The 111,949-nt window shown below is 38.4% G+C and overlaps 5 protein-coding genes and 2 non-coding genes across 12 annotated transcripts; 3 read left to right on the top strand and 4 right to left on the bottom strand.

Moving 5' to 3' along the window:
- The first annotated feature begins 923 nt into the window (after window positions 1-923).
- Window positions 924-64,004, top strand: LOC122664612 (protein translocase subunit SECA2, chloroplastic). Of its 4 annotated transcripts, XM_043860536.1 has the most exons (36): window positions 924-2,706; window positions 3,677-3,732; window positions 4,978-5,250; window positions 5,654-5,890; window positions 6,096-6,215; window positions 6,788-6,916; window positions 22,805-22,939; window positions 23,009-23,078; window positions 23,166-23,230; window positions 23,323-23,443; window positions 27,459-27,550; window positions 27,761-27,826; window positions 28,036-28,100; window positions 28,178-28,265; window positions 28,401-28,466; window positions 28,655-28,770; window positions 31,146-31,236; window positions 37,020-37,103; window positions 37,212-37,304; window positions 37,423-37,518; window positions 37,624-37,709; window positions 38,650-38,728; window positions 38,890-39,003; window positions 45,011-45,103; window positions 45,597-45,660; window positions 45,789-46,078; window positions 48,981-49,036; window positions 58,415-58,532; window positions 58,636-58,716; window positions 59,008-59,087; window positions 62,650-62,704; window positions 62,824-62,893; window positions 63,004-63,193; window positions 63,283-63,406; window positions 63,627-63,701; window positions 63,800-64,004. In XM_043860536.1, exons 1-36 carry the CDS (start codon window positions 930-932, stop codon window positions 63,962-63,964), a joined length of 5,580 nt encoding a protein of 1,859 aa, XP_043716471.1. In that variant the 5' UTR covers window positions 924-929; the 3' UTR covers window positions 63,965-64,004. The 4 variants fall into 4 exon arrangements, with proteins under 4 accessions (XP_043716471.1, XP_043716463.1, XP_043716456.1 ...); XM_043860521.1 differs by lacking the exons at window positions 924-2,706; window positions 3,677-3,732; window positions 4,978-5,250; ... (1 more) ...; window positions 6,096-6,215; window positions 6,788-6,916 and adding an exon at window positions 22,395-22,703 and having other exon boundaries at window positions 63,016-63,193; XM_043860513.1 differs by lacking the exons at window positions 924-2,706; window positions 3,677-3,732; window positions 4,978-5,250; ... (1 more) ...; window positions 6,096-6,215; window positions 6,788-6,916 and adding an exon at window positions 22,395-22,703.
- Window positions 11,554-11,625, bottom strand: TRNAW-CCA. The gene has a single exon. It is a non-coding gene; the product is annotated as a tRNA-Trp (tRNA).
- TRNAW-CCA lies at window positions 15,664-15,735 on the bottom strand. The gene has a single exon. It is a non-coding gene; the product is annotated as a tRNA-Trp (tRNA).
- On the bottom strand, window positions 18,238-19,679 carry LOC122664634. Its single transcript, XM_043860548.1, has 2 exons — window positions 19,360-19,679; window positions 18,238-19,231 (listed from the first exon to the last, which is right to left on the bottom strand). The coding sequence occupies exons 1-2, from the start codon at window positions 19,677-19,679 to the stop codon at window positions 18,373-18,375; spliced, it is 1,179 nt and encodes a 392-aa protein (XP_043716483.1). The 3' UTR covers window positions 18,238-18,372.
- A 12,261-nt stretch (window positions 64,005-76,265) lies between the features above and the next one.
- On the top strand, window positions 76,266-82,151 carry LOC122653884 (20 kDa chaperonin, chloroplastic-like). 2 transcript variants are annotated; one of them, XM_043847875.1, is made up of 6 exons: window positions 76,266-76,415; window positions 76,645-76,826; window positions 81,157-81,336; window positions 81,424-81,579; window positions 81,713-81,790; window positions 81,902-82,151. In XM_043847875.1, the coding sequence occupies exons 2-6, from the start codon at window positions 76,653-76,655 to the stop codon at window positions 82,073-82,075; spliced, it is 762 nt and encodes a 253-aa protein (XP_043703810.1). In that variant the 5' UTR covers window positions 76,266-76,415; window positions 76,645-76,652; the 3' UTR covers window positions 82,076-82,151. The 2 variants fall into 2 exon arrangements, with proteins under 2 accessions (XP_043703810.1, XP_043703878.1); XM_043847943.1 differs by lacking the exon at window positions 76,266-76,415 and having other exon boundaries at window positions 76,643-76,826.
- An 11,965-nt stretch (window positions 82,152-94,116) lies between these two features.
- On the bottom strand, window positions 94,117-95,830 carry LOC122654038 (psbP domain-containing protein 2, chloroplastic). Its single transcript, XM_043848041.1, has 3 exons — window positions 95,484-95,830; window positions 95,244-95,399; window positions 94,117-94,557 (listed from the first exon to the last, which is right to left on the bottom strand). Exons 1-3 carry the CDS (start codon window positions 95,802-95,804, stop codon window positions 94,297-94,299), a joined length of 738 nt encoding a protein of 245 aa, XP_043703976.1. The 5' UTR covers window positions 95,805-95,830; the 3' UTR covers window positions 94,117-94,296.
- Window positions 95,831-96,091: 261 nt separating this feature from the next.
- Window positions 96,092-109,201, top strand: LOC122653623 (NAD-dependent protein deacylase SRT2). 2 transcript variants are annotated; one of them, XM_043847562.1, is made up of 11 exons: window positions 96,092-96,193; window positions 98,210-98,294; window positions 98,445-98,709; window positions 98,895-98,960; window positions 99,688-99,733; window positions 101,938-102,098; window positions 102,192-102,321; window positions 103,598-103,762; window positions 106,377-106,504; window positions 108,482-108,581; window positions 108,674-109,201. In XM_043847562.1, exons 1-11 carry the CDS (start codon window positions 96,152-96,154, stop codon window positions 108,725-108,727), a joined length of 1,242 nt encoding a protein of 413 aa, XP_043703497.1. In that variant the 5' UTR covers window positions 96,092-96,151; the 3' UTR covers window positions 108,728-109,201. The 2 variants fall into 2 exon arrangements, with proteins under 2 accessions (XP_043703497.1, XP_043703571.1); XM_043847636.1 differs by having other exon boundaries at window positions 96,093-96,193; window positions 98,210-98,252.
- Window positions 109,202-111,949: the final 2,748 nt, after the last annotated feature.

The following is a 111,949-nucleotide window of genomic DNA, read 5'->3' as shown; positions in this document are numbered from 1 at the left end:
ACACTACCATCCCACCCCGGCCCACCATTGCCACCACCACTACAGCACTATCTCGTCACCACCACCATCACCATCATCACCACCATCGCCATCACCACTACCACTGCCATTATCGCCACCGCCACCGCCACCGCCACCGCCACCGCCATCACCACCGTTGCCACCACCACCGTCACTATCACCACCCTTTCCAAAGAAATATAAAAAATCTATTCTTAGAAATTGAACTATTAAATGGATTTTTTTATTCTGATAATATTTCCTATTGATACAACTTTGATAAAAATTTATTTGTTGACCATTTCATCAATCTAAACAAATCACATCAAGGAAAGAGGAGAGCAAGACAAAGACACACAAATAGTTAGAAGACAGAACACTTTAATTAATAGAAAAGAAACATTACAATCTAGCAATCTAAAAGGGATCACCAGACAAAATGTATAGCAGGATAATGGGGCCTCACGCCACTTGCATAGAGGCAGACTACCAAAAGCTACACTCTTTAACAACCTGTCAATAGAATCCTCTCTATATTGTCCATCACAGTTTGTACATTTCTCCGTCCCTCGCACATGCGATAGTATATGTGAAATCTTTTTACCAGGTGCCTTGCAGTCCAGGCATAAGAGCTCGGCATATGGATGATGCACATTCTATTTGTTTTTTTGGTTAAAGGATGATGCACATTCAATGGTGAGTCAAGAAGAAAATAAAATAAAAAAAAAATTGGGTCAATTGAGCTCATTCCATAAATATCGGACCGGTTCAAGATTTGTCTTCAGGTAATCTACCGTGATCTTCCATGATTCGCATCATTTCAGCATTTTTCATGCAATCTTCCAAGTTCCAAGACCAAACAACCCATATTGACTGTTATAAGGGTCACCCCTCCCTGATCCTGAGTTCCTGACTATAGAGGAAGAAAGATGGAGATGGAGATGGAGCTGCCAGAGTGCCCAGTTTGTCTTCAAGACTACAACAGCGACGACACCGTCCCTCGTGTGCTCCCTTGCGGCCACTCAGCCTGCGAAGCTTGCCTGAAGCAGTTGCCTCTGTGTTTCTCCAACATCATTCGCTGCCCTGCGTGTACCCAACTCGTCAAATACCCAGAATTTCAAGGCCCTTCTGCCCTTCCCAAGAACATTGACCTCCTGAGCTTCATTAATTCCCAAAACCCTAAAAACATTAATCCTTCACAATCACGCAATGTCAATCGATCTGGAGCTGATGCTCCAAAACGTCGCGAGTTCTTTCCTCGCTTGTTATGGTCTGAAGAGTTCTACTCCAATTGGAAGGATTGGATTCTTCCTGTTGACTCCGTTTCGGTGGTGGAGAGAGGAGAGGAGTTGCTTCACTGTTGTGCACTCCGAGGAAAAATTGAGTCTTCGTCTTCGTCTTCTGCTTCATTTTCAACTCGTTGTTGGTTTCCAGAGGAGAATCAGTTGGTAAGTCTTGTTTGCGTTGGGTATTCTTCGGAGCCAGATTCTGAGTTTAAATTAAGCTATGATGCTAGAATTATGGAAGCTCTGAATCGATTGAAGGAGAGTGAGAGAACGGAATTGGGTTTAATTATTAGAGTTTCGCTGAGACAACGTCGGGTGTGTAAGTTTTATGGATTATGGATGGATTCTGAAGATGGGTCTGTCTTTTTGGTCTGTGAAAAATTTAACGGAGATTTTTCAAAAAGATTGAGTTGGTCGATGAATGTAGCTGTTGGTGGAAACTCGGATGGATTAACTGGTCTGGAGGGGCTAAATTTGGAGGCAAATGGTAAAATAACTGCTTTTGCCATGGTTGGTACAGAGCTATGTGAAGCACTGATGGGTTTACATTCAGAAGGATTAGTTAGTGGTTGTTTAGCTTTCTCCTGTTTCAGTTTTGATGAATTTGGTCACATTTTTGTCGATACAAATGAAATTTTAGTGATGGGAAGGAGAGTCAGGAGGTACATATCAGAGGCTTCTCGGGCAAAAGGTGATGATCATGAAATTGAATCACTATTTGCCAATCTATCAGATATACAGTCATTTGCAAGTCCAGAGCTACTGTTTGAACTATTGAACTATGAGCGCATTACTGCTGAGAGTGGCAACTCAGGATATTCAATTGGGTATGGCTCAGACATATGGTCCTTGGCTTGTATTTTGGTCAGGCTTCTTGTGGGAGACCGATCCACAGAAGAGCTATTCAAAGGTTTCTATATCATTTTACCCAAAGTCAGTGAAGAAAACTGTTCTGGATACCTGAGCCTTTACAAGGGTTGGATGGAGAAAGTGGGCTCTGTGCTGGACATGTGTTTGGGTTCAAAATTTTCATCCTTGCAGCAGATTCTCTGCAGATGTTTGAATTTTGACCCAGCGCAACGTCCTCATGCAACTGAAGTATGGAGATGCATTAGAGAATTACTTATAAACCCTCATAGTGATACTGTGGCCAGTCTGGATGCTACAATTGTCCAGAGAAACCTGGTTCATTGCTTCATTCTTGGAGATATGTGTCATTTGCACAAGGAAACTGTCAAAGATTCAGAAAATCAGAACAGAGATGGGTTGCTGAGGAGTGACGGCAGCAGTGGAGCAGATGTTGATAAAGTTGGGGATGAGAAAGTTGGCAAAGATCTTATTAATGGCCTATGTGTTGGTAGTTTAAATTCTATCAATCTGCAAGCTCACCTAGATTGCATATCAAAATTGGCTGTTGGAGGTATTGAGCAATCACCTGGCTGCCTCTAGCTACCTGATCTGTCAGAATCATAGTTTTTTACTTCTTCCGAGGCCTAATATTCTAGACATGGATTCTACACTTATACCATCTGCCAAACTAACAATAGAGTGTCAAATTTCTGAGTTAGGAACCACCTAGAAAACAGATGGTTCATGAGCATCTACTAGATTATATATTCGATCTCCATTTAAGCTCTTGATTTCCTTTGCTTAAAGTTCATTAGGATTTTTTTAGATTAGTATTATTATGCAATTTTAAATTTTGAATCTGAAAAGTGTGGGAGGTGGATCTCATGTAGGGGGATATTGCTGCACAGGAAGAGAGCAAAAGTACTTCACATTAAATAAAAAACAAAACCAGCAACTAGTTTTGCAGCAAAAGTTTAAACTATCCATTGGCTACTATAATAAAGAAGCTGTGATTCCTAAGGTTATTAAGTATAATTGTCAAAATGTTATGCTTCCACAAGTGATGTGTTGTCACCTCCCCATCACCTCCAACCCTGTGGCATTATATTGCCTCCCAACCCATTGATATCATATCTACTACCCAAAAAAAAAAAAAAAAAACCTATGATAGTATGTGTATAGTGTACTCGACAATCTTGGTTTTCACAGAATGCAACTTACCACTGTAGAATCATTTTCCTAATACTATGGTTATAATTCCAGAGATTTATTTTGGCGGTTTCCTACAGATACAGTATGCTTCATTCTTAATAAAGTGCCATTTCCCAGTTCTGGTCCCACCTATGCAGGGTCCTGGGAGGAGTGAGTTTGGAGACAGTCCTAACCTTGTGTGTGTGTGTGTGTGTGTTTGTGTGTGCAAAGTGGCCACTGTCAAGACTTGAACTGGGGCATTTGCCCTGGTAGCCCGAATCTCTTACCATTCCTCCAAGCAATGGCACCTCGTATGTTTCATTTTTAATATACATTTATTTATTTTGTAGGGGGTTTTCTGTTTAGCTCCTCCTATGATAAAATGGTCAATGTGTGGAGCCTGCAGGTATGCATGTGATGGTAACTTTGATTTCAAGGATGAATTTATACTTGTGGAAATGTGGTCAATCATTTTCAGTAATCCTGGGGCGCTCCCTAATATTATTTAGCTTCCTTTTTTTACGGTGGGAAATGCAAATATCCTTGAGTTATTGTCTGCTACATAAGTTGTTCCATGACGTTTATGCTGAGCTAGATGTTCAAAAATTTTCTACAAGGCATGCGATAATACTTTAGGGAAGTGTTTCCTTTTTTTTCTTATCTGTAAACTACAAGTTTCCTGATTATGATCTTGACACATTAACTATGGGTGTTGTCACAAAATACTTTATGCATTCATACAAATAATAGATGATGTTGGGGATCGTAAACACTTCCGTTTCCCCTTTTATTTTATTAGCAACTAAGGAATGTGTGAATCAAAACCATACAAAGGAAAAAGGGTCATTACCCAGTGGTGGTCCCGCCTTCGCGGGGTCCTGGGAGAGGGGGAGAGCTGTTCTCAAGACCGGAACCCAGGCATTTGCCAGGCAGCCCGAACCTTTTACCATTGCTCCAAGCATTCACTAATTATGTAGGGTGTATATATCATAATCATAATATATAAATTTACAATAAGTTCAGCATACCCTGATGATAGTTCACCAATAGGATACAAATTCACATCAGTCAAACACCAATAAACTTATGCATTCCCAAGAAATCACAAGGTTCGAGTGTGTGCATAATATCCATGAGTGGATTATATTTTTCCTAAAAAAATTCTATGATTATTTTCCCTCCTTATACCCCACCATCTCAAAGGTGATTCCACTGAGCACCCAAATGGGTAGGTAGGCTGCAATGCAAATTCCAGACTGACTGCTTAATATTACCACTTGGTTTCAGTGAAGTCCTTACCTTATTATATACACAACAAGAAAAGTGAAAGGAAAAAGAAGAAAAAGAAAGAACCTATTGTTGATGATAGTGGATTGGATGCCAATTTGTGAAATAGCCAAACAAATATTTAAAATACTTGTAGAAAAAAAGAAAGAGAAAAGAAATAAAGATGGAACTCAATAAACCTATTCTTCTGTCCCAGTCTAGTTAGGTTGATATTTTCTTTGAACTTAAAGTACTTCTTGTTTAGTTTTTAACTGAAATACGATACGAATGATTATGGATGTTTCATTTTATTTATTTTTATCTTAACATATAATTCATTTGTTGCAAGTCTCACTTTTGATTATTTACTATACATATGATATAGGACTTTTCGCATTTACAATCTTTGAAAGGTCATGAGCACAGGGTAATGGCTATAGTCTTTGTGGATGCAAATGAGCCATTATGCATAAGTGCTGATATTGGAGGTGGTATTTTTGTCTGGAGCATTGGCATCTCTCTTGATCAAAAATCATTAAGGACATGGTATGAGCCTAAGGACTGGCGCTACAGTGGCATTCATGCCTTGGCCATTTCTGGAACTCAACAGCTTTATACTGGCAGTGGTGACAAGTCAATAAAAGCATGGTCATTGCTGGTAATTTCCCTTTCACAGAATATGTCAAGAAATTCATGCACATATTTTTCCTTCTATTTATTAATCACCGAATTTGGACTACTGATTTCTTTCTAGCAGACGGATGTTTGTAAATCGTTTCGGTGTAGATTTCTTCATTGTTTTATAGGCAAAAGATAATGTCCATACAAATGGTATGCTAGCTGCAAGAAGATGCATCTCTATGGTCTAGGATGTTTACCACTTGTCTACTTATTTAACGATAGGGTTCCTAACCTGAAGCTGCTTGTAATCTTGAGAATTTGATGCCAAATGATTTTGGAAACTTGTGGTTGTCTTGACATTTCTTGGTTCTTGCATATTCTTAATATTTGCATTGAAAATGTCATTCAGAGTTGCATAATCTCTGTGTCTCTTTCTTCAGGATTACACCCTTACATGTACTATGACTGGTCATAAGGCGACCGTGTCTTCATTGGAAGTACGTGATGGGGTTCTCTACAGTGGCAGCTGGGACGGAACCATTCGTTTATGGTCTCTTAATGATCACAGTCCTCTGACAGTATTGGGGGATGATATGCAAGGAAATGTGAATCCAGTTTTGTCACTTTCTGTAGATCGTGATATGCTTGTTGCTTCTCATGAGAATGGATGTGTGAAGGTTTGTGATATCAGTATAGTCTCTCTGCAGCTCAGATTAATTAGCATTTTTTCATTATCTAATCGCTAATATATTTCTGTGCTACCTGTATTTTGGTCAACAGTGTGATGTCATTTCAAGGGATTGGTAGTTGCTGAGTTATGCCAATTAGAAAATTTTTAAAAGGTTGTTCATTTTTATCTGTTATGGTGCTTACTTCTCTCAGATATGGAGGGATGATGTGATCATGAAATCTTCTCAAATTCACAGTGGTGCCATATTTTCCCTTGCCATGGATGGAAAATGGCTTTTCATGGGAGGTTGGGATAAGATTATTGATGTAAAGGTTAGTTTGGTGCTTTTCATATAATTGGAGATGCTACTCTTTTCTCCTCTATTTCATATTTTTATTTTATTTTTTGGGTAGAATGAAAAAAAATAAAATAAAATTAATGCTACCTGTCGTAGTAATCTAAATTTCAAGTTTGTTCTGCTTGTGCAACAAGCTTGTATTTATTATATACACCAAATGCGAAGTTAGCTCCACTGGCCCAATAAGAAAAAAGTAACAGGATCTGCCTTCCCGTGACATGTGGATAACTTTGCGCATTACTAACACTACCTATCTCACATATGTAAATGCCAATTCCCCTTCATCTGGGACGCATGTTTAAAAGATTAGTCACCCTTTCCCAGATGTGCAAGTAAGACTAGCATTCTCTAGGATGATTGGGCTTACAGAAAAATAATCAAGTAAAACATACTGGCATCTAACCTCCGTCAACTCCCATAATTTTTTTCTGTTTGACTTTGTTAAGTGGTACCATTTCTTTTCTTAGATGATCACTTCTCTTTCTGCTTTGTAGCTTGGAAATCTCTTATCTGCTTTGAATTCTCAAATGTGGGCTTCAATTGCAGGAGTTATCAGGTGACGAGCTTCAATTAGATACCAGACCTGTTGGGTCTATTCCTTGTGATTCTGTGATAACAGCTTTGTTGTTCTGGGAAGGGAAACTTTTTGTAGGGTTTGCAGGTGGTCTTATCAAGGTATGCAAGAACTGTAACCCTTTCTAGTGATATTCTCTTCCCATTGATATCCACAATGGGCTCTCTACAGCATTGCATTTACTAGGCTGCAGAATTTTATATGATTTGAAATTGGACAACCTATTATTTTTCACAGTTAATAATGAATGCTTTCAAAGCTTTTGGTTTCTCTGCAGGAAATTTTATAGTTTGACCTTGTCCTTTCTATTATATCTTTTCTTAATCTTGGTTTGTTGATGTATGTAGTGTGGGGCATGTTATATATTTTCTAAACTACAAAACTAGCATATTTATGTGTTCTAAAATCTAAACTTCAGAACTAAACAAAGGTTCTGGTTTCATTTTCCACTAATGGTGGATGCTAGTGAAGATTGGTGCCTGTTGTATCATGGACAATCGATTGCAGGGGGGGTGTATTTTGTTAATATGGGGATTAATTTGTTGCAGTAATGAAACCAAATGTAAGATCAAACACCCTTGCGTGTATTCTAGATGCTGGGCTAGAACTTGTTCCCCCCACCCCCCACACCCCCCCTATAGTTGGGCAGTGTGCAGTCTGCATGTATTCCTTATTATTTTTACAATGGAGTGAATTATTTAACATCAAGAGATTGGATAAAGACTAGGCGATTGTTTATTTCAACCTGTTATCCATGTTAGTGATAAGTATATCCACCATGTTCTTAGTTCTGAATCCCTGGTTTGATTTTAACAGGTCTATTATTTCGACTGTGATTGAAGTCTCAACTGTTGGCATAATTTCACAGATTGAGAAGCTAACATGAAAAGTGAGGTGCAAACCAAACAGAGAGATGAACTGATGATCATTTATCTTGACAAAATTTGGGTAACAGAGATATGTTTAAATATTTTTTGTTCATACAGATATTCACTTTGAAGGCTGTACAGGAAAAAAAAATGATGATATAGCGCACAAAAAATAATTATTGTAAAGAAGGTTGGGGGATCAGTTTGTTGATAAAAGTGGTGTGTTGTTGCCAAGACATACAGGCCCCCTCGTGAAGAAAAAAAAGGTTGGGGTGGGGGGGGAGGGGAAAGAAAGTGAAAATTAAAAAAAAAAAAAAAAAAGAAAAAGAAAAGGAGAAGAGCAAGCACTAAGGTAAGAGGTTACAGTGGCTTTTTTTGGGGGGTTAAGATATTTGATTTTTGCATAGTAATTTTCTTTAAAATTCTTGGTGTACCGATTAGGTTCATAGCAACTTCATGTTGGGAAAGGGGGCAGTCAATGGAAAGAGCAACCTGGACCTGAATGAGAAGCATCACAAGGTGGAAAGAGCTACCTTGACACACTAGACGATAGAGCTTGTGCTGCCACAAAATTGGGCTCCAATACATTGGCTGTTTGGTGCAATGGACTATTATGACCTCTAACTGATCAAGGCCTTAATTTGATTTGTTTCCCTCAATCCAATCCTACTTTTACTTATTGCTATACACATACCCTAAAATGATTCTAGTTTATATGCACAATAAACACCTCAGAATACCAATTAGAAGTCTAAATATATCCATGGTTGCAAAAGGGTGTCCCTCCTTGGTGCCAAAGGGACTAGTAAGCAAGAAAGTCCTCAGCCCATTTAACCTCAGGGCTCTATTTGTTTTCAAGGTAAATATCGAATAAACTAAGGAAGATTTCCAAGTAAATTTATACTTTTTTAAAACTCGTGGCTCGGTTCGATTTCGGGTTCATAATACCCCAATCCAAAACCTGTCCAATAAGACATCAGTTTGGCTCGATCTGGGCCATTTCAGTTCAGTTCAGGCCGGTTTACCCTGTTCAATCCCAATTTTGACACCCCCTAATCCAGAGTATGATCATTCAAAGAGTTGGAATAGCCATATCAATGGTTCCCATGGGAAAATAATGGTAAGCCTATAGGTAAGGTTCCTACCAAGGTGTGTACCAACCACTTTTCCATGGAATATAAAGGGAAACATTAGGGACCAACGTAAACAAAACCCACAGAATGTCAAATCTGCGATTGAAATTAGCCATTTGTTCTTGGGTGTATTTGGTTGCCAGACTTGAAGAAGAAGAAGAAGAAATACGTTCAAGCGATCCACATATTTTCATTGATAAATTGTTTCATCGTGCAAAATTCAATGGAGATCAAACTTGAAGGTAGTCAAAATCAGGCCTCCAAAAGGGGATTAAGCACCACACCAATGAAGAGTATAGTCCCACTCTCCTCTTCCCTCGCCATGAACATGAATGGATGGTCTGCTACAAAATCTGGTGGATCACAAAAAAACGATTTTTCAGTAGCCTCTGTCCCTCCTTCCCGTACTTCAATCAAAGATCGATGGAATATGTTAGAGACAAAGAGTTGGCAACCTTGTTAAGAGTCTACCATTTCAGTCGGCTCTCTAACATTCTCGAACGGCAATACCATTCCCATACCCTTCAGAATCTCTGTAGTTTTAAACCCAAATGAGATTTTAAACCTAGGGATACCGAAATCCCCAATTGTAACTTCCTGAAGTTGCAGAGGCAGATTCAAGAAGTTAGGGTTTAAATTCAGTTTCTCTATTAGATTGCGTAATCCATGCCTTCTATCTGGGAGATAGAAGTACATGGAGTATTGCCTCTCTTCTGGGCCACTTAGGTAGGGGAGGGGAGTTTGAGGATTCTGAAACCATCAGTCTTTGTAATGGCGTTGCTCAAATGGACGGCTAGTCATGCAGGATCCTCGAACCACTTCTCCATTAAGGAGATGCAACTCTCGATCTTGGGTTGCAGACACATCAAATCTTCTATTCCAGATCCCATTGAAGTAGAGTGCATTTGCAAGGACGAGTGTTGTAGTGCTACCAAGAGAGCCTTTGGGGAGGATCTCTTTGATAAGCCCATTTGTTTCATGCTCCACCCATGAGTTCACTTCCTTCCTCACTTCATCAGCCTTCAAGAAGCACTGGTCTTAGTGTATTTTTCTAAACCCAGACCAAAACCCAAACCCAAACCGAAATACCCAAAGCAAGATTTGAAAATGAGAAGGGACAGACAAGGAATTGATGAATTACCTTGATCTGAAAATCGACTTCTAAAGCTTCAGCTCTGTAGATCCCAACAGCAGTCTCTCTAAATGAAGGTTTCAGATGGAAAAGTCTATCAACCCAAAGACCATTGACAAAGGACAGATGCGGACCTTCCCTGCTGATGTCTTCGTCTTCAGTACTGTTGTTATGGGTGGTATCGTTAATGGTGACGAGTTCAAGATGCTGTGAAGATAAGGAATTGACATCAGAAATGCTATCGGATCTCAGAAAGAAGAGCAGCAGCTCTAATGTATGCCCTGTTGATCCCGCAGCGATCAAGTTCAAGATGGTATGGATGGACACAGGAGAGAAGACCAAATTAGAGCCTTTTGGGGCCTGCTCCAACAAGAGAAGGTTATAATTGATGGATGAAGGGGCTGAAAGCCCGGCCGTCATCGAACGCCAGCATCGCTCTGCCTTGCTCTGTTGATAATTGATCCGCTGCATTGGTCTCCCCACCTAGAACAACAACAATAACTCGTCTTTTCCCAAGTAAATGGGGTTGGCAACACTCATCCTTTCAAAACAAAGTGAGAAAATTAAAGATCCACAAAAAAGGACAGGAAAGTGAAATAAAAAAATAAAAATGAAGAAATAAGATAAAAAAAATTGAAAAATAAAAGATGGTGTGGATATGACTATAAATGTTTTCCTATGTTCGGACATACCGAGCATAAGACATGAACGTCTAAACATTCGGAGACTAATTTTAAATAAGCCCAGCTTGGCCCAACTCAGAAGAGGATCCTGCCGTCAATTTGGATCCTCTATTGTCAAACGGTCTGTTCAGCACCGTGCTGTGCAGACACAGCAAAGCGTACAATGATCATTTTACCTCTGCCCGAGTGGGATTATGACGGTTATTTTGCGCCTTCTTATGTCTGCACTGTTGGGGCAGCTCGGCATGAGAGGATCCGGATCCCCCGGCTATAGCGGCAAAAAATCCACCCGGCAATACAAGAGGAGGTCGACGCTTTAAAGCCCCGACTCACAAAAAAGAATGGACCGTCACCTATCAATGTATGGAGTTAGGGTTGGGAACCCTAGTGAGTGAAGAGTGATTTTTAATTTGATTCTCATGCAAGAGTTGTTCGGGGGGTTGTTGTTTATCATGTGATCACTCGCTTGATCAGGTGTTGTATTCATTTGAAAAGCCTGCGATTGTGGACTATCATGTAACCCTAAAAGTCTCCCTTTGTGATGGTTTGAATACTTGAGGTAAGATTCATGGTTTAAACATTTTAATTTGAACACCTAGATCTAACATTGAGAAAGTTTGAATTGTCAGTGATTAATAAGAAGGAAGTTACTAAAGATGGTTTGGCAAGGAATTCAAGCTTAGTTTGTGGGTAGAAGAATGGAAAGGAGTTGAAATACCAATTTTTCCAGGTCTCTCGTCAGTTTACAGTGAACCTAAACGTTGCTCACATTGGCAAGACTTCATGAGAAGACCAAACAAAATCCATGAAGAAGATTGTGAGGAAAAAGAAAGAGTGCAGGGTTTCCTCCCTCTCTCTCTCTCTCTCTCTCAGAGAGAAAAAGGGAAGAAGGAAAAGGAAAAAAATTGGTGGATTGGCGATTGAACCCGACGTGAATCGAACACGCAACCTTCTGATCTGGAGTCAGACGCGCTACCATTGCGCCACGGATCCACCATGAAGGTTAATTTCCTCTAAATATTAAAGTCACAAAACTAAACATGGGTTTACCCGCGGTTCAAGGCTTCAAGCTTAAGAGAGGTATGAGAGGAACGGCAATTGTAATTTTCAGAATTTATTTGCTTTTTTAAACAATATCCAAAATTTTGACTACAAGTTTAAATCCTCTTTGATTTGTTGCTTTTCTATAAACCCTCTCAATTGCTGGCTGCTGTTTAAGTTTATGGGTAATCGGGTACTCCTCTAAATCAACATTTGGTTGTGACTTACTGGTTTTGAAGCTGTTTAGGTGGCTGTTGGGTTTCTCACAGATTGGTGTGTATGAGTTGCACTATGGAAATTGTCTATTCTGTTTTCTATGGTACAGTGTTTCTGATCTTCTCTTAATAGATAATATTTCTCTTTCTTCAATTTTTTTGGTTTTCAGAAATTACCCATATTTAAACTTCTTGTACTTGTAGCTCCAACAAGTAAACTACAACTGAAAAGGCAACTTCTTTTTTAAAAAGAAGAAGATTATGGTGGAAAAAAGATCATTTTGTTTGATGTGTGCTAGTTTGCAGACTCCAAAGCAGAGGATGGGTTAGACATTGGTAGAATGGGCAGTGAGACTTAGTAGTAAGGGAAATGTATTACAAGTTTGAAATGTGAATTGTTGGTATGTGTGTCTCAAAATCTGAATTTTGAAGATTGGCCAGTTCCGACATTTTTGGTAGTGATTCAAATGAGAATTTTTTCTTCTGAAGTCTGTGATGATAGTGGAGGGTTTGACTCGATGGATTGACCCGATTTGGAGGAGTATTTATTTGTCTTAATGTCTTGTTGTGTAAAAAAGAGTTGGGAGTGAGTTTTGGGGTTTTCTTGTTAGGATTTGAGAAGAGAGTTCTTGCTGCGCCGTTTGGGTGTTTTTGAGAGATCTCCGTTGTATTTTCTCTCATTACATAGTGAATCATCTTCAGTTTTCCCCGTGGATGTAGCACATCACATTGGTGTGTGAACTACAATAAATCTCTGTGTCATCTTTGCTTTGTTTTGTTTTTTTTCATGTTTCTTGGTGTTTGTTTTAACAATTGTGCAGCTTGGTTTTCTGATTTCAAATATTATATCTCCACATGGAAAAGCAGTGGGCTGAAACTTACAAGAATGATAGATGATGATGTGGATGACATGTCCACAGAAGTTGAGTGGGATTGAACTTGTTTGGGCCATCAAGTTATTTATGAGTATTTACATTATGGGGGAGATGGCCTTACGCCCAGACAAGGGCGCACGAAATGACCATAGTGCCTCTAGTCCCCTCCTGGTTGATGCCCGTGCTTGCTTTCCCATTGGTCGGGGCACAGGCGCAGGGGGGCCACGGACAGGCTCCTTTTTCCTTTACATTATTATCTAGTGGTGGAGCTTCCCTACAATTTTATGCATTTAACATTTTGATTTCTATATTACTGAGTCTTGAATTCTCTTTTCCAAGTACTATGGCAGTATAAAATCATCAATAAATAGCTTGGTGGCTTTATATATATAAAATATAATCATCACATTTGTGGACTGCATGATGGAAACTAAGTAGTACAAACTTCAAACCCAACCTTTATTTACTTGATCTACACTCAAAAAACATAAATTCAGATCTCAAATTATTTAGCTTATATAGATTGCAATCTATAAGGAATACCAGGTCTCATTCCCATTTACTATGAATTTGATGGGTATGCCTATACTCATAAGTCAGCAACAAACTTCCATCCATTCTTGTCAATGAAAACTTCTCCACCAGCATATAACAAGCATACTTTTTCCACCCATTCTTCTCTCCAAATTCCTCAACTCTTTCAATTCTCACCTGTTTTTGCTGTCCACCCACCCTTTCTTGCTCCCATTTCATCCTCTCTATGATTGCTAAACTCAATCCCACACTGGATCCTTTTCCTTTTGTCTTTGTAAGAGATCTAAACCACATCACCCCATCGATTACATCTGGGTCATCGTTTACAGCTTCCTTGCCAAAGAGCAATGCAACTTCAGTCTGAACAGGCACATCTAAGATGACAACATTGTTTTTGCTGAGATTATTTTGACACTCATAAATCTTTTCCCATTTTTGTTCGAGTTTCATCTCATAAAACATTAATGATTCTTCAAACTTCCCTTCTTCCTTTACAAACATAAAAGGACAGTACCACTTCCCTATGACCAAATGCTCAGAAGTTTGACTTGATAGAGGAAAGTCGAATTTCGGAAGCTGGGCACGGAGGGTTTTGTTGAGGCCATTAGCCTCGCCTAATGGAGGCTGAAGTGGAGTTGAAGCACTTATTCCCCACCCTTCTCGTCTCCTTAAGAAGTATGGTGGAAACCCATCAGGAGCGACAGACTTGGCAACAAATCTTTTAGTACAGCAATGTTGCATATGAGTGATTTCAAATTGCTGATATGGATCTTGATGATCCAAAGCTCTTGTTTTCACATCTTTGACACACTTGCAGAAACAACAGTTTACCATGTTCTCTTCTGTGGAACTTGTGTATGCTTCCCTGGAAAGTTAATTGAAAGTTTAAATACAGTAAGAAAATCATTAGTCTGTATATACACATTAATCCTTAGAGCTATGAAAATGATTACTTATCTATGGACAGATCACAATCAATAACTGGGAAAGAAATAAAGGCTGATTGGAATCATGTGTTACAAAACAAATATGGAAATTAAAGGAATCATGATACTTACCCTTTATGTTTCCCTCTTGCTTTTATAACATAGTATTTGTTGGATGATAAAGGCTGATTCAGAACTGGAATGAAGTAGACATGGAACCGTCTCTCCCATGAGGACTGTCCGTGGTGCTCTATATATTTGACTGTCAGCATCCTGTTTTGAGGGAATGGGAATTCTCTGATCTTGTAGTCTTTGCACAATCCAAAACAACAAGTTTCCACAGATTCTTCATCTTGAATCACTAGATACCCTGTATTGGGTCCTTCAGGTGGGGGCAGTGAGAGAGAGTTTTGGGACACTCTGTACAAGGAGAGCCCTGTATTGGGTCCTTCAGGTGGGGGCAGTGAGAGAGAGTTTGGGGACTCTCTGTACAAGGAGAGAGGCTTAGTCACATACATTCTGAATCTTCTCCTCTTTATGATTGAATTATTTTTTTGATGGAATTCATCATCTCATCTTACATATATATAAGCAAGGTAGCAGAAAAAAAAAAAGTATTTCCTAATATTAAGAATCAGCGTTAAACAGAGATCAGAAAATAATAATAATATTCTTTTTTCTGATAAGACCAATTGAATTTTCTGGGAAGTTTCATGTGTTGACTTTAGAAGATGACCTTTTTAATTTTTAATTTTTTGATAGATAGAACTCAAGGAGAGTTTAACTCATGACCTCTTAATTGTAAAGTGTCCGTACTTGCAAAGAATCTTCGTTGCAATTCCTCACATTAAAAAAAAATGATATTATCCATCATATGACGTTTACAAAACGCGGCAAATGTGGCAAGATTGAGCATGGTCAAACGAATCGTTATCCCCTTCAATTCGCTGCCCTCTCCAATTCCTCACATGGGGGCGGAAATGATCACCCTACTTTCTACCCGAAAACACTGCCTAAGGTAGGGTCCACTCCCTCCTGTTAGAGGAATTGGAGGTGCCCATGAATTGAAGATGATAATTATTCTGGTCAAACTTTGTTGCAATTTGTTTTACCCAAAATCTGAAATTATATTAATTTCTTTGACTTTGAGTTTGTATCCTTCATTGATACTTCTAGGAAGGACTGTTGAAGCAATTGGGAAGTTAATTGTCTGTGATTAACAAGAAGGAAGTTACTAAAGATGTTTTGGCAAAGAATTCAAGCTTTGTTTGTGGGTAGAAGAATGGAAGGTGTTGAAGTCACCAGTTTTTCCAGGTCTCTCGTCAGTTTACACTGAACTTAAACTTTGCTCACATTGGCAAGACGTCATGAGAAAGACCAAACAAAATCCATGAAGAAGATTGTGAGAGAAAAAAAAAAAAAAAAAGGTGGATTTGGGATTGAACCCGACGTGAATCGAACACGCAACCTTCTGATCTGGAGTCAGACGCGCTACCATTGCGCCACGGATCCACCTTCTGTATATCCATGTTTTCTAAATATTAAACTCATAAAAACCAAACATGGGTTCACGTGCGGCTCAAGGCAATTGTAATTTTCAGAATTTATTTGCTTTTGATCGTCACTTGTTGTTTTCTATAAACCCTCTCAAATTCTAGCTGCTGTTAAGTTTATGGGTACTCTAAATCAACATTTGGTTGTGATTTACTGGTTTTGGAGCTGTTTAGGTGGCTGTGTTGGATTTCTCACAGATTGGTGTGTATGAGTTGCATTATGGAAATTGTCTACTCTGTTTTCTATGGCACAGTGTTTCTGATCTTCTCTTAATAGATAATATTTCTTTTTCTTTAATTTATTTGGTTTTCAGAAATTACCCATATTTAAATTTGTTGTACTTGTAGCTCCAACATGTAAACGACAACTGAAAAAGGCAACTTCTTTTTTAAAAAGAAGAAGACTATGGTGGAAAAAAGATCATTGCATTGGTTGAAATGGGCTGTGAGACTTAGTAGTAAGGGAAATGTATTTGAAGTTTGAAACATTATCTCTCCTCATAGAAAAGCAGAGTGGGCTGAAACTTAGAAGATTGATAAATGATGATATTGTTATGTGTCTCTCGAATTCTTGTACCTATTTCAAATATTGGTCTTCTCTAATATTTTTTTGTGGTGATCCGAATGAGATTTTTTTTTCTGATGTCGGTCTCATTTGCTTGGAGGCATCCGCCTAATGAGGCATCCAACGGCTGGGCTGCCTGACACACATCCTGGCGTGTGCTCAGTGATGCGTGCCAGCCAGCCAAGCCGTTGGATGCACATTAGGCACTCCATGGCTGGCACGCTCATTGGAGAGGAGCCGGATCCTTTTTTTATTTTTTTTCCTGATGTCTATGATGGTAGCGGAGGGCTTGGGCCGACTAAGTACGACCCGACCAGACTTGAAGGAGCATTACTGAGTTTTTTACTGTCTTGTTGTGTAAGTAAGAGTAAGAAGTGAGTTTTGGGGTTTTCGTGTTAGGGTTTTGGGAAGAGAGTTCTTACTGTGCCGACCTTTAGGTGTTCTTGAGAGATCTCCATTGTATCTTCTTCCATTACATAGTGAATCATCTTTTGTTTCACTTGTTGATGTAGCACATCACATTGGTGTGTGAACCACAATAAATCTCTGTATCATCTTTGCTCTGTTTTGTTTCTTAGTGTTTGTTTCAATAGATGTGGATGACATGTCCATAGAATTTGCGTGCCATAGAACTTCCAGGTTGAAAATTTTTGGGTCATCAAGTTATTTATGAGTTTTTACATTATGGGGGAGCATGGCCCCTGCACCCAGACACAAGGCACGCGAAATGACCATCGTGCCCCTTGATCCCCTCCTAGTTGGTGTCCGCGCGCTCTCTCCTGTTGGCCATGGCGCAGGCACAGGGCCACGATCCCAGACAGGCTTCTTTTTCCCTTACATTATTATCTTAACAGTATCCTGACTCTTAAGAAAAGTTATATGGATAAAAATAATAGACCAGCTCCATCATGCATTTGTTTTAATATTTGGCATTTAAACCCTATGTTTGCAGATGATTGTATCTTTTTTTATTTGGAGTTAGTTTTATATAATTATTTGGACACTTATTATTTTAAGTTTATTGTTTATGCAGATGGAGTTATAATAGAATGCTGAAGTCAAGAGAAAACAGATTTTGGTGTATATTATGGTTTCTAGGGACAGCAATCTTGCAAGTTCAACAAAAAACACCATAAATTTTTCTTCTTTGTTACGGGGATAAATCAAATTTTATGTGGTCTTAACTTACCCTTGTAATACATTTTAAACGCGTTTTTGCTAACTATGGTCATGAATTCTCTTTCCCAAGTACTATGACAGTACAATATCTGTTTTTTTTGTGATCAATAAATACCTTTGGTGGTACTATATGTATAAAATATAACCTTACTTATGTGGACTGTATGGTAGAAACCAAGTAATACAAAAGTCAAAGCCAACCAGTACTTGCTTGATCTACACTCAAAAAAACACAATAAAATACTATTCAGATCTCAAATTATTTAGCTTATATAGATTGCATTCTATAAGGAATTTTCTGAATTTTCTGGGAAGTTTCATGTGTTGACTTTAGAAGATAAGTTTTTTAATTTTTAATTTTTTGGATAGATAGAACTCAAGGATAGTTAAACTCATGACCTCTTAATTGTGAAGTGTCCGTCCTTGCAAAGTACAATGAATTCTCTTTCCCAAGTACAATGGCAGTATAATATCATCAATAAACAACTTTGGTGGCATTATATATATAAAATGGGAAAAAGTTTTCTGTCCGGGAGTGTGGCTTACGCCAGCACTCCCATGAGTCTATCTCTCTTCTCCCCATGTGAGAAGACACCTCTGCCCCCTTGTTTTAAGGAGTAGAGAGATAGACACATGGGAGTGCTGGTGTAGGCCACACTCCTGTACAGAAAACTGCTTCCCATATAAAATATAATCCTTACATATGTGGCTTGCATGATAGAAATTAGGTAGTACAAACTTAAAAGCCAACCTATATTTACTTGATCTACACTCAAAAAACACAATAAGATACTATTCAGATCTCAAATAATTTAGCTTATATAGATTGCAATCTATAAGGAATACCAGGGCTCATTCCCATTTACTATGAAGTTGATGGGTATGCCTATACTCATAAGTCAGCAGCAAACTTCCATCCATTCTTGTCAATGAAAACCTCTCTACCAATATATAACAAGCATACTTTTTCCACCCATTCTTCTCTCCAAATTCCTCAACTCTTTCAATCCTCACCTGTTTTTGCTGTCCACCCATCCAACACAATCTTTCTTGCTCCCATTTCATCCTCTCTATGATTGCTAAACTCAATCCCACACTAGAGCCTTTTCCTTTTGTATTAGTAAGAGATCTAAACCACATCACCCCATCAACTACATCTGAGTCATCGTTTACAGCTTCCTTGCCAAAGAGCAATGCAACTTCAGTCTGAACAGGCAAATCCAACATCACAGCATTGTTTTTGCTGAGATCATTATCACATTCATAAATCTTTTCCCATTTTTGTTCAAGTGTCATATCATAAAACATTAATGATCTTTCAAACTTAACTTCTTCCTTTACAAACATAAAAGGACAGTACCACTTCCCTATGACCAAATGCTCAGAAGTTTTACTTGATAGAGGAAAGTCGAATTTCGGAAGCTGGGCACGGAAGGATTCGTTGAGGCCATTAGCCTCGCCTAACGGGGGCTGAAGTGGAGTTGAAGTACTTATTTCCCACCCTTCTCGTCTCCTTAAGAAGTATGGTGGAAACCCATCAGGAGCAACAGACTTGGCCACATAACCTTTAGTACAGCAATGTTGCATATGAGTGATTTCAAATTGCTGATATGGATCTTGATGATCCAAAGCTCTTGTTTTCACATCTTTCACACACTTGCAGAAACAACAGTTTATCATGTTCTCCTCTGTAGAACTTGTGTATGCTTCCCTGCAAAGTTAATTGAAAGTTTAAATACAGTAAGAGAGAGTTTAGTTATTTATGGACAGAAATAAAGGCTGATTGGAAACATGTTTTGCAAAACAAATATGAAACTTAAAGGAATCTCTGATACTTACCCTTTATGTTTCCTTCGAGCTTTTATAACATAGTATTTGTTGGATGATAAAGGCTGATTCAGGACTGGAATGAAGTAGACATGGAAGCATTTCTCCCATGAGGAGTCTCCATATTCCTCTTCATATTTGACTGTCAGCATCCTGTTTTGAGGGAATGGGAATTCTCTGATCTTGGGGTCTTTGCACAATCCAAAACAACAAGTTTCAACAGATTCTTCATCTTGGATCACTAGATACCCTGTATTGGGTCCTTCAGGTGGGGGCAGTGAGAGAGAGTTTGGGGACTCTCTGTACAAAGAGAGAGGCTTAGTCACATACATTCTGAATCTTCTCTTCTCTATGATTGAATTATTTTTTTGATGGAGTTCATCATCTCACCTTACATATATATAAGAAAGGTAGCAGGAAAAAAAAAAATTCCTAATATTAAGAATCAATGTTACACACAGGTCGGATAAGATTTTATTATTTTTTTTAATAGAGGATACCTATTTATAACACCACCTTCCCAACCCACCCAAAAATAATAATAATAATAATAATAATTTTTTTCTAGATAAGACCAATTGAATTTTCTGGGAAGTTTCATGTGTTGACTTTAGAAGATAAGTTTTTTAATTTTATTTTTTTTTATAGATAGAACTCAAGGAGAGTTAAACTCATGACCTCTTAATTGTGAAGTGTCCGTCCTTGCAAAGAATCTTCGTTGTAAAGTGAAAAATGTGGCAACAAGATTGAGCATGGTCAAACTTTGTTGTTATACCCAAAATCTGAAATTATATTGCTTTCTTTGAATTTGAGTTTGTATCCTTCATTGATGCTTCTTTTAGGAAGAACTGTTGAAGCAATCAGGAAGTGACACATCAGGGTATTTCATGAAAACTTGAAACTTAAGCCAGAAAATGTTACTAGGGGAAGAGTTCACAACATGCAAGGGGAGTGGTGAAATGTTAGGCTGAACAACAGAAATAGGGGAGTTTTTGTAGTGAAGAGATTTAAGTGCAACCTGAACTCAAGATACAACAAAGATGAGTATCAGATGCATGTGACAGCAGCTTAGATGTAGGCTGTGTTTGGTATGCATTTTTGGAATAAATTCTGCGAATAGAAAACGTTGTGAAACGAAAAAAATATAAAAGAACTGGGAATCAGAATGCGTTCTATACCCAGAATCTATTCCAAGAATGCAAACCAAATGCAGCCGTAGTTTCCTATTAGAGTCTTTCCATATTTTAAGAATTCAACCTTAAAAGAAACAAAAAAAATAAAAATAAAATAGTGATAAAAACCAAGTCACTTTCTGAAAATTCAATAGGTTTGATTGACCCTTCTAAGCTCATTATTAATGTATAGCTAGTTTCCACTCTTCACACGCTTCCTCCTTCTCTGTGGGTATTTTTGGGAGCGATTACGGAAACAAAACCTCAAGTTGACATTAAATTTGTCAATTATTAGCTTGGCTTGTTTAACTTGGAAGGTATAGCGACTGGAACAAATTTTTGTAGACGGAGAAAACTACTGTACTTATAATTAATTTGTCTCTATGCTAGCTAGAGCTCTTCTGTTGGTGAGCCTAAAGTCCCAACAATTTCATAAATATGTTTTATAGGCAATGCTGATGCGGAGCCACATCAGATTTCTTGTCTTAGCGGGGGGGAAGAGACCCTTCTTTGTCTTACGACGTATTTAACAACCTCTAGAGGCAAATAATCTTTGGGGGGGGGGGGGGGGTTGGTCATTTTATAGGGAGGACTCGCTTGTGAAATGACCCAAACACCTCTGTTTTTGCTTGGTTGGATTCTCCAGGTCCCGTCACAATTGGAGGAGAGCCGATTTCCTAGAGGGGGGGTTGTTATGATATTTCAAGGGAGCTTTTGTATCCATCAAGGGTCCAAGTATGCTGACCGTGCACCATGCACAACTGTTCATAAAATTTGTCTCATATTTTATTTTTACCAAATGGCAAACTTCTATCTATGGATAATCCTGTATGATCTTCTCACAAAGTAAAAATAAATATGAATCTTTCTTCTTGTCTATTCACTTTCCCAAAGAAAGTGAACGGATGCATAACGGATAACTTCTAGAAATCGGCTCTCCTCTTGCCGTGGTGGGAGCTGGAAGGTCCAACCTAGCAAAAACACCCAAAAAGTAGGGGGGGGGGGGTATGGTCATTTCCTCGCCTTGCTGTGTCTTGGCAATAGGGTCCTGCCGGGCAGCTCGGATTGGAATTGATGTAATTGGCCAAATTGGATTCGGTTAACCCATATTATTTATTATTCCTAATTCTCAAATCCAATCAACCATGAATGCATTTAGATATTTATTTTGATCATATTTTTTTCGAAAAAGATGTGAATGATAAAATCTACATAACTTTTGAATAAAGAAAGGCAAAAGTTTTCGTGCATCACCGTGCATGTGTATGACTAGAATTGATTAAAGTTAGATTGGTATAAATGCCTATCAAAAATAACATAAATACCCCCTATCCCTCATTTGACAGAGTCCATGGGAGAATATCTCGTGTGTGTGTGAATACCTTTCCCTGAAAAAAAAAGGGGAAAATGTTCTCAGTGCCGCAACGCAGCTTGCGGCCAGGCACTTGGGCAGCCTATGCAGGGGGCAAGATGGTCATTGTGCCCACCCCTATGTGCCTGGGGGCAGGTTGCGCTGCGGCATACAGAACTGCACCCCAAAAAAAAAATATAATAATAAAGATATGTGGAAACATCTGCTTCTTCTTCTTGATTCCAGCTTCTAGGGTTTTGACATGTTCTTAGCTGATTCCCACCGATTTTGATCCGATCTTAATTTGAATCAGAACCAATAGAGATCAATACTGTCGGAGTTCAATACTGTTACGATACCGTTACGGATTAAGTGAATCAAGCAAAAAAAAAGGGCATGTTTTGAAATTACGCCTTATACCAGCCTGATACCGCCCTATTCCAACCAAATCGTATCGTAATCGAGATTCGGAAACCTATAACCTTTGCTAGGTGTCACAACTCACAATATCGCAAGGGAACAGCTCAGTGCTCTCCTCTTGGTTCTGATGTACCACCCTTTTCGCCGTCCGTTGGCGGGAAAGCTTCAGCTGCCAAATCAAACGAGGCCATAAGATCCTGTAATCGACCTTATCACAAAGATACACAAAGCGAATACCTGCTTCCATGGCTCTCTCACCTTCGCTCCCTAAACCTTTCTCTACTCCCACTGAACAGTTCCGTCGTCGAGCCATCTTAATCCCTACTAAACCCTTTCCAATTCTTTCTTCATCTTCTTCTTATCAATGGCGACGATATCGTTCTTATCCCAAGCCCATTGTCGCCTCTCTCAAGGTTCTATATCACTTCCTCCTGGTCTCTCTTGGGTGTGTTGTTTTTGTTTTCAGTTTCTAAATAAAAAATTTTCTGGTCTTCTTGATGTTTCTCTGTTTCAGGAGCGTTTGGGTGGTCTTAAGAAGAACTGGAGTGACTACGCTAGCTTAAATTACTGGGTTGTTCGGGACTACCATCGTCTTGTGGATTCTGTCAACGCTCTCGAGCCCCAATTTCAAAGATTGTCGGATGAACAGGTTTGCTCTTCGCATTGGGTATCTGTCAGTTTTACTCTTCTCTCACGGCTTGTTCTGTATTTAAAGCAGTTGACTGCGAAGACTGAGGAATTCCGTGGGCGTCTTAGACAAGGGGAAACACTCGCTGATATCCAAGCTGGTGCAGAAATTATTCCGTTCAATCTTGGAATTTGAATTTCATGTTTTTTGGGCAAATTGGAAATGATGTTTGTTTACATTTTTGTAGAGGCGTTTGCTGTTGTTCGTGAAGCTGCTAAAAGGAAGCTTGGGATGCGTCATTTTGATGTGCAGGTGACTCTTCCACTCCCAACCCAAGAAGAATAGTATAATTCTTGATTAAGAAAGAAAATTGGTTATTCTCATTTCATTTATTTTAATGCTAGATCATTGGTGGAGCCGTGCTTCATGATGGATCCATTGCCGAGATGAAGACGGGTGAGGGAAAAACTCTGGTTTCTACATTAGCAGCTTATCTTAACGCACTCACAGGGGAGGGTGTCCATGGTAGGTTTTCTATCCTTATTATTCTGTTTTCTTTCTGAAAATGGCCAGTTTAATTGATCATATATAAATGTATAGGATCATTAGTCTATATTTTGCAGAGGTAGCAATGCATTTCAGAACTTCCTTTGTGGAGTACCTGCTAGAAAATAGTCCACTTCATAACCTTGTTCTATAAATATAAACTACAAAGTTCCTGCTCATTTTTGTTTCGTATTTTTAAAATTTTTTTCCTTCTGATAGCTTTGCAATTGTACTTTTTTGGGTATATAAGACGAGGATTGGACCAACTTTTGAAACACCACCAACTCCTTCCACGCCCCCCCAACATCAACAACAACAACAACAAAAAAAAGAAAAAAAAAAAGAGAAGAAAATGTGAAAGGGAAAGAAGGAAAACAGTAGTTAAAGTTAGGGTAACCCAACGAACAAACATCTTCAGCTTAACTTACCAAAAAGAAGAAAAAAAGAAGTTAAGCTCGTGTTTGAAAAGGTACATGTCACTTAATGCTTGAAGAAGCTGCTCACAATGTTTGTTTTAGCCAATGATATTTATTTATTGTCCCCATGCATTGATTTATGGTGGATTGTGTCTCAAAAAATAGAGGAATGGAATTGATTAAATGATGGGTGTAATGGAAAGAGAGAGGAAGGGAAGAGGAAGAGAGGTAATAATCTATAAAGCATAAAAAAGACAAGCTTTACTTGGATCTATGGAACATTAAATTTAATTCAGATTACCCACTTTGCCCTTTGTATTGGTTTACCATGATGGATGAGCTAAGGTTGAGACAGTTACATATATTAAATTATCTTTTTATAATTTAGAAATTTCCTTTGAATCTTATCAATTGGATGGATAACTATATAACAATTAATGAACCTTGGCCCCAAGTTGACTCTTCTAAATATTAGTAGACCTAAGGGTTATACGTCTAGAAAATATTGAGTATTGGGGGGGGGGACTACTTGCAAATTAACAGGATTTTGGGCAGTTCTACAGTTCTTATTGGGGCATCTCTGGACTCTATTGAATGTTTTTAGATGGCATTGATTAAGGTTGATTCTTGGCATGATTATTGTTTAAAAGTTTTCAAAAGTTGAAGGTAAAAAAAATGACTGATATTAGGTTGGAAAAAAAGTTGATAAATTGAACAAAAGGGTGTGAACATATAAGAGGGAGAAGGAGAGAGGACCTAATGGATTCTAACTACTAGATGCCTTCTCAATGTTTCAACCTAAAAGAGGGAGAGAGGGCAAGAGAGAATGTATATACGCTGGTCGCTCAATTTAAAACACAAGGAAGCGTTCTATTGAATTTTCTGCATATGTGCCATTTTATTTGGTCTGTGGAAAGAAAGAAACAGAAGTGTGTGTAAAGACAATTCCAGATGTTATCTAGAATTTCTGCTGATGTTGCTCAGTGCCTTATAGATTGGGCATTGCCACATTGTTTACTAAACAGAGAGAGTGAGAGAGAAAGCTTGCTTATGCAGATTGCTAGCCCTAAAACTCAATTGTATATGTTGCGTCACCTTCATGTAAACTGAGGATAGAATATGGCGTCATATGAAGTAGTAACTTTATGAGCCCTGGTTTTTCATCATGCAGGTTATGTTTCAATCAATATTTTGTCTTGCACTTGTTATTTCGCCTATTTTCGGTACCTTTGACTAGATAGCTGACATCAATTGGGTCCTTAATTAGCAACTCATTTTGGCTGGAGGAAGAGTTTGTTTGTTGAGTTGAATGCTTGTGTTTAATCATTGGGTACTCAGAAAGGCTTGTGTTTAATCATGGGAAATTAGTTCGAGAAAATCATAACAATCAAACAATGATCACTCTTCCCATTTGAATAGGAATCTCTATCAGCCACAATATGATGGAGACTATTAATTAGTAATCAAGCAAATCCTTAGTTTCAATCTAAATCGAATTGGGTCCTTTGTTTCATTATGCTTCCATGTTATGTATCTTTCTTCCCGGTGAACTCTTCAATAATAGAGTTGAAGATTGGCCGGGGACTTGGCAGGTATTTGGCAAAGCAAGGAGTGGTCAGACCAAAGATTTTCATGTGGTCATGTGTTTGGCTTTCAAAACAAGATTGTTGCTGTAGTTGTTTTTGATTTACAGTTTTATTGCTTGTTTTATATGTCCATATAGTCTTGACAGGCTGTTGTGCCTTGTTTCTCTTTGGTCATTGTACTATTATTTTTTAATTTCATTAGAAAAAACATGTCCTTTTGTGTTTCTCCATAGAACACCTGAAGTACTGAGATCTTTTATGTTAAAGATAAAGCTATCACTTGCATTTTGCATTTCTGTTATTGTGTTATCGAATTGTTAGTAGGGCCAGAGTCTCTTGAAGTAGTAGGCATGGTGGCTAGAATTGTGCCTTGTCAGTGAAGGTGACTAACAGTCGTCGCCTTTTATATCATTTATATTAAACTCATGTAATATTGTAAACTAATCCTTCTTCTTCCGATAGTCTTGACCAAATATATCCCATCCTAGTTGGATTGGGCTAGATTACATATAGTTATGCTGGTCTTCGGTTCTCCTTCATTGTGTTAGGTTATGAGTTGATTATTTCCTTGTGAAAGTTGGGCCTGTGTTGATGCCCACCCAGCCAACCCTCCTTAGTTGTCTCTCTACATCCCATGGTTCGTAATCTCGGATCGGATTGGTATCGGCCAAGGCCGGTCCCAAGATTAGACCGATCTGGCAAGATAGTCCTGGATCGGCCGATCCGATCCAATACTTGTCATTTATTTAGGTATTTTGACCGATCCATACCAAATTTTAGTATTTTATTATATTTTTGACCAATCCAAGCCCGATCCAGTAAAACCTGGATTTTGGTCATTTTTGACCGATCCAAACCGATTCTGACTGGTCCGGATTGGTATCGGCCTTGACAGATCCCGAGTCCGATACCTGGATTACGAACCTTGCTACAGCCCCAATGTGCCCAACCACTACCTTCCATTGTATTTTGCATATATTTGTCCTTTGTTTTCATGACATATTTAGTATTTGTTATTTTGTTTGTTGTGTCCTATATTTTCATCGTCATGTATAGCATTTTTTGTCGTCCTTATATTGATATTATACAATTAGTTTGTGTACATTGTGGAATACATAGAGAAGTATCAGGATGAGATTCTGGGAAGTCAAGCTGATTATGTTAATGGTTTACATTTGGGTTGGGTACTTAGTTATTACCCTCTGTGGTCAACCTGATCATTGCCATCATTTTTCTTGCAGAAGTGGCTCTTTTTCAGTTCATATCTGGTCTATACTGTTTGGAAAATCACACATCATTTTAGAGAAGGCAATAGTGTAGCTGATATATTAGCCAAAAAAGGTGCAAGTACTCAACAGTCTCATGTATGTGATTACCCCCCGGACTATGTTGATACTGAGATCATTTGTGATCTTTTGGACTACAAAAGATATAGATTTGTGGATTAAGCTCGATTAGAATTCTCTGCTGATGGCATTGCCAAAGGTGGAGATTCCAATTTTTTTTATTTATTTGGGTATCATTTTATTTTCTCGTTTGGGTATGCGCCTGGATGTTAATCCCATGTTTTTTTGGGTCTTTTATCAATTTATCTAATTCATTGCTTACTTTTAGCCAAAAATACAAAAATCTTTCGTGGTCAACCCATCCCGACCCTCAACCAACTTGTCTTTTGCCACCAATACTTGGGATAGAATATAGATCCATTGCTCTACATTCAAGCAAATAGGAGAAGAAGAAGCAGCTGAAAAAATTTGATATCGGACAGAGCTTTAGGGGTCTGAAGCCTTTTTAAGATTTAAAATACTTCCACTCAACGGGTGTAAATTTGATTCTACTAGATGCCTCATGTTATCCTACTGCTAGATTTTTTAGCACTTTGTGTTTCATGGTTGACACTCATGGTAATATATCACCGGAATTTTTGCTCATACGTAAATGTAAATCTAATACTGATGTTTTCTATATTTGGCATTGTTGTTGTTTTGACAGTGGTAACTGTCAATGATTACTTAGCTCAGCGTGATGCTGACTGGATGGGTCGTGTTCACCGTTTCCTAGGTTTGTCTGTGGGTCTTATCCAGGTAATTTCTTGCTGTGAACAATTGAAGTTATACGTATTGTTTCGCATGTTTGTCCATTTTCGAGGTGGTGGTTTAGCTAGAATTTATTCTGTCCCTACAGTCTAAATGTTTGGAACCAATGTTCAGAATCGATAATTTTCTTAAAAAAGAATATCTATACACCCTTAATTTTCATCACTTTTTTTTTCTCTCGTGTTGGTTACTTGTCAGGGGGGAATGGCAGCCAAAGAAAGGAGATCCAACTATAACTGTGACATAACATACACCAATAATTCTGTAAGGCATTTAATGTTCCACATAATCTGATTGACCTTTATTAATTATTACTGAAAATAATACTTAAGCTGGTCTCGGAGGTGGCTTTTGTTTGATTACTACCTGGATATGGGTTTATGTGACCTGTTTTCTAGATACTGCAGTTTGGTTGTGACTGTTACAGATTCTTACTGGTCTTTGATACTTAGCTAGTTTTGAATGCCCTACAGGAACTTGGCTTTGACTACCTCCGAGACAATCTTGCTACTAGCAGTGGACAACTTGTTATGAGATGGTACATTTACAAGTCATATAAATGTTATTATTCTCTGTTTCCTTGAGCTACAAGCAGTGTGTTCGTTGTCCAAACAGGCCAAAGCCATTTCATTTTGCGATAGTTGATGAAGTTGACTCTGTGCTTATTGATGAAGGGAGGAATCCCTTGCTAATAAGTGGTGAGGTAATTTTTAGTCATATTTTTGGTGGTGTTCTTAATGGCTTTATGGTTTCAATATAAATATTGTTAAAGAATAGTTTCACAATGGTAGAAGTAACTTATTTGATATTTTCACCTCAATTTGTGTTTTCCAATTAGGCTAGTAAAGATGCTGCACGATATCCAGTTGCAGCCAAAGTGGCTGACTTACTTGTACGCGATCTTGTAAGTGCTGTCGTTTCTTGTTTATAAATAAGTTTTGACCCATTTTTCTTTAATGACAAAGGTCATGCAGTTATGATATTATTTAATTTGGATTTGGATGTGGACTTAGTCTGCTCTTTCTACTAGAGGAAAAAAAAGTTTGTTCTAGCCTAGTATCGTACTAAGAGAATAATTTTTTTGTCTAACAGCATTATAACGTGGAACTTAAGGATAATTCTGTGGAGTTGACTGAGGAAGGAATTGCACTCGCTGAGATGGCACTTGAAACTAATGACCTATGGGATGAGAATGATCCTTGGGCGAGGTGTATACATATTTCTTTTCTAATATTTTATTGTGATTCTCTGTAATTCACTATGGATGAACACTTTCTGCTATGTCAGTGAACTCTTACCCAAGGTTTAAAGTATCGGTATCACGTATCGTATTGGTGGGGTGATGTTAAGAGACGTATCGGAGATATGCAAGATGTGCTAAAGATATATATGAAAATGGTCAAGATACACATGGAAATACACTTTTGGAGCAAAAAATAATGTAAATAAGTAATATATAACATGTATCATGCATAAACACTAAAATGGAGAACAACGTATAACGAGACAAGTGCATTAAATTGAAATTGTTATAAAGGTTGAGGTTTTTTACATTTAGTAATAGTCTATTGCCATGAAGAGTGTCGGGATGGTTCAAACTCATATCTGGAAGGGTCTTCAGGAATAGGAACGACTAGGATGATGTTGTGCAACGACCGAACATAAAGCACAATACTGCCCCAGTCGAAATAGTGATGGTAATGTGTTGATTGTTTAATGTAGAAGGGGTTCAATTAATAACCACTCTACAGTAGGATCGATGACAGGTTGCAACAGAACATCATAATAGCAATAAACCCGAATTAGTAACTGAGGAGGTAGATCAAACTGGCCAACAGATGGCTACCAAACTTAGGTTAAGTGGAGGTGATGCTGATCAGGTCCTTTGCTCCAAATTACAGCCAATTCTGATGGCTGAATATTGAGTTATGAAGATAACTCAAAATTAGAAGGTTATGGAATAACTTGCAAACCAGCACTGGAAATGGGCTCCAATGGGAATCAAGTTTCAGCCTTGATGGGGTGAAGCTTTGCTGCAAGTTTGGTCCAGTTCTGATGACCAGCAGAGGAGATCTGAGTTGGTGATGAAATTAGAAGGTTAAGGCTGCAGGACAATCCAACCAGTCACAGGGGCTCATCCTGGGGTTGAGTGGGCTTCTTGTTGGTCTGGTTCAATCCTCAAATGCCTTGCTGAAACAAACTCCAGGCTTCGAAGAAAAGGTGGCTTGATGTTGCAGGAGGAACATGACACAAAACTGATCTGCAGGGGTGCACCTCGGTCCTTCTCTGGTGATGATCAGCAACAATCAGTCAAGAGCTTGATTGGGAATCACTTCTGGTCTTCAGCAGCAGTTGATTGCACTTAGTTGCAGTCACAAAACACAGCAGGAATAGGGTTTGGTTGGGTGTGGTAGACAGTGAGAAGAAGAGGATAGGGAAATAGAAGGTAAGGGATAAGGAGATTTAGCTCTCACCAGCCAGCTTTTAGCATCCCTAAGGTTTCAGCTCTCTCAGCAAGGCCCTCTGCCTTTCATCCTCACAAGTCACAATTGGACAATAAAACTTGCATAAGCAATCTTAACTCTTCATTCAAATTGTGGGGAATGGCTACAACAACTTTCAATTAATAGAGGGCTATGCTTGCACCTCAAGTTAAAAGAGAATAGAAACTACTAAAAATAGAAACCTAATGAAAATAGAAACTAGGCTTTATAATTCAGCCAACATGCAAAGAACAAAATTAGAAACTATAAAATAGAAAATAAATCTAATTAAAAGTAGAAACTTAAGTCTACTTTCTAAATCTAAAATTAGAAACTAAACTAAACTTCCAAATCCCCACACAGACAAAATTGACCCTTCTTAAAAAGTCTTCACATGATCTGGTCTTGGGCCCCACAGGATCTTCTAATAATATTCCACAGGCAAAATAAGGGGCTGTGGCACTGTTCACGTGAACAGTGTTTTGGCCTTTTTTTCTTCATGTTTTGTCCTACATCATTGTTTCTTTGATTTGATTCATTTTTCAGCAAGGAATCAAAGCCCCAAGTTGGAAATTTGAAAGAAGGGGTCACAAAAGTTGATGTTTTGGGTGGAAACCAGTTCGTCAGGTGCTGTTTGGTGTTTTCTGATTTCTGAAATTCACTAACTGAAGGCACATGTAGGTTTTAATAGTTGTATCGACTATATTGCAATGTATTGACCATATCGGCTTATACGTTTGCGATACGTTAAATTTTTTTCAACCCCTTAATCTAATGTATCGAGAGTATCAGTATGTATCGTGCATATCGTATCGAGCAGTATCAGCCGCTACAATGGGATACTTATCGATACCTAATTTTTTTCTTTAAAAAAAGTAGCTACATATTGGCCCATACGATACGATACAGGCCAATTCTTTAAACCATGCCTTTACCCTCTATGTTCACTACTCATAGTTTGCTGGACTGGAATTCCATATATTGTCCATATAATTACCAATTATGTTGTTTTGAGGGGCTTAAATGTTAATTCTTGAATCTAGATACTTGATTGTTTTAGCAGCATGTTCTTTCATTTATTTAGTATTGAAACATTGCAGATTTGTGATGAATGCCTTGAAGGCCAAGGAGTTCTATCGACAGGATGTGCAATACATTGTTCGGAATGGAAAGGCACTCATTATTAATGAGGTAACTCTAATCTGTGCTTATTTAGTAAGAAATTATTTGTCTATTGTCCTGTTTCTTTGTCTTAGTGAATGATTTGATTGCCCAAAACGATTCTTAGCGAATGATTATTGGGTTTGTTTATTGGAAAATGTTGATTGGTAGATTTGCTTTCTTTTTGAGTATTTATTTACTTTATTTTTGAGTACTTTTCTTTTGGTAGTGAAGTTTTTGATTGACAGTTATTTAACTTTGCATGATAAGGTGTTGATTCACAGAGCTTTTAAATTTTGCATAATTTGATTTTTAATTCACATGTTTTTTTTTTGTTTGAATATAACATAGAAATAAAAACTTATTTCCATTTTCATATGATTCTTAATTTTTGTTTTTTGGGAAAATTACATGATCCCCCTGATTAAGAAAATAATTAATTAAATCTTCCTAGTTTGGAAATAATTAAAAGGGACTTTGAAGAGATGCAAAACACCATCGATGCAACCGGATACGAGAGTTGCAAGCGATTATTTTGCTTCTCTTCAAAGTCTTAATTAAGATCTTTGAAATAGGGAAATCAGGTCAAAGTTAGGGACATCAGATAATTTTTCATTTCTTTTTACATAACTGACAACCATTCTCTCTCTCAAATATTTCTGGTGCCTTGAAGTACACCAGTTTGTAAATCGCTGATATTATAAGAAAAGAAAGCAGTAATAATAATAATAATAAGGTGAATTATTACTGTCAGACAGGTATGTTATTTTTTCAAATGTCACAAAGCATCTATTCTGCCACGTGGACAGATGATATGTCCATTCCGATCGTTGTATATGGTCTAAATTAGCCACGTCTCAAATTTCGGAGTCTAATATAATTAAATACCCCCTTTTGTATTGGCACACATCTTGTATGTCCATACATGTGTACCAGTGCTCTAGACATTACTGTCTACTCTCCCAACTTTGAGTGGGAACAGACAGTTCAGATTAAAAAATAAATGTAAAAATGGATGGCTCAGATTTGTCTAGTGATTTTTGGAAACATTGCCCTCCCCTGGTACATGGATAACTATCCTAATAATAATGGTTATTATCTTCATAACACTTAGAATTATACCTAATGTCATTATTATTATGACTATTATCTTCATCATCATCATCACTGTTATTATTGTTGTTGTTGCTGTTGTTGTCAACTTGTCATCATGTCATGGACAATGTTTCCTAAATGGTTTGTTCGGTTAAGCTTATGTGCTGGTTAAATTAAGTTTGAACCATGTGGAGGTCTGATCTGCCAGATTTGACCACTAAATAGGTAGGCTACCCTTTGGATGTTTTGCATGTCAAATTTCGTGGAATATCTCAACTGACTGGCCCACCATCTAGTGGATTTATTTTCAAATCAGCATATGGCTGATATGTTAATTCAGCATTTGAGTAGATAAATGACTATGCCGATTGTGTACCTGTCAAGTTTTGAAGTCAAACTCAATCATATGGCCTGTTATGTATTCTTCTTTCCCTATCCATTCAAATATTGACCAAGATTGACCTGAGGATCTTTCCACCATCATCTCTACCATGATACTAGTGCTGCCATTGTTACCACATCTGAAGAATTTGAGAAGCATACTTCATTACTAGTTTATATTCTTCCAAAAAGTATTTATTTATGGGAGAAAGAACGCTACCTGGGCGGGTGCGGTGCGCTGCCCCTGCGCCCAGGCATAGGGGTGGGCGAAATGACTGCCGTACCCCTGTGGAAAGGCGTAATTTCCCGGGGGCATGGCGGTCATTTCCCCCGCCCCTGTGTCTGGGCACAGGGGCAGCGTACCGTACCGCACGCGTCCAGGTATCTTTCTCTTTCCCTTTACTTATTTATCAATATTTTGGATTCTAACATATGATATTGTCCATTGCCGTTGGGATTTATTTCTACTTTTCATAGTTGTCAAGGTGCCAAGGCAAGCCAATATAATGGCCTAGGCACTAAGGTGCCCACCTAAGTGGGATTTATTGACTAAGGCAACCAATAATTAAGGGATGAAAAGAATATGAGATTATGAAAAAGTAGACATTCAGCCTCTAAGTTCAGGTAGATTGGTAATAATTGTAAATTCTTAAGTGTATTTATAAACTTGTGATTCTATTTCAATTATTCAACGAGTAAGGCAACACTCAAAGCAGTATTTTTTGTTCCCAGATGGCCACTGAAAGGGGGTGGGGTGAATCAGTGGTATCTAAAAACTTGATCCCAACTCGTTCGTTTCCTCAACTCACTCGTTGGCCCATTAATACTCAAGCATGCATCCACAATGTTGTCACACAATTACAAACATAAACCACCTGCACGGCTGCACAAACACATGTGGCTATCACCAGCCACACATCATAAGTCCCATCCTCCACAAACCATCTTGTAGAAGATAATTTGCCAAAGCAAACACAAAGGCACAACCACATGGCAGAGATATATATGGTTCGGTAGTGTGCCTACATCCATGATGCAACTGGCTTAACTAGCCTTTGTATAATGCACAATACAAAACTTCGACTGCACCCACGGTTGGAAGCATCAACCCCCAGTTTATGTGGCACCCACTAGTCCACCACAAAGGAGCTACAACTGCAAGGGAGCACCTATCCCCATTATCGAACACCCACCCGATAGTCACTGATTACAAGCAAATGGGCTTATATGATTTGCCTAGTTACAAGCTCAATCTAATACAAATCCCACCCAAATACGTCACAAATATTGACTCAGGCAATTTCCCGAACACCTAGCCTTCGGTCAAATACAATACATGGAGTTTATTCAAACGGGTTAGCTATGTCACTAGGTAACCTCCGAAGATGTTGTAGATCAGACGTCTCCAATCAGTGATGCACTCCTCTGCCTTCTTTCCTTTTCTTTCTAACTAACCCTTGTTCTGTATCTTTTCTTCTCAATCACTTTACAACACTTTGTTTTCTTCTTGAATGCTTTCACCAAACTTTCATGAGGATTTTTTAGTGCACTGATGGAGCTTTGAAGGTTGGAGTTCTAGGACTTCTTTACTTTGGAGTCTTTTCTCTTTTTTCTTCCCAAGAGAGGGTTTTTCAACTTGCTAACTTGAATGGCCAAGTGGGGTATTTATAACCAATGTAACTTAACCCATTTTAGGTCACGTGTTACCGTTTTCGCTATTTAAATGGCCCAACCTGACATCGAAAGAATGTCGGTCAACATTGCCTCAATGTCTAACAGACCGTTCAAAATATTAGGCATATTTTTGCCATTTAAACTGTTCTGTTTGACATTTAAATGGCCTGACTCGACATCGACAGAGTGCCACTCGCCATTGAAACTGGTCAGCTCGATGTCGAAACTGATAGATTCTGTAATTCTTCACCTTTAGATCTCGACAACCATACTAGCTCTACACTTGCTAACAGCTGACTCTACAACTGTGCCTATTCTCAAGCCATCTTTCTGACCCTGCCATCTACCTGCTGCCATGTTCGAAATCTCGTCTCGTCTCGTCATTTTGGGCTGGTCGAGATTTCCGAAATATACCGAAATTTTGCCGAAATATGGTAATTTTTCTACGAAATATTGTCAATAGTTCAATACTCAATACACAAAGTATTTCTACGAAATTTACCGAAATATATTACTTAGTACACAAGTATTTTTACGAAATTTGAACTTTTTTCATTTCGGAAGCCCATCTTGTCTCGGTAGTGTCGAAATTTTCGAAATTTACTGAAATTTCGGCAATATATCGCGAAATTTTGAACCATGTCTGCTGCCATATCATTTGCTCACAGAGACTGTAGTATCATCAACTGCGCATCTCCACAGCTCCTCCTGCTCTTCTGACTCTAATGCAAAGTCGACCTCGAACCAGGGAATCCAGCGAGAGATCGGTTGCAGCAGGATCAATACAATAAAAGGAATAAAATTAAATAACTGAAACTCTTCTCTTATTGCTATTTTCTGTTTACATATGAAAGAACATCAAAAGATAGGAAAGAAGAAGAAAGGGATCAGCTATCTCAGCCCATCATTCTCTCACCCACGGTATCTCACCATTGCTGCATCTCACAGCTTTATCAATAGCTCTTTTTCTTCAATCTCAGTCTCTTTTCTGGTCAGCCACATACATGTATATATGATAAAACAGCCCAATCCTAAGCTAAGTAAGAAACTAATTAATAAAACGTATAAAATAGAAACTAGACTCGAACTAGGATTCCCAATTAGGATTACAACTCAAATAGGAAACTAAATAAGTGTCTAATAATAAAAATAACACCTAAAATCAACTCCTCTAAGCCAGCAGTCCATATCAGCCCCAAATCACTGTTCATATGAACAGTGATACATGAACAGTATCTTGCAGTATTGTTCACGTGAACAGTAACTTTCCTTCATGCTTCGATCTACATCAGACGCAGTGTGTTGACAACAATGACAACAACACCTGCTGGTGTGCCCAACATATTGTAGCATGAGCATATCAAAAGTAAATAAATAAAAGAAGGCGGTAGCATTTCAGCTTCACTTTGAATTATGTTATGAATTTATGATTCAAACTGAAATATTCAACAAGGAAAACAACACTAACAGAGCATTGCAGCAAATTCAAATAAAGATAGAGATGAAACATTCATTAAAAGAGGAAAATAAAAAAATTAGAATCATTATGGTGCCTGTCCAGCCCAATAACTGAACAAGGTGACCTATTACGAGCATCATATTCTATACTATGCCTTGACGTTTATACTATTTAAATAAACTACTTAAGTTTATTGTTTTGGTGATCATTTTGGTTCCATGACTGAAAAGAAACTCTTGGGTATTTTGGTCATTTCAGGCTGAAATTCTGGCCTAATTTCTTGGCATTTAATTACATATTGTCATTAAGCTCATCATTGATGGTTGGTTTGGTGGTTCATGCTTGGAATTGTACCAGGAGAGTCTTGTATTTGAAGCTTGCAAACATCCATAATATAACAGAATTTTTGGCGTGGGCCTAAAAGGTCCATTTCAGCTTAAAACAACCAAAATGTGCTGAAAATGCCACAGGCCCATTTCATTTTGGGGGCTGTGGCCAGTACCAAAATAATGGATGCTGAAACAGAGCTTACAAATTAGATCCTCACTACCTTTTGGTGTTTTGAAATTAGCTATGCTTTTCAATTGATTTTTGAAGGAGAGGATGTTATTCTTTTTTGACAGAGACCAGGAGTTTTTTGGACATTTTTCCTCTGTAAAGTTGTAGGTTTCAATGGAGTTGGAAGATTCAATTGTTGCTGTTTTCCTTAATCACACTTGCAATCCAAGCATAGGGAAACTAAGTGATTTGGTAGAATCTAGATGGTACCGGGAAAAAACTGACACTTTTACATGCACAAAACCTATTTTTATCAAATGTCTCTTTTGTTTAACCTTTCTTTTGCCCTATATTTGATATATACAAGCTTACTATCCCCTTCCCCCACCTCAAAAATAAATTGCATTTCTCTGATGAGATATGAAATAAATTCTATGAAAGTATTGGCACTTGTTATATGCATGTTTTACTATTTGTCCAAGTTACAATTTTGTGATGATGGCATTGATTTTGTCAGAGTCTCGGATCTATTGTATCATTTCAACTAGGGATTTTTTTCTGATACCATTTATCGTCCTTATTCCTTTTGGCTATTTTTTTTTCTGATTAATTTGAAGCTAATTTTTCAGACTAATTTGAATTTAAATTAATCCCACATTAATGGCATTATTGGAGTTAAAAATCTTTTGTTTCTGAATTTCCTCAGTTGACTGGGAGAGTTGAAGAGAAAAGGAGATGGTCCGAGGGCATTCACCAGGCTGTAGAGGCTAAAGAAGGTCTGAAGATCCAGGTATTATCTGCTTGTCGATTGTGAGCTTCTGAGCTTTGTTGTGCATGCATATCAAAGATATGCTTTAATTAATCTAATTGATAGCTGCAATTGTTGTGCATTTGTCAGGCTGATTCAGTCGTTGTGGCACAAATCACATATCAATCTTTGTTTAAGCTCTATCCAAAGCTTGCAGGAATGACTGGAACTGCAAAGACTGAAGTAGGAGATTTATATTACTTTTGATGCCATATATTATCATTATAAATTTCCAAACTATTTTGGCATGATGTATTCAGATCTGTTTATTCCCTGCAATTGTTTGTCCATATTGTTGTAGGAGAAGGAATTTTTGAAAATGTTCCAGATGCCGGTCATTGAAGTGCCCACAAATTTACCTAATATCCGAAAAGATTTACCTGTTCAAGCTTTTGCGGTATTGATATAATTTTTACAATGAGTATTTCATTTTTGATAATTTCATCAGTTTCATCCAACTTTTTTAATAGATTTTTCATGCTGTGAAATGCGTATTTCTTAGACTGCACGTGGGAAATGGGAAAACGTCTGGAGAGAGGTTGAGTACATGTATAGACAGGGCCGACCTGTTTTAGTTGGGACCACAAGGTGAATTTTCATCAATTATTTGTCCAATGTAATTTCTCTTTCATCACTGGCTGAAGAGTTTTCCGTGGGGCTATTTGAATCTGGTATTACATAATTTTAGTGTCATAAATTGTCCTTTGTTGCTCAAGTTTCAACTAATACCAACTTTTTTTGGTACTTGGTAGGTAGTAATAGAAACTTAACATCTTTACAATTTAAAGTTTATAAGTTTTTCTCTCTCTTCCCTCCCTCCCCCTCTCTCTCTCTCTCTCACACACACACACATATATCAGTGATTGACCCCACCAAAAAGTATTACATCATAGAGAATATATGCAACCCAGAAGTATTATATCAAAGAGAGAATATATGCAAACTGTGCATAAGTGCACACTGAAAATACGAAATGTTACATATCCGTAAACATTATTGTCATATCTCCAAGATGGTCTGCCAGTTGCTTCAAAAGATCTATCTAATCAACCGCTTATTGCCTTTTAGGTTCTTGCTATACAGTTCAGGAAAGTTAATTGGTCCATCATTATTAATGCTGGTAGTTACTCTCAGTAGATGTTTCATCTGACCCTTTGTTTAACTGACAATAAGTTAAATGTATATGGTGCTTCCCCTCCCCACCCCCCTCTTTTGATGCTAGGTGCTTGCCACTTTTAATTGTTAAAAAAATTGTAGATATTGCACGTATTACCTTTCTGGTGTGTCCTCTGGGACTATCCTTTCATAGGGATTTTCTTGATGGATTAGCTATCTTTATTCTTTATTGATTTCATTTAAATTTGTTGAGTGTGTATTGTTTTATATGGAACATGGATACGTTTAAACTATGATATCATGATTTCAATTTATTAATTCATATGAAGGAGATTTACATTTGGATGCATATTCTAAATCACATTGTGCATAGATCAGTGTAACTAACTATAGTCTTTCCATCTTTGTGCAGTGTCGAGAATTCTGAATATTTATCTGATCTGCTGAAGGAACGCAATATTCCCCACAATGTTCTTAATGCACGACCTAGGGTTCGAATTAATTCATTATTGCTTTTCCAGTTTGAGAAGAAAACAAAAAGAATGTTATATTTCATTTTGTTGCTACACTCTGCTTTTCTACTTTTACTTTTTATTTCTTTTGTGGATCTTTCAGCTGTTTGATATTATCCTTATTATTATGTCTGTTGTAGTATGCCGCAATGGAGGCTGAGATTGTTGCTCAAGCTGGCCGAAAACATGCAATTACCATTTCCACCAATATGGCTGGAAGAGGCACTGACATAATCCTTGGTGGAAACCCAAAAGTGAGAATAATTTTCAATCTATCTGTTCGAGACTGTAGAATAGTGTCAGTGCTTTGTAAAAGGGAAAAAAAATTAAGTGTTTTATGAAGAAAGTGGGTGCTCATTTTCATCCATAGCTTCGGGTTGAGGTATAAAAAATGTAGTGGATCCTAGCACTGTGCGACCAGCTGGTTTGGGTTGGGTTAGGGCTGCACCACCCTAATCTGTAGGGATGAATATTACATTCTATAACCTAACACTCTTAAGTCTTAACCCACGTTACTCTACCCAAGCCCAACATGATTTGGCTTGGATCGGGTTAAGTTGTGTGTATATGTTTAAACAAAAGTTGCATGTAAGAAGCATCATTCATTTAACAAAAGTTGAGTAGTGTTTTCTTACATTTAGGTCTCTCCTCTATCAAACTCTATTGCCAAATTGGGCTGTCATTCCCAATTCCAGGCCAATTAGAAATATGGAAAACATCGGAAGGGAAATTGTTTGGGTCAGTTGGGTGTGGGTTGAACCTGATTGGAAGATAATAATACAGTACAAGATGCTAGGTTAGAGAAGATCTATTTCTCGCTCTCCTTTGTTGCGTAATTGAAGCTTTCCACTATGAAACTGATGCTTTTCTAGAAGCAAGGTTCAAGAGGGCGAAGCCAAAATTTTTTGGTTTTCGACCGAAACCTGGTTGAAATCCTGCAGGAATCAGTGACTGGTTTCGTTTAATCATTTTGGTGATCAAACTTGCCATATTTTGGCCTAAAACTTCACAGAGACCTTAATTAAGCATTCCCTAAAACAATGAAACCTTTAGATTGTTTAAAAAAAACTCTCTCAAAATGTTAGTTTTGTTTTGTACCCTAGGCAAGGTACTAAAACTCGGAACTCGGTACCAACTCGGCCCTTGGAAAAACCAAGTCGAGTCGAAATCTCGCCGAGTTGGTGCATTTTTTTTTTCCGAACCGAAGCTCCAACTCGGTCGGTTTTAGACTTAGTTTGGGTCTGAAACTTGGTATTCAGCCTATTTTAGGCCATTTAAACACAATGGTACTATCAGATTTTGCAAAAATAAAGTTCAAATATGTGTTTCACTTCGGACCATAGGTTGGTAGGCGACGACGTACTAAAAGACCCTACTCTACACATAATTTAGTAATAGAAAGCAATCAAAACATTCAATTAATGTAAAACAACTTAAATAAGCATTAGAAATATTAAAGTGTACAATACATCAATCTTTAAACAAATGTTACATAAAATGTGATATGTTAATGTATTCAGTCTCAACACGATCCACATAGAATTCCCATGTCATAATGTTGCTGTAGTTTTGCACATAGTTTGCCACAACACTCATATAAGTGTTGTCATCAACATATTCCAAGTCCCCTATCCTAGGGTATAGAAGAGGCGGTTGCCATGAGGCGTCAGATCCACTGCTACTGTCATATTGAGGTATGTATGGGTATGGTTGGTTTGGGACTGGGAATATGGGCCCAAAACCAGACCTAGTGCTTTGATTGTCAAATTCATGTGCTGACTGCCTAAACTGATCATAACCACTATATTCGGAACCGGTGTTCTCCTGGCCATAATCATAGTCATGATGAGGCTGAGATGAATGCCACGACTGATGCTCACTAGTAGTATCTATACTCATGCTTCTGAAACTTGCAAGTAAGGTGTTCATACTCATGTCATCATCCTGAGCTTATGATTGTTTGCGACCCTTCTTTCTCTTGTACGTAGCGTGGGCACCATGGTCTCGATCTTGTGTGGCATGCGTAAACTGAGACTCACCTGTGAAACGCACAAGGTCCATTTGCGTTCCCACCTCATGCTGGTACTGCTCGTGCATCCCGTCATGACGATCATCATAATAACCACCACTTCGCATGCTACCACCACCACCACCACCGCTAGCAGGGTCATCACCATCACCACCACCACCATCACCATCACCATCATCATCATTAGCATCAACACTTCCTGTTGCAGCCTTAAAAGGTCTCGGTGAGTCTGAATGTGCACGCCTCTCTTGCGACATATAGTCCTCAACATCTGTACTGGTTACGGACGCAATGTTGGGGTTGGATCTACCCCCAGGCTGATCCATATCTAGTGCACCACGATCCCTCACCCACTGGAATAGGGGATTCTCATCATCATCAGAGTCCTAGAAAATGTTGGCTAGTTCGATGGGTTCTTTATCATTGGTGTCCATTCCTTTACGTATGTGCCTCATCCTTAATCTCATATTGTAGTGCACATACACCAGTTGCTCCAGTCGTTTGCTACCCAATTCATTCCGCCTCTTCGAGTGGATCAATAAGACTGTACTCCAGTTGCGCTCGCATCCAGAGGATGAACAAGTTTGTGAGAGCACTCTCGCTGCTATCTTCCTCAGGTTGGGTGAACTTGTACCATAAAGCATCCACCAGTCGACTGCATTACAAATATAGAATATTAAGAATATGGACATTCTAAAGGGATAAAATTATAATTCATAAATGTAATGCCATGCCACCTACCAGGGTCTGACTTTTTTTTTTGGTAAATGAATATATTACCGAACCCCGAGAGGGGGAAAGGAAAGGGGAACCAATGTATAAGAAAAGAAAAGAAAAGAAGCAGAAAGAGAGGGGGGGGGGAGGCGGCCAGCCAGCCTACGCAGAGGAGGGAGGCCGCAGAAGGGCAATATCAAGGCCCCAAAAAATCAAAATGTGTGTTTCTGAAGTTGTCCTTGCACTGTCGCTGCCGGATACAGCTAAGCTTGGAAGAAACATCGGAGGAGATGGCTTTCCAAATCGTATCGAAAGATCTAGATTTGGAAGTCCATCTCCTAATATTTCTCTCCAACCAGATATGGTGAACTGCAACGCTAAAAACAAGCTTCCCAATAATGTCACAAATAGAGTTCCCTAGGAAATTCTTGAGCAACCAAAGCCATTCACGGTCAAAGCTCCTAGCTCTTCTAGTTCGCGTCCAGATGGAAGACAAGGCCTTGTTCCAGACGGTGGAGGTGAAGGGGCAGTCGAAGAAGAGGTGAGTAGTGTCTTCTCGGCCAATCCAGCAAAGGTTACAGGCGGGGGAAGCTGGGATGGTGCGGTGGCAGGGTCTAACTTTTGTCTACCCTCTACTGTAGATTTTCGACTGAAACTTGTTGCAGCCTCTCTGAAGTATTGGATCTGTTTTCATTTTAAATTTCAAACATTGTTAGAGGCATTAGTATTTGCTATTTAGTAATTATATTTATTTTTACTACCAAAGTACCAAGTCCCATATTCTCACCTCATCATTGCAGTCAGCTTGTGTCGATATATTGCAACTTCTCAATAACATTTTGAACTGTCACTAACAAATCTGTGTCTAGCCCAAGATCATGCGAGTACTGATACTTTGGATTCAGATAATATGCTGATAAAGTGGAAACCAAGAATAGAAGTTGTTAGTGGCTTAATGCTTTTGAGTTTTGAATATGTAAATGTAAAAACTCATATAAAGTGTAAAGTATGTTGAAATGTTGAGCTCACCAGCTTTATGCAATGGATGACTCAAGTGCTTCTCCCACCGCTCATCAATGATGTTAGTGTATGACCTTGCACTTCGGGATATTGCAGCTCTGACCATTTCCTTCATCTTCTGAAGGGCAGCATAAATGTGGGGCATGCTAGGCTTCTTCTCTGTATCAACCATCCTTTGTACTGCCACCACTGGCTCTAATATGGCAACAACTTTATGCAAGTCCTTCCAGAATTGGTCACTTGCAATGGTCTGTTGTGCTGCCCTCCCTTCTTCTAAATTAGACCCCTGCCAACCAAACCACTGTTCACTTGCAAACATAGACCTTAGACCTACCACTTTCGTCTGAAAGCTCTTTAATGCAATGTAATTGGTGACAAATCGAGTGACACCAGGCCTTACTAAATCGCCATTGCATTTTTCCCTCAACATGGCTAAAGCATAACCATGGTTATATACAGAATTGGTCACTTGTCTTGCCTTATTGACCACACTTGCCACCAAAGTTTTCTTCCCCATGCCCTTCAACATTAAATCAATGGAATGTGCTGCACATGGAGTCCAAAAGAGGCGGATCCTCTTACTCTTCTTGTTCATCAACTTCTCTCCAGCCTTTTTAAAGTTAGAACCGTTATCTGTCACAATTTGGATAACGTTCTTTGGTCCTATATCATCCACCACTTTCTTCAGTTCCTTATACAAGTATGATGCATTCTTTACATGCTTCGATGCATCGACAGACTTCAATAATACTCTCTTCCCATTGCAACTCACCATGAAATTGATAATGGATTGTCTAGTAGGTTCAGTCCAACCATCAGCTATAAGGGTAACCCCATACATCTCCCACCTTGGCTTCAGACCCTCAATGTACTCTTTCAGCTCATCTACCTCCTTAGGTAAATATACATTATATAATTCGTGTGGTGAAGGCCCCTTCCATCCTGGGCCAGCCCTCCCTGTAGCGTCAAGGAATGCATGATAGTATGTTCCTTGTGCTACATTAGCTGGAATGCCATTGTATAACATGAACTTGCTTAAGGTTTTCCGTGCTTCCTCTTGTTTACCACCAAACAGTTGCAGGATGGTTGGCTGGTAGGCATCTTGTTGCCTAAAAATAGATGGATCTTGCTCAAAAATGGGATCTAAGGAATGTGCTCGTGGTCGAGTTAGGGGCCGTGGGATTTGTTTTGTGTCAGTGCTTCTCCTCCTCTCATCTTGTTGCATTGGTGCAGCTGAGCCAGATCTACTAGCTCCTCTTGCCTGCTCATGTCTTCGCATATGCTCAAAATGCAAACTTTGTCAACTCTCTGCCAAAGTCTGCTGGTAAATTCTCCACAGCCTTTGATTCGAACTCACCAAGTGTAGGCCTATATTCAGAATCATCTCCTCCAAGGATCTCTATACCAGGCTTCTCTAGCATTGCCTCATCAAATTCTTTTTGTTGTCTTTTGCTCTCAGCTTTCTTTGCTTGTCCTCCTCTCGAGTGTTGTGCCTTAGCCTGTTGCACTCGGCTCGAAACATTTCTGCATATGGCAACGTCCGTACTTGTACCAGCCAAATGTTGCTTTAACCTAGTGGCTCCTCTAGGAAGCAACTTTCCACAATAGTTATACTTGGACTTCTTTTTATCTTCGGACATCGGGACTCCATGTTGTCATGCTATATCAACACGATCCCGTATTGTATACCAAATGTCTTACTCTTTACACTATTACATAAAAAAACATGTATTAGTAACTATTAAACAGTTAAAGTAATGTATTAAAGACTTAAAGTATTGTATTCGTAACTATTAAACATAATGTCAAGCTACTAAAATAATCAAATAGTTATATCATATTTATCCCCTAACCCTAGTATTTTTTTTTAATTAAAAATAAAATTTAGAATTTTTATTAAAAATATTTATACTTTAAAGTATAAAACATTATAATGTAATGATGTATTTGACACCATTTGAAGTTGGAAATTATGTACATATGTTGTACATAATTTTCCTGCAAGTAAAGACCCTATCCAACCATTACAAGTAAAGTGATAAACAATAAAATAATGAAATAAAATAACTCAAACTAAACTAAAAAAGTAAATGTAAATCCCATATTCATGCTTTCTACCCAATACCCATATTTTAAACCCATTAAAGTGGCCTATTATAAAGATTGGAAAATGTTCTCTGTGGGGGAGCATAGGCTCCGCTAGTGCCCCCCCTAAGTCTATCTCTGCTCTCCTATGAAATGACAGATCTGCCCCCAAGGATCAAGGGTACGCTGGCAGATGTTATTCTCCACCACAAAGAACACTCTCCCTATAAAGAAAACCCATTGGACTAAAGGCCCAACACATATATAACCCGACCCAAGTTATTTACACTAAAATATGTCCAATACTTTGTTTTATCTGCATCAGAAATCTTTTCCTGTGACTGACGTTTTCTTATTCTGTTTTCCTTCTGGAAATTAACCTTTTGTACTTTTTTTAATTGTGGCATTTCAAGATGCTTGCCAAAGAAGTAATGGAGGACAGCTTACTTTCGTTTTTATCACAAGAAGCCCCAAATGTTGATATTGATGGTGAGACGATTTCCCAGGTGAGTGAAATCTATTATTATTTATTGCTTTAAGAACATGGAGAATCGGATATGGTAGCAAGAGGCAGCTCAATTTGGGCAACATCGATCACCAATGTGGCCAATCAAAACTGTTGATAGGTAAAAGAAGCTTTGTATTGGCCACATGTCAAATTTCAAGGCCACCTCAATCAAATGGCCCACCATATATCTTTGACCCTTCCCTATTCAGCAGTCTAAAATTGACTTTAGAGGTTAAAATAGCCAACATGGAGGACTTTAACTTTTTTCCGCATGCCAATCTCCATTTAGGGAAACTGACTTCAGTGTAGGGGAACATCCTTTTTTTTTGGTTGCCACGTAGTTGCCACATAGCAGCTATGGCACCTATCCTGCTAATACTGGCAGGACTGCTAGTTCCAATAAACTCCTACCTAAGAATATATTCATTATTTTTTTACTCTCTTGGTGCTTGCATAGAATATTGGTTTTTTCATTCTATATTTTGATGTAGGGTTTGTCAAAGATGAAGATTGGACCATCTTCATTAGCTTTGCTAGCTAAAACAGCGCTTATGGGTTAGTTATGATATGTTTGGCTTCTTATTCAAGGTTGATTTCAGTTACAATATGTTCAGTCAAATTCATAAGCCGCTTAAATCGTTACTTTTTCTTGAGTTTTTCTGATATGGGAAGCAAATGTGCAGCTAAATATGTCTCCAAAAGCGAGGGCAAGGGATGGACATATCAGGATGCAAAGTCTTTGATTTCAGAGTCAATTCAAATGAGTCAGTTAATTGGAGAGCAAGATCTAGAAAAGCTTCTGGCTGAGGAATCTGATACCTATCCTCTTGGTCCCACCATAGCTCTTGCATATCTTTCAGTTTTGAAGGATTGTGAAACACATTGTTTCAATGAAGGGTCTGAGGTCAAAAGGCTTGGGGGACTTCATGTGATCGGAACATCCCTGCATGAGTCGCGGAGAATAGACAACCAGGTCAGTCTTATGTCATATCACTGACAGTGATTTGGAAGAAGGTATCGTAAAAAAAAAACTAAGGATGCTTGATTTGTGGTTGCATCATTTAGATAGTTAAACCTTGATGGTATGAGAGTAGAGTTTGTACTCTAATCATATATTTGACATTTTTTCCTTGTGGAAAATAAATTTTTGTTTTCAAAAGAAAGAAAGAGAAGAGTCAACTCTCTGTGTTGTATGGGTCGCTAAGCCAGCTATGCACCGCCTGATGAGAGGTAAAGCTGTGTCCATGTGATACAAAGAAATAATTTTGTATGGATGCATATAGGCCTTGGACGAGTTTAGTGGTGGATGCGGTAATTCAGCTTTGTTTATTAAATGGAGTTCCAAGACTAATAGAAGTCCATGGAGACCATCAGACATCATTAGGAGGGAAAGATCTTTGTGTAACTGATGGAACATCTTATTTTTCTGCAAACCAAAGCCTGGCAACTCATTTTTAGATTCCCTAGCTAGGAGATGGGGAGGTGAGAGCGTCTCTGTATATTGAGGCTTATCCATTTAAATGATGTGAGGATTTTTGAGGGCTTGTTCTTTGTGTATTGTGGCTGTCATATATTGCTGTGTTCTCATTTTCCAATGGCCTTATAAGACTCAACTCTTATCTTTCAAAAATAATAATACAAAAAAAGAAAATAATCCCTCTTGTGATATTTGTAACAGAGAACCCCTTAAAAATCCATTCCAAATTTCTGCCGTTCTTGATAATCAAATATTTCATAAAATTGCCCTGGGATGAGCAACCATAATCTTCTGGCCCTTGGGGTCATTTTCTGAGTGCATCATATTCTTAAGGAAAGAGAAGATTTAGACTGGAGGAACCTGCCCTACCCTAGTCGGTATTAAAACTTCCTTTCATATTGCTTCGGCAAAAGAGCAAGTATACAAAAGGGGAATAGATTCTGCAGTTCTGAGGCTGCAAACATAAAACATTAGGTAAGATATGTACCCTCTGCATAATGATCTACTGTATTGAAGATGCTATCCTAAAAATCTTTTGACATTAAATACCGAAATTTTGAAGGAAGTCCTTTAGCCCATGAAACTGAGAAGGGAACTCTGATTGAGAGGAGCCATAAGCTGCTGTAGCTGGGATTTTACAGTTAATGATGCTGACCCTTCTCATTTCCAGCATCTCTTATCTAGATTCTGCCGATGGCAGTCAACAGGTTCAAGAAAATCTGACAGTTCTGCGTAGTGAGAGACCTTCAAATCAGATCTGTTGCAACAATCACTAGGAAACTTTATTCTACTGATTAACATTGACAACAGATGCCATTAATGTGTGGAGCTCCTGCACATGTAGCTGGATATCTTGGCTTTTTTGAACCTATGGTTGCTGTCAGAAAGAAATTCATGGTTCTTGAAAACTCAAGTGCTGAAGTCCATGAGTTGTTTTGGTCCTCTATCGAAGCAGAACTTTAGGATATTGGGTGAACCTATTTATTTTCAAATGGCTTCCATTGTTGAAGCTTGATGTACAGATTTGTGAGATTTCCTTTGTCTGGGTCTGTACTGGTCATGCTTATTCTTCTAGGCTAGTCTAGCTATGCAGTGTAATATTTGTTTTTTGTCAATTAAAACATATGATAGAGGTGATGTTTATTAAAAAGTTGTTAGAAATGAAATTAGTGTGGAAAGATCTGTTTCCTTTTCCTTCTAAAGCAAGTCCTATGTGAGTCCTAGGATGTGGCACAAAATTTTGACCCCATACTGAATTTAAGGACAAGAGGGCGGACCTTGGTGCAATAGTAAGGTTGCTCCATTGCAACCTAGTGGTCGTGGGTTCAAGTCGGGAAACAGTCTCTCTGCGAAGTTGGGGTAGGGCTGCATAAATTATGACCCTCCCCAGACCCCGCAGTGGCAAGAGCCTCGTGCATTGGATAAGCCTTCTTTACTGAATTCAAGGATAGTTAACTTTATTACATTGGGGAAATGGTGTTACACAGAAAATTAAATAGGATGGATGAAGTGGAGAGTTGCGTCCAGACGCCGGAGTGTTGTGTGATCGACGTATTCCTTTAAAACTTGAAAGGAAAATTTTATAGGACAGTCATACAACCGACTATGATGTATGACGTGGAATGTTGGGCAGTTAAGAAACATCATGTAGATAAACTTAGTGTAGCTGAGATGAGGATGTTGAGATGGGTGTGGTAAAACTAGGAAGGATAAAGTAAGAAATAATTAAATTAGAGCTGATTTGGGAGTAGCTCCGATACATGATAAGCTGCGAGAAATTCGTTTGAGGTGGCATGGCCATGTTCAACAGCGGCCTTTAGATGCTCCAATACGGAGGAGTGATTTGATTGATTGAAGGAGCTAAAAGAGCCAAGGGCAGACCTAAAATGACTCTTAGGAGAAGTGGTAAGGAAAGACATGCATAGCTTAGGCCTTGTATCTGGTATGGGTTTAAATAGAGCTGATTGGAGGGTAAGGATCCATGTAGCCTACCCCATCTAGTTGGGATAAGGCTGAGTTGTTGTAACTGTACTATGTGGGGAAATGGTCAATTTGCTTGACTTGTATGGACTACTGCCCAACATAATCTTCTAAGAGCTATACATCTTGGAAGTTTCAAGGAAGAGTGCAAACTAACCTTGTAATTTGGCAAGTCGACACTTCTTTTGCTCTTTCTTTACTTAATAGGTTTTCTTTGCATCTGAAATTGCAACCTTTTGATAGGTGTTTGTCCATCATTATGCTGAGCTAGTTAATGGTAATTATGCCTACATTGATGATTTAAAGTCTTTGTTATGTTTGATATAATATTTGATCGTTCATTTGTTATTTTTTCTCCATATGTATTTCATTTTAGATGATGTTGTTATGAAAATTTTCCCCCCATGTTTATTCGTAGCTCCGTGGGAGAGCAGGCAGACAAGGTGATCCTGGATCAACACGTTTTATGGTGAGGTACTAGTTTTGCTGATTATTTATTTGTAAGCATAAATTAAATAAGTTTCACATATTCTCTATAGAAAGTAAACAATTATCATAAAAAAACTTAAATTTGTCTTTCAAATTGGAAAAAATCTCTTTATTTTGTCATTTATTTTTAGAAAAATTAAATTGCTAGATTCAGATTTAGTCATAACACGGATATCGAAATTTCTGGGATGCTGCTTTGACTACTGCTTAGACTTTTTTCCTTTAGTAACTTTATTTTATCTTTTTTTTACTTCCTTTTACTCCTTTCTACTTCTCTTATTTCTGTTACTGTTGCGGCCTCTTTGGATCCATGTAGCCGACACCATTTAGTTGGGATAAGGTTATGGTTGTTGTTGTTTGTTGTTGATTATAGGAATATGATAGTCCATGTTAAACCAAGATAAGGATATGGATGTGTCAAATATGATGACACTATGCATTAACCTTTAGTTTTGTAATTAACATTATTTATTATCTACACGAGGCTGTCCTTTTCATTACGGCTCTTTTCTTCAATGTTTTTGTGTATTGTCCTAAAGTATGATTTCTGAAACTTTTTTGAGTTTGCTTTTAATGCTTGAATTAGAATGTGGTATGTATCTGTGTGATCTATAGGTCACATCTCTTGAAGAAAGGAAATGATGTTGGAATTTGATCTCAGAAATTAAAACCCTAATGTTAGGTGAGTGGTGGTGCTAAACTTAGTATTGCATCCTCTGGTGCAACATGGGAGAGCAGAGACAGATCATTATTTATCAGGCTAAATAGTGGAACCCCAGATTGACGGGATTCTAGTTGGGCAATATTATTTCTAGTAGAGCGAGGAATATCTCTCCCTCTTTGAGCGAAAGGTAAGCATTATAGCTAAACAATAGCTCAGACACAATTGCTTGAATAGAATTCAAAATATCAAACCCAACCGCAGAAAACTCAACTTGTGGAATGGGGAGAAAATGAAAATGAAGTCCAATTGATCTAAAACTTGAAACCAATGTTGAATAGGTTCTAACAGAATATTGATAAAAAAGAAGGGGGGGGGGAGGTTTCTAACAAACCATGCGGCTAGAAAGAGTTGATTTTTCTCTGCTTATTGCCTACGTTTTTTTTTTTGGATGAATAAAAAATTCATTACCAAGGAAAGAAAAAAGGGGGATGGAGAGGGAACATACAAGCACGAGTAAAAAACAAGGTCCTGCCAAGAAAATCAGGGACAAACAAAATAGGGCAAGAGCCCCAACAAAATTAGCACACTAAAGAAAAGGGGAAAAAAACGCCTGGCCTTCAAAAAACAAACAAAGTCATCCTCAACGAAGTCACTCTATCCCGGGTTCGTGGGCACGCGACAGAGGGCATGTTCTCTAATAACCGAGCTCAGAGTCAGAACCTTTTCCGGGCTGGGAAGGGAATAGGCAATGTAGGGGCGAATCTTGGGGAAAGGAGGGGAGCTGGGGTTATGGCGGCGCAAGACACGAAGGGGCAGGGGGCATTAGATTGGGAAATAGAAGGGTTAGAGAAATGGGTCAGCCAAAAAGAAATGGGTGGTGGGCTGGGCTAGAGAGGGAATGGGCAAGGAGACAGAAGGGCCCACAGAGTTTGCGTTAGGAGAGGGTAAGATTGGGGAAAGGGAAGATCGTGGGCTCAGAAAAGGCTTGGTTAGCCCTTTAAGAAATTGGGTAATCCCCAGGCTAAAAGGGACAAGTCTGGGAGAAATCAGAGGAGAAGGATTAGGCGCAGAGAGAGGGAAAGGGGAGCAGGCATGGACAGTCTAGGTAGCAGAGGAGGCTGGCAGGGGATGGCGACATGTCGACTGGTTGTGGAGAAGAGGAAGGCGCTAGGTTGTTTGGCTGGAGGAAAGGGGGTTAGAGCCTCGGAGGTTGATTTATCAGGAGATGGGTTAGCTACATCGTCACAGAGACCACCAGACTGAAGGATGGAGAATCGATTTGGACCAGCGGTACCCGATAAGGGGACTAACAGACCAAAGGGAGGATGGCCTCAGGGAGAGCCAGAAGTCGGGATCTCCTTGCGACGAGACCTGCAGTGTCTGCTTCTTCTCCGGCCAAGGCTAGGGCCACGGGAAGTAGAGGCTACCAGAATGGCAGGCAGAGGATCGTGAGAGGAATTTTGGCCATTTCGGGAGGTCATCTGGTCCAGCAGATCATCCTCAGGGGTAGCGTCTTTAATAGCGTCTTGGCTGAGGTTCAACAGAGGAACGGCGACTTCAGTAGCAGCTTCACGAGGGTTTGAATCTACCTCTGGGGCACAGAAGGAAGAATCATGGCCAAAGGTTTTACAGATGAGACAATGGGGAGGCTTCTAGTCATAATGAACTTCTTGCTCAAAAGAGTAGCCATCTCCTTCCTTTATTTTGATGAGAGGAGGGAGAGGAGATTCTGCAGATACCTCAACACAGATACGAGTAAAGGCCAGACGATCCTTCGTCATAGTTCTAACATCTGAGAAGAGGGGCTTACCCACAACAGGTCCTACCATGCTTAGACCTTCCGAACACCAGAAGTGGAGCAGCAACCCAGGAAGGGAGATCCACAGCGGGATGGTAGAGAAATCTACCCGATTCAGTTGGAGATGACGCTGCCATTGCCGGAGAAATAAAGGTCTCTTCCCAACTTGCCAAGGGCCTCCTTCAAGGGCACGACTTTTGTCGGTTTCATTAGAGAATTTGAATACAAAGAAGCCATTGTCCAGAAGAAAGGTTTCAAGGTTTCCAAGGGGCCTCCATTGTTTGGACAGTGAGAGCTTCACAATATGGAAAGGAGGGCGGGAGCCAAGAAAATGGCCCACCAAACAGTTACCTTAAAGTTTTGCTTCATCGTCGAGCGACTCAGAGGGCAAAGGGCAACTTCTGAGTCACCCTCAAGAGAGGGGGCTATGAAACGAAGGGAAAATCCTTCTTGAGGGGTGAAGATGGAGGAGATAAGGAGCCGACAGGAGGTCACTGAGAGGAGGAGAAAGGGAGGCGAGGTTACCGAGAGGGTTGCGAGGGGGCAGAGGCCGTCGGAGGAGGAACAAGCGAGGGCTCAAGCATGCTACATCAGGATGGTATCCCTCAGTTTTGGAGATACACTTTTGCCTATGTTATTGCACCCTTTTTTTCCGCTTCAGTTTAGCCCCAGAAATCCAGGACCTGGGCAACCTCAAAAGTTGTATTAAATCAAAAGCAAGTTGTGACATACAAAAAAAGGAGAGGGATCATACTGCCTAACCCCTGACCCAAAACAAAATCCTAAATCCTCTCATAACTCAAGAACAGAAAAACAAACCCCAGAATAACAAAAGTTAGACCTTACCGAACTTGAACATATTTTGAAAAGTACACTGACAAGTTGCAAATGAAAACTCTTGAAATGATCAAAAGTAGGGCACAAAAGCTATACTGTAAACAAATCCAGCAAGTGCATCAGCCACTGAGTTGGCTTCCGTATAAATATAATGAAATTCCAAATGTAATGCATAGCTTGACTCAACAGAATATGGATACCTAATTCCCCAAGGTGAAACAATCTTCCTAAGCAACAGATCAATCAGTAACCAAGAGTGACATTCTGGCAAACACTAGAAAAACCCAAGTGCACACCAAGGTCCATTAAGTTCTGAGGAACCTGCTGCACTGCCATATCAAGTAAAATTCCTTGTCCCTCCATAAGCACATATTACCTCGCCCCATCAACCATCTACTATTCGCTAGAACATCCTCATGCCCCTCTAACATGTGGCAACACATGGAAGTCTTGGCATCCCTTTACCAACCAAAGATCTATGGTATTGAGAACATATTTGCTATGCATAAAACCAAGTCATAATACCCAATCCACCCTCTTAAAGAGGCTAACAAATCTTCTTCTACCCAACCCAATGTCTCTTGACCCATGCTCACCCTCACCTCACAAAAGCCGTGAACAGAGATTCAAGATGAAGCATGATGGTCTCGGGTGCAACCATGGTAGAAAGCAACTACAACAATTCAAGAGGTATATGCTCAAGGAGAAAATTGACGAACTACAAACTCTTTGATGCAGTAGCCTTCAGCTGGTTGCCTAAATATAACCCTATTTGGCAGCCCAAGTCCAAAGAAAGGTTTAGAAGGCCAAAATAGGTGTTGGGCTTGTTGGACCAAGGGTTCATGACTCATGTTTTGGTGATGTAAACAGTTGGATGATGGTTTTTAGGATTTTCTTAATATTTGTATGAGCATTGCAAGGTTTAATCTCCCAATTCCCAAGTTGTGAAGAAGCATCAAGAAGATTCAATATATGTTGTGCCAGCACTTCTCATGAGAAAAGTCATGGAAGCTTGAAGAGTTACAGTGGAAAGCTTCATCAAGACCCAAAGACGTCAAGAGTTGAAGACATCAAGTCTTGGAAGCATTCAAGAAGGAAGCAAGCTCCATGGTATAGGGTTATTTGCTTTAATTTGTAAATGTTTTGTAACCCTATGTTTGTATATCTCTTATGCCCAAAAATCCCTGTTAAAGTCACTAAAGACCTAAAGGAATAATTCCCCAAAGTTAGGTGGTTAAGTTTTGTGACTTAGCTTAGTTCGAACACAAAAACTCTGCGATGCGGATGTCCGCACTCTTGTACAGACGTCCGAGGTCTGAATAGTGAGTGTGAAACCCGGTCAAATTTCCGAATAAATTTAAACTTTTGGACCTTGTGTGATTTCAGGTTCCAACTCTCAGTTTATGGTAGCATCGATGCTATGGACTATATCGGTCAAGGATACAGACGAATCTCTCGACACTCCTATGGAGGACTCCAGGGATTCTTATCAGCTTGCTCTGTTGGAGTCAGAGGACCCCCGTGCAACCCCGCACCGGAGTTACTTTTGCCGGATTTGCTCTCTGGAGGCCATGCAAAGGCTCTCCCTCAACTAAAATTATTGTAAGTATAATTTATTTATATTTATATAAGTGTTTTGTATGACTGATTAGGATTAGAGGGGGTGTCTACGTAAATTTACCCTGTGGGACCCACTTTCCCAATGGAGAACACTGTCCCGGACATTTACCCGTGTCCGGATCACCCTTGATGTCGCATGACATCATTTTGTACCTGAAATAAGGTAATAAATACAAGAGAATTAGTTTTAGAAAAAATTTATAACTAAAAGACCATCTTACCCCTTAGTGGTTAAATGAAACATATATATACAAACTTCTCTTAAACCATTCACTATTCACAAGTTAGAGAGAAACCTGAAATTTCGTTCCAGCTTAGGAAAGAAAGAAAGAAAGTGGAAAAGAGAAGAGAAATAGGAAGAACTTGGGGCTGCTCTTAAGGTTTTGGCTCCCACATCCGACTGTGGACTAGGATCTCCATTACAAGGCTGTCTTCTAACAAATACAGGTAAGCCTTGAGAAACTCTTGTTATTCCTCTCTTCTTCTCCTCTTCAATTACTGGAATTCAGTCCAAGAATACCTGAAATAGAAACTCTGCCATTAAAGCTCTAAGTTTGAGCTCAATTGACATGGACCTTGAGTAATTGCTTGCTGTCCTGCTGTAATTGGACTCAAATATGCCTGGAATTCCATGGTTGTACCTCTATTCAGCCTAGGTTTTGTGTCTAGTGACTAAACCATAAACCCTAACCTAATTAATTTAGGTTTGATTGAAGAAATTTCTAAATTACTTATGTAATCATGAAATTGGAACCCTGGATAGGTTGACCCACCTTGAAATGATGTTAAAACATCAAATTGTGCCCATGCATGTAAGGATCTGCCCAAAAATCGCAAAAACCCCAAATTCGGACACACTCCCGGATGGAGTTGCAGGTCCATGGGCGGTTGACCGGCCCTGTTGGAGTCTGCATCCGGCTGGTCCTTTTTGGTGCCCTTGCTGCCCTGTTATGTTGGGAATTGTCCTGACTTCAAATTAGACCTAATATATCTTGTGTTGTTATGATATTAGGGTCTAATTCTCTGCTGTCCTTGTGTGCTTTGCTGACCTATTGGAGAATTACCTAGTTGAATTAGACTTCGATCCAGGTAAGGGGATTCGACCTTAATTTCCTGCGTGTTTATCACGTTAATTTCAACTTTATGCTGAATGCCATGTTCATGCATCATTACCTCTATACCTGGAGCATGTAGTTTTCTAGCTTTTATTTAATGCATTAAACTGCATGTACAATAGGTTGCACAAAGACATACTGCATTGCATTTGCATTGATTATTTATATGACGTGAATTTATGATGATGGAATTTGGTAATTTATAACTCGGATCATGCTTGCCTCATCATGTTTAGGCTATGGCTGGGCTAGGTTGATGTTCATTACCCGATCTTGCCCCTTACCAAGGGGAAAGGTGTTGGACAACCCGTGGCGAGAGACCGATGTGTTAGTTCCGGGATGCCATCTTCTGTCCCATGTTAGCAGGTCCCTAATTCCGCTGTGGGAATAAACAGGCAGGGTTGGTCATTTGGGGGTCTGTCGGGGTCCGATGTGTTAGTTCCGAAGCGGCGGGTCCTCACCGTGGTAGAATGGTTTCGCTCGGGTGACCGAAGGGTTAGTTCCGGGACCGAGGTTGGCATCTACCACTAGTAGTAGTACTTATACCTCATGAGACTTAGTAACTGTGCTAGGAGCATACTAGTTAAGACATGCATCATGAATTACTGTGTATGCATGTTTCCCCCACCCCTTACTGGGCTCAGTTGAGAGCTCACCCCAGTGGACGTCCTTCTTTTTCAGATGATACTACTGCCGTTACCGTTGCTGGTTCTGTGGGGATTGCTCCTTCTCAGGATGCTTTTCTTGTTGCTGGAGTTGATACTCCTGTCCTTATTGAACACGATGTTGCGTGCTCCTGCGATGACTGCGCGTTCTCCTGAACGTCCGGCCTGACCAGGCTACTCTCCTTCCTTTTTGGTTTATAACACTTTTGTATAGCTATAGTTACTAACTTGTTGGTTTTTGAGCTTATCTTATCTCTTTTTGGATACCAATGTAACTGATGTACAAACAAGCTTCTTTTGAATATAATACTATCATTAGTCTTTCCTTATTTATTGTTTATTGCTCTATTATTGCTTCCGCTGCAATTTTAATTCTGATAATTATGGATGAAACTGCGAATAGAACACTGCATTTGCGATCCTGGTGGGATTCTCTGGGTGTCTGAGACATCCAGTCACACTTGGCCCTTTTTGACCGGGCCGGGGTGTGACAGTGAGAATTCAGGTCCTTTGGCTGGAGACGTCCGCATGCGAGCACAGACGTCCACACCCAAGCGCGGACGTCTGACCTGAGAGGATGTACTTTTCAATCCCCTGTCAAGGAGATGTCCGCGTAAAAGTCCGGACGTTTATGTGACAACCGGTTATCCATACTCAATTTATTTACTCTTATTTGAACAGTACCACCAAACATTCTTCTTCCTTGAACTGCATCTCTCTCTCTCTCTATATATATATATATACCCCATCCCTATCTTCTCTCTTCTTTGTGATATATCGATTCTTGTTTAGATCTGATCCTATTTTTTGTACAATACAACATCACCACTTCTTCTTTTTCATTCCTATATTTTCTCACCTACATCAAATGACTGCCTATTTACTTAGTTTTCTCCATTTATTTTCTATTTTGCTACTCTCTAAGGTAACCCTTGTTCCCTATATTCTACTCTCTGGTCGTTCAGATAGAGATCAGATCTGTGTGATATTAACCATCAGATTTGAATCTTTGTTTTCCATATAGTTTCTTCTTAAATCTGCCTTATTTCTTACCTTCTTTTAGATTTGGGACCATACCCTAGGCTGATCAAGCAGCCTACATTACAGCTAAATGCTCAAGCTATTACAGTTCAAGAGAGTTGTTTAATACTGGAAATGAATTATGCCGCAGTAGAAGTTGAAATTGAATAGAAGATTTCAAGTTTCAATTAGCATTTTCATATAACTTCAGCCCTCACGGATGTAAGAGAACTAAAAAGTTGAATACCAAAGCTTAATTCTCAATAATACTGCGAGAGATTGAAGAGAAAAAAACAAAAGGCTCATGCATATGTAAGAGATTTTTTCATGTCCAATTGGTCTTCCTTGATGAATGTTGTAATGCTTCTGTCTAAAGGGCAGGGGTGATATATATCTTGTATTTCGTTTTGGGGAGAACACAGATGTATAGGGATTATGAGTACCTTCCAATCTTTGACAAATTTTTTAAATGAAATTTCTAGTTGTTGATAAAAATATAAAAAAAAGGCACCTGATAATTTGGATTTATCAGGTTCTCACTATATTGTGGATTTATTTCATGACATATCTATTGACTCCATAATTTGGGACTGGGTGGAGATAGTGAGATAGCTTTTGGTACAGCTCAAGCTCTTTTCTAATGGTTATTCTACAGACAGTCCTGGCCATTCAGCCATTGAAGGCATTTTGAAAGATGAGTGCCACTGTATTTGTGTTTCCTCAAGGAAAAGAAAGGATTTTTTTATTTGGGGGGGGGGTGTCTCCATGTGAAAAGTTAGGAACTACTACTTTGTGTCTATTGGTTTTGGTTCTCTCAATTGTGCATGCGGTCCAGTTATAATGATGGGGTGGAGAAGGACATGATACATTTAATCTTTTCTGAATATATAGGATATAACATAACTACACCCTGACACATTCTATTTTCTCTGCATAAAGTAATTATTTTCAGTGCTCTCTTCAAATAAACTGTGGAAATGTTTCTTTTTGAGTTCTGTTTGGAGGGAAGAGACATAGGCAGGTAGCGGGTTTTTTTTTTTTTTTAATTAACTGTAGAGATATTGCTTTGTTTGTGTTTTCACATCAGAAAGAAGTTGGGTGCTATGTTTTAACAAAGGCTAAATTGATTGAGTGGAAGGAATTGGGTATAGAGGATGCTAGTGATGAGTCTATTATATGGTTAGAACTTACTCTTCTGGTTGCTTTAGTGCCACTGGTGGTTTCTGGGTTGGGTTTTGTGGCAGAGGTGCTTTGGTTGTTTATTTTTCCTCCTTCCCTTTGGTGGGCCCTATTATTTTTAGGTTTGTCTGGTGGGATCTTGTACTGCTTAACAGATTTTGGAGAATGTTTTCTCTAATTTTCCTCTTTCCTTTTCTATTCTATTCTTGAGATTTGCTACCCACATTGTGTTCCTGCAATTCTTCTAGTATTGATAAATTCCGTCATTGGTTGAAAGACCATTTCTCTAGTTGTTTATTACTTTTAGGAAATAGAAGCCTATTTGCGATATACTTGGACGAGTCTGAACAGCTTGAGTTTTTGCTTTACAAATTTGAATGTATTTTTTCATGACTATTTAGTATTCGGTTAAGGATTGAGGACAGTATTTGGAACCACTCTTAAGACTATCTATCTTTGGAACAGCTTACAGGATGAGATGTTTCGGAAGTTTAATTTTGACACTGAGTGGGCTGTCAAACTGATATCAAAGATTACAAATGACGAGGATATCCCAATTGAAGGCGATGCCATTGTAAAACAGGTATATTCTTCCAGCTCATCACCATTTTAACTATTTACATGCTTCTTCTCTTCGGTTAAAGACATCTAGAGTGTCTATGATTTGAATCATCTCAAACATGTAGCTTTTGGCGTTGCAAATAAATGCTGAGAAGTATTTCTTTGGTATAAGAAAAAGCCTGGTTGAATTTGATGAAGTATTAGAGGTATGTAACTGGAAATGACATTTATTTGAGTACTTCTTGAATTCTTAATGTACTTTGTTGTGGACTAGTTGCTTTGGAGCTCCTACATTGGATGTTAGGCATGAAAAAATTTTCAACCTTTTATCTTTTTCCAATTGGAACCACCACAACTCAGTATGGCGACAATGGTTCTAGTGGTTTAGGGAGAAGTATGACTTACAGGATATTAAATTCAAGTATTTAGAGTTTCAAAAACACAGTTCGTGACTATTTATTAGTATTTTGAAACGATATGTTTGATTTTTTTGTCAGGTGCAAAGAAAGCATGTCTATAATCTAAGGCAATTAATATTGACAGGTGATTCTGAAAGTTGTTCACAACACATTTTCCAGTGAGTTCCCATTTCTTAGAATTCTCTTGTGCTAGCCATCCTTGTAAAATATACTAACTTGATGGCCTGTTCACTTTTTCTCTGTCTGTAAATGGTTTTTATCACAAAAAAGGAAATTGTTAACAGATGATTTTTATCAAATCCTGTCTAATTTCTATTTGTGTGCTAATATATATTGTTTTCAATATGACAGAAATTAAATATACTTATAATGCTGCCCTAGTCTAAATGGTTACAACTCAACATCATATTCGGGATAATTACTCCATTATTTTGAACTCTGTTTCTTTTCTTTCTTCCCCCCTTTTTCAAGTAAGTCAGTAATAGAAATTTATTTGTATCAGAGAGAGAGAGGCGCTGCATACCTCTGACTTATTTTTTTACGTAAATATATATTTTTTCTACTTTCATTTGTTAAAAAGTTAATAGTTTTAAATGCTTGTCATTTTTTTTCAATTACTATCCCCAAAAATTTTTCATTATTTTCTGGAAATTAATTTTTTTTAATTATCTTACAATGATGATCAGATTTACTTGTAATGAAATTGAATAAACCCTTAAACTTTTGATGAAAACAAATAGAGTTAAATGGTGAAACAGAATCCGTGTAGGAAACCTTATAGTTGGAATAAGGCTTAGTTGAGTTTAGTTGAGCCGTGTAGGCAACCTAATTAGATGTCCAAGGGCGGACCTCGGTGCAATGTAAGGTTGCTCCATTGCGACCTAGTGGTTGTGGGTTTGAGTCGGGAAACAGCCTCTCCGTGAAGCGGGGGTCTGCGTACATTATGACCCTTACCAGACCCTGCAGTAGCGGGAGCCTTGTGCACTGGGCACGCCCTTTTTTATACTAATTTATCTATGATTTTTGGATTTGACTGAAATAACTAAAAGAGGTCATTTTTCTTGCTTTAGGGTTTCACCGAAATATTTTGATTTAGCAGGCTGTCGAAAGTCTCGAAACGAAACAACTTGCGACTAAAGAATTGCAACGTTTTGATCGAAATTTCGCAGTTTCAGCGAAATTCGACCATGTTTCAGATTTAGGATCAATCCCTTTGTATAAAATGCATGGTTTTGATCGAAATTTCCCTGTTTTGATGAAATTTCAACTATGTTTCGAGTTTTGGTATCGTTTCACTATTTTCAACTCCAAAGAGGGAAATTTCCCAGTAAACTTCAGTTTTTGTGATTTCTGGTAAAATCACTCCCATATCTTTGTAATAAATCATGAATACCATTTGATAATTATGAAATTGTTTTTAATTTTATATTTATTTATTCCTAAAGCATATTTTAGTTGTTTAAATTTTAATTGAATTATATGTGTTCTAGTACTAACCAAAGTTCTAAATCTCGGTTTTGAGGCCGATTTCACCTTGGCCGAAACCGATATTTCCCAGGTTTCGACCAAAACCTGGTATTTTTTGGGTAAAACTCGACATGTCATGGGCTGGTCAAAACTACCAAAATTAGTCGAAACTGCCGAAATGGGTCGAAACTAGGTATTTTTGGTTGAAACTACCGAAATGTGTGAAATATGGTCGAAACTTGGTACGAGTCAGTATTGACTCAAGGTTTCGTCTCGGTTTCAGATTAAGAACTATGATACTAGCTTTTGTGTATACAACCATGGAAACAGAACTCTGTCGAAACCACCATGATATCTCGGTTTTGTAGGTTTTCGAGACAAGTTGGCCAGGTACTTGAAAAAATGCTTCGTTTCGACTAGTTTTGACTGAGATGATGGTAATTTCGCAAGTTTTGACACTTATGCCCATCAAAACTTGAGGAAACCTGGTTTGAAACCAGTACAGATACTCATGTATACCTGTAACCATGCCAGAAACCAGGACAAATACTTATTTATGCCTAATTTCATTTAAGTAAATGTTTTTGTATTTCATTTACTTAAGATATTATTCACAAATAAGCAAATACCCCTTATTTGAATTCAATAAAAATAGTTAAAAAATATAATTCCAAAAGGAAAAAAAGTCAACCCTCCAGTTCAAGAACAAAAACTAGATTTTCGGCGGTAGGTGCAATTTTCATCTTTCTAATGCTGGGGTTTTTCTTAAATCTAAAAATTCCATAAATCTTAATATAGTAAAACATTGTTAAACCAAAAGTGTGGTAAAATATTCATTTGTTTTGATGTCTAAAAAAAATATTTTATTCAGAGCGATTTTAACAGCATTCATGCACACCAAATTAAGTTTGACCGGTATATAACTCCTTTGATATAAATCAGATTTAAGCAATGCTTAAAAGCTATCAAAATTATGGTTTCTAACAAATCCAAGATTGCTTAAATCTGATTTATGTTGAAGGAGTTATGTTCCGGTCAAACTTAATTTGGTGTGCGCGGATGCTGTCAAAATCGCTCTGAATGAAAATATTTTTTTGGACATTAAAAAAAAATGAATATTTTACTGTACTTTTGGTTTAAACGTTTTAACATATTAAGATTTATGGAATTTTTAGATTTGAGAAAAACCCCAGCATTAAAAAGTTAAAAATTTCACTTATCGTCGAAAATCTAGTTTTTGTTCTTGAACTGGGGGGGGTTGATTTTTTATCTTTTTGGAATTTGATTTTTTAACTATTCTTATTGGATTCAAATGGGAGGTATTTGCTTATTTATGAATAATATCTTAAATAAATAAAATACAAAACATTTACTTAACTGATATTTGGCATTAATAAGTGTTTGGCCTGACAACTATGACTCTCAGTACACTATGCGTACACTTGGGTCAAAAACCACAAGTACCATTTTGAGTTTTTTTTTTTTAGTTGTGAAAATGGTCTATGCATTGTGTTTAAAATGTCAAAAATAGGCTGTATACAGAAAAATCAGATCAAAAAATGCATTTTTGGGCCTCAAAACCACCAAATTGAGTTGGCTGGGAAAAAATCATTGGTTTCGACCATATCTCGGTTTCTGGCTGGTCGAAACCCGACATGTTGAACCTTGTATACAATACCGTACAACGTACACTACCAGCCTAGGGTCCAAAGACAGCTACCATTATGTGTGTGTACTTTTTTTACAATCTAAGGGTTCTATTATGTTTAAAGGGCCTAAAATTGGATTTCCTAGAAGTTTTGGGAACTAATTTGGCTATTTGGGCCCTCAGAACCATCAATCAAAACCAGCAACCAAAACCTTCCATGTTTCGACCAAAATTTCGTGGTTTTGCGAAATATTTCGGTTTCAAGCCTAATCAATACCAGGCTTGAAACCAAAACCTTGAACCTTTTTAGGGAATCAATAAAAAGTATAATGGCAGGACAATCCCTAAAAGCTGTTCTGATATTGAGGATGCTGGTTTTTTTTGCCCTTGTTTTTTTGGGCATGGGAATGGTGGTGCTTGGGATAAGATACAAATGGCTTTCCCAATTCAGATTCATTATCATTTATATAATCCTTTCTTGTTGTAAGCCAATATCTTAATCATGCATTCCGCTAATCCCTGAGTTTGAGTGCTAATATTTCAAAACTCACGAGTACTTTACATCAATTTGCTTCTTGAAATATGCTTATCAAAATTTCATCTAGGTACATGCAAGCTGTTGTAGATGAGATTGTCCTTGGAAATGTTGATCCACTGAAGGTAATTGAATTTCTCTTTTGAATAGTGTATAATGTATATTATTGTTAATTTTAATATTTTGATAGATGAATGTGGTAGATTGTTTTCATGTTTCTTTCTCATATATTTGTTGTTCTTAGCATCCAAGAAGTTGGACTGTGGGCAAGCTCTTGCATGAGTTTATTGAAACTGCGGGGAAAATATTGGCTGGTGAGCTGATCTTACATTTCTTTAAGTAAAGTCTTTAGGGTAACTTATGAGTAAGAACTTAGAAATGATAATCAGGATTTCATGCATCTTATGAAACAGAACTTCTCTAGTTTCATTTGCAGGTGTCACGGAGGAAGCTTTACGGGAATCACTTGAACAGAGACATAAACTTAGCTCTATAGATATCAATAACCTTGCTCTTCCTAATTTGCCAATGCCTCCAAACGTTTTTAGAGGAATCCGTAGAAAGAGCTCAGCCTTGAAACGTTGGCTTGCCATATGCACTGATGAGTCAATTAAGTAAGTACAATCTTAGCTTGTATTTAGTTTCCAAAAGTGTTTTCTTATCTAACAGCTTCCATGTTAATGCCATGCTATGCAAAGAGCAGGAATGGAAGGTACCAGCAGATCACTAATATTCTCCGCAAATACCTTGGGGACATTTTAATTGCTGCTTATTTGGATGTCATAGAAGAATCTGGTTATGATGATGCATATGTTAAGGAAATTGAGGTAACATCCTTTTAATTTTTTCTTGTTCAAGGATTAGAGGCTTTTGAAAAAGCTTTATAGTTGTGAGGAAGTCATAATTGTTCATCTTGGATTCTCCAATTTCCATTTTATGGTTGCATTTATATCATGATCACTGTTTCTGTTGGGGTGTTTTGACCGATCTGGTTTGTGTTTTCCCTGTAAAGTACTTACTTTATTGCTGTTTTACCTTGGAATGCAGAGAGCAGTTATTCTGAAGACACTCGATTGTTTCTGGAGGGACCATCTGGTAAACATGAACAGGCTTAGTTCAGCGGTATAAAACCATGCCTCTCTCTCTCTCTCTCTCTCTCTCTCTCTCTCTCTGTGTGTGTGGCTTCATAACATCAATTTTCTTGCGAAATGATTGGGCAGGTGAATGTCCGGAGTTTTGGGCATAGGAATCCACTTGAAGAATACAAGATTGATGGTTGTCGTTTTTTCATTTCAATGCTTAGTGCAACTCGAAGGTTGACAGTACAGTCGCTCCTGCGGTATTGGTCATCCCCAATGGAGTCTAACGAGCTATTTGTAGCATAGAAACACATCTTTTGCTGTAATTAAATCATTGTTTTTATTATTTTGTGAAGATTAACAAAAACTCAGTCTTATCTGACACACATGGCAACAACTCAGCCATATCCCAAGTAAATGGGGTCGGTTATATGAATCCTTAACCTCTAATCAACTCTATTCGAGGTCATACTTGATACAAGGCTTAAGTTTTTCGATTTTTTCAATCTGAATCAAATCAATTGGAGCATCTAAAGGCCTCCATTGAACATGGTCATGCTACCTCAAATGACTTTCTCATTGTTTGTCATGTATCGGAGCTACTCTCAAATCAGCTCTAATTTGATCCTTTTTTATTTTATCCTTCTTAGTTCTGTCACACATCCATCTCAACATCTTCATATATGATTGAGCCCAGATACCTAAATTATCACTTTGTAAAGTTTCCCTATCATCAATTTACATTTCATTATCTATCTTATGTACACCATATGCTCTGTTGTCATTCTACTTAAAGCCTTTTGATTCTAGGGTGGATTTCTGTAACTCCAACTTGTTAAATCTCTGTTTGTCTCATCCACCAAAACAAAATCATATATATATATATATATGGATTTTCTTATTGACACCGTTCAAAGTGTCAAATAATTTGGAGCATTAATTTTTTGCTCTTTTAGTATCACATCCCTCTCCCCTCAATTAATGTAAATAATATCATTTTTTACATGTACCTAAAAAAATGTGCAAAATAGTGACAGTGTTTGATAATGTCATAATGATGTGTCACTTTAAATTTAATTTGAAATCCCTAATTAAAAAAAACATTCGGGAATAAAACAAGTGATAATAAAAAAAAGGTGTTTAAATTCTAAATACACTTACATATATATAGGTAAAAAGAATGTTGCTTGTTTGTGTGTGTGTGGGGGGGGGGGGAGGGTGGAATTTTTATCCTCTGTTGTTCGCTGCCCGAACAATACAGTGTTGTCCCCTCACATGAGGCATGAAATGATGACTTAACCTCCCTCGGGCAGTGTTTGGATAGGGAGGTTAAGTCGTCATTTCGCCCATGTGAGGGGACAACAGGTGCTGTTCAGGTAGTGGACAGTAGAGGATAACGATCCACGGGGGGGTGGTTTGGAATAAGAATTTTGCTTGGTTGTGTGGTTCTTGTGTTCAAACATGGAAGTGTGTAAAATTACCTTCTCACCCCTCGTGAAATAAAAAATCTCACCCATATGAATGCCAATGCACATTCTTATAAGCCCCATGGTGTAAGGGTAATACAATCAGGCAATGATCAATTGCTATATATAATATACATCATACACTACTCAAAAGAGAAGCCGATTAGAACATTCATCAAAATAATAAAAAAGAAAAGTTGGAGTAGTTTATGTTACTATATTTTTTTATTACCCTCTTGAATCATAAAAGTTGATGGCCTATCACTCACCACATCTCCCAACAACATTTTGAAGCCGATGGGACAAAATTTTGGTTATAATTTTTGTATGTCAAATTACACAATGTAATTGGATGATACCCAATGAATGAAGAAACTTGACCACCTTTTTTATTTTATTTTATGACTGCCTTGTGATCTTCAAGAGAGAACCACCTCCTTACTTCATCTCTAGTGACGACTACCTTCAAGGCATCTTGCTGGTCGGTCCTCTTCCATGGGAGCTTTATTGCTTTCATTCCTATCTTATCCTTCTTTAACTAAGTTTGAAATAAAAGTTATTTCTATACTAGCGTTGCATTTTATCTTATTTGGGTTCAACAAAATCTGTGTATTCCATTATAAAAGGGGTGTATCTAGTGTATGAGGCTCCCGCCACTTCTAAATCCACAGAGGGTCATGATGTACATAACCTTACCCATGCTTTCACAAAGAGGCTGTTTCCTCCGTATTAATCCTAATCCTCGTAGTATTACTCAGCTCATCTTTAAATGGGTTTATGACGATTATTTTCATGACTAGATTTTCAGACAAAATGTTTGATGGTTGCCGTACTCTTTCTTTACTTGGTTACCAACAGCCATCATCTGTGGAGTAATTTGTATTGGTAGAGCTTTGATCCCAACTCAAATGAAGCTAGGTGGGCATATGCCATATTGTTTAACCATCAGTTCATCGGTCTTTTGACAGTCCAAACAGTTCAAATGGTCTGACCTAAAAACCAGATGATCCGCTACATAATGATGGTTCTTGGACGGTCAGGATCTTGGGATGGACTCCTGTAGCAAAAAGTAGATGGATCCTGGGTTCAACTTGCTCCCTGCTCCTGACCAACCAAAAAAAAAAAAAAAAAAAAAAAAACCTTGCTCCCTGCTTAGAGATGTTTAAGTGTAATTTTCCTTGCATAAACATCATTAGTGACTGCATAGTGTTAACCAAATGGTTGCTCCAGAACAAGGCATCGAGTTTTTTTTTTTTTTTTTTAATGAAAAAATTAACATCTCATTAATCTTAGCCACAAAAGAAAAAACGTCAAAAAACTTGCATCTGAAAGAAAATATAGGAATGAAAAAGAACAAAAGATCAAGGGTTCAAACATTTTTATAACCTAATCTAAAGGAATACTAATTTCAAATAATTCCAAACACATGACAATTATATTTGGATGATTTTTTAACATGTTTGATCCATTAAGTGTAAACGAAGGGGAAAGAGAAAGTTTCAAACAATAACAAAGAAACAAGGCCAAAGATTTCATAAACGACCGTGTCCCCTCTCACATGAGTTGGAAAAAGACAAAACTCCCATCCTCTCACATGCACGGCTTACACAGCCATGCATGAAAACTGTCCCCAAGAAACAAATAAAACAAAAATACTTCATCAGATTGAAATTACATCAATGAATCAATAAATTCTAATGTGAATCCGTAAAGTTTATTCCCCCACATAATTGCAAGACCAATAAATATGCATAAAAATAGTCATCAAGGAAGTAACCTCCACCTTTGTTTAGTAAGATGGTACACTTTGTCTTTGGTACCCTGCATAAGCCTACCAAGCAAGCAAAATGATCAAAATTCAGAAACCAGTTGACATAATGCTTCCTTTACATAAGAAAATCAACTCAACAGATATTAACTATAATATTAGTATGAATTATTGCAACATATGTAAGGCAATAAGGTCAATTGTCTCCAGCCAAGCAAAACAAGAAGATGCAAATTATAGAAAATTTAAGGAAGGATAGTATTCTGTTTCCTGGCGAGTCGAAGAACAAAGTATAGAAAATTTATATAAAAAATAAATTACTTAGCAAAAACAGCATGAAGAAGAAAAATATGACAGATAAAATGCCAATCCTGTGCCCCCCCCCCCCTCCCCCTCCTCTCAAAAAAAGGGGAAAGAAAATTATGCCTACCATGTATCAAACTATCAATGGTCTAAAAGCTAGAAGACTCGAATTTAATAGCTCTTTGTCAATTGCAAAGGAAATTAGAGATGCAAGTATCCAGCAACAACAACAGAAAGTGAGTTGCCTCATGGCATGACATACAAATTTTAAAGAAAGATTGAAGATTATATTAAAATCATGCTAACATTCTCAGTAGTAAATGTATAATGGTGTAACACTGTAATGAAGTAAGACACAAAATGGAAAAGCAGAAAGAATTAAATATGCTGATTCAAGCAGCTTTCGACAAGGTTATATGGTTATTATCTTACTCGATACTAATTTTCAGAGTGGGGTAACTAGTCAATAGAAAACAACACAATTTGGGGGTAAATTATGCATAACCACATGAAGAGTTAACACAACTCAATGTTCCTTGGGGAAATCACAAGCTTTGTATTAGATTGCACCTATGAAATATTGTCAAGTCCAAGATGTTAACTAAACTTTATTGGCAACAGTATAAAATTGAATTTATTGTGGTAAGAACATAAACATGTTTATTAGTTTTATCTTAGTTTAGGAAAAATTAGTTATCTGAAATCTTCACTACAATTTTTTTGGGTGAAATTTTACCAGAAAATAATTTTTTAAATGAAAAAAAATACTTGACATAAAATTCTTATTTTTCAATGTCATTTATTTATATTTTCCATCAAAACAAACAGAGAAAATCTTATTTTGCAGAAATTTTCTTTTCCTACTTTTCACATGGAAACAGATGGAGCCTCGATTGGGGGGGGGGGGGGGGGGAACTCAAGAAGGATAACAGAAAAAATACTGATGGACTGATTTCAAGAAGTTTGAGGTGGACAAGCAGGGGGTATCAACAGGGTTGATGGGCTTGGATGAGCGCTTTAACCTTGCCTTTACCCCCCTAAGTTTGGGGCTCATCCTAACCTCACGGGATTAGGTAAGGATTGGCTTTTACCTTTAGCCCCATGGAAAAAAGTTCGTTTACCCTGCCATGTAACAGGGATAAGGCTGGTAAGCCCATGGCATGCAATAAACCTATTATATCTCATAAAAAAAATTGAAATTTTGACCTCAAAACCTTATTGTGTACACTTAGCTAGGCCAGTAAGAATTGCTCTACACCCCCCCCCCCCCCACTCCAATTTTCTTATAAGAAATGAAACATTTACCCTCACCCTCCAAAGAAGTGGCAGTGAGGTGATATACGGGTAAACAGCTTCCTATTGCCAGTCCTAGATACAAATTGATCTAGCTTAAGATTTTAAAGAGAGAGACCCCCCCCCCCCCAATTTTCTTGTAAGAAATGAAACATTTACCCTCACCCTCCAAAGAAGTGGCAGAGAGAGAGACAGAGAGCAATATGACTGTTGTGTTAAATTAAATTCATGTGAATGCTTTTTTTCTTCTCCCCCATGTTGGGGGGGGGGGGGAGGGAAGAGATATAGTTGAAAAGAGTCAATGAGGTTTAACTAAAGGTTGAGAATAAATAACATATCCACAAAATTTGAACTTCAGTAGAGCTGCGACATAGGAGATACTCAAAGCCATGTAGACAAGTCTGGTTAAACAAACCATGAAGAAAACTCTAGCCCTTTTTTAGTCATCATCATTTAACAAATTGCATAATGTAAATATTCCCTAGAACACATGCATCTATGTATATTGCATGCCAATTTAATGGGATTTGACAGAAACATACCAAAAGGTGAAAGCATCTTCAGAAAGTAGAGAAGTGAAAGCTTAGATAGCTTAATCTCTTGGTTGACACAGCTGCAACTTCCTTGCTTTGAGGCCCAGTATGGATTTGCTTACAAATTTAACCTGTTGGATGGTTCTATATTATACATTTCGTTGTGCCACATACTGGGTGGAAATATTTATTCTCATTTAAAAAAATGATTTTGGTGAAGAAAGAGATAGAGAGAATAACATACCTTCACCCTTTCTTGAAGGTACAGCTTGTCACTTGGTTCATCCCACTCCAAATCATTGAACCATGTTTCTTGTGTTACGATCCCCATTAATGTTGGTGTGCTCCTTGGAATTACAGGGAGCTTTTTCAAATTGGGGCACTCGTAAATGCAGAATCTTGTGAAGACAGGGAAATCACTAACTAATACCCCTTGGCATACCACCGCGAAGTTTGGCAACCCTATTAATTCTGGAACCTTCAATTGAGGAAGCACCACCCTTGCCCTTGTTATCTCCACCATTGTTAACAAATATTTTCTCTAAATTAGGACAATCAATAATATTAAGTTCTTCTAGTTGTGGGAGACCTTGAGTCATACTCATTTTAAAGATGTGCTTCAAACGGAAACATCCGGCAATATATAAGTGCCTAAGATTTGGAAGCACCATCTTCTACTTGTTTACCTTGTCATCCTGTGCAATTATTTCTTCTACATCAGAGTTTAAGCTAATTCTAATATCTTATAGGTGTAGGTCACCATGCACAATATTCATTGGAAATATTGGACTCGAAAGTCTCCAATCATCCATATCCACAAGCCTTAGGTTCTCCAAGCTCCAAGCTCCCCCTTAGAAAAGGCACATGGCAGATTTTCCTCAAGTTTCATACACGGTTTAACTGCAATTATTCCAACCTATTGAATGCAATTATAGGGACCTCAGCCCTCAAAATATGCTCCTTGCATCTTTTAATGGTAGAGACCGCAACTTGTTTTGACAACTCTCTCCAATAAGTCCTGAATATATGTTGTTTGTAACATGGTAATTTTTGAGCTAGCTCCTCTGTTCGTCCCAACAAATCCTCAACCTAGTTGGAAAATTTGTCAAACCAGCCAAGGATTCCAGCTCAGACAAACAAGCCTTGCTTCTATCTTCTGATCTTTCAATTTCTCACTTGTCAATGCTATAGCACAAGTCAAGTTCTTCTAACGGAGATAACCTCAACATAACATTTGGAGGAATAATCAATTTGTAGTTTTTTGACAAATTCAAGCACTGACGATTTGTCACTAATCTTATTTCTTGTACCAAAGTCATTATTTTGGAGCCACTTAGGTATAGTATTTCAAGTTTCTTCTAAGATACATATTGACACATCAAGACCTAGATCTAACACTCAAAGCTCTATTAACCAAGAGAAGCAATGGTACACCCTCAAGGCTGATTATCTTGGCCACATGGAACAATATAGTGCATCCTAACACATCCTCTCTTCCATCAACATTTAACAACAAGCATGACCGTCAATAGCAAAAAAACATCCATAATAGTCTTCAGGAAATAAACAACAAAAAGTGTTTTCTTGCTTTCAAAATAGTCATAACTCAATTTTGAAGGAGAGTACTCTTGTTAACATACCTGAAATTGTCTAAAACCACAATCTCAGCTCCTTGTAAGGGAATTGTCCGATTTCTCTAGCTCCGTAATCGCTATAATATTCAAAGTCGGCTATTTCTTTTATCAAGTTTATCTTCCCTATTCCAACCATCCCATAAACTCCCAAAGAATAACTCAACCTCACCGTGGCACTAACCAATTTGTCACCACTTCTTTTATCACTTCTCCTCTGCTTCGAGCAACATCCACAAAGGAACTGTTGAACATCTGCTCTCGGTTCTCCAAGTCTTTCCATTCGGTTTCTAAGTTCATTGATGTTTCTCATGAACGAGATAACCAAGATGACGCAGAAACGGAGGAATCAAATGCTTCAGTAATAGCCTGTGGTGATTCAGATAAAGAGAGGCTATGACCCCTAAAATCTGAATCGAGCTGCAAAAGGCAATAAGACTGAGCACTTAAAAAGAAGAAGGGCAAATTCCACGGACACCCCCTATAACTATTCGAAATGATAAGAACATCCTAAATTTTGTCAAAATGGCACAGACTACCTTTATTTTATATTTTTATTTCAATTTAGCCCACTCCGTTAGGTCTGTGCAGTTAAGTGGCTGTTAACTCTTTTATAATGGCAAAATTACCCTTACCATAGGGTGAACTTACTATTATACCCTTAAGGTTAAATCCCCAATATCCCAAATACAAACCAGATTTTCTTCATCGTTTTCGCTTGGCTGAAGGTAGAAGAAGCAAGAACAGAAAATTCCTCCACCTGCAATAGATGCCATTATTGACCGATTTTCATGCTCGGTCTAGAAATTGGGAGAAGCAGAGGAGGTGGTGGTTTTGATGTAGCGGCGGTACAACGTGAAGGATTGTTCGACCAAGCCGCCACGACTTGGGCCACGCCGATGTTGCTGCAATTCCTCCGAGCTTTGTTGTTGAGCTGACGGACGAAATTGGGAGGGAACTTGAGGATAAGAGAAGACAAACCCGAGCCAAAGAAGGGATAGGAAGGCGATGATCCTCCGTGGAAAGGAAGCAAACAGGCCTTGCTAGAAGATAACGAAGGTATCTCAGGGCAAAGGTTGCCGGTGAAATGGGGATTTGGGCGGCAATCAAAAGAACAAGGAGGAACCCTAGCGCAGCTGGAAACTGCCATGATGATATTAATCAATCAAAACTTGAACATGAGAGATTTTTATTTTTTTTTGGAGCATGAATGATATCATATTCCTCGAAGATGTGCGGAACTCCTGAAATGAACAATCAGAGTTCTAAAAACCAATATATGAAAAAGAAGTGCTCCAGTTTTTTTTTTTAATGGCTAAAAGATAAAATCATTATCCAGGCTAGCAATTACATGGAAGAATTCTTATTTTGACTTGGAACAACACACAGCAAAAGCTTATAAAACACCAGAAGAAAATTTAGAGGCAGTCCACCAGAACACCTTGTGAAAGTTGACACACCCTATATGGCCTCTAGAGATGCAATAGGGTGTTGGTTTGGGCATGTTTCGGTTCTGCCTCAACCAGTGTGTTACAGAGAAGAAGAAGAACTGAGAAGGACAGGGAAGGCGGGGGGAGTGGAGGTTCGCTTTCTTCTTCCTTATCTAAAAGCACTTAAAGTTTAATTTGTTCTTTCTTTGCTTCTCTCTTCATATCTTGGCACTCTTGGATGGAATGCTATTTATAAATCTCAGTCTAGAAAAAGTAGTCTCTTTGTTAGGAATTTTTTTTGAAGAGATAAACCCTAATTTTGTCTGTAGACACAGAGGGTTGTGAGGGGTTAGGTATAGACTTTGATAGAGAAAATTGAATTTATTTTTGTTGGGTTTTTGTAATTTTTTTTTCTGGTTTTATTTCCATGGCTGTTGTCGGAGAATGCGATTGGTTCGGATGATTCTTACTGTTGGTGATGTTGCTCCAAACTCTGATTCCAAATATGAGTTTCAGAACGATGTGCGCAAGCTCGTTGATTTGCTATGGCGGTTGAGAAGAGGGAAAGAAATGAAATGAGAGTTTTTTGTGATCGAAATTTATTCTCTCCGGTCGCAGAGAGTGTCGCCAGCGGTGCTACTGCTCATCATGTCATACTTTCCTGTTTATGGGCTTCTGGGTGAAATCAGTGGTGGTCGGAGAGACAGTGGTGGCCGGTGATGAGGAAGTTGGATTTGGGAAGATGATGGAATCTTAGTAATTTTTATTTAAATTACTAAGAGGGTAAAATTGACATTTTAAATTGTGGGTAACCTTGCTTAACGTCAAGGGAAAGGTTGCCATTTTGACAAAATTTAGGGTGTACTTGTCATTTAGAAATATTTTTAGGAGGTGTCCATGAAATTTGCCCAAGAAACAGAGTATACAATGTCAAACAACCAATTGGGTTCCTCCCATGTGAAAAAGGGGACCCACACGGCATCGGCTCACAAGTCACCACCAAGTTTTTTTTTAAATAAAAAAAAACCAAAAACCACCAATTTTATTATTTTTTTAATTTTTTTTTTTTTTTTTTTACTTTAAACCCTCAAGGGAGGGCCTTTTTGGTGGCGCCCCCAGGGGAGGGGCTTTTTAATTTACAACACTTGCAAGGGGCATCAATGAGATTTTTTATTTCTTGAAAAATAGGTGGTAGTGAATCTTATATTTGGACAGAGGGGCAATGTTCTGACTAATGAGAGAACGCGCATGGCATCAACATGGATTGAATTTTTTATTTCACGGGGTTGGGGTAGTAATTTTGCATGCTCTTGTATCTGGGTGCAAGGGCTACGTGACCAGGCAACTTTCTATTTTCTCAATTTCTATTCTCTCCATGTGTCTCAACTCACTCACTCTTGTTTGATATGTTTTTCACGGGAAAAGGTTGGGCACACTGCCCACATACCACAACTAGGGGTAAAACATGGCATTTTATTTAATTACATGGTGATTATTTATGAATCAAGATTCTCTATGATATTTGTTTAGTCCCCAGACGTGAGAGGTCTTTACCATTGCATCGAGACATAGTGTGTTTTGGTGTACAAACACACAATGCAACGAGACATAGTGCGTTTTATTTACATGGTCGCTACACTGTGTGTTTATCCAAATGACGATTCCGTATACAAACACACTAGTCATATATACGTGTATCGAATAGGATCATTTGAGAACCTTGTATGGACTATTGGTGATTATTTATGAATCAAGATTCTTTATAATAATTGTTTAGTCCCCATATGTGAGAGGTCTTTATCGTTGCAACGAGACATAGTGCGTTTTGGTATACAAATAGTTGATGCCTCCACTAGTCATATCAATACACTAGATTCACAGTACATGTCTGTTAATGGAAGAGATGCTTAATATGGAATCCATTTCCTGTATAGGATGAATATCTTGAGAGAGATATCCGACTATGATTAGATGAAACTCCAAACTCCAGTCACACTTTTATAAATTGTTTGCAAATGATTTAAAATATTTAAATTAATATTTTAAAATAGTTTTAGAAGGACAAAATTTTTGATGTTCAATCAACGATCCAAATTATTTGAATAAATTATTTTGACAAACAAAAATGCAGACATTAATTTATTTCATACCCTTAGCTCCCTTATGGGATATTGTTAAGTGGATGGAGAAATCCATGATTAATTCTATCAATTTGGGGTTTTAAGGTTTTTTTTTGGGTAATAATTTGGGGGTTTTTAAGTTACATCCATCTTAAGAAGTACTTATGAGTGAATAGTTTATATCTACTATATTGGGTTGTACCTATAAGTAAATATTAATTGTTATTTGCTTTATTGAATCTAACTCATATACTGTCCAGGTTGACAAAGGCAAGATAAGGTCATTACAAACACAGATTCAAAGAGTCCATAATTCTAAAAATACCCAAAATCCAGCGCCATAATGGAATCTAAAGGTACTCAACGAGAGCTGGACAATACTCAACAAGATCCAACCATTGTCGGTGCCATCTATCGATAATGCCAGTGGATCTACATTTAGTACCAACATATTTGCTGACTTGAGCTAGTATAAAGGTTTGGACTTGGTTCAAGTATGACCCTAAACCAAAATTGAGTTAGGTTTTTAAGGTATTGGGTCATGTATTATAGATGCATGGCAAAACCAATTTACTAGGATTTTCAAAATGCATCTTTAGATGATTTTAAAATCGTACGGATTTGGAACACTATCAGGGGCACGTGGAACCTCCCAAGCTATAAATAATAGTCCCATAACATTTCAAAAATTCTCGATTCATCATCGTCTAGCTTACTCCGAGTGAAAAAATGAGATGTCTACAGATAACACAAAGCGTTGCAACCCTCCCCCTCTCCTTCTACATTGGCTTGCTCCAATCCAAGTTTGCAAGTCTGGCAACACCTTGTAGCTTAAGAGTGTCAGTCTTGATCAGGATTGTTGATATTTTGAAAATATCAAGATCGGTGATGGAAATTAATCTTGTATGGATTAATTCTTCAATTCTTAGAAGGCAATATATTTTTGAATTTGAAGCACCATATGGGCTTGCAAATCATCAATGACTTTCCAAATAATAACATATTGAAATAAAGACCTTGTAAAGCTTGAAGTCCAAAGATATATTGTCAGCTCCTTTCGAAATTCGAGACTTGGTTGCAACCAATTTGATCTTTCTTTGAACAATGAAGTCCATGCACATGTACTAGTGCTCTAAACATTACTGTGCACTCTCCCAATTTCGAGCAAGAATAAATAGTTTCGAACTTTTGTAGGAACAACCATGAGAATGGACGACTCAGATGTGTTTCTTTTTTTTTTTTTTCATGCTAAAGATCGGCAAAAGTTTTTCGTTTTTTTGATCAATGAATAAATTAGAAAGTATATATGAGATTAACATTTAAGCACACTAGGCAAAAAAACATCTAGGCACACTCAAACCAAAAGAAAATCAAAATTTAAATTGTGACCCCACTTTCGGCAATGCCATCAGGAGAGACATAACACAATAAGAATAGGACACAATAGATTTGACTTATTCGACAAATCGAATCTGGGCCTTCCTGGAACATCCCACATAATATCATCTTTCACAAAATCTGGAGAAACCACCCAATGACCAGAGCCAATTGGGTGAATGCTTTTTTTTTTTCTGGCAACAGAATCAACAACTGGACTAGCTTCCTTGTAACAATGAGTTCTCTTCAATGCAATAGATAGAAGGAAACTCTTAAAGTCCCTCCATTGTTGCTTGTACATTCAAAATATATTCTTCTTCTTCATAGCTTGGCCAGTCTTTGCGTTTTCCTACCCCCCATGGTTAGGGTTAATTAGGGTCAATTCGACTCAACCTTGAGAGCAGGTCAGGGTCGGATTTTTCTGGCCCTGAGTTAGAGCGAGGTCGGGCCTGAGGTTTTAAAAGATCCAGCCCAACCCGACCCTGTTGCAGCCCTAGTTGGATCTCTCTGTTCAATGTTTCCATAATTTTCAATTCCGCTATTCGAGCCTGAGTTGGACCGGTCATATGCGTTGATTCAACTCAGGCTGGCTCGGATCGGCCACTCTTTAAAATTTATGAGTATCGGGAATTCGCGATACGATCGATCCGATTTTATTAGTTGAAAACTGGAAACCATGTTCTAGAAGCGTCTTATCTTCTTCGATAAAACCCACTCAGCACTTTGATACCTTCCTAGGGTTTTATCTTCATTTGCATACTTCCTCGCTTACAGAAGCAGGCTAAGACTTAAGGAAAAGAGCCAATTTGGTTAATTTAATCTCCCGTCTGAGGTTTGGTTCGTATTCTTCTGATTTTCTTCAAATATTCCTGCTAAGATGGAAAAATGAACTCAATTTATATTTGTATCATTTCTGAATCTCAAATTTTCTTCTGAACTACCAATGTGGGGTTTGTGGTTTCTGTATCAATTTCTATTTTTGTATTGGTTTTTCCGGTTTAAAACGGATTCTTCTTTAGGGTTTTAATTTCTTTTCGACTCTGTTTGACACACCTGATGTCTCTCAGGAATCCATGGCGGCCCTTCAGTTGACTGGCTCTTCTATTTCAACTCGAGGGTTGCCTTCTTTTCAAGGGCTTCGTCAATCAAGTGTTTCTGTTTCTGTAATTGCCCCTCCCCGTGTCGGTTTCAACCAAAGGCGGTTACGAGGACTCGTTGTGAGAGCTGCAACTACTGTTGCACCGAAGGTATTTTCCTTCTGTTTCCCATTTCTTACTTTTATAATGGTTGTAGTATTTGTTTTCATGATGAACACATGCTATATAGTGAACTCTATTGGGTTTGTGAGTTAAGATTCTCCATTTGCCTAGTAAAGTAATCTATAGCACAAACCACGAAGCTACTGGAGTAGGAGCTTATATATCTGTTAGTTTCTGTACAGGAATAGCAGCAAATGGGTTTTTTGAGTTCCTAGTTGTGTAGTCATCACTAACATATGTTGAGAGAGAGGTGCCTTTTTTGGCACAATATGCAATCCAGGAGAATCGAACGTGGGGCTGTTGTTTTCAATGAAATGGAGGTTCTAGTAACATCTGTGCCTATCTGTGGCAGTGTGGCTTAACAATTCATATGTTGGTGAGCGTATGTGTAACCCTATCTGTTCTGGTGACTTGTAGCTATGTATTGCTGTGTTGATTCCTATAAACTGAAAGTGGTGTCATAGGAAAGTCTTGGACCAGAATAGTTTTGTTTGATGGGGTAACTATTGGTCAAGTTTTAGTCTTGCGCTAATTGGACACTAGTTGGGCCCTTGCACTTGGAAGGCTTTGATACTTAAATTTATGTTCCAAGTTACTTAGTGAGTGTATTTTCTCAATTCGAGTCAAACTGATCTTAAACATGATAAATCTAGCTAGAGAATAAAAAAGGCTTTGAACTATAAAATAATTTAGGTTTTCATACTGAGATTTTTGGTTAGTATCATGTGTCTAGAATAGAGGGCGGGCCTTGGTGCACCTGTAAGGTTGCTCCATTGTGACTTAGTGGTCGCGGGTTCGAGTCGGAAAACAGCCTATCCGTGAAGCGGGGGTTAAGGCTGCGTACATTATGACCCTCCCCGGACCCTGCAATGGCGGGAGCCTCGTGCGCTGGGTACGCCCTTTTTATCATGTTTCTTGAATGTCATGCTTGAGGCTAGAAGAGTGAATCCACCTTATGTATTAAAAACTTTTGGTTCTATGAAAGCTGAAACAAATTGTCATGTGTTTCAATTTGTTTTAACTTATTTAATGCAGCACAAACTGTTTAATAGATGGGTTACTCATATTTCATTCATTTTAAATTTTTTTTTATACTTCATTCATGACGATCTAGGTTAATACTAGGTTGAGTTTACAATGTTCATAGTGAGTTTGACAGTAAACAACCACGGTCCTGTGTCAGCCATAACAATCTACAATGACTGATAACAAAATCAACTTAGATTTTTCCATGAGAAAAATACCTGGAAAAATTATTTAACCATAAGTCGTTGGCTAACCCCGAAATGTAAGATAAGTTCAAATGCAACCGTAATTCTATATTACACTATCTCAATGAGCGTCACTATATTGGAAAGGGACACACCTATGGTTAGAGTCCCATCGATGGGTAGCCCACCACAAGCCTGCAATGAATGGTGCAAGCAGATTCCTTGGGTTATATATGTATGTGTCCAATATGAGACAGACTACAATGGTTGAAAACCCCCACTCAAGCACTTACAAAATTGTGTTTAAGTTTACTTTCCGTGCACTTGACATTCTTGAAGACAAGTGGTTAGAGAGTGCCCCATTTATCTAGTGAAAATTCATCAATAGGATCCATTTTAGAGAGAATTTGAGTAATGATATAAAGCCAAGCCTTTTTAAGTATGAGTTATGATTCTCCAAGAGTATTGAGCTTTCTCACTCACTGGATGGAGATAAAAGAGATCAAAGGTTTACCAATAGATGACAACAAAAACCCATAACTTGAAAATCCTGTTTTCTTTGTAGAAGATGAATTTTCTATTGGTGCTGGTAAAAACGGTAGTCTGTATTTAGAAATGGATATGTTACAATAATCCAAGATCGACAGAGAAATTCCTAGGTCCTGGTCAAAGAAAACTGCGTGGAATCTTTGATAATGGTAAGAACATGGTGTATAGTCCAATTTTGAAGTATGCATTGGCTGCTAAATCAATGTTTTCGCTACGTTTTAAAGGATCGGGTGTCTTTAAGTAGCTTTCAATACCTCTCACCTGTTTGGTTGGATTACTTAGTATGCTTGGAATGGAGTAGGAGCAGGGTAGGTTAGTCCTCTAGATGGCAGACAAAAGCTGGCCTTGAAACCCATATATTCTTGATTTTAGCTTATGGAATCATTATGCTTATGAATTATGATACATGTAACTCAAAATCAGTAAGCAACAAGCGACTTTATGATGAAGTCCTAATCACCGAACTATTAATCACCAGGAAACTAAGACATAACTAGAATCACAGGACGTCAATTGTACCAAATTTAAGAGAAAGAGTAGAATTCAAAATTTGGTTATCGAATTTACATCAAACCTTGGGCGAGTGTAGGATATTAGCAGTAGATGAATTCCTTAAATTTACAGCCAATTCTGATGGCTGGATTGAAAGTTATCAGGGGGTCTCAACATTAGAAGGTAGGAGTTCAAAATAGCAACTATAGCCAACTATAGCCTATGGCCAAATCCAACCTTTGGATTAGGCTGAAACTAATATCGAAAGAATCCTAGGGCTGTGGAAGAAAGGTATCCAAATTTGAACCCAGGTTACTGGTTGGATGTTAAGGAATCCACCCTCGAATGTTGTTGCCCTAAAACACCCAGAACAGAGGTGCTGTGGGTTTGTCTCCAATTTTCAGGCCATTAAAGGGGTATGATGGAACAAATAACAGAACTGTATCACAGTACTTCAATAACCTTCTTCAGATGGTCTCGAAACTCTCCAATGAGTCTCAGTAACAGTGAAACAAAATAGAAACAAGGAGAAGGTGGTAGAGAAGATGACGGAATAAGAAGGATATGTAGGTATCTCACATACGGTAGAGAAGGTATCCCACCTCTCTCTACCAGGGCATCTCACCCAAGCTGTCTCTCACAGCAGTGATTGTCTCTCGCAAGCATACATGCATATGCACTGAAGTTCACTGTTAAAATTGTGGTTAGGCTGCCCTCTTCCCTTTATTTATAGTAGAAGTATGGGTTACAAAATAGGAAGTGTTTGTTACTAAGTAACTTACAACCAAAATAGAAACTTCCTATAAAATCTAGTTCTCATACATCAAAATAGAAACTCCTATTATACAGAACAAACAAAAAGTAGTAACAAACTGAAATTGGAAACTTAAGGGTCTGTATGGTAACCTTCCAAAAAATTGTTTTTGGGGGCGGAAATGGAACAGATCCTGTATGTGTTGTTCGGTCCGTTTTCTGTGTGTGTGTGTGTGTGTTTTTTTTTAAAAACGAACCAGGTAATAGAAATGGTTCTGGCATGGTTTTGAGAAGCATTAAAAAGAAGCTCTGAAAAAACAAACACAAACTGAAAGCAATAATGTGCACGATACAGACTTGATATTCACCACCACTGTTGCCGCCACCACCACCTCTACTGCCATTGTCACCACCACCTCCACCTCCACCTCCACCTCCACCACCACCACTGCCTCCACAACCTCCACCGCCTCCACTGCCATACCTTTACCAAAACCACCACCACCACCACCACCACCTCCCCCACTGCCGCCGCCAGCTCACTCCCTCTACCGTTGCTACCTCCACCTCCACCTTCACTACCACTACCCCACCATAAAATAGAAGAAATTCTTCTCTTAATATGCAATTCATACATGTGTTTTTTTTTCTAGTGGCAGAAACAAATTTTTTTTCTTCCAGTTTTACCATGCAACATTTGTCGATACAGAATTACTCCAAAATCACAGAAACCCAAAAAACTGTTTCTGACTCAGAATCAGTATTTTGGAACAGAAACGTTGCCTTACAGACCCTAAATAAAGTAGAGACTACCACAAGATATTGGCAGTCCCAACTCTCCATTATTTAGTAATCACTAAAGATATTAGTAGCTCCTAAATCCTTCCACACAAGCTGGCTCCATGGGGGGCCCACACTAGGTCTACGGGAACAGTAACCTCGTGAACAGTAATCATTTGAACAATACCACCAAACCAGGGTTTACGTAAGCTAGCACTAGGCCTGGTCAGAACCAGAACCATGGGGATTAATTGAACTCAGGTTTCGACTTTGGTTCTTTTCTTCTTCATGCTTTTCGATCTACATCATTTTATCCTATCCTCTCTCTTTGAGAGTAGCATTGAAAGGAGGCTTGGTTCCTGCTTTTGGTACAAGGTTATATGATGATATGAGGTCAGATGTGTGGTATAAGAAGCTTTGTTTTGTTTATGTCAAACAACCCATCTTTCTGTCTGCTTTTGAGGATTAATGTCTAGATGTGCCTCATGTTCATTCCATCTTCTACCCATCTCATTCGACTCTTTATCCTGCAGTACACTTCTATCAAGCCTTTGGGTGATAGAGTGCTGGTGAAGATCAAGACAGTAGAGGAGAAAACAGGTGGTGGTATACTGCTTCCTTCAACAGCTCAGACAAAACCTCAAGGAGGTGAAGTTGTAGCTGTTGGAGAGGGTAAGACGATTGGTAAAACCAAGGTGGACATCAGTGTGAAGGTGATTTTCAGCTTCAATGATCCTTCGTCCCAATTGCTTCATTGTTGAATAAGTTTCACCAAAACAATTTTCTTCTTTGTTTCTCAGACTGGCGCCCAGGTAGTGTACTCCAAGTATGCAGGGACAGAGTTGGAGTTCAATGGATCAAATCATCTGCTCTTGAAGGAGGATGACATTGTGGGTATCCTTGAAACAGAAGACATCAAAGATATGAAGCCTATGAATGACCGTGTTCTAATCAAGGTATCCACCCCTCCCCTCCCCATCTTCCTTTTTCCTTTATGTGTGTGTGAGGCCTTACCTAGTCTCTGATATCTTGTCCATCATTTGAATCCAATTCCAAAAATTGTGTACCTTATACAGTATTTGGTCACAGGTTGCTGTAGCTGAGGAGAAAACTGCTGGAGGATTGTTGCTGACAGAGGCTGCTAAGGAGAAACCTTCCATTGGCACGGTAACATCAGATTCCTTGGACTGTTAATCAAAACAAAACATGAATTCCTCACAGGATTGATCACACTGATTTAATGTGGTGGCATATCCATTGGTTGTTATGTGGAAACAGGTGGTTGCTGTGGGACCTGGTCCCCTGGATGAAGGAGGCAACCGACAGCCACTGACAGTTTCACCTGGAAACACAGTGTTGTACTCCAAATATGCAGGGAATGACTTCAAAAGCACTGATGGTTCTGAATACATTGCTCTGAGGGCATCAGATGTGATGGCTGTGCTTTCATAGATATTGCTTGTAATGTGGCATTGTTTCCAACTCGGATTTTGCAGTAGAGTTGTTATTGGCAGGCGGTGTTCGAACTCAAAGTTGTATTTACACTTCTCTGTCTCACAGGCTTTTCTCTTATAGTCTCCTTTTGTAGGAACTGTTTTTTTAATTAACAAATAGTACTCTTTAGATCCTCTTGGTTTGTCTCATTCTCAAACGTAGCTTTCTTTGAGTCTGCAATATTACCATGGTGGTTATTTGAAAGAATACGATTGACAGGTGAGCAAATATGAACATAATGGCATGGCTGGGCTGGTTAATGAGGTTTGATTTTAGGTAGAAAGGGCACGTGTGGTGTGTTGTCCCTGTGCCCAGAGGCTGGTGGGTGAAATGACCATCGCAACCTGGCGATGTGGGGGTCATTTTGCCTGGTGATGTGGTGGTCATTTTTGCCTCGTGTCTGGGCATAGGGGTAGCGTTTCGCACGTGACCAGATAGTGCTCTCTTTCCCTTGATCTTATTAAGGATTTGTCCCATCTTGGCACTTAGCTCATAGTGTTTTCTTGACACATGGAATACCTGGATGGGTGCGGATGAGATTCTGACAGTAGGGTCAAATTTCATGGCAGAAGCTTTTTTGGTGATTTAAAAGTATTTGTAATCGAATCAGTAGAATGGCATGCCCTCTCTATCCAACCGTCCATTTGATAGATAGGAGGACATGGCCTAGATTAGTCTAAGTATTAAATTTTAAAATCTAATTTAATCAAAAACCCTTTTTTGTATTGGGATTTGGGACACAACCTATGTATTTCTATACCTATGTTTTCCCAATTCTAATTTGAAACACGATTTAGATTCGAAAAATAAAAAAAAAAAGTTCAAATTTGATGTTTTGTTACGAAAATATAACCTTAAAATACCAACAATTATAAGAGGCAGTTGCTAATGCATTAATGAAATCTTTTACATCAGTACCTTTATTAATTAAGCAGGAAACAATTACTATAAGTGAATAAATAAATAAATAAAAAAAAAAAGGAAAAAGAAGACTACTTGGCTGACATGGCGTCTACTAATATTTGGACCATACTCCCCAGATTTTCAGGTTTTTGTATGCCTTCGTCTTCAAATAGATCTTCTTTTACGCATAAGGTTAGGGATCGTATTTCTTGTACTGAATGGAATGCTTTTTTTGGTCAATAGCGTATTGTCGATTACTGTTGCTTCGATTGTTCTCTTTATATCTTTTGATTTTCATAATCCAGAGGTCCCTTTGACTGCTAGGTTAGTGGTTACTTCCTTAACAAGACAGCTTTTTAAGTCATCCAGGCATGGAGGCATAACATCTTACTTAAAGTGGTGGAAATTCATGTGGAAATTAAAAATTCATTCCAAACTTAAGATTTTTTTTTCTTTGTGGAGAATGTTACTTAAAGGCTTCCCTCTTAAATCAAAACTTGTTACTTTGCGAGTGATGATCATTGTATCTTTTGCTGCAAATGTATAGAAACTCTTTGACATATTTTTTGGAGCTAATTCTTGGTGTAACCATTGGTGGGTATACAAGGTGAACTCAAGGAGACTCTGTTGAACCAATGCATTATTTTCTCTAACTTGAATATTAGCCAATGGTCACTCACTTTTTCCATAAAAAACATGGATACTTGGTGATTTTGTGTAGGTTTTTTTTTTTTTAAAAAAAAAGAGATATATATTTCACAACCTAAAATGAGAATCGATTGGATAAAGAGAGTAATAGCATAGCATACCTAAAGATGAAAAGACGAAAATCGAGCCATGGGTTATCCAACAACACAATGAAGATCTACCAGGGAAAAACAAAGGAACCTATTGCAGTTTGGCCACTTCCCTGGTATCCAAAGTTGATCTCTCTGCTGCCCTATTTTTTCGAGTGAAAAAACTTACTGAACTCACATCCAATACTAGGATTATATTTTTCCTTTAGACTTCAACTCAAGCACCATTCTCTCCCAACTTGAATTTTCCCACCGCGATGATATCAACTTAAAGCCATACAAGCATCGACGGGGGAAAGGAAATGAAGTTCTTGCATCAAGTAGTAAAAAGCAACCGAAGAAATTGTAGTCTGCACCGTAATTTTCAGCTAGTTGCCGAGTTCCAATGCTAATGCTAGTGACAGAGATGTTTCAACAGGAGAAAAATGGAGATTCTAACAGGCTCTATGTCACCAAACAGGGTAACACCAAGAATTAGACAAACAGATACCTTCCACTCCTATCCTACCAAAAAGGGAGGGGGAGTGTTTGATCTTTTCATGTCATGTAAAATAGGCAAAAATTTTCCTTCAGTCATCGAATGGGAAGAATCCCATACCCATTATGTGACCATAGGATGAAACTCTTTTTCTATCAACCAACTCCCACCTTCTATTCACTTGACGAATTTAAAAATACCCTTCCCATTGGTCAGTTGACCGTGCCAATGCCATGGGCAAGGAATTCTTCCTTAACCCTGGGTGAAAGAAAACTCGATCCAAAAAAATATGGATAAGATAAAGTTTGGGTGGCACCATCAAATGCTATCCCACAAATGGCAAGTGTGAAGCATTGGAGATCTGAATTGCTTGGTTCACAATCAGAAAACAAAACAAGGCCAAAACTCTATTTTGAAGAACATGCAGAGAAAAGAAGCGTTGGAGATAATACCCTTCATCCTAATATCATCTAATGAAAAAGGGGGGGCCCTATTTGGAATAATTTTTACCATGAGGATTGAGCTGCCAAAAGTTTGCTCAGTTGATTGGTTAATCTTGAACAGGTTCCACAGTGGCCAATACAGAGATTCCAGTCGAGTAATATGTTTTGCTTGGGAGCCACCTGGATTGGGTTGTATAGGCCGGGCACAGGTGGTCTAAAAATTCCATCCCTTCTTTTTGTCATCCTGGCAAAATCAGGAGAGCATAAGTATGACAAGAATTTACAGTGGAATAAAAAAAAAAAAAGAACAGAACCATGGATGCAACAATAGGATGATAATATTCATCCCAATGAATGAATTGGTAAATGTGGTATGCAATCTGAGCTGAAATTCGGAACATGAATAGAGAATGCTGCAAAAGCTGCTGACAAACATATCCAGTAACAGGTTAAACATGGTAAAGCTTGATTTATTTCCTCTTTAGATGAATTGATTCTTTTTCTTCGGTTGAAGGAACTAACTGAAATTTTCGTCATGAATTACACACGAAATGTGTATTCATTAATGAATCTTCTAATATCAACATAGAGGGATTAATTTGGAGAAAAGATTGCTAAAGCACAATACCCAGCACCTTCTGAAGCATCGATTCCAGATCCGGAGATGTCTTAAGAGTACAAATGTTGTAATCAACATTCTTGTGCATGCCTGGTTAAAATAGTTTCATATGAAAGGCAGGAAGTTCATAGGACAAATTACTCCAAGTAAAACAAACTATGATAATAAGCTCGAGCTAACACGGCAACCACCAAGAGTGGACCCTAACAAACAATCAAATACACCTCCTTAATGTTTTAACAGCAGAAATCACATCAATCAAACAAAGAAAAAGGAATTACATTTTCTCAATCCGGAACCATCAACCTTTATTTAAGTATGCCAATGCTGACTTACTTTCTTGCTTCATTCCCTCCCCCCCCCCCAATTTAATCTCCTTAAATGTCAATGTGTCTTTTACACATTGAGAAAGAAGAATTTGGACCACATCTCATATATTGCTGATGGCTATTTGATATGGGTGCATAACATTCATACATGTTGAATATTGTACCATGAGGGGGAGGAGTTAGTGTTAAGTCGAGAGTGGGAGCAGTCTAAGTTAGTCATTATTTTTTACTTTAGTTAAGTCTTTGGTTGTAATTAGACTCTTAGTAGGTTTCCTACTAAGAGTTGGTTGCTTGATTAATATAAGGGAGGGGCTGTCCACGATAGAGGTATTCCACTTCATTCCTATCCCGCTCATCCTCTCTCCTCTTCTCCATTGTCTCCACTGTTACTCTTCTCTTCTTCTTCTTCATAGGTTCTGGTTGTTGAGTTTAGGCTTTGTCACAATACATATTATTGTAAACAGCTCTGTTTGATTTTCATTGGCATTATCCTTATGTTTACCATATCAAATAGCATTTTATTATCAACATACAAAAACCTCTCCTTAAGTAATTTTAGTTCCTTCCATCATTTATGTACAATATGGGTATTGATTGATCATTGTTATAATGGAATTGAGTTTGCCTATTTTTATGATTCGGATTCCACAAATGCTGCTCAGTTGGATGATCAAACTAAACCAAAGCATAAATTAGGCAGACAAGGGGTACAGTAAGCCAGAGCAAAATCAAATGATTGGGTGTGAGAGGATTGAGGAAAATTGAAGAAAAAGAAGAGAAATTTTCAGAAACAAAATTCAAACATCGTTTTCACCTCACAATGACTGGTTTCTCTTGTCATAATGACCCTTAGCAGCAGCCTAGGCTCGTTTCAGTATGGAACATCACCCTAAAGATTGATTCAAGAAGAAGAAGAAGAAGAGTAGACCATTAATTTTCAGGGAGAAATGACACACATGAAGCAGGGATGCCCTACTGTCACAATTGGTATGAAGAAGGACAAGGGTTTCCAGACCACTTGAAGAGAGGCCTCAGTGGATGGTAATGGCTGGAGGATAATTCTCATCATTAGTTTCTATTTTTTACATGAATAACTTTAAGGTTAATGAGAGAGGGGGGGGGGGGGAGACCACAATATAAGGTACTTGAAACTAAATATAGCAAATAGTTTGAGATAAACAAATAGCCATTTAAGTCTTCCTAATAGTAGCACTTCTCAAGAAAAAACATGGGAGGTTTCTACTGAGTAAATACAGTGCAAATTTTCCTCTCAAGAATCTATTTTAATAAAAAAACTGTTTAAAATTTTATATGTTGATTCATTTTCCACAGACCTGTTTCTCAGTTTCCATGATCTGAATTTTGAGGCGGTATTGACTAATTTTGTATGTCATATACCCAGTTCAATTGTTGAAATGTTTCCCCTCTAAATTCCATCTTCACTTTAGGAGCTTCTACTTTCTCCACAGGTTCTCCATCCTCTTCAGAAGACCTGCATGCCCACATCATGAACAGAGTACATTTTATCATGAGCAGTCTCCTCATTTTTCTAATGCATCATAAAAAATATAAAAAAAGGGTGTAACCAGTGAAAGAGGCTCCCGCCACTGCGGGGTCTGGGGAGGGTCATATGTATCCAGTTTTAAACCTTAATTAGAGGGTTCCAATTTTGTAGGCAATTGTACTTAGAGTGGATTATGTAGAGATAATTGAATTAGGGTAAGACTCTGTCGATCCTTAGATCACACAGGCCTTGTATTTATATTAAGTAGAATGATAAGGATCCAAGTACAAATAGGAATCAACCTCAGTCCTAATCATATTAGGGATTCCTAGTACAATTAGGAATACCAAACTAGGATTCGGTTGAGGGAGATAAACAATAAAAAAGGAGAAAAATAAAAGAGAAAAATAAAAGGGAATAAAGAGGAAACATCCTAATCTAACTAGGGGTACTTCCCCAATCGGTTAGGAAGCAGTCCTAATAGAATTAGGACTGCTTACCCCAATCGGATAGGGGATAAGTAACCTATTTCAACACTCCCCCTCAAGTTGGAGCATATATATCATGCATGCCCAACTTGACTAATATAGGATGAAACAGCTTGCTACTCAGTGCCTTAGTGAACACATTAGCTAGTTGATCAGTAGACTTCACAAAGGGAACACAAATGAGGCCAGCTTCAAGCTTCTCCTTGATGAAATGTCGGTCAACCTCTACGTGTTTAGTATGATCATGCTGGACAGGGTTATGAGCAATGCTAATGGCTGCTTTATTGTCACAATAAAGCATCATAGAAAGATGGACAGCAACACCGATATCCTGCAATAATCCTCTAAGCCACAGAAGTTCACAAATGCTTTGTGCCATCGCACGGAACTCGGATTCAGTACTAGACCTTGCCACAACATTCTGCTTTTTGCTACGCCATGTGATAAGGTTCCCACCCACAAAGGAACAGTAGCCAGAGATAGATTTCCTGTCAGGCGAACCAGCCCAATCGGCATCAATATAGGCTTCAATCTTCAAGTGACCATTGGAAGATAGAAGAATTCCCTTTCCTGGAGCCGACTTCAAATACCTCAAAATACGACGGACCGCATCCAGATGAGAGGAATAGGGATCATGCATGAACTGACTCACCAAACTTACAGCAACTGCAATGTCAGGACGTGTGTGAGAAAGGTAGATTAGTTTGCCCACTAATCGCTGATAAGCACCCTTGTCAACAGGTTCACCCTCTTTCTCCCTAAGTTTTGTAGTAGCTTCCATAGGAGTATCTGAAGGATGACAGCCAAGCAGCCATGTCTTAGTCAATAGATCAAGGACATATTTTCTTTGGGAAAGAAAGATGCCCTTTGAAGATCGAGCAACTTCTATCCCATGAAAATATTTTAGGGAACCAAGATCTTTGACCTCAAACTCACGGCCAAGAAGAATTTTCAAATCCCCGATTGCAGAGATCATCATTACCAGTGACCACAATATCATCCACATAGACTATGAGAAGAGTAACCTTGTTACCAAGTCGTTTGATAAACAAAGTGTGATCAGCATTGCTTTGCTTGTAACATGCTGAGATCATAGCCTTATGAAATCTGCCAAACCAAGCCCTAGGTGACTGCTTTAAACCATAAAGGGCACGCTTCAATTTACAAACCTTGCCCTTAGTCCTGTCATTAGAGAATCCTGGTGGAATGTCCATGTATACCTCCTCCTCCAGCTCTCCATGGAGGAAGGCATTTTTGACATCTAACTGCCAAGATCCCACCCAAGATTTGCAAAGACAGATAATAGCACCTGACGGTGTTGAGCTTTGCCACGGGTGCAAAGGTCTCCTCGATAATCAACTCCATAAGTCTGAGTGAACCCCTTTGCAACCAGACGTGCCTTATATCGATCCACAGAACCATCAGCCTTCTGTTTAACCACAAAGACCCATTTACATCCCACTGGTTTGTCCCTGGAGGAAGATTCACAAGTTCCCATGTATTATTTTTATTCAGCGCTCCCATTTCTTCCAACATCGCTGCCTTCCACTTTCCATTTGTAGAAGCTTCCTGCCAATTTTTAGGAATCGAAACAGAAGAGAGAGAAGATACAAAGGCACGAAAAGAAGGAGAAAGAGAACTATAAGAGACAACATGAGATATAGGATGTAAAATACAAGTCCTAGTACCTTTGCGATGAGCAATAGGTAGGTCGGAGGAGGAGGGATTACCAAGAGATGGAGGATCTGGATCTGGAGCCGGCAATTGAATGGGTATTGGTGCTAAAGTGGATTGCATATGCCCTCTGTTGGTTCTACCCCTTGTGTAGGTAAGTATGTTGGAGCTGTCAATTCTTTTCTGAAATTCACCAATAGTTCTTTGCACTGGAGTCAGCTCCCCCTGAATAGGAACATTAACATCACTATTTTCTATGGTCTCCCTTGTAAAGGATTCCCAAAGAGTGAGGGAGCAACATGAGAAGGTGGGGCAATGTCCAAAGGTGGTTGAGCAAAGAGTCAAAGGAAGTCAGGCAGCACTGGGGACGTCGGCGAGAGTCAAAGGGGCAGTAGGCAGAATGCTAAAGGGGGCAAGGGCAGAATAGAGGAACCTCCAGTGGAGGAATTTCAAAAGGCACATCTTCACTTGTACTCTCCCCCTGAAGAGGTGGTGAAGAATAATAAGAAAGCGTCTCATGAAAAACCACATCCATACTAACCAAGGTACGGCGGGAAGGGGGATGGTAACACTTATAACCTTTATGGGTTGGAGAATAACCCAAGAAAATACAACGGAGCCCCCTAGGCTCAAGTTTGCCAGGGGAGCTAGTATTCCTAGCATAGCACACACACCCAAAGACTTTGGGAGGCACAATAAAGGAGGAATGACCTAATAAAATATCAGAGGGAGTACGGGAACCAAGAACCCGAGAAGGTAACCTATTGATAAGATAGGCAGCAGTGAGGACTGCATCCCCCCAATATTGAGAGGGAACATTCCTCGCAAACATCAAAGCCCTGGCCATTTCCTGTAGGTGACGATTTTTTCTTTTTGCCACGCCATTCTGGGCAGGGGTATCAACACAGCTAGTCTAGTGAATAATGCCATAGTCAGCCAAATACTTCTGAAATTGGGACTCAGTATACTCAGTTCCATTATCACTTCTTAATATTTGGAGAGTAGCCTGGAACTGAGTTTGTATCATTTTATGAAAATGTTGAAAACAGGAGAAAACCTGATTTTTAGTGTGCAAAAGATAAACCCAAGTGTTCCTAGAATGGCAATCAATGAAAGACACAAACCAACGATGACCAGAAATAGATGGTTTACGACTAGGGCCCCAAACATCAGAGTGTACCAAATTAAAACAAGTAGAACTTCTTTTATTTGAAATAGGATAATTTGAACGTGTTTATTTGGCCAGAACACAGGCCTCACAAAAAAAGTCATCCTTAGTACGTAGGGTGACCAAACTAGGAAATAAATGAGCTAAAATGCCTAAAGGGGGGTGACCTAACCGAGAGTGCCACTGGTAGAGTTCAGAAGAGACCAAGGAATTCTGATGCAGCGGAGATGGTAGTGGTGATGGAGAGAAGCGACCGTCATCAAGCAGATACAGGCCACCATGCACTTTACCCAATCCAATCGTCTTCCCAGAGTCCAGATCCTGAAATACACAATAAGAAGGAAAAAAATTGACTTTACAGTTAAGATCACGAGTAATATTACTAATGGAAAGGAGGTTAGTAGTAAAATTAGGTATGTGCAAAACAGAAGTCAAGGGAAGAGAAGAAGTGCATTGTATGATTCCTGTTCCAGATATGGAGGAAAGGGAACCATCAGCCACTTTGACCTTGTCTTTCCCAGAAGTGGGAGAATATCTGTGAAACAGATTAGAGGAACCAGTCATATAATCTGTGGCTCCAGAATCTATGATCCAAGGATGGGAAGCCACAGAAGCACAATGACCTCCAAAAAGAATACCTGACCGGGCAAAGTGTGAACCTGAAGGAGCCGAAGAATTGGCAGTAGCTGATGTAGTAGAGGCAATGGCAGCAGAAGACCTGAGCATACGTAGGAGTGCCTGTATATCATCCTAGGATAGACCAGTTTCAGTAGCAGGGGCTGCAGTAACAGTCGCAGTCTGATGTGCCTTGGGCTTTGTCTTTATCTTTGTTTTGGCAACCCGCTTAGCTTCAAAATCTATCGGTTTCCCATGAAGTTTCCAGCACCTCTCTTTGGTGTGATAGGGTTTGTGACAGTGGTCACAAACAATATTCCCTGTAGTAGAATCACCAAGAGAAGCAGTGCCACTAGGTGCATAAGAGGCTGGGCCAGCAGCCCTAAGAGCTGATCTATCTGTAGTAGGAGGGTGCAACATGGCAGCCCTACGGTTTTCCTCAGAGGACACCAGGGCATAAGATTGTTTAAGTTGGGAAAAGGTTTATGGCCCAACACTTGAACACGAATCTAATCATATTCTACATTTAAGCCAGCCAAGAAGTCATAGACCCTAATCTTGTCCACATGCTTTTTATAGGAAGCAATGTCATCAACTGTAGTAGGGTGAAAATCAAAGTGGTCCAACTGTTGCCACAGGCTGCGGAGAGTAGCATAGTATTTCGAAACAGAAAGGTCTCCCTGAGTAGTGTGAAGTACCTTTTTTCGAAGTTCATAAACTTGGGCATCATTACCAAGCTGCCCATAGATTTCCTTGCAAGCAGCCCAAATCTGGTCGGCAGTATTCAGAAGAAGAAAATTATGATGTAGTTCTGAAGTCATAGAGCCTATGAGGTATGACATGAGAACACCATTATTGGCAAGCCACTTAGTCTGAGCAGGGCCTTTATCACTGGGCTTCACACTAGTGCCATCAATATGGTCTGTGAGACCACGGCCAGCAATGGCAAAGGAGGCTGATCTGGATCATAGAAGGTAATTAGAGCCATCCAGTTTGATAGGGTTAGGAGAAAAACTGTGATAATCTATCTTGTTGTTGCTATCATGATCCAAGGTAGCTGTAGAGTTGGTAGAGTCACCCATACTGGCAGCAGAGAATGCCAAAAAATATCTTCAAGTGATATCCCAAATATGAGAACCAGCAGCCAATAAGAATCCTATATCGATATGGTCAGGGTTTTGAAAAAACCTTGAATTTGATGAAATCGATGAAGGATCCAAGGGGCTGAAAAAAACCTGCAGTGAATGGACTTGAACTGAGGATAAGGAGCCCTTAAGAATGGGAGAAAAATCTTCCTGAAATCAGATTCCAAAAAAAACTGCAGTAGCTCCAAATCCGATAGAGGTAGGGTTTTAAAAAACCCTAATTTTGCTAATATCGATCTCAAGGAGGTCCTCTTCAATAAAACTGAACTGTGGGAGCCCAAATTGCTGTGGAATGGGTCCAAATAGGTGGAGAAGAAGCCTTCAAAAAATCAGATACAGTAGTGAGCTCAAACTCCTAGATCGACAATTGTCAGGGTTTGGAAAAAAACCCTGATTTGGTAAATATCGATCTCAAGGAGGTCTTGAACTGTGATCAGATCTGAGATAGGAACATGAAGCAATAATAAGATATTCCTGCTGCAGTTTCTGGTCTTCAAAAAAAAAGATGATTCCTTGTATTAGAAGTAGAAGCAATCCTCAAAGAACTGAAGCTCCAATTTGCGCAAGCTGGAAGTGCTGGTTCCTATCGAGCAGAATTATGTAGTAGCATCTATGAGGTAATGGGGGCAGCAACTGGATCGAAAGATCACCTCATCAGTGCTGCCCTATGTGACAATAGAGAACAAGGGAGAAGAGAAAGGAGAGACCGAGAGAGAAAGAGAGAAGAAAAAAAGAAAAAACTGAAATATCGTGGGAGATGGTCCCTAATTCGAGATTAGCTCTGATACCATGTAGAGATAATTGAATTAGGGTAAGACTCTGTCGATCCTTCGATCACACAGGCCTTGTATTTATATTAAGTAGAATGATAAGGATCCAAGTACAAATAGGAATCAACCTCAGTCCTAATCATATTAGGGATTCCTAGTACAACTGGGAATACCAAACTAGGATTCGGTTGAGGGAGATAAACAATAAAAAAGGAGAAAAATAAAAGGGAATAAAGAGGAAACATCCTAATCTAACTAGGGGTACTTCCCCAATCGGTTAGGAAGCAGTCCTAATTCTATTAGGACTGCTTACCCCAATCGGATAGGGGATAAGTAACCTATTTCAACACTCCCCCTCAAGTTGGAGCATATATATCATGCATGCCCAACTTGACTAATTAAGAGATGTCTCATTGTGACTTGAAAAGAGTCTGATGCGAAGGATGAACAAGTTTCTTTTTTGTTGAGAAAAATAAAAAAATGATATGAATCTCCACGACTTGGTTTGGCCTTACTTAAAAGAAGCAACCCAATTACCCTAGAAAGAAAAAAATGAGCTCAATTATGCATAACTATAATTCTTAAACAAAGTATGCATTAACAGTAAAGGAAATATGGCATGAAAATTAACAGTTGACTCACAAGATCTTAAGGATATAGAGAAAGAAAATGCACCTGTATTACTAAACTTCTTCCCAGAAAATGGGGCATTAGTTGAAAGGCTGCTGTTGTACCAAATTGAAAGAGAGTAGAGATGGATTTTTCACAATGGTGGTGGGACAAACCTCATCCTCTCCTTCCTCTTCGTCATCATCATCATCTTCTTTTTCTACCTTTAACAATTCTACTTCATTTTAAAGCTTATTTTATCAGAATACTTCAATATGACCAGGGTTAATAAATGAAATCAAGCTTCTAAAGGGGAAGATAATAAAAATGGAGACTCATGAGCTATCATCTTAAATGGTCTTGCATTGTCCTAAGACATGAATCCTTTTGACACAGTGAACTTGAGCTGGAAGAAGGACTAGAAGATTATTAATGATTATTTTCTCAGAATCCTTTTAGTGCAAAAATTTGAATTGAAAGATTAAAACTGCTGGAACACAACTTAAAACAATGACCTAGAAGCTAAGAATAGTTGAACGTAGATGAAAGTCATGCAGAACAATCACTGGCTATAGATACTTGAGCATGCTAGCAAGTATAAGAAAATTGGCTATTAAAGAATGAGTAATATTATTGGTTAAGCCAAAGATGCTGTATCAAAGGAATGAAGAACTTGTTCCAACATCATTCTAGTTGGGGTATCAAGCGGATTCTCTGGCTGGTCAGAGTAAGAAATATTGAGAAGATAGAGCTTCTTAGAAGCTACAAATGCAGCAGAAAAGATCCTTTTCATCCCTCCCCTGGTGCTGTCTACTTTGTACTCAAACTCGTACACTTGCAGACCTCCATGACCTGTTCTCTCAGAAACTCCAATCACTTCAGCATCCTTCGTACTTTCCTGTGGAACAATTGCATGGATAAATTAACATCTCTAACAACTTAACCAACATGGATGGTTCTCAAAAATATACTCGTCAACCAACTTAACCAAAGATGCACAGAGATGGCTCAATTAGTTCTGGAGACAACCATTCTCAAGCATTAAAAAGACACCAGGAGCTTCTTAGAATTTTGTTTCTCAAGGCAGGACAGAGGATTTATCAGGGTTGGGGTGGGGGTGGATGATGATGACAAAGACATCACATAGCACCCTTCTGTAGGAAATTCCCTCTCAATAAAAAAAAACTTCCACATTTTTTTGAGATAGTAATGTTCTCTGTCCGGAAGAATAGCATAGGCTAGCGCCTCCCTGTGTCTACCTCTCTTTAAAAAAAAAAGTTGAACAGTAGAGCACAACAGAGAGACTAAAACAACCATGGAGGGTTCTATCTCCCTTTAGAACCTATGTCTCATCATCTCTAAATTTGTCATTCATTTGGTTCACAATCCAACCAGTACTGGCAAAATAAATATTATTTCCCAACGGCAAGTACCTTTCTATCAATTTGTTTCTATAAGTTGACTGAGAATTTTAAATTTGGGTCGCACTGAATATTCTTACTGCTCACACTACAATCATATAGAATTTGCAGCAATGATTATTGAACCCAAAATAATGTACCAAAAACTAAAACCAACAGTTACCTTGCGTTTTTCAGCTTGGATGAGCTTTTCAGCTACAAACTGGGGGGGCCCAAATTCTCCAAGGGTAGTTAGACGAACAGGGCTAACCACAACCCCAACATTGTTACTTCCCCTGTTTATCTCTTCGAACAGAACCGTCGCCCCTGCCTTATCAACCTGCACACCCAAACAGTACTTAGAAATCATAAAGAATAGCCAGAGCGAGAGAGAGAGAGAGAGAGAGAGAGAGAGAGAGACCACCTTAACCCATGAAGAAGGTATGAGGAGAGTGAAACCCTCCATGGAATCCGTATACGTTTCCAACTGTTGATCTTCTGCCATTGCTACATCTAACAGCACTGAAACACTGGCAATTGGGCAACCCAGAAGAATGAAGAGTCCAAGCTCTCTCTTGCTCACACACACTACTAGTCTCTCGTTCCGTTTGCAAGTCTTCTTCTGAGGAGCTTCGGCCATGGCTGTTGAGAGAAGGGCTTGAGGAACCCATAAGGGTCTCTGAGTTGCAGGAGCAAAGCAAGCCCTGAAAGCTGATCCTGTGGATAAACACCCCATTATCGTCATCCTTCTCTCTCTCTCTCTCTCTCTCTCCCCCCCCCCCCCCCAACACCAATTAACTTCCCCATCCCTCCAATTTTGTCGGTTTAAAACTTCATATGATGCATCAGACGATTTGTATCAGTCAAGTGATAGCATCCAACGGTGAGATCTACCACAGTGGGTCCAGTGATCCTACATTCAGAAACTAGTTCACCGTTGTGGCGTTGTGGGGGGTCGATTTGTTGTAAACGGCTAAGACCAGCTAAACGTGTCCACGGAGTTGTCTACAAAAATTTCTTCGAAGGTAGAAATGCAACATCAAATCAGAACAGAGCCTCAGAAGAAGCGGAACCTCCAAGAGAAGGAAGAAGATGGCCATGGTGACCCAAATTCCTTGCCGATCCTTTAAAACCGTGAGTTTAATTTTCCTCACCTTTCTCTAGATTTCCTACAAAAATTTCAGATATTTGAACGGCTCTGTATCGATTGTATTACCTGTTCTGTTGATGAAATTTTAGGAAAAAATTCCCTAACTTCGAAATAGCTCTATATGAATTGGGTTTCTTTTGTAGATAAATGTGAGGAAGGCACTGATGGACTGTATGCTGTCTGTAATGTAAACAAGTTTATAAGGGTCATGGGATGGTCCGATGGAAAAGTGTACTAAGTAGGATGTTGTGTTTCAGCTCCGTTTATTTCCTTGTAAACTATTATATGTAAAGCTTCCACTCGGAAAATTTTACAAGTTGAATTTTTTTTCAATGTTTGTCTGTAGGTGGTAAATTATGATGTAAAATGTCATTGTAAGATTTCCAATGTTTGTTTGCCAATTGTTTTACATGGTAGGATCATTTAAAATAATTACATAAAATGTCATTATAACCAAATTTGAATTATGCTGCCCCTATCATATGGTTGTGAGAACCATATATGGATGGGTCCCATAAAATATGGGGCACATGTTGTCCACAAATCAAGTTATTGAAAATTTTATGAGGGAAGATTTTTCAGTCCAATGCTTTTTCTATTTTCCCCTGATAAAATGACAATAAGTATGACACCAAGCTAAAATATTAGTACAAAGAAATTTTTGGATGGTTTACTTGTGGGCCTTGGAGTTTCCTGCTCTTTGAAGGATGGACTTGAGAGGACAATAGTTGAATGCAGATACTAGAAAATAGAAATGGAATCAACCATAGTTTCGATTTTGAACTCTGAAGGAAAAGATCCTGTTTGAATTATAAGCATCTTCTGCAAACAGAGATCATTTCAAAGTAAGGGGAAAAGGTACCTACATATTGGCAGGCCAGGGTTACTAGCATTATGAGCAGGATTGGCATAGTTATACATGAAATCTCTAGGGTGGTCGCAAGCTGCATCCACCTCAGAATTTAATGACTGGAAGTAGACACTAATTCTCCCCCCCCCCCCTCTTTAATAAGTTAAGCCATATAAAGAGAATAGGTCTACATGCCAACGTTTGATGAACTTCATTTAATCAGGGGCGGTGTCAAAATGCTGTGTCCACCCTAGATTACTAGTTCCCAGCTAATAATGGTAGAAGAACCTCTCCACCTCAAGGAACTGTCCCCCCCCCCCCTGGAAAAAAAAGAAAAGAAGAAGATAAATAAATAAAAGGAGTTCTAAGTTCTCCTATTGACCCAACACTTTTCCCTTGACCCTTTTCCCCTATTTGTAACAGGCATGAACTACTATTTCCTTGTTCAATTACATGATTATGTTAAAAAAAACAAATCCTTTTATTCTTTTGTTGTTACTTTGCCTCCTATAAAACCTTTTCTGGAAGGATCATGAGAAAGGCTAGATGCCAAACCAAGTCTTGAAATTAATTGCCGATGACAATAAATATCTAGTATCATATTTACAAATTACCTTGGTATCCAGAAAATGTGATGAGTACATCCGTTGGCAATATTAATTGCAGTCTATGTCCATGTTACATTGTGTTACCATTACATCGTGTTTCTACACAATTCTGGCTGTGGTCTGTCAGCTGGCAGTCCCAAAAGTACATCTGATTCTCTATGTACCTCTCATTCTCAGTGTAATAGCTCTCTGCTACATGACATTAATATATTCTATTTTCTCATTTTTTTTTATATTATAGAAAGATTCAAAGAAGTTTAAGGCTGGTATTTAAGTGGTTAATGTATGATGCACGTGGTGTATAAACTAACCTGGAGAAGGATACCATACACATCTGTCATGGCTAATCCAGAGGGTTCCCCCCTCTGATGGACAGTGGATCCCATATCATCTCCATGCATTTCAGAAAACCCTTCATCCCTGGTGTGGCTGAAAAAACTTGTTCAACTGTTCATTATATATGCAAATTAGGCAAATATCTACCATATTACTGTGAGGTTGTTTGATTTCTACTAAGGTCTTCACCTATTTCAAACATGCAGCTTCTGTCAAGTGTCAAAGAAATGCTGGGGATAATGACCACAGGAAAGTCTACTCGTGTTTTATCGGTTACTTTGACCGCATCATGTAATTCCTGCATTTATTTCTCTCTTGGTATTAAATGTATTTAAGAGTATGAGGAACTGTACAATTCCTGAAAAAATGCTTACATATAAGACCCTCAATTTTCCACTGAACACATTTCTCAGTTATAACTTTTTATTGTCCAATTGTCAGGGCCTTCAAGCTCTTGTCTTTGGGTAAAAAATGTTCAATTGAGAAGCAAACACAAGCTATTGCATACCAAATCAAGAAGAAGCCTACTTTTTCAGAGCTCTGAAAGGCTTGTTCACACAACATGCCGAGTCTCAATTCCTGGTACAACATCAAGAAGTAAAGACAACTCTTCATCAGATTTTTTGAGGGACAAGAAGATAGTTCCTGATTCAGATCCTCCAAGTATCAAAGATGTCAATGATTTGTATCAATTTTTTGATCAGAGGTCCATTTATAGATATTCTGTATTATTCAAAATGTTTTCCTGAGTTTCCATATCATCATATACTAGTGTTAATTGAAAGTACTACTCAATCATGACATGAATCGACAATTTGTGACTGACAGTACCTTCGTTCCTTGTTATTTTGGTGTTGTATATTGATTTCCCGTATATGTGTCTTGGTGCAGTAGCAATCTCATGGTGATGACCGGAGCGGGAATAAGCACGGAGAGTGGGATTCCTGATTATAGAAGGTTTCTGTTTCCTCTTCTTATCTACCTGTACTTTGTAACTTATGTCAAATTTTGAAAGTTAATTCAATATACCATAGCTTTCTTATTTTCTGTCTCGCAATCCAACAGATCCTTTTCCATTTTTGGCTGAAACTACTTTTATTATTGTTTTAAGAAACTATGGGATTTTTGAATGAGACACGATGCCTTTCACTTAGATACTTGGTTCAGCTCTATCGCAAATTGTTTGACTACAGCTTGACAAATTCTTGGTGAGGCTTTTTTGAAGAAACTGTTGATTAGACAGGGCCTGTCTAATCATGGTAATGAAGTCAGCAACTAATGCCAACCTATCTTGTCCAAGTTGAACTGAATGACCTGTTGATTGTTCAATTATCACCAAGAACATAATTACATTAAGTAAAGGAATTTCTTGTATATTACTTGTACAGCTTGACCAATTCTTGGTGAGGCTTTTTTGAAGAAACTGTTGATTAGACAGGGCCTGTCTAATCATGGTAATGAAGTCAGCAACTAATGCCAACCTATCTTGTCCAAGTTGAACTGAATGACCTGTTGATTGTTCAATTATCACCAAGAACATAATTACATTAAGTAAAGGAATTTCTTGTATATTACTTGTAATCTGAAGAGAAAATATCGCTTTTGCGCCTTTTTTGGATTTTGTTGTACTGTTTTAGAGTACTTATTTTTTATACTGACATAACTTTTTCTCTTTTTGTTGCAGTCCAAATGGAGCTTATAGTTCTGGTTTCAAACCAATTACACATCAGGTGATTTGATGGCCAGCAAACAGAATTCTGTTCCTCCTACATTATTTTGATAATGAGAGATGAACCATCTTAGCATACAAAACTTCTGAAGCAAGAGTGAGACCTTTGTATACAGGTTAAAAGTTCTCAAGCCTGATGAATTCTTAGTTCATAAATGTACTTGACATTATTATCAACAAATAGCTTGGTTAAAAGGAGAATGAACCATGAAGAAAAAGGAGTAGGATCTAAATTTTGAATACCGATCAGACATGAGAAATGACTCCAATTAAGAGTTAATAATGGAAGGAAAATGAAACTTGTCAATGACTCGCATACTAAAAGGGTCAGCTAAGTACAAAAAAGAAAAATTAAATTATGCTGCTTGATTATTGGTTAGTCCTTCCAGTGAAATCAGCGATGACCTTTCTAAGCTTGGACACTGATCAATTATCTGCAGTAATAAAACAAAGACAAGTTATGCGCAAATGTTATATACACTTTATGATTAGTTTATCTTCCTGGGAAATAAAAAAATATTCATGGCTCCTTGATCTCAGTGCTAGAACCTATCCAACTTGCAGTTATTATAAGTTGGATGAAGATTTAAAGACAAAAACGAAAATGATGTGGCCCAGTCATAGATGGAACTGTTTGTAGTTTACTTCCTTACTTGATGGGCATTGGTCAAACATTAACAGCAATAAGAAATCATGCTTATATAAGCAAGATTCATTCATAATTGATATAAACATTAATAATTTTTTTGGATGGATGAAATAGGTGGATTGGGGATTGAACCTGATGTAAATTGAACTCCAAGGTTTTAGGTCTCAGTTTCGCCACTGGTTTCGTCGCTTGACAAAACCGAGATCTCGGCGAGATCATGTATTTTTTTTTCTGAACTTGATGATAGGTTTTGATGGCCATATGGCCAAGATAGGGGCTGAAACTTGACATTCCCCCTACTTGAGGCCTTCTAAACACAGTGGAACCATTAGTTTTTAGAAATTCAAACCCAAAATGGTACTTTGACTACGGACCCTAAGTTGGTAGTCTACGGCATGCGTGAGGTCTACCCTAGGCTATTCCACACAATATTTAGAACTCAAATAATTAAAGTAGAAGATTAGAAGTGCAAAACAACTTAAATAAGCATTAGGAACTAAAATACATCAAACCATAAACCATTTAACCATTACATACTACATAGTGATGGACTAATTGTTCGACTGTTTGTTCATAAATGTTAGAAACTTGGAAAGAGACATAGTCACATAGATTAACTAAATACAAGCTAGTACTGAAACGAGTGTCGGGCCGGATGGCCCGGATCATCATAATGATCACGTAGTTGTTGTTATTATTGTTGTCGAATCAAGCTCTGCTCTGATTGCATCACAAAGGCTGGCCATGACATATGTTGGTGGAGTTTCGCCTCTGTCATTCCATAGATCGGTGGACAATGTATAACATGTAAAAAATTCATAGTCAACAAACAAGTTTTGATCATGTTTCTATGAAAGATATAGTTTTTTAGATGAATAGTTACCTTAGGTTCTTGAGATGCAGCTTGGAGGAGATTAGCAGCTTCGATCTTCAATGAATCAAGCTTTGATGAGGTGTTGGAGGTGTGATTTGCCAAAAGATGAAAAAATGATCCAAAGATGGAGTTTCCCCTTCACAGAGGCGAGACAGGCGAGAGAGAGGCGAGAGCGAGTCGAGATCTGATCAAGTTATGGTGTATTATGAGCTTTTAATAAGGTCTGGTTTGGCCGAGTCAAACCAAAACGAGAAATAGCTCGAGATCTCGAGCGAGATATGGTATTAATTCTGTATCGCTTGTCATCTCGACTCGAGATGCTACGAAACTGAGATAAAAGCGAGATCTCACCGAGATCTTGAACTATGTTGAACACGCAACCTTCGGATTGTCAAAGAAGTATGGTTCCCATATACTTAAAAATGATTGTCATAGCCCAACACATACTTGTAATTTTAATTTTAAATATTGTGTCTGATTCTTAAAAATGCCACATCCCTGATATATTTGCTTGACATAGGTCAGGACAAATTCTTACATCATTTTAGATTGATAGTTTGCAAACTTATAGCTTACTTGAGCATATTTTGCAGCAATGCATTTCAGAAATCACTCGTTTTTCTCTCTCTTTCTTAGATTTTTGTTTCAAACTTATATTTCTCATGGGTACCTCACCTAACAGGAGTTTGTTCGCTATATCCGAGCTCGGAGGCGTTATTGGGCAAGGAGCTATGCTGGATGGAGACGGTTCACTGCAGCACAGCCAGGTGCAACTCATATTGCTTTAGCATCTCTAGAAAAAGCTGGTCGAATAAATTTTGTGGTTACACAAAATGTCGACAGGTAAAGGTCTCTATTAGGTCTGCTCTATTTGAGGTACTTTAAAGGTTTAATAATAAGTTTTAGTGAAATTTAGTCATCCATATTTTGTCTCAGACTGCATCATCGTGCTGGCAGCGATCCACTAGAATTGCATGGCTCAGTTTATTCTATTATTTGTTTGGATTGTGGGTACTCCTTCTGCCGGAACTTATTCCAGGACCAAGTGAAGGCCTTGAATCCTAAGGTCTGTCCAGTTCCCCGCCCCCACCTTTTTTTCCCAGCATCCAACTTTTTTGTTTATCTTGGATGACATTATTCCTCTTTACTTTTATAGAATTAGTGCTTTTCAAAACTTAAATAGATTCTTATTTCCCCTCAACTCAAATGCACCTGATGAAAGTAATGTACTGAAAACACTCTGAGAAAATAGAAAATTTTTTCTTATTCTCTTGGATTGGAGCCTTCTAACGTTTGCTCAGAATGGGACATTGGGTACAGTATATTGGCTTATTAAAAACCCTTACTTGGCTTCCTGTGTTACTTTTCATGAAAAAGGTAGTACATTACAATGTCCAGTTAAATTCTTTACTAACTTGACATGCCATCTGCATTCGTACATTTTGGTTGAAACTGTTACATAATACACTTTCAAATATGCTTCTTCCATGATGCTAACCGACATGCGAGCAGACCAGCTAGTTACATAATCTTCTTATCTGATTCCTTTGCAAAGGTTCTCGGTAGAGCCCAAAAATTATTGTATTTAACGGTTCTACAGAAGAACTTCAGTTTCTATTTCGTATTTCTCATTCCTCAAACATTCTTTCATTTTCTCAATCGATATTTAGTCCAGCTCACTCCTGTTGGGTATAGTCTGGAGAACTAGTACTCCACTGATTGAGCCCATAGCTTATCCAATGGTCAAAAGAAGAAAAAAAAAATCGAGATCAAAAGCAGAAATTTGTGTGCAATTTGAATAAAAAAATAGAATAGTGGAAAGGACTCAAAACAAAATTGTGCAAGGAAAATTTGAATTTTTTAATAAACAAGCTTTCTTAGTATTTCTCATTTATCCTTTCAATTAACTTGCTTGGCTTGTGAGAACTGATTGCAACTTCATACTCTCATTGAATCCAAGTTAGTGTTGATATATTCATTCTTGTTCTTAGCCACTGAAAAATTTTCTCATGGAGAAAAGATTCTACAAAAAGTTAATATTGGTAAACAAAGACATAAACTGAAATTTAGAAAATCAAAGCAGATGTTGCCTTTAAGCATTTATTAAGATGGAGATTTGGAAATTGTAGAACTTATTATCATTCGTTACCTGTCCTTGTGCAGTCTATGCATACTAGTATCAGTTTTTACTGCTAAAACCCTTATTGGAAGTTTCATGTACTATTAGAACCTTAAATTGATGAAAAAAATATAAATTGATTGGCCATCAAAGCCATGTATTTTATAGGGAATGTTTATCTGAGATGTGCAAAGTTAGATTACAAGATTAATGACTTTTGCAGTGGGCTTCAGCAATTGAAAGTTTGGAGTGTGGCAACCCTGGGTCAGAAAAGAGCTTTGGCATGAAGCAAAGGCCTGATGGTGATATTGAGATTGATGAGAAATTCTGGGAAGAGGATTTCCATATCCCCACCTGCAAGAAATGCAATGGAGTTCTGAAGCCTGATGTAAGTTTCTGCTTCCTATGGAATAAGACTTGCACTGATCAACATAATCACTATTTCTTGGTGGTAATTATGGACTTGATTTCCTTCATCCCTTTCATTCATGTGGAATTTCTTTTATTGATGTTCACGTAGATGTCTATTGGACAGTTGACATTTTATATAGATTCCACAAATTCTCCTTCTTGGTCAATTGATTTATGTTTATTGGTTGTCAATGAATCCATAGATATATTGCCATAGGATATACTGCATCTGACAGAAGCCGACTAGAATCATGGATGTAGCCCCCAAGTGAAATTATCAATCTTGAAGAGCAAACAATCAAACCTCTGTAACTTTACGAAAGGCAATTAAGATTTGATTTATGATATAAACCAATAATCTCTATGACTTCATCACAGGTACCATATTCACCATAGCTAAGGTGACATAAATTCGTCGTTCCAAATTCAGTGTGCATTGAAAGTATTAACCTCGTCACTCCAAATCAAGGCTTACTCTGGAAGTATTAACCTCTTTCATGTACTAATGGACAAGCATCCTGCTACTAATCTAGGAGGATTGTGACCTTCATGACCCAAGAAAATTTATGACGTGTTTAACATGCACCATACAACTTGAAAGCCATAGATTTCTTACTTAACGAGGCTGACATCTTCTAATTTAGATTGTACAGCTCAGTTGATGCAGATTCATCACCAAACAGGGCTTGTTTTCTTAGGAATAAGTCTAGGGTTGGGTTGTATACAAGTTGGGCCTTTGATCCCATGAGTTTTCAATGTAATAGGCCACTTTTATGACCCTAAAGTAAGGGTAATAAGGTTGCATACGGGATTATCTAGTTTGTTTCTTTACTTGTTAATTTTTAAGTTGGTTTGGGTTAATTCAATTGAACCGGTTGTTTCAATTTTAGTTATGGTCCAGCTAGTGGTCTAGTTGATGTTAGCTACTTTCTATTTTCATAATTAGTAGTTGTTAACAATTAGTAGTTCACATCAGTTTCAAAACTGATTTGTGTCTTGGTACTTCAAGCAAAGGGGACAAATTGGAAACTTTCTAATTGTGGACCTTGCTGACCTTTTCTAATATTATATAAAGCAACCCAAGGGGCTGAATAGCCCACGATTTTGGCTTCAACTCTGTGCCGCTGTTTGCATGCTTGCTCCTATGGAGTTTCCTTAGTGTTCGATCTAAAGTGGAAGGGGTTGGTGTTCGATCCAGTCAACTCCTTGCGGTGGGAAGCCCAGGAGGCTGATTCATGCTTGTGTTCTTCATCCTAACACTGTTCTAAAGCTGTTGGAAAACTCCCCACTTCAATCGATTCTCCATAAGTTCAGACACTCAAAACTTGTTACTTTCTAATTCTGTCCTAGCCTTCTAATTCTGTTCCCTCACTCCCCTGTTCAATCTAGCCATCAACTTTCTCTCTTGTTTTCAACAAACCTTGTACCCTATGGGAGGACCCTTCGATCCAAATTTCAGGTCCATTGGCTGTTTTAGGTTTTCCCCATCACCCTGTTCTTGTGTTAAGTATTCTGCAGTTTCAGCTCACTTTATGAAATCGGTAGGAAGACCTGAGCCTGCTGATTGCATAGAAACCTTTGGCATCAACTCCTGCCTTGTTTCAGACCTATACCCTTATACCTCAATTCTGTTTCAGGTCCCTAAACTGTTTCCCAACAGTCTGACCTTCTTCTAATCTGTTTCACATCCTTTTCCATCAGTTTTACTACAGCCTGAATATCTTAAAAGTCTGATTCATTCCCTGATTTAAGATCCTGTTCTGGGACTATTTAAAACTTTCAATTCTGTCCTAAATTATCAGTTCTTGACAAGATTACATTGCTTAAGGCAATAAGGAAACGGATTCGGTTTGACATGCTACAATTCATATATCCTGCAAAGAAGGAAGCAGATAGTTTTTCAATTCCAATATAGAGGTCAAATACCTGGAACTGTGGTAAAAGAGAATGTCAATTATCAAGAATATGTCCTGATACAAAAATGAACACTATATGACAATCAATGAGATAAAAAAGTGAATAATTGGGTCACAAAATCTGGCAGGTATGTTGCTAAAGAACTTCAAGCATCATAGGCTGCAGTGTTTGAGCTTAAATTGTTTCATGCTGATGCATATTCTCTGTGTGTCCTACCCCAAATGTAACAAACTTGGATATGAGCTATTTGTAAGAGTACTGTTGGTGTAGACTGGTAGTTTGTGCATATTTACTGTCTTTTCTAATGAGTACATATGTTAAAGGCTGGAAACAACCTCTCTGCGAAAGCAGGGGTAAGGCTGCATACATTATGACCCTCCCCAGACCCCACAGTGGCGGGAGCCTCGTGCACTGGGTACGCGCTTTACATATTTAATATATTAATTTTAGTTCAAATTTTCTTATTATAGAGGTAGAGGTTTTTGGTGATTATGCTCTTCTGGTTCAAACAGTGAATCCATCCTCCCCCCCCCCCCCCAAATTTTAAACTTTTCCTTATTGTTTATGTATAGTTCAACCCTGAGCAATTGCTGAGATAGCAGAAACATGAAATAAAAAACAGAAACAAAAATGCTATATGGAATCGCATCTTATATTTTCACTTATCTTTGAAGGTTGTATTTTTTGGCGATAATGTCCCAAAGGATAGAGCTGATAAAGCAATGGAGGCTGCAAAACAATGTGATGCTATGCTTGTGTTGGGATCATCATTAATGACCATGTCTGCTTTCCGACTTGTGAGGTATTCAATGGGCGTTTCTTTAACATCTCAAATCTGAAATTTTAAGTTTCATGCTTTGATAAAACCGGGTTGCAAAATAATTCATTTGGCCATTGAGTGGTTTCACTGTTATATTCTTCAACCAAAACATTGTTAAATCCGAAGAAGATAGCTTTTATTTTTGTACTTATTGTTTCATGGTGCTTTCAAACAAATGAATTTTAATCTCTCTTTCATATGCAAGTACAGAAACAAAGTTGGCCAATGTGGATAAGAACAGTAACACTTATATGTAAACTGGAATTTGGAGTTTATGGCATGCATTGCAACAGTTATGTTTCAAAATAACTTGACCCTTTGCAATAACTATTTTCTTGTTTGTTCTTGAGACATAAATAAGGGCATGGTTCCTCCAAAAGGTGTTTTTTTTGTACTTGGCCAACGTGTGATTTCATGCTAATGGCATTTCCAGAAGTTTTTGGTTTGCCTTTATGTCTTCTAGATTTAATCTGGACAGAGTTACTGCAGCAAGCCAGCAACCAAGTACCCACCATTGCTCACCAAAAGGCTGAGATTATATGGGTCTAAGAACTTGGCAATTGTCAGTTCCTATTTATAGAGTAATAGGAGCCTATGTGCCTATGTAACCACTTGTTGAGTGCAAGAAGATGGTTATGTTCCAACATCTATGTAGTAATAGGAGCCTATGTGCCTGTGTAACCACTTGTTGAGTGCGAGAAGATGGTTATGTTCCAACATCTATCTATTTCTTTGTTCTACATGATGCTGCACTGTATCAAGTGGAAATTTTTTGTTTGCAATTTCATTAGTCAATTAGGATTTATTTTACTGAACAAGTCTCGAATTCAGCAATTAACATCTAATCTCATTCAACCTTCAAAACAACACCTCTTTCCCTCCCGCTTTGATGCAGAACCCAGGTCATAAAACCCTATTTGGGTTCGCTATGGGCCAACTTGGAACAGAATAAAATAAGAGGGCAAAACAGAATTAGAATAAAAGAGGGGTAAGTTGGAAAACAAAATATATAGAAATGAATTAGAAGCACAACCATGAAGTTGTCTTCAACCTTGTGTCAGCAGAAAGAAGGTGGAAGAACTTGTTTCGAACCAGGTAAGATAACTCACCAATGGGATCTTCAATTGGGCTGAAACTCAAGGAAGGCTTCGATTATTCAATAATCTACAGTCCAATTGATTGATGTTCAAAACATAAATCAAAAGAAGTAGAACTCTTGCAACTTAGATCCAGTGGTAAAAGGTAAACCAGCTCCTTGTTTCTACTTGATTCTCACTGCAGAACATGTGATTTGAGAAGAGACTCTAGGGGTTTGAATTGCCCAAAGGAAAAGTACTTAAAACTCAAATCTGAGGGCCAATCGACTGGGATTAATAATTCAGCAAGGCTTTCTCCTGAATCTGGTAGTACCGCCCAACAAAGAGAACGCAGTAACCAATGATATGACAGAGAAACAGGGAAACAGGGGATGGGGACTGTGATTGAGGAAGAGGAAGAGAAACAGAAAAGAGAAGAAGAAAGGAGGTCACACGACCTGTGGCTGCCGTACCACACCGGTAACAGTAAACAAAACTTAAATTTTTTCTCATTCAAATCTAAGGATGTTTACAAGCTTGTATTTAAAGATAAAATAAAAGACTAACTAGATTCTAAACCTGAAACAGAAATCTAAATCAAACTCTACCACTACCTAACCTATTAAAAGTAAAACAAAAGATTACAAGATGAAGATAAATCCAAATAATAAATCTAAATAAATAAAATAAACTATAATATCTTACTGGACCAAAATTAAATTGGGACCCGGTTCATCTCTATCTGGGCTCCCCAGTGGGTTTAGGCCGATCGACCCAAGTGCTCCCACATCACTCTTTTTTGGTTTCACCTGTTCTGCAAAATTGTTATTATTAGCTGATGTTACTTATCAAACTGATCTCCCCTTGACATGATTTCCCACAGAGCTGCTCACAAGGCAGGTGCGGCCATTGCAATTGTAAATTTAGGTGTCACACGTGCTGATAGTTTTGTGCCCTTGAAAATCAATGCTCGGTGTGGAGAGGTATGTTCCTGCAAAGTCAGTCTAACAGACAATCTTGTGCATTGATTTGTGAGCTTCATTTTGATTCTTGGAGTCCTTGATTTTTATTCCAGATACTTCGAAGGTTGCTAGACACTGGATGTCTTACCATACCAAATGTTCAATGAGGCTATTGTGAAAGAAGTAATTAGATTAATTCAGTTTGATGGAAGACGCTGGAGATGAGGTGCTGCTATCACATCCTGCAGTCACATCCTCAGAGCTTTAAAGTTAACCAGGTGATGTCCTATATTATTGCAATTTGTTGTTGCGGCTTCCAGAAAGACACGGCCTGAGTAGGAATCCATAGATAAGAGACATGGCAATGCTCATGTGGCTATCTACCAAGCACTCCTTTTAATATAACACACTGACCATCTCTGAAGAGAACCTCTTGTGGTTCATCTCAAAAACTTCAATTTTTATTACATTAACCTGAAACCTGTAAAATGCTATCATTCTATCCATGTTGGAATAACCAAAATCTTGTGTTCAAATCGTTTGATTGTTATAGTTTTATGTTGCACAATAATGGGTCCAAATGTAGAGTGCATATGTGAATAGAACAATGAATAAATAGTGATTTGGTTAATCATTTATCACATCTTACTTATTACCTCTTACTAAGTATGTAGGTTTTGTAATTTCTACACGTTCTAGGGGTAGAGGATGCACTGGAGCTTCTGAATGACATGAAGTGTTGCCCTGAAGCAATGACATATTGGGTCTATCTCACCTTGTTAATTCTCCACAACATCAACCATCATCTTCCCTTCACCACTATGAACTTTTCAAGCTACAGGAAGGCTTGTGCTCTTTGAAGGTTGATTTGTCCAGTGAGTTTCCATCATGCTGGTACTGAATACTTCATGGTGGAATTCGAGTACTGGATAAAAAGGCCAGTATCAGCTCCCTCCCTGCACATGGAGATTAATTACTCTCCACACTCATGTATTGCTGCCACGTGGTAACTTTCTCCTCATGTTGGTCTTCATTTCCTTCTCCACTTCCTACTGGAGCAACAACGAACTCATTTGAACTCTCAACGAGAACCAGGAAGACTCTATTAACACATAAAACCCAAAAGCCAGAAAGAAATGGTAGCAACAAATTCAACCAGGGATAACCCATTACTGGAAGACAATGGGACACTCAATCCGATCCCAATCCAATCGACAAAAGGAATAACCCAACAAAGAGGGCAGATAACCCACAACAGCAACCGCTCCATATTTCCGGACAATTCACCAAGAATAGTTGATGCAGTGCCGCAGTATCGAAGGGCTTGGAGCTCGAGTTTTAAAATCAGGAATCGGTCCCTGCCAATTTCAACCCAAATCGGATTGGAATTGGTCTCAGGAACCCTAGAATCGTTCACCAATACAAAGGAATTTTGGTCTGAATATTCAGATTCGAATTGGGAGGAATCAGTGGTAGCCGATTCTAATGCAAATGATTCATCGATCCCATTCACAACTCTTAAAACCCTGCTTAGAATAGAATCGGTGAATTGGCCAATCTGGATTGGAATCGATCGAGATCGATCCTGATTTCCACCAATACAAAGATTGAAGTATTGAAGGGCTTGAAACTCGATTTTAAAACCAGGAATCCATGATGGAATCGGTCACTGCCAACTCCGACCCAAATTGGATCGGAATTCGTCTCAAGAACCCTAGAATCGTTTGCCAATTCAAGGGAATCTTATGATTCAACGATTCGATTCATGATTCTTAAAACCCTGCTTGGAATTGAATCAGTGAATTGGCCAATTCAGATTGGAATCATCTGATCCTTATTTCCACTGATACAAAATGACCTATTCACAGTAAAAACCCTAGAAATTTACTGTTTTTTTTTTGGATCTGAGGATCGATTTTTATGTTCTTATACACCGATTCAGGCCGATTACCGATTCTCGATTCCGTGTTTTAAAAGATGGTGATGGCGCTCATGATGATTACCAAAAAACATAAAAAGGAAAGGAGTACAGAGAAGAAACTCAAAGAAGATTTCGTTGTTGCACCAGTCGCAGTGAAGAAGGAAGAAGTCCGAAGTATGACTCTCCTTGCACGCTTGTTTGTTGACTGAATAATCTCTCTCCCCGATACCAATAAATATGAGTGTCAATTGGTCGGACCGGGATGGTTTCGGTTGGTCTTAATCGGTCTCTTTATTTTAGGATTTCGTATTGTGATTGGCCCATTCAAGTAATTGGTTCTCATAGGGCTAAGCATGGCTCTATTTTTAAATGATCGGTTGGGTTTCGGTCTATAATGGAATTTATACTAAACGGGTTATAACCGGCTAAATGTGCCTATGAACGGGCTCATACTAAATGGGTTACAATTGGGCTATACGAATACAGTCCATATAGCTCCTAATGAGATTCAATCTTTGATAAAATAAGAATTTACTTGAGACAATGTTCATCAGTAGTCTAATGGAATAAGTAAATCTCAAATTTATTTGGGGCTCTATGGCCTCAGTCTCAATAGACATACATATGATGGCTTTTTTTTTTATCTTCGTATTAAGCCTATGATGGTATTTCGAACAATATAAATGATATTGATTATGTGCTTCATTTATTTTTGGCCCTCCAATTTCATCGTGTAATAATATTCAAAAGAGAAAGAATGCTACCAGCGCACATGCGGTGTATTGTCCCTGCGCCCAGACACAGGGGCACGTGGAATGACCGTTGTGTGCCATGGAAAGGCTAAAATTCCCAGGGGCACATCGGTCACTCCACACACTCCTGTGTCTAGGTGCAAGGTCAGCGCACTCCACACGCTCAAGTAGTTTTCTCTTTCCTAATATTCAATTATCAATTCTATGTTTTTATTCGGCTCATAATCCTTTATATATATAACTTCTGTAAAGCGAGATGATGAATTTATCAAGGAGATTGAGAAATGATATACTTGTGATAAACTAAGGAATTATGGGGTCATTGGAGTAAAACAAACGGTCCATAAATGGGCTTAAACGTGTTGGTCCTTAAGCATGTCAGACTTGGTTGAGGGCCCGCCGAACCATGCCCTTGCACCGTAAATGACAAGTTTAGCTAATGTGTTAGGCTGGTTTTGAACGTATACGATCGAGACAGGTCGGTCCTACCTATGCGGGCTTAGAATTGACACCCCAACCAATAAAGATTAGATGACATGTGACTAACAATAGCCTATAAAGACTAAAAATTGTAAATAAAAAAAAATTCGAAAAAATGGGTATCAGATTCAGTTGATAGCGATATAAATCGCTCATTTCGGATAATCCCCACCTCAATCTCCCTTTTGCAATCCCATCCCTTCCACCCCCTTTCTTCCCTGCAACGCATCAAGAAA

Source organism: Telopea speciosissima, chromosome 1 (assembly GCF_018873765.1).
Source record: "Telopea speciosissima isolate NSW1024214 ecotype Mountain lineage chromosome 1, Tspe_v1, whole genome shotgun sequence".
NCBI classification, from domain to species: Eukaryota; Viridiplantae; Streptophyta; class Magnoliopsida; order Proteales; family Proteaceae; genus Telopea; species Telopea speciosissima.
This window is presented reverse-complemented; position numbering and strand designations above follow the sequence as displayed.

Excerpts from the sequence above, each read along its gene's own strand:
- LOC122664612 (XM_043860536.1), top strand. The coding sequence starts at position 930 with ATGGAGATGGAGATGGAGCTGCCAGAGTGCCCAGTTTGTCTTCAAGAC. Across the intron at positions 6,216-6,787 it reads ATAAGATTATTGATGTAAAG|GAGTTATCAGGTGACGAGCT; the intron begins GTTAGTTTGGTG and ends CTTCAATTGCAG. Across the intron at positions 27,827-28,035 it reads TAACATACACCAATAATTCT|GAACTTGGCTTTGACTACCT; the intron begins GTAAGGCATTTA and ends AATGCCCTACAG.
- LOC122664634 (XM_043860548.1), bottom strand. The coding sequence starts at position 19,679 with ATGTATGTGACTAAGCCTCTCTCTTTGTACAGAGAGTCCCCAAACTCT. Across the intron at positions 19,232-19,359 it reads GCTCGAAGGAAACATAAAGG|GGAAGCATACACAAGTTCTA; the intron begins GTAAGTATCAGA and ends TTAACTTTGCAG.
- LOC122653884 (XM_043847875.1), top strand. The coding sequence starts at position 76,653 with ATGGCGGCCCTTCAGTTGACTGGCTCTTCTATTTCAACTCGAGGGTTG. Across the intron at positions 76,827-81,156 it reads CAACTACTGTTGCACCGAAG|TACACTTCTATCAAGCCTTT; the intron begins GTATTTTCCTTC and ends TTTATCCTGCAG. Across the intron at positions 81,580-81,712 it reads ATGACCGTGTTCTAATCAAG|GTTGCTGTAGCTGAGGAGAA; the intron begins GTATCCACCCCT and ends ATTTGGTCACAG.
- LOC122654038 (XM_043848041.1), bottom strand. The coding sequence starts at position 95,804 with ATGACGATAATGGGGTGTTTATCCACAGGATCAGCTTTCAGGGCTTGC. Across the intron at positions 95,400-95,483 it reads TACCTTCTTCATGGGTTAAG|GTTGATAAGGCAGGGGCGAC; the intron begins GTGGTCTCTCTC and ends TTGGGTGTGCAG. Across the intron at positions 94,558-95,243 it reads TCCAAGCTGAAAAACGCAAG|GAAAGTACGAAGGATGCTGA; the intron begins GTAACTGTTGGT and ends ATTGTTCCACAG.
- LOC122653623 (XM_043847562.1), top strand. The coding sequence starts at position 96,152 with ATGGCCATGGTGACCCAAATTCCTTGCCGATCCTTTAAAACC. Across the intron at positions 102,099-102,191 it reads GTTACACAAAATGTCGACAG|ACTGCATCATCGTGCTGGCA; the intron begins GTAAAGGTCTCT and ends ATTTTGTCTCAG. Across the intron at positions 103,763-106,376 it reads ATGGAGTTCTGAAGCCTGAT|GTTGTATTTTTTGGCGATAA; the intron begins GTAAGTTTCTGC and ends TTATCTTTGAAG.